General features: G+C 37.6%; 1 long non-coding RNA gene across 1 annotated transcript; it reads right to left on the bottom strand.

The window, feature by feature from the left end:
- Positions 1 to 43,361: 43,361 nt before the first annotated feature.
- Positions 43,362 to 111,068, bottom strand: LOC132691095 (uncharacterized). The gene is made up of 4 exons (XR_009615599.2): positions 110,853 to 111,068; positions 104,441 to 104,616; positions 54,200 to 54,314; positions 43,362 to 43,560 (listed from the first exon to the last, which is right to left on the bottom strand). It is a non-coding gene; the product is annotated as an uncharacterized LOC132691095 (long non-coding RNA).
- Between the last annotated feature and the right edge of the window lie 33,111 nt (positions 111,069 to 144,179).

Here is a 144,179-nt window from a genome sequence, read left to right as displayed (position 1 = left end):
AAATATGATAGTTCTGGCTAATGGATATGAGAGCAAAAATGATGCATGTCATTTCTGTACTGAGTTGGTGGAAAACAAACCCTGCACAACTTTCCAATCTGTGTGCTACTGTGATCCAGAGGTGACTTTGTCTTGCAAATACAGAGCCACCAGATCAAAGTAGCCTGGATCATTGAATCACCACATGGAGGTCAGCTGCTGTGGAGAGGCACTGAGAACAAAACTGAACAATTCTTGCCAGAATTCATTTTTTTTGTTGCACAAAAACGCTGAGATCTGGGGGTCCATTTATTATGTAGTATAAGCTCAACCTGTCTTGACAAATGTGATGTCTCAAAACAAATGTATCTTTCAACCTTAAACACATGACCTTTTCCAACATCATATTTTCTTTCAATCATACTAAAAGGTGAATTTTTAGTCACTTTTTATTTTTTCTTCTCTTTATTCCCCATGCCCTCCATGTTTTGCTGTATCCCAGCATTTGTATCTTAAAAATATTTCTCAATTTGCATAAACCCCTGGGTCTGAGAAGGTAAAAACTGACTTGTACCTTCTGCCTCTTCTTCTAAGAGACACTTTAGTCAATTCAAAAAATTAGGAACCTTAAATCTCTAAGATTTGTTACTTGGTAGCTTGCTTTTGACCACTACAAGAACTCCAGTTACATCTCTTCTGTAAGAGGCCTTTGTTCACTTCTTCTGTCTTATTCCTCCACAAGCAGGGGAGAGAAACAGAGGGAAGGGGGAGAAAGGGAGGGAGGGAGAGAGAGAGGGAGAGAGAGAGAGAGGGAGAGAGACAGAACAGAAGCAGGGGAGAGGAACAGAGGGAGAGGGAAGGAAAGGAAGGAGGCAGAGAGAGAGAGAGAACACAAGCAGGGGAGAGGAACAGAGGGAGAGGGGAGGAAGGGAGGGAGGGAGGGAGGGAGGGAGAGAGAGAGAGAGAGAGAGAGAGAGAGAGAGAGAGAGAGAGAATATGAATCTCAAGCAGGCTCCATGCTCAGGGCTGAGCCCAACATGGGACTCAATTATGACCCGAGCCAAAATCACAAGTCAGGCACTCAGTCAACGGTGTCACTCAGGCTTTCCTGTTCTCTTTCTTCTTACCTTTCCAGCTTTCAAACTGAAATCCAAACTCCATTCTTCTCTTGAAGTCTCATCTTTTCCAACCTCACCAATGTCCCCTTACCCAGAACTCTTTCCATAGACACAGCACCTCATAATTTAGTGTCTAATCCTACTTTAATTATTACTACCAGCTTTTAAAAGGTTGTAGCCATGCTTTTTGCTTCTTCTGAAACCATGACAATATTTAATATGATAACAAAACATAAAATAAGTACTTAATATTTTTTACCTGCTTAAACTCATCAATAGACTTTCACCTAACAGTGTCTTCCAGGGAAATGTGATAATTTGTAACACACATCCTTCCTCTTTGTCACAATATCTCACACTCTGGAGACTTCCACCTGGAAAGCTGACTGACAAACCAGTGATTTGTTCATGAAACAAAGGAACTGGACCTTCAGTGGTAGTTTTTAAAAACCTCACATTCTGGGGCGCCTGAGTGGCTTGGTCGGTTAAGCGTCCGACTTCGGCTCAGGTCATGATCTTGCGGTCCATGAGTTCGAGCCCCGCGTTGGGCTCTGTGCTGACAGCTTGGAGCCTGGAGCCTGATTCAGATTCTGTGTCTCCCTCTCTCTCTGCCCCTCCCCTGTTCATGCTCTGTCTCTCTCTGTCTCAAAAATAAATAAACATTAAAAAAATTTTTTAAAAATAAAAAAAATAAATTAAAAAAAATAAATAAAAACCTCACATTCTTAGATGATTAGTGACCTATAGCATTTCTTAGTATTTGCTTTCATAATGAATTCAATTCTCTAATAATTACATATTGTCAGACAAACTTGAAAAGTATTGTCAGATTAGTCACATAAATTAAACTGGCTTGCTCAGATGATGACAATGTAGATAATGCGGGTGGTTTTATTTGCACTATTTTGCTTTTTCTTAAAGTTATGTGGAATATAATTGGTATTTTTTTGTGCTCAAAAAGGATTCTCTTCTGAATTGTGTCTTCCAATGATGCTTAGTAATTATTATACCTTCAGTTTGTTTGTATTAAATACTTTTCAATAAAGGTTTCTCAGTAATTAAATTCTACTGACCTAGTTTTCACTTCCCTGGTCTGTAATCCACTTCATCTCCTAGGTTCATAATAAGTAATTACACAGATTAATGATAAAATAGCAAAAGAAGAGAGGAGAAAAATCAAAGGGCCCAAATAAATCACACTCTCGATCATCAGTCACAGAATATCTAAGAAGTAGTTGCAATTCGATCATGAGGGACACTCTCTAAATGCAATTACAACACTACCATATACCACCATTTCCTTCTCATCAGTACACACTAGTCCTTTGTAGAGACACAATGGACTACTTCATATTCAAGGCTTCCTTTTTAAATCTATTCACTAATGAGATTCAGTAGGTTGCTGTAATTTTCCTAAAACACTTTTCAAAACTTAGCCGTGCTACTAATGAACAGTGCTGTTTCAACTTAAGGAAGATAGGCTCATCTCCACTGCTTAGACCAATCATTCTTGGACATCCGACTCTTTTTTTAAGAAAATTATTTTATTCATCAAATATTTACTGAACCCCAAACACTGTGCTACTCAATTAGGACAAAGAAGTAAGTAAGAAATATATAACCCTTCTCTGTCTACATGGAGAGTTCTTCCAAAGCTGTGCTATCCAACATGGTAGCCACTAGCGACATGTGACTGCTGGGCACTTGAAATGTGACTTGTCCAAATGGAGATGTGCTGTAAGTGAAAATACAACCACATTGTCAAGACTTGGCCACAATGTAAATATAAAATACCTCATTTAAAAAATTATTACATACTAAAATTATAATATTTTAAATATGTTTGGTTAACTAAATAAAATATTAAAATTAATTTGACCTGTTTCTTTTTGCTTCTTTTTAAAAATTTTTTTATTATTTATTTATTTCTGAGAGGAAGTGAGCGAGCACAGGTGGAGGAGGGGCAGAGACAGGAGGAGACAGATGATCTGAAGTGGGCTCTGTCCTGACAGTAGAAAGCCCGACGCAGGGCTTGAACTCATGAGCCATGAGGTCATGACCTGAGCCAAAGTTGGCACTTAACCAACTGAGCCACCCAGGCACCCCTCTTTTCCCTTCTGTTAACATTAAAATTACATAAGTGGCTTGCATTTGTGTCTTGCACTGGATTTCTATTGGATGGTTCTTCTCAAATCTCTAGGAAGACAGGCCATTAAATAAGTAATTACAACAAAGGGTAATTAGATAAGGAACAAAGGAATTAGATAAGAAAAATATTAAAATGTACAAGTAGCAGAAGCCTTGAATTGGGCCAGACATTAGGATCCTTCTGGTAACTAAATTCACATTCATGGAGTTCCAGAGTTGAATGGCTACCCTGGCTAATTTAATACATTCTTCTTTGCTATCCCCTGGCACGTTGTACATACTATTTTAGCACTCTTTGTATTTCAAGTATTTTAATTCAGTAACAAATACTTATTCAACAAAACACTCTCTTACTCATCTTGGTATCCCTAGCACATGCCAACGTTCCTGATATATTTTGAGTGTGCATTAAATGATGAAAAATGTCCTCTGGAAAACCATGAACCAAAGTTAACAACCTAGGATATCTTTACATACAAGAAACACTACTATCAGTCACTATACTTTGCTGCTTTCCCTGCCCAGGAACTGAGATATTTTGTTATTCACTGCCTTCAGATGCCCAGCCTGGAGGAACTGATTTTTAATGATACTACCATCAACACCTGGTAATCAACTGCTTTCTAGATTCTTGCACTTGAAAATAGTCTTGCATCTGAGGTAAAACATGGAAGGACAGCGGTGTTGCTGGAAGTTAAGCACCAGTAACAGATCCAGGCTCACATCCATAAAGAAAATTAGACAACACTCCTGCATGAAAGATGTTCATCTCAGTCTAGATTTGATGTACCTTTGACTGACAGACTACCGGAGGATGTAGTGGCTTCCTGAATATGGCTTATGCCCTTGCCTAATATTGTATCACCTTGTTGCTACTTAGATGGAAAAAAAAAATCAATCACTGCAGCTAGTGTATTTCTGAAAATCCAAGTTTGGCTGGCAGAAGTTTGCTAAAGCCTCTCTCTTCCCCAGGCTTTTAGTCTTCCAGTTTCATAAAAGGAAACACAGCCCTCTTCAAATGCTCCTGGGCAATCCCCTAAAAGGCAGTAATCAATGAAAACAGCTTCATCAGGATGATCTCAAAGTGTTAGATGAAGTCTTTTGGGTTATGTCTATAGAAGCCCTAGGAGTCATGCTTTTTTTCTTTTTTTTTTAATTAACTAATGAAGAAAGTTGCCCCCCCCCCAAAATTAAGCCAAATAACCAATTTTAATAATTTAGGTAAATTGACTAAATTGACCTAACCTATTACTTTTTGTTGAATAAACAGTGCCTCAATCAATGATAAAACTAATCAATTAACATTTACTTACTGAACCTTCACACCGGCCCAGCACCTTACAAATACTAAAGCATATATAAACTATTTAAAATATTACTTTTTTCCCCTTTAATGGAATTAAAAGCTAAGACAAACCAAACGGAATATCAAGAATTATGCAAAAAATTAATAATTTCTGATGTCTGACAACATGTTGTCAGACTTCAGAGAAGAAAGTGACCAGTGGAAAATATCGAGAATGGAGTCCCTGACAGTTACACAGAAAATAATGAAACTGGGCCACTTTCTTACATCATACACAAAAGTAAACTCAAAATGAATTAAAGACCTAAATATGAGATGTGAAGCCATAAAACTCCTAGATGAAAACAGAGGCAGTAATTTCTTTGACATTGGCCTTAGCAACATTTTTCTAGATATGCCTCTTGAGGCAAGGGAAGCAAAAGCAAAAATAAACTCTTGGGACTACACCAAAATAAAAAGGAAACCATCAACAAAACAAAAAGGCAATCTAATGAATAGAAGATACTTGCAATGACATATCCAATAAGAAGTTAATGTACAAAACATATAAAGAACTTATATAAATTACCACCAAAAAATTTAAAATAAAATAATCCAATGGGGCGCCTGGGTGGCTCGGTCGGTTAAGCGTCTGACTTCGGCTCAGGTCATGATCTCACAGTCCGTGAGTTCGAGCCCCGCATCGGGCTCTGTGCTGACAGCTCAGAGCCTGGAGCCTGTTTCAGATTCTGTGTCTCCCTCTCTCTCTGCTCCTCCCCTGTTCATGCTCTGTCTCTCTCCGTCTCAAAAATAAATAAACGTTAAAAAAAAAAAATTAAAAAAAAATAAATAAAATAAAATAAAATAATCCAATTAAAATGGGCAAAGGTTCTAATAGACATTTTTTTCCAAAGAAGGCACAGATATGGCCAACATATACGTGGACAGAGGCTCAACATTATCTACCATCAGGGAAATATAAATGAAAATCACAATGAGATATCACCTTAAACCTATCAGTATGGCCTTTTGTAGCAACGTGGATAGAACTGGAGAGTGTTATGCTAAGTGAATTAAGTCATAGAGAGAAAGACAGATACCATATGTTTTCACTCTTATGTGGATCCTGAGAAACTTAACAGAAGACCATGGGGAAGGGGAAGGAGAAAAAAAAAAGTTAGAGAGGGAGGGAGCCAAAACATAAGAGACTCTTAAAAACTGAGAACAAACTGAGGGTTGATGGGGGGTGGGAGTGAGGGGTGGGTGGGTGATGGGCATTGAGGAGGGCACCTGTTGGAATGAGCACTGGGTGTTGTATGGAAACCAATTTGACAATAAATTTCATATTTAAAAAAAAAAACCTATCAGAATGGCTAGTATCAGAAAGACAATAAATAACAAATGTTGACAGGGATGTGGAGAAAAAGGAACCCTCACGCACTATTGGTGGGAATGTAAATAGATATAGCCACTGTGGAAAAACATTATGGAGACTCCTCAAAAACTTAAAAATAGAAATGTCATAGGATCTAGTAATTCTACTTACTGGGCACCACCTGAAGAAAATGGAAACACTACTTTGAAAAAACCACTCCTATGTTTATCGCAGCATTACTTACAATAACTAAAGTACGGAAACAGTCCAAGTGTCCACTGATAGATGAATGAATAAAGAAGATGTGGTATACATACACAGTGGACTATTACTCAGCCATAAAAAAGAATGATATCTTGTCATTTGTGACAACGTGGATGGTCCTAGAGGGTATTATTCTAAGTGAAATAAGTCAGAGAGAGACAAATACAATATTATTTCACTTATATGTAGAGCCTTAGAGCAAACAAACAAACAAAAAATCAGAAAAAGACCCATAAATACAGAAAACAAACTGGTAGTTGCCAGATGTGGGTAGGGGAGTTGGGTCAAGTGGGTGAAGAAGAATGGGAAGTACAGGCTTCCAGTTCAGGAATGAATAAGTCACAGGGATGAAAGGTACAGCATAGGGAATACAGTCAATGAAATTGTAATAGCGTTGTGTGGTGACAGATGGTAGCTACCCTGTGGTAAGCACAGAATCACATATATAGTCATCAAATCATTGTGTTGTACACCTAAAATTAATGTAACATTGTGTGTCAACTATACTTCAATTTTTAAAAAGTGCAGTCCCTGAAGACTTCATTTTGGATCAGGGTACTTCTATGGAATTTCAACACTTCACCCTTCAAAATTATTAATGAGCTTCATATACAGAATTCAATATGGAGAAGCACTTCTGTTTACTCTATGGCAGACAGGTTATTCTGAATGTCCTTTGGTTAGATATCCAGATGCTAAAGGAACTGCAACAAATAATAAATCTAAATTATTGCTGAGCTTGAAGTGAACAAACAAAAAACTTCAAGAAGCAAGGGTGGGGAAGACTAGGTTTTAGAAAATCCCTAAATCACAGGATACAGGATCCTTGTAAACTATAAAGAGGTATACTCAAAACCTGGAAGCTAGGAGCAAGCTATGGGGATTAACAACACAGAGTTGTCTGTATGACATTGTAATGAAGGTTACGGTACAGATTAAGTGGCTCCTTGCCTAGAATAACACAAAAGGCCAGGCACCCAGCAGTTCTGAGTTGATAACCAGACATGTGCCTTTCTGAGGTCTGAGCTCCACTAGGAGAAATGGATGGCAAATTGTCAAAATAAAGCTGTCCAGTTTCAGTTACACTTATGTAATTGCTTCTGATGTGTTAGTGGTGTGGGGGTCCAAGATCCTCATTTTCCACCAAACTGAAATCACTAACCAATCTTCGGACTGGGCCACAATTTGGCCTATAGTACCTCTATTCTCTAAGTGAGTTTGTATGACATTAGGATTATATAGTCCTCTAAAAATTGGAAAAACTTTCCTGAAGAAAACAACAAAACAAAACAAAAGAAAACATGTGGGTATGATTTCATTTTTTGAGTATAATTTAAGCCAATGTTAAATTTCCTATTATAGAACTATCCATGAATTCTATTGTTTTTTTTAACTTGTTTTATTTTTTATTTTTTTTTTAATTTACATCCAAATTAGTTAGCATATAGTGCAACAATGATTTCAGGAGTAGATTCATCAGGGAAATACAAATCAAAACCACAACAAGATACCACCTTACACCTGTCAGAATGGCTAACATTAACAACTCAGGCAACAACAGATGTTGGCGAGGATGCGGAGAAAGAGGATCTCTTTTGCACTTATGATGGGGATGCAGACTGGTGCAGCCACTCTGGAAAACGGTATAGAGGTTCCTCACAAAACTAAAAATAGAACTACCCTATGACTCAGCAATTACACTACTAGGCATTTATCCACGGGATACAGATGTGCTGTTTCGAAGGGACACATGCACCCCCATGTTTATAGCAGCACTATCAACAATGGCCAAAGTATGGAAAGAGTCTAAATGTCCATCGATGGATGAATGGATAAAGAAGATGTGGTATATATATTCAATGCAGTATTACTCAGCAATCAAAAAGAACGAAATCTTGCCATTTGCAACTAAGTGGATGGAACTGGAAGGTATTATGCTAAGTGAAATTAGTCAGAGAAAGACAAAAATCATATGACTTCACTCATATGAGGACTTTAAGAGACAAAACAGATGTGCATAAGGGAAGGGAAACAAGAATTCTATTGCTTTTTGAGCCAGTTTTCCTACATTTACCTTTCTCCTAAGAATTTGCCAGTTTCTAACTTTTTAGTATAAAGTTATTCATGGTATTTCATATTATCATTTAAATCTGTGCTTGCTCCTGTAGCCATGACACCAATTTATTATTACTATTCATTTGTGCTATATCTCTTTTTTCTTAATTGTGCCTAGCAGAAATTTGTCCACTTCATTAGCCTTTTCTAGGGACTAACATTTGATATTTTTTATCCTTTCAGTGTTTATTTTTTCTGTTTTATTCAATTTTATGCTTTTTTTTTAAAAAAAGAGAAGTGTTTTTGCTTATTTTCTTTGGACTTATGCTATATCCAATCATAAAAACAATTCTGAAAAATTGAGAAAAAATTAATATCATACAAATTACCTTCTTTCACCATAATCCAATAACGTTAAAATCAATATTAAAAAGATAAAGAAACATATACTTTATAAGTTACATTTACAAAAACCTGATGGTTCAAAGAAGTAATACTGGATAGTTTAATACTCTCAACTGAATAATGATAAAAATATCTCAATAAATTATTAGATGGTCCTAACAGGACCATATTTTGAGGAATATTTTGAGGAACATTTATAAGTTTTTATTTCTTATATTAGAAAATAAGAAAGACTAAATATTACAGAGCTAAATGTCTGATCCAAGAATATACAAAATAACAACCTAACTGTGATGTACTCATATCCTGGGATACTATGTATTTTACCATGAAATAAATAAATTACAGCTACTCTCATCAATATGTATGAGACTTAGAAACCAATTTAATTAAAAAAAAAAAAAGCACAGAAAAATACCTATAATTTAATACCATTTCTATAAAGGCCAAATATGTACAAAATTTAACAATATATTGCCTGGGGGTGCCAGGGTGGCTCAGTTTTAACCGGTTAAGCGTCCAACTTCAGCTCAGGTCATGATCTCATGGCTCATGAGTTCCAGCCCTGCATCAGGCTGTGTGCTGACAGCTCAGAGCTGGAACCTGCTTCAGATTCTGTGTCTCTTCTCTCTCTCCCCATCCCCTACTCATTCTGTCTCTCTCTCAAAAACAATAAACATGCCTAGATATACATAATATATAATAAAACTAAAACAAAAATCAAGAGAATGATAAATGCAAAATTCAACACAATGTTTCAGTGGGAGAATTAAAGAACATGAAAAAGTGAAGGTGTAGCAAGAGCTTAAAAGATATTTTTAATTTCTGCTTTTCAGCTGGATAGCAGACACTAGGGTGTTTATTTTATCATTCTTTATATGTATATGTGTTTGAGCATAGACACACTTGTAAATATATATATTTATATTCTATTTTCTTATACAGAGATATTTTAAGTCCTAATTATCTATTCTTCCATATTCTCTTATTTTCTAACTTATGAAAAAGAAAACGATTCATGTTCAACACTGAGGCACCTTGGTGGCTTAGTTGGTTAAGCATCTGACTCTTGGTTTCGGCTCAGGTCACAATCTCATGGTTCGTGAGTTCAAGACCCACGTTGGGCTCTGCACTGACAGCATGGAGCCTGCTTGGGATTCTCTGTCTCTCCCTTTCTCTTCACCTCCCCTGCTTGCTTGCTCGCTCTCTCAAAATAAAGAAACACTAAAAAATTTATCTAACATTAATAGATTTCTTCAAAATCAGAGCATGTCGATACTAGAACCAAAAAGCTCTTTTGGTCCATATTCTCCATTTTATAGCTGAGGAAAGTAGGGTCCAGCAAGGTAAGATATCTTACCTAAGGTCATAAGCTAGTTAGGACCAGATCTGGGATCAGAAACTTGAACTTCTGACTCCAAGACCAATTCCTTATCCATGAAAATGCTATTCCTGTGTCTGTGTCAGTTCACAAAGACTTCGAAAACTTTTTTAGGGAAAAAAAAAATGACTAAAATTTTTTTCAGTAATTGGTAAAGAGAAAAGGCATGTCCATGAAAATTTAACTGTCCTTGGATATTTATAATATATTTACACATTATCAATATTTTATACCTTGTTTTATCACCTCCCCAAATTTATTTTCAGGTACACTGATTCTAAAAGGCAATCCCATAAAATAAGTTTCCATAGTGTAATAACTTTGAGGAATAGTGAACATTTGATGCATTGCTTGGGGATTCATTGCTTACTAAAGTCTCTGCAAAGTGCTACACTACAGAAACTTTGTTTAACCAAACAATTCCCAAATGTGTTTGGTTATGGCCCCAATTTACCACATAATATTTAATAGAATCCCAAGGAACACTATGGAGTCACTTTGAGAGACTGGTTTTCTTAGTTCATTAAACAAGCACAAGCAAGACTAACAAAGGACAGGAAATAACAGGGGTAGGTCAGTTTTTTTCTGGATAGATCAGAATCCAAGCATCTACCCCAGATGGTCCCATATGCCTGTGGCACTGATCCCAGACAGGTCTGCAGGAAGAGAGGAAATGACCTCAGAGCTGTAGTACAAAGAATTAAGGAGTCCTGAAATAGAAATACAGTTCACAAAGACAGATGTCGCCTATCTCACAACTTCTTTAAAGTAAATTTCTTTCTTTTTCATTTTCCTTCTTCCATGGTGCCCATCTCTGATCTCAGAAGAGAGAACACCACTGGTATCCCTAGGTTAGAAGCCCAAATATGCCACATGGGATGCTAAAAACTGAGTAGCTGTGTCTGTGAAAGGTAGATCAAAAGTATGACAAAATGTCAATACACATTGATTAAGTTGATTGAATCAGATGAATATAAATCCATGCTTTCTGCATTATAAGCCTGAATTTAAAAAATGATCTGAGGGGCACCTGGGTAGTTCAGTTGGCTAGGTGTCTGACTCGATTTCAGCTCAGGTCATGATCTCACGGTTGTGAGGCCAAGCCCTGCATTGGGCTCCATGCTGGGTGTGGACTCTGCTTAAGATCATCTCTCTCCCTCTCCCTTTGTCCCTCCCCCGCCCACCCCACTGTGTGCACACAGTTTCTCTCTGTATTTCTCTCTCTTTCAAAAAAAAAATTAGTCTGATAATCTCCTAATGGAATCATACTTTCCCCATTACTAGAAAATGTTAGTCAAACATATAGTCCTTAACGGTGGGCAAAGCCTGCATGATGAATAATTACAGCATTTTAAGCCACAAAAATCAATGTATCAAGAAATATAAAGCAAGAAAACAGATAATGGAGAAGTCCTAAAGTTTAAGTTTTCCTGTCCTTGATGAATGCCTCCAAATACCATTATAGACATTATACTGTGATTTCTCCAAATTTACTGACATACTTTATTGCATTAGACTAAGATGATATGCTTTCTATTCTAGATTATTTATGGTGGATTCCAATGTTTTGCCTATTAGAGCATCAGTGAAATGTGCTGCTCAATTATTTGGTGGCCCTTCTAAGCAGTGATAAATCTAGATGCAAGTCCTGTGAGCACAGAGAGCAAAGATGAAAAAACCTAAAATTCACAGCCTTTAAAATATGAAATATAACACCTGCTCAAATGATTATTTTGAGGGAGTGGGAAAGTGAAGAGAAAACATGAATATAAATATTTCTTACATTGAGCTCATTGAGAGCTTACATGGAATTTATTAGGTGAACAAATCACAGAAAGAGTTAAGGAAAGATACCAAAACGTCTGGAGAAGTCTAGAAAACCTATGCCTTGTCAGTACAGAAGTGTCTGAAGGCCAAGGCAGAATCTTTGGGGACTAAAAAGAGAAGCAAGCCCTTTTTATATATAGGAAAGAATGTGAAAGACCCCAGAAAGTGGAGGAGATCAGTGCTGAAGGCCACCATGATGGCACACAGCGTAGCAGGAAGCAGGTCCTGGAACACTGAAGACTTACTTCACAGCTGCAAAAGTTTCATTTGGAATCTCAATACATCCCTCAAGGCTAGCTATGGTGTGACAAGAGCTCAGATTATCTTTGGATCTGGGAGAAGGGGCATATACAAAGCAGACAGAAGAAACAAAGGCTCAGGGGTCACGTCTAGAGCTTCTATTTACGGCTCTGAGCTTGGCATGAACACACAATGAGCTCTGTATTCAAACTCCAATGTTCTAACTCTCTTTCAAGAAGTTCAAAAATCTGAAGTTATTTATTCATGTCATTCCAGGGGGCCATGCTGGCTCCCATGCTGTGCAGTCTGTGAGGTTCCAGTTTCTGGTTGGACTGTCCATAGATTTTGACATCATCAGACTAATAGAGCTTAACGGCTGTTGAAAATTATGCTAATTGTATGTTTTCCTTATTGTAACTGATCTTCATATGTTGAAAGCTTTGATAGCTCCTTTTCTTGGTTCTTTTACATTAGAATTTGTCTTTATATGCCCTGATTCTATGCCTAAGTTTCCATAAACTGCTTCATTGTGTAAGAATGCCACATTATCACTTTAAACCAAGTTCTGATTATTTTCTAGTATATTGTGATACGTTTTAACAATTTAGCTTTTGAAATATTACTTACTTTAGTCCTTTTTCTTTTTTAATATAATAAAATATATTCTGAAAACTGCATGGCAGTTACTCTTTGATCTGAAAACTCTGTAAACACACACATAAACACGTCCATAACTTTTACCAACTAACTGGATTCAATGAATCTTAAGAATAGGCAGTATAGTATGACATTTTTAGAGCAACTCATGTAAATGGATTGACCATTGAAAATATTATTTACTTTTACTGTAAGTAAGTAGATACCACGAAAACAGTAGGCAATAGAGAAAACAACATTTCTTGTTTTTATACAAACAAGAAAAATGTAAGATGAGATCAGACACAGTCTTTATATAAGCCTGCCAGTTTTAGCTTAGCTAAATATAATACATGAAAGTCATACTTTTGTTTGAGAAAAAAACCATGCATAGACAGAACAGTGACCAAAAACCTTAAGAAACAGAGGTTTGGAGTCAGACAACACAAAACCAGATTCCAATCCATGATTTACCACATATGAGCCTGGTAGTTTCATGGTCTCACCTATAAATCTAAGACTTTAAAACCTATCCAGAGGGGTACTGTGGAGAATGACAAAGAGATGTTTCTGATTATATTTGATTCTAAAATACTGACCAGTGTCCACCTCAAGCTACACCCTACTCACTTACACATATGCACACACCACAGCTATTTCATATTAGATTAATATTAGATCATTATTTACTTGCTTTGAAAAGTAAGGAAGTCACAAATAGGAAAATATTTTAAGTTACAGACTATCAAGATGATAATAATTTGACATTACACAAGATGTAAACATGCTACAGCTTTTAATATATAGCCTTTAAGATTTTTAGACAAATATATGGCCTTGCATTTACTATACTAGCAGCTCTCAGCAAACAGCTAAGAAGATAATAATAAATTTCTCCTTGGTGCTTTTAAGACCAACTATTGGCATTATTTAGCTTTAATACTGGTGGTAATGGCTCAGTGGGACACAACAAAGATGGAACCAAGAGTTACTTGTTCTTCACATTCCAAATATCAGACGTCGTGAATAAGAGAGAGAAAAAACACAGCACACAATTTCTTCCCATCTATAATAGATAATAGATGAGCTCGGACTTTGGAGAAATCTCTCGCAATAAAGCTCAAGCATTCCTTTTCAGTACTATCCATTAAGATGTTCCCACAAGTGGAGGCACCAGAATTTCAGGGGTTCATTGTGAAAACCCACACACTGATTGAAATAATAGCTTCTTTCTATAACCCCAGATAAAACTTCCATAAGAATATGTAGCCTATTATTCAGTTATATAATTAAATATTAATTATTGTTCTTCAAATCAATTTAACATTCTTTTAATTAAAAGCTAACCTTTTAGGGGTGCATGCATGGCTTCTTGGTTTTGGCTCAGGTCATGATCTTACGGTTCGAATCTGAGCCCTGCACTGCCAGCACACAACCTGCTTGGGATTCTCTCTCTCTCTCTCTCTCTCTCTCTCTCTCTCTCTCTCTCCCCTCCCTCACCCACTCTTTCTCAGAATAAATAAATAAACTTTAAAAAGTTAACCTTTTAATGCTTAATTTTATATTCTAATGGAAGAGTTGGGGTAGTGTCACATTACCTTTGACTTGCACATTAGTAGTTTGCTTTGCATCTTCTAGGAACAGGCAACTTAGAAGGAAGAATCCTCACTCATTAGAGGTAAGTATATACACCAAATAGTTTGTCTGAATTTTTCTCATTTCTCTGTGTCCAATTTTTAAACAGCAATTTTAACTATTTTTTTAAGTTCTTATTGAACAATGACTAGACCCCACTCACTGCAAGTGCATAGGGGCACAGCATGAATAAAGAGATTCTCAGTCTTCCTTCTTCTCTCAGTTGAATTATATCTGTAGATGAAGCCACTGTCACAGACCTCCCTTCTTCCCAGGCACTAAATTATTCCTTTTACTGGAGGATGTTAGAAACTTTGGGAGAAGTGTTAGAACTTTAATGAGTATTGTTTAGTGTTCAACAGATTTAATTATCATTAAGGGAATACATAAGACCAAAATGGTATAGCTCACGTAAGTATGTTAGCTTGGCTGTCAATTAGCTCTCCCATTTATGTACTCAATGAGTGTTGGGTCCTAGAGAGGAGGGGGTATGGATGGGGCAAGACTGCATGCAGCCCGAAGCTATCTTTAGGAAAACAATTCAATTTCTCTAGTAATGAATTTTTCATAAATGCAGTCTGTGTGTCTTTCCATCAGAGACTATCAGACTGGAAAGCACATTAGCTCTCACCCCTTCATTAGATGAGAACTTGAGGTCCAGAGAGGTAATATGGTTTATCCAGCTCAGAAAGCATATAGGTATGAAAGCTGTGTGTAAAACAAAGATCAAAAAGATTTAAAAATGGGGTAAAAGTGGATCTGATGAGTTAGAGACAAACAAAAGACCCTGAATAAGTGTTCATACTAGAACAGCTAAGTTTTACTCCATCTGAATAGAAATATGTACCCTGGAAAAAGTACAGATTTCAGTATTACAGAGACTTAACTTCTTGTGGCAGAAAGTACCTCCCATCAGCAACCCTTTCTTAAACTGAAAATGTGGTTTGATATTGATGGGTATGGGGATTCAAAGACCAGAAGAACCGTCTTCCAGGGACCATGACATATGTTCAAAATAACGATTCACTCTTCCAAATTCTTTAGGCATTATACCCAATACCCTTGTAAAAAATAACTTATCTGACCTTCACATGTAAGAAGTTTGGCATCTGTAACACCATTATTCCCATAGAGCTGCACTTTCTCTCGTTTCCACATGTAACAATCTGTTCCACTTCCTCATTCTGCCCATGTACAGAGGTGAACATAGGGATTTTATGATTGATACAATGAAAATTTACTAAATCTAGGGAGAATTCACATTTTCTTGCTATAATGTGCTTGATTAATGTCATTAGAAACCCAATTTAAAAACTTTTAATAAGCTTTTATAGAAGATTAATACCTTATGAAACACAATCCTAAGGTAAGTGAACGTCTGCTCTTAAAAAGAAAAGGATCATAAGAAAGGAATTACAAGATTCAAAGAAAATAAGAGATTCAGTCACAGTCTCAATGGGCATGAAGTGGTGCATTAACTACAATTTGGGAAGGGAAGAAAAAAGTTGAGAACTATTGCGCTTTTTCCACACAGAGGCCATTTTATAAAAGATTACATTCCATTTCCTTTAAAAATATTTCTCTGTGTAAGTGACTAAAAACCAATCCCTACATTTCCCATAAGTGTACAACTAAAAACAGACCTGGCTGAGGCCTTTACAATCTTTACCCAAAGCCTCAGCAAGTAAGGCACAATTTTAACAGTAGGGAGGGATGAGAAATTAATCTTGCTGCCCAAAGCCCATTACTCCTAATGTTTCTGAGGTGAGCCTTTGGGTATCCAAGCTACAGTCACCAGTCACCAGGTCATATTCACCAGTCACCAAACTATAGTTACCAGTTCACAGTGCCCTATAACCAAGCCACAGTCACCAGGTCAGTCACCTGTCATCAATTCATAGTCACCAGTTAGGTCATATTCACAAGTAACCAAGCCATAGCCCCTTATTGCCAGGCCAGTCATAATCCACCAAGTCAGCCACCAATCCATCTAAGTTTTCTCAGTTCGATGACTTGACAAGACCCTGGCAAACTTTTTCTGTAAAGGGCTAGACAATAACAATTTTAGTTTCCTAACATCCACAGCCTCCTTGCTAGGCCATATTACTAAGGTCCCAACATGATTCACAAATAATTATCTTAAGATCAGAGCAATGACATATGCCCTGTGAAAGGAGTCTATCATTCTGATTTGCTGCTGTGTTCTTGTCAATAAGATACCAGATTCCAAAGAATACGATCCTTCCAAAGGGCATAGCAAGTTCTCTGAGGCTAAAATAGCAGCTTGGCTTTGGAGTGCATGGGACAAAGACTGAGATGTTCAATAATGGATGAAAAGCAGTATTATCCTCAAACCTGAAGATCACTCAATTCCACATCCTCCCTGTTCCCCCAGAGAACAGATGGTAACCTGATAAGCAGATCTGTCCTTCCTGCAAGCTTTATTTGACCTCACAATTTTTTTTTAAGTTTTTGAAAATTTTTTTGAGTATAGTTGATGTAGTGTTAACGTTAGTTTCAGGTGTATAACGTAGCAATTCACATCTCTATATATTATGATATACTTACCACAATTGTAGCACCATCTGCCACCATACAACACTATTACAATATCATGGACTATATTACCTATGCTGTACATTTATTCCCAAGACTTACGCATTCCACAACTGAAAGCCTGTATCTCCCACTTACATCCTCCTACTACCTTGTCCCCTGGCAACCATCAGTTTGTTCTCTGTATTTACAGGATTGATTCTACTTTTTGTTTTATTCCTTTGCTTTGTTTTTTAGATTCCACATATGAGTGAAATCACATGGTACTTAGTCTGATTTATTTCATTTAGCATAATACCCCCAGGCCTATCCATGTTAAATGGCATGACTGAATCCTTTTTTATGGCTGTGTAATAGTCAGTGTGGGCGTGTGTGTGTGTGTGTGTGTGTGTGTGTGTGTGTGAGCGTGCGCGCGCGCACTGGCACGCATTTGTTCGCGTCAACATGTGCACCACATCTTCCTTATCCATTGGCTATTGTAAATAGTATTGCACTAAACATAGGAGGGCATATATCCCTTCAAATTAGTGTTTTCACATTCTTTGGGTAAATACCCAGAAATGCAATTACTGGATCATAGGATCATTCTATTTTTCACTTTTTGAGGAACCTCCATATTGTTTTCTACAGTGTACGTACCTATTTGCATTTGCACTAAAAGTACCTGAGGGTTCCTTTTTCTCCACATCCATGCCAACACTTACTATTTCTTGTCTTTTTGATTCTAGTTATTCTGAGAGGTATAAGGTGATATCTCACTGGGGTTTTGATTTGCATTTCCCTGATGGCGAGTGACGCTGAGCATCTTTCCATGTGTCTGTTGGCCGTCTGTATGTCTTCTTTGGAAATGTGTCTCTTCAGGTCCTCTGCCCATTTATAAATTGGATTCTTTGGGGGTTTTTTGGTGTTGAGTTATACAAGTTCTTTATATATTTTGGATATTAACCCTTATCAGATACATAATTTGCAAATATCTTCTCCCTTCTTTTTCTTTTTTGATGATTTCCTTTGCTGTACAAAAGCTTTTGTTTTTGTGTAGTCCTAATATTTTATTTTTGATTTTGTTTCCCTTGCCTGAAGAAATAAATCTAGAAAAATGTTGCTACGGCCAATATCAAAGAAATTACTACTTGCATTCTCTTCTAGGATTTTTATGGTTTCAGGCCTCACATTTAGGTCTTTAATACATTTTGAGTTTATTTCTGTGTATGGTGTAAGAAAGTGGATCAGTTTCATTCTTTTGCATGTAGTTGTCCAGTTTTCCCAGCACCATTAATTGAAAAGACTGTCTTTTCTCTATTGTATATTCTTGCTTCCTTTGAAATAGATTAATTGACCACAGAAAGCATGGGTTTGTTTCTGGGTTCTCTATTATATTCTAATGATCTATGTGCTTATTTTGTGCCAGTACTATACTGTTTTGATTACTACAGCTTTGTAGTATGTCTTAAAATGCAGAATTGTGATATTTTGTTCTTCTTTCTCAAGATTGCTTTGGCTATTCAGGGGTTTTTTGTGTTTCTATACAAATTTTGGTATGATCTGTTCTAGTTTTATGAAAAATGCAGCTGGTATTTTGATAAGGATTGCACTGAATTTGTAGATCACTTTGGGTAGTATGTAAATTTTAACAATATTGGTTCATTCAGTCCATGAGCATGGATTATCTTTCCATTTGTTCATGTGGTCTTCAGTTTCTTTCATTAATGCTTCATAGTTTTCAGAGTACAGATTTTAACCTACTGTTTAAGTTTATTCCTAGGTATTTTATTCTTTTTGGTACAACAGTAAATGGAATTGTTCTTTTAATTTCTCTTTTTGCTACTTCACCATTAGTGTATGGAAATGCTTCTGTTTTATGGGTATTGATTTTTTTACCTTGCAGCCTTACTGAATTCACTTATCAGTTCTAGTAGGTTTGGGGAGAAGTCTTTAGGGTTTTCTATATGCAGTATCATGTCATCTGCAAATAGAGACAGTTTAACTTCTTCCTTACCAATACAGATACCTTTATTTCTTTTTCTAGTCTGATTGCTGTGGCTAGGATTTCCAGTCCTATGTTGAATAAAAGTGGTGAGAGCAGACATCCTTGACTTTTTCCTGATTTTATAGATAAACCTTTCAGTTTTTTACCATTGAGTATGATGTAAAGTGTGGGCTTTTCTTATGTGGGCTTTTTCTTTTGTGGGCTTTTATTATGTTGTTGTATGTTCCCTCTAAACCCACTTTTTGAGAGTTTTTGTCATAAATTGATGTTTAATTTTATCAAATGCTTTTTCTGTAGCTATTGAGATGATCATATGATTTTTACCCATTGTTCTCTTGATACGATGTATCATATAGATTGATTAGCAAATATTGAACCATCCTTACATCCTCAGAATAAATCTTACTTGAATGTGGTGAATGATACTTTTAATATACTGTTGAATGTGGTTTGCTTATATTTTGTTGAGGATTTTTGTATCTATATTCATCAGAAATATTGGCTGGTAGTTTTGTGTGTATGTGTGTGGTGTCTTTTTCTGGTTTTGGTATGATAGTAATACTGACCTCATAGAATGCATTTGGAAGCCTTCTTTCTCATTCTATATTCGGAATAGTTTGAGTAGAATAGGTATTAACTGTTCTTTAAATGTTTGGTAGAATTCATCTGTGAAGGGATCTGGTCTTGGAATTTTTTTTGGTAGTTTTTTGACTACAAGTTCAATTTTATTACAAGTAATTGGTCTGTTCAGGCTTTCTATATTTTCTTAATTCACTTTAGAACATTGTACATTTCTAGGAATGAATCCATTTCTTCTAGGTTATCCAGTTGTTGACATACAATTTTTCATAGTATCTATGTATATAATCTTTGTGGTATTAGTCGTTACTTCTCCTCTTTCATTTCTGATTTTATTTATTTTTGTCCTTTGTCTTTTTTCTTGATGCATCTGGATAATGGTTTATCAATTTTGTTTACCTTTTAAAAGAACCAGCTCTTGGCTTCACTAATCTTTTCTATTGTTTTTTAGTCTCTATTGTCATTTATTTCTGTTCTGATCTTTAATATTTCCTTCCGTCTACTCACCTTGTCTTTGTTCTTTTTCTAATTCCTTTATAAAGTTAGATTTTTTTATAAAGTTAGATTTTTTATTTGAGTTTTATCTTATTTCTTGAGGTAGGCCCATATCACCATATACTTCCCTCTTAGAATTGCTTTCACTATGTTCTAACTATTTTGGACCACTGTGTTTACATTTTCATTTGTCTCCAGGTGTTTTTTATTTCTACTGTGATTTCATCATTAACCCCCTGGTTACTTAGCAGCATGCTGTTCAGCCTCCATGTATTTGTTTCTTTTCCAGGTTTTCTCTGTGACTGATTTCTTGTTTCATACCATTGTAGTCAGGAAACAATGCATAATGATTTCAATCTCAAATTTATTGAGACTTGTTTTGTGACCTAACATGTGATCAATTCAGGAGATTGTTCCATGTGCACTTGAAAAGAATGTGTATTCTGTTGTTCTTGAATGGAATGTTTTGTATATAAAAGTTATGTCCATTTGGTCTAATGTGTCATTCAAAGACACTGTTGCCTTATTGATATTCTGCCTGGATGATCTACCCATTAATGTAAGTGGGGTGTTAAAGTTCCCTATTATTATTGTAACCACCAATTTCACCCTTTATGTCCATTAATATGCGCCTTATGTATTTAGTTGCTCCAATGTTGGGTGCATAGATATTTATAATTATTATATCCTCTTGTTGGATTGATCCCTGACACTACAATTTTTTAACATGATATAGTTCAGAACATTTAAAAATCAGAGAATTTCACATAAAAGTTCAGATGCATAGCTTTCCTTGAAAAATAAGCCTAGGGGAGCATGGGTGGCTCAGCCTGGTTCGGCTCAGGTCATGAATCCATAGTTCGTGAGACTGAGCCCAGTGTTGGTCTCTGTGCTGACAGCATAGAACCTGCTTGGGATTCTCTTTCTCTCTCTCTCTCTGCTCCTCCCCCTTGCTCACTCGTGCTCTCTGTCTCTGTCTCTCTCTCTCTCAAAATAAACTTAAAAACAAAAAGGAAAAATAAGCTTAAATAACGAGAAAAAAAATCAGTAACAAAACACCAGAAAATGACAGTGGCTACTCAGTGGGCATCCCATTTCAGTCGTGCATGTCCTATTATATTTGTTGATATCTACTCCGGACCTCCCTGCCTCACTTACTATAGTGCTTGCCTGACCTTGCAAAGCATTTTACCTACAGGACTCAACCAAAGGGAATATAAACCATAACAAGAGTTAAACTGGACTTAGAACATATCACTTTTCCCTGGTATAAAGGTGAGTCACTGACTTAAGAGTGTCCCTTTCTCATCAGGAGAAACAGATTTATTTTTGAGGCAACTCTGACTCTTTAAGCCAACTTAAGAGCCAACTCTGACTCTTTAAGACTTAAGTAGACTGGGAAGGTCTGTACTCCCAGAAACAAAGCTTCAGTCTTCAAAAATTTCTTCTGACTCTCAAAGTAGGCATGCCCTCCACAGGAGCTCTCCTTACCTGCCAGCCTATCAATGATCTCTAAGATGATACTCATACTAACCCCATAGATAAGGCAACTGTGTCAGGCTTGTCCTCATGCTTGGGATGATACTAACTTGCACGATAAGAAGATAAACCAAGATCCCCCAGTGCTCCAGTGCCCTTAATGCAAAGGTGTGAAGTATTAGGAGCTTACCAAGTTTGTACTGTGAGGCAGAGAAAAAAACCCAAACTCCTTATGATTGAGAACATAGAAAACCACACAGAGAGAATTCAGTGTAAAATTCAGAACAGAAGAGACAATAATGGATAACTTGGTGTATTAGTCACCAGTTTGGACCGCTATAATAACAAATTAGTACAGACTGAGTGGCTTAAACATTTATTTCTTACAGTTCTGAAGAGTGGGAAGCCCAAGATCAAGGTGAACCAGATCTGGTGTCTGGTGAGAGCCTGCTTCTTGATTTGCAGATAAGTATTTCTGGTTCTATTTTCACATGGCAGAGGGCAATGAGGGAGCAAGAAAGCTCTCTTATAAGGGCACTAATCTCATTCATGAGGGCTCTACCATCATGACCTAATTACCTCCCAAAGGCCTCACCTCCTAATATCATCACATTGCGGGTTAGGATTTCAACATATGAATTTGGAAAGGACACAAACATTCAGTCCATAACAATGGGTGACAGATCTGATCATTGTATCTGGTGATGATAAATGTCCTGATCACAGACAAACATTAAGGACAGAGGGCCAAAGTAAATGAGATCATTATCTCCAGCTGACTCAGAATAGAAACACTGTTGTCCCAAGACAGGGGCTAAGCACTGAGGAATCACTGCAGGTAATACCTAAGGGGAGGCTGAGTCAGATTTCATGGACAACATGTTCTTCTGAGCCACAGGGCTAAACATTTCTATCTGGCTCCCTATAAAAATCTTACGATTCAGAGCGAATAGAAAAAAAATATTTTTATTGATTTGAAATTCATCCATATATGGAGACCCAAAACATTGTTTAAGGCAAAGAAAAAAAGAATATTCTGTTTTTGAATAATTCAATTATACTTTTATACTCCTTTGTTCACTGATAACCTGACTTCTGATTTTAAATTTGCTATTTTATAGGTAAGGTTTTTTTAAATTTTGTGATGGCTTTAATATATTTTAATAATTTAAAAAAATTTTATGTTAGAGAGAGAGAAAGAGAGAGAGTGAGAAAGAGAGCAGGGGAGCGAGGCAAAGGGAGAGACAGAGATTCCCAAGCAGACTCTGGGCTCAGCACAGAGCCCAATGTCATGCTTGATTCCACAGCCATGAGATCATGACCTGAGCTAAAATAAAGAGTCAGATGCTCAACCAACTTAGCCACTCAAGTGCCTCTAACAACTTTTTAAAAAGCAAACCTACAAGAAAGAAATCACAAGTGTCACTTAGTCACATTCCCAGGAATGAAACAGTCTTACCAAATAAAACCTAAGTATACCACCACCACTTCTCTATCCTCAGCTTTCCCCAACTCACAAGTTACATTTCTGTCTGTATTTGTTAATTATAGGTATGAGGCACACAGCGCCATGTAATTTTGAGTATAAATTAATTCTATCTTTTTATGAGTGAAATATGTAAAACATTTTATATTAAAACAGAGATTTGCCATACTCATGATGAGTAAAAATGTTAATTTACCTTAATCAGTATGCCTGAATCCTTATTCCTCTCTCTCATCTTAGAAATAAAGATAATATAAAATTTCTTTTAAGTAGTTGTGGATTCTTTGCCTAATCTGCATCTCCACCATTTCCCAATCAGATTACTCTTTCCTTTCCTCTTCACACACATACTCTAATCTCATAATTTTAATTTTATGTAGCAATAAGTTTTACACATACTAGGTATCAGCATAATAAAAACTAGGCATATAGAGAAAAATAAAACACCATATATTCCTCAAGAACTTCATAATCTGGTAAAAGATATTTAAGTTAAAATATTTTGTGCATTCATTTATTTATTTTCTCAACAACCAATAACTTAATGCCTTAAACATATCTCTCATTGTGCTGGAGATGGGGGAAAAACACCATGGGTTGACACCATGGTGCTTATAATCTAGCTGGAGTGGGGGTGTGATAGACAGCAAATACATAGATATAATTGTGTAATTAAAGTTGAGTAAAGTTTTTTGAAAGTAAATAGCATGTTCTAAAGACAATATAGTGACTCATTCAGAAATGGACATCAAAAGAGGTCAAGAAGACACACACACAAACACACACACAAAAAAATAATCAAAAGAAAATCAGGAGAGCCAAGGGAAGAGAGAGTTTCAATGAAGAGAAGTCAATTCTGGCAAAAAGTATTTTGCACAACTGAGAAGTGTTTTTTCACATGTCTCTCTGGATAGGAGACTGGGGAGTGTCATGGAAGACGTCTCAGAGGAGGATATTCTTGAATAGAACCTTAATGCATGTAGGAGTCTGTCAAAGTGAAAAGTGATATATACTGCATTCCCAGAAAGGAGAAGACATATAAAAGCATGGAAGTATGAATAGGCATGACACAGTTAGGTAATAGAAGTTCTTTCCACAAAGCTGAGACATAAGTTCTATAGTGAGAAGAGGCAGTATCTTAACTAATGACAATGAATAGGAGGTCTTGAATGCCATGGAAAGGAATTTGAACTTTATCTGATAGACAATCAAGTAATTTCATTTTACATGGAAAAATATCTGACCAGATTTGTACTTTAAAAATGTCACTCTGATTATAAAGGAGTATTAAGAAGGGTGAGAATTTGGGCAAAAGAAAACATAGGAGGACATTGCAATCATAACTTAGTAACAATATGTAGGATGACAAAAGCCTGGTATGATCCATTAGAGTAATTCATACGTGAATTTATAAAGTTTAAAGTTATGGTGGTGGCAGTTAAACCAGAAGGAAACAAAAGACCCAATAATAGAATATGCCCAAGATATTTCAGAAAAATTTAAAAAGGGGCAGAGCAAAGATGGCTATAGGACTTATGATAGGATTCTATTTATTTGGACCAGAAATTCCTTTTATTTAAAATAAATAAATCAAATGGAGATATAGAAGAAATATTTACATCTTCAAAACTGGGGCTTGAGAAAGAAAATAAGCTTGAGGTTCCTATTTTTAGAACCATCCATTTAGCAAGTTCAGTTGGAATCTTTAAAAGTGCATGAAGGAAAGCAATGTAGAAGCCTTCCTAAGTAAAAACTTTAGAGCTACAAATGCAGAAAATTCAATACTAGTCTATAGCTACAGCCTACATTTTGAGGCAAGGAAGACAAGACTACTAAGGAATACTGTATATTGAAACGACATACAAGAAAGGAGTAGATCCAGAACACTAACATGCCATGAAAAACATCTGGGTCATTTCAGAGTTGGTTTATTAGTTTCAGGTTGGCATATCATGGAAACTCCAGATTCTGTTATTCCCTGCAGAGTGTTGCATTTTTGGTTTGTGTTTTGCTTTTCCAGTTTCCTTGGCTACTACAAAGTAGTAAGCTGAGGTAGGTTCCTTGGTTAAACTCACACTGCAAACTCTTGTCTCTTGGTTAACATCTCAAATCTAGTTCAGATCTTTTGTCCTTAGCTGACCTATTTGGAATATGTCCATTGCATGAATATTTCAGGGGTCATCCAGAGATCTTGCAGAGAGTTTACACGTGAAGCTCCTCCTTTCTGACTCTCCATTTTCCAGGATTCCTTTGTCATTTTTCAGCAGCAGTGACTGCCTTGAATTCTGTATTCTAATTCTTCAGTTCCAGCCTCTCAGACATCTCCAAAATTAGATGATTTCTAGGTTTCTCCTCACTTTTACAGTGATATTCTGAACACAGCTTAGTAAAAATGACCTAATTTAAATACCATTCTTGGGATACCTGGGTAGTTCAGACTGTTGAGCATCCGACTCTTGATTTCAGCTTAAGTCATGATCCAGTGTCGTGGGACCAAGCCCTATGTTGGGCTCTGTGCTGAGCATGGAGACTGCTGAAGATTCTCTCTCTCCCTCTGCTCCTCTCCCCTGCTTGTTCTCTCTCTCTCTGTCTCTCTCTCTCTGTCTCTCTCATAAAATAAGAATAAAAAACACCATTCTTAAGAAAATTTCTGATTAATACAAAACATAATGAGCTATTACCTCCCTTACACACAACAGACTATTTTAATTCATGCTACTCAAGACCGTATTCACATTTAAGTACCCATTGGTTCCTTTTAAGCTTCAGATCAATTAAAATCATATTTTCCTTTTGTTTTTGTTCTTCACAAAGCAGTTCATAAATTAAGACTTGTCAGTTGAAAGAACATCAACATAAGCTTCCTCTACTATCTAAATATGTAATTTACTTAGCACATGACCTAAAACAATCTTCACATAATTTCAATGTTTTTGTTATAGACTTATTTATTCATTCATATTTATTCTTGCAGCAAATATTTTTAAAATATTTTTTATGTTTATTTATTTTTGAGAGAGAGAGAGACAAAGCATGAGCAAGAGCAGGGGAGGAGCAGACAGAGAGGGAGACATAGAATTCGAAGCAGGCTCCAGGCTCTAAGCTGTCAGCACACAGCTCGATGCGGGGCTCTGACTCTCAAACCGTGAGATCATGACTTGAACCTAAATCAGATGCTTAACCAACTGAGCCACCCAGGTGCCCCCATTCTTGCAGCAAATATTTATTGAAATCCTCTCAGGCACTTGAGAAACAGTAAACATTACTGATAAATTACTCTTCTTATTTGGGATGCTAAATTATACATAGGTAAACAAGTGATAACATGAGATAACACATCTACAGAACATACTAATTCAAAGGAATATATGCACATTTATGTGCATGATTATCTACAGTAGCCAAATTATGAAAATAGCCCGTGTCCACTGACTGATAAATGGATTAAAATATTATATATATATATATATAATATTCCATTTATTTCATTATATATAATTCCATATATATGACATTATATATTACATATAAATATATTATGTAATAGATAGATAGATAGATGAAATGGAATAGTAGCCACAAAAATGAAAGAATGAAATCTTGCCATTTGCATCAACATAGATGGAGCTAAAGAGTATTATTCTTTTTGTTTGTTTGTTTTATTTTATTATATTTATTGATGATTGTATTTCTTTTTTTTTAATATATGAAATTTATTGTCAAATTGGTTTCCATACAACACCCAGTGCTCATCCCAAAAGGTGCCCTCCTCATACCCATCACCCACCCTCCCCTCCCTCCCACCTCCCATCAACCTTCAGTTTGTTCTCAGTTTTTAACAGTCTCTTATGCTTTGGCTCTCTCCCACTCTAACCTTTTTTTTTTTTTTCCTTCCCCTCCCCCATGGGTTTCTGTTAAGTTTCTCAGGATCCACATAAGAGTGAAACCATATGGTATCTGTCTTTCTCTGTATGGCTTATTTCCCTTAGCATCACACTCTCCAGTTCCATCCATGTTGCTACAAAGGGCCATATTTCGTTCTTTCTCATTGCCATGTAGTATTCCATTGTGTATATAAACCACAATTTCTTTATCCATTCATCAGTTGATGGACATTTAGGCTCTTTCCATAATTTGGCTATTGTTGAGAGTGCTGCTATAAACATTGGGGTACAAGTGCCCCTATGCATCAGTACTCCTGTATCCCTTGGGTAAATTCCTAGCAGTGCTATTGCTGGGTCATAGGATAGGTCTATTTTTAATTTTCTGAGGAACTTCCACACTGCTTTCCAGAGTGGCTGTACCAATTTGCATTCCCACCAACAGTGCAAGAGGGTTCCCGTGTCTCCACATCCTCTCCAGCATCTATAGTCTCCTGATTTGTTCATTTTGGCCACTCTGACTGGCGTGAGGTGATATCTGAGTGTGGTTTTGATTTGTATTTCCCTGATAAGGAGCGACGTTGAGCATCTTTTCATGTGCCTGTTGGCCATCCGGATGTCTTCTTTAGAGAAGTGTCTATTCATGTTTTCTGCCCATTTCTTCACTGGGTTATTTGTTTTTCAGGTGTGGAGTTTGGTGAGCTCTTTATAGATTTTGGATACTAGCCCTTTGTCCGATATGTCATTTGTGAATATCTTTTCCCATTCCGTTGGTTGCCTTTTAGTTTTGTTGGTTGTTTCCTTTGCTGTGCAGAAGCTTTTTATCTTCATAAGGTCCCAGTAGTTCATTTTTGCTTTTAAGTCCCTTGCCTTTGGGGGTGTGTCGAGTAAGAGATTGCTACGGCTGAGGTCAGAGAGGTCTTTTCCTGCTTTCTCCTCTAGGGTTTTGATGGTTTCCTGTCTCACATTCAGGTCCTTTATCCATTTTGAGTTTATTTTTGTGAATGGTGTGAGAAAGTGGTCTAGTTTCAACCTTCTGCATGTTGCTGTCCAGTTCTCCCAGCACCATTTGTTAAAGAGACTGTCTTTTTTCCATTGGATATTCTTTCCTGCTTTGTCAAAGATGAGTTGGCCATACGTTTGTGGGTCTAGTTCTGGGGTTTCTATTCTATTGCATTGGTCTATGTGTCTGTTTTTGTGCCAATACCGTGCTGTCTTGATGATTACAGCTTTGTAGTAGAGGCTAAAGTCTGGGATTGTGATGCCTCCTGCTTTGGTCTTCTTCTTCAAAATTACTCTGGCTATTCGGGGCCTTTTGTGGTTCCATATGAATTTTAGAATTGCTTGTTCTAGTTTCGAGAAGAATGCTGGTGCAATTTTGATTGGGATTGCATTGAATGTGTAGATAGCTTTGGGTAGTATTGACATTTTGACAATATTTATTCTTCCAATCCATGAGCAGGGAATGTCTTTCCATTTCTTTATATCTTCTTCAATTACCTGCATAAGCTTTCTATAGTTTTCAGCATACAGATCTTTTACATCTTTGGTTAGATTTATTCCTAGGTATTTTATGCTTCTTGGTGCAATTGTGAATGGGATCAGTTTCTTTATTTGTCTTTCTGTTGCTTCATTGTTAGTGTATAAGAATGCAACCGATTTCTGTACATTGATTTTGTATCCTGCAACTTTGCTGACTCTATGTATCAGTTCTAGCAGACTTTTGGTGAAGTCTATCGGATTTTCCATGTATAATATCATGTCATCTGTGAAAAGTGCAAGCTTGACTTCATCTTTGCCAATTTTGATGCCTTTGATTTCCTTTTGTTGTCTGATTGTTGATGCTAGAACTTCCAACACTATGTTAAACAACAGCGGTGAGAGTGGGCATCCCTGTCGTGTTCCTGATCTCGGGGGAAAAAGCTCTCAGTTTTTCCCCATTGAGGATGATGTTAGCTGTGGGCTTTTCATAAATGGCTTTTATGATGTGTAAGTATGTTCCTTCTATCCCGAATTTCTCAAGGGTTTTTATTAAGAAAGGGTGCTGGATTTTGTCAAAGGCCTTTTCTGCATCGATTGACAGGATCATATGGTTCTTATCTTTTCTTTTATTAATGTGATGTATCACGTTGATTGATTTGCAAATGTTGAACCAGCCCTGCATCCCAGGAATGAATCCCACTTGAGCATGGTGGATAATTCTTTTTATATGCCGTTGAATTCGATTTGCTAGTATCTTATTGAGAATTTTTGCATCCATATTCATCAGGGATATTGGCCTATAGTTCTCTTTTTTTACTGGGTCTCTGTCTGGTTTAGGAATCAAAGTAATACTGGCTTCATAGAATGAGTCTGGAAGTTTTCCTTCCCTTTCTATTTCTTGGAATAGCTTGAGAAGGATAGGTATTATCTCTGCTTTAAATGTCTGGTAGAACTCCCCTGAGAAGCCATCTGGTCCTGGACTCTTATTTGTTGGGAGATTTTTGATAACCGATTTAATTTCTTCACTGGTTATGGGTCTGTTCAAGCTTTCTATTTCCTCCTGATTGAGTTTTGGAAGAGTGTGGGTGTTTAGGAATTTGTCCATTTCTTCCAGGTTGTCCAATTTGTTGGCATATAATTTTTCATACTTTTCCCTGATAATTGTTTGTATCTCTGAGGGATTGGTTGTAATAATTCCATTTTCATTCATGATTTTATCTATTTGGGTCAAAATAAATCAGAGAAAGACAAATGCCATATGATTTCACTCATATGAAAGGGACAAAAAAGAGAGAGAGATGCAAACCAAGCAACAGACTCAATTATAGAAAACTAACTGATGGTTATCAGAGGGGAGGGTTATCAGAGAGGAGTGGGTAGGAGAATGGGTTAAATAGGTGATGGAGATTAAGGGGTTCATTTGTTGTGATGAGCACAGGGTGTTGTATGGAAGTGTTGAATCATTGTACTGTACACTTGAAACAAAGATTAGAAATACTAAAAAGTTCAGGGGCCCCTGAGTGGCTCAGTCAGTTAAGTGACTTTGGCTCAGGCCATGATCTCACACTTTGTTAGTTCGAGCCCCGCATCGGGCTCTGTGCTGCCAGCTCAGAGCCTGGAACCTGCTTCAGATTCTGTGTTTCCTTCTGTCTCTGCCTGCCCCCTGCTCACACTCTGTCTCTCTCTGTCTCTCAATAACAAATAAACGTTAACAATTTTTTTTAAAAGAAATACTGAAAAATTCAAAGTTAGAAAAAAAATCATGTGTCACTTTAGTAAATTCCTTCAATCTGCCAGAATGCACTAGGAACCCAATTGTTTGGGTATTTTAAATCATGAAAAAATCAACCCATTTAATTTTTGTGTCATAGACAATGTTTTTTCATCTCACCATAATTATAACATCAGAGAATTTATTCAATAATATTGTCTACTTGTTGAAATATTTTCTCCATGTTTTAACCAAAGAAATTTCCACTGCTTTGAGGTTTATCTCATTGAATTTCCCTTATTTATCTTTTCTATCTCCCCTTAATCTAAGTGACAACACACACATATATGTGCATGCATACTAGTTAAAGTAGATGAAAAATCCCCAGGAGTGGGTGCATAATAGTCATTCTCCGCCCATCCCCCAAGGTACCAAGTGTTAAAAACATCTCACACATAATAGGGAGGCAATAAATGTTAGTTGAATTATTAAATAACATGATTAAGCAATTCTTTAAAAAATGTGCAAAATTCAAATGGCCAAGGAAGAAAGAATTAATTTTAAAACATCAGATAAATGAAAGCATTTTAGCAAACTGTTAGCATCTTGTACAGCTGGAGTGCTTTCTACATGAGTAATGGCCACAACATTATCATTCCTTAAAAATACAATGTATAACATCAAATTCTTGGTGGGGAGACATCCATTACAGATCTCAGTGATACAATTTATTTCATGATGCATATGATAGTTCTTTGGATAGTATCTAGTAAGCATATATCTTTATATACTTGCCCATTAAATTTTACCTACGGGAAAGGAAATAATTCTGTATAGAAGAGAAAGATCCTCTTACTAAGCCCTTATTTACTCCTTGCCAGAAATGCCAAGAGGTCAGTTTAAAGAACAGACCTTCCTAAGATGCTTCTTGATGCCATACATTTTAACCAGTTTATCACATCTTCATAATAAATAACATGCTATTTTATATCATCCTCTAATCATTAGTTGTAGAGATACACCATTTGAGAAAGAAAACATTTCCATTCTGTTTGAATTTGTCTCTGTTAAATGTCATTTTTTAATACAAGCATACATATACACAGTTCATCCTAAAAGAGAACAATATTCAGTAAGCAAAATGAAGAAATTTTATAGCTACTTACCACATTTCGAAGAAATGCACCCTAGGTGAAGAGAGAGAGAGAGAGAGAGAGAGAGAGAGAGAGAGAGAAAGAGAGGGAAACCATAAGAGATTCATAATGATAGAGAACAAAAGGAGGGTTGAGGGAGGGAGGTGAGTGGGGGGATGGGCTAGATGGGCAATAGGGTTTAAGGAGAGCATTTGTTATGATGAGTTCTGGGTGTTGTACATAAGTGATGAACCACCGAATTCAACTCCTGAAACCAATATGGCACTGTATGTTAACTAACTACAATTTAAATAAAAATTTGAAGGAAAAAGGAAATGCACCCATTTGATACAATAAACAGCGCATAAGATAGGCATTCCCTAGATAGAGAACATGGCACACTTCATTATATATTTTAGTAAATGATAAAAGTAAAAGTGCTTGGATATATGCCCGTTAGGTTGGTTACCTTTTTACCTTTTCTCTGTGTCAGACTAAATAATCCCTATTCTTCTCTCTTTTCCTACCATAATATTTTAATCTTCTTAGTACACCTCATGTCTAAATTTCTTAAATCTTTAGAATTATGGTGTCAAACTGGGCACAGAGCTTCAGTAACAGGTGTTTGCTAAGTGCTGGCTTTCCTGAGACGATTATCATACTGTGCTTACATGCTGTTCTCAAGTCCACGAATCCCAAGTTTATACTCACTTATAAATGAAAGTAATACAAAAATTTCTACTTCTTCTAGTAGGAAGGAAAATCAATGAAAATATTTCACAATCTCTTAGCTTCCTTAACAGACTGAAATAAAATGTTTGCCACAACAATATTCATAAGAAGCACTGTCATTTTAGAAAATACATATGCAAACATCAAGCACTCTTAGGCCAGGCCCATATGCCTGCAGCTTTGGACATTTGCACATTAATTCTAGGGCATGTCACTAAGGACTAAGATTATATTTTTATCATCATGGCTGAATTCTCATGATGGTTATAGGAGAGGAAGAAAACAACCTCCAAAGAGTCATTCTGACACATTCTGAGAAGCATATATTTTACTCACTAAAGTAAAAATACTATTTCAGTGTCTGTAAAATATTTGGGGGAAGCTCTGAGAGGAAAATCAGTCATGTTGTAACCAAAAAATAAGGTTAGAGGATAAGAAAATAAAGATAACACATGAATAAAGAAAATGTATCTTTTTGCCTATTATCTCTAAGCTGGGTCTAACAAAAAGGCAATGATTCAATTGAGAAAATAAATTATTGTTTTAATAAGTCATGATCATTGACTTATGAGAGATTAAATTTGACCCTCTATGACCCAGTGTCATAGGCAATCATTTAACAAAATCCTTTCCCCTCCTCCATAAGAATTTGACCTTGTTTAGCTTTCTAGCTTTGTTTCCCTAGGAGCCAGATAAGGGTAGGCTATAAACTCTGTTACCAGTCAATATTGATTAGAGCAGAAATGGTCCCTGATTGGTAGATCTCATCTGGACTAGGAGGAACTACAAAGAAATGATCATTCCAGATGCAGACACCCCATGAAGACACACGATTTGGGCTCCCTTGAGTATAGTGACTCTTCTGTGCATACATGGCTCTCTAACTGACCCTGGAAGCCAGCCCTTGGAGATAATACAAGATATTTTGGCTCTTGAGGAAAATGAAACTTCTAAGTACAGAAGGCTCTGGAACTTTAACCAACGTGAATCTTATCTCCTTGTATGTGACCTGGAGAAAATGACTTCTGGTTGCGTCCATGAATGTTTTCTTTAGAAATGTCTAACTCTGCTCTATTAGCAAGATGTGATTCCTTTCCTATATCATTTTCATTAGATTGGTGCCAAATATGGTCTATGGAATGGTCCTAGGAATCTCAATGTTTATTCAAGTAACCCCTCAAACTTATATATGCAATTATAATCACTGTACACTGAAAAATGTCATAGATATAATGTGCTCAGGTCTCCAACTTTGAATAAATGTGCCATTTTAAAAGATCTAATATGATACATCTCTTTCCTTACATATATTTTTATAAGTTGTCACTAGTAGCATACCAATGGTGAGTACATTGTCTTTAGAGAATTAAAATACAATGATAAAATCAGCTCGTTTGCTTTTTATGATCACCATGTATCCAGAAATCTAAACAATTTTAATGACAAAATATTGCCTACAGACACTAATTGCTCCCACTTTGATACCTTTGGTACATGTCATGAAAGTGGCATTTAGCTTTCAAGGGGATTTTTATAAATCTAACAAGAGTCAGAATCCAGGATCCTAGGTAGGCTTATATTGCCAAGTGATTAGCGACCAAAAGGATAATCACTAGAAGAGTCATTTCCTTCTTGTAATTACACCCTTTTCTCTTTCCATCCCTTTGCATGAAGCACTTTCCAAGGAGTCTAAAACAAATACCAAAGTGCAATGACTTGCCCCTCCATCAACACTACCAACACTAGTACTTTATAGATGAGGTAAGCCAGAGAAGAGACCAGCCAGTGTGGTTTAGGCAGGTCTTAGAAAACGAGGAAACACTCACTCTTTAAAATGTGTTGGCCTATACTTGGCATTTAATGAAAAAAAAATAATAATCACAAGAAAATGGTACATATGCTAAGTAATCCAAAAATCACCTAGGTATGCATGCAATCACCTAGCCAAGGTATAAAGGTAAAGTTCTCTAACTGACACCTATACATTATCTGCCTTTAACTGCCTAATCCATGAATTGCCTTCAATTCTAATGTAAACACAGCAGGAAAATCAAAACAACACATATTAGTTAGAGCAATGGGGTCCCCTCAAAAACTCTCCAAAGAGGAAGGAAAAAACATTGCTTACAATTTAAAACAAAACCTCTTTATGTCTACCCAGATTGGTTTGACCACTGTGCCAGTGAGGTATGGAGCCCACTTCCACTATCTATAACTCCAGGCTGATATCTATGACATTCAGTGGGATTTGGTCAAAATGCTCTCAGGATCCCTCCCTGTCTCTCAGAGTCAGTGGTGTTTTAACTCATTTGAATTGTTGGCTATAAGTAGAAGCTTGAAAACTAAAGAACTCTTTAGTAAATTCATCCCTAATCTTGGAAAAACAAATCACAAATCATACCATGGTTTGGTAATTGTTTTTCTATCTTTTTTTTTTTTTTCATGTTTATTTATTTTTGAGAGAGACAGAGCATGAGTGGGGCAGGGGCAGAAAGAAAGGGAGACAGAATCCAGAGCAGGCTCCAGGTTCTGAGCAAGCTGTCAGCACAGAGCCTGATGCGGGGCTCGAACTCAAAAACCATGAGATCATGACCTGAGCCGAAGTTGGATGCTTAACCAACTGAGGCACCCAGGTGCCCCGTTTTTCTTTCTAACTTTAAAAATGCTTTTTGCATTGTGAATATGCCCTCTCCAAGCTTACTCTTCTCAATTTTTTTAAGAAGCCACTGAAATCTCTTATGCCACAACTTAATTATGCTTCTGTAAGCAATATAAGTAAGTTAGAAATTCCCTTTCTCTCCATTTAACTTAATCAAAAGTTACTTCTTCAATAAAGATTCCCAGTGTTATGGTAAGCAGCTTTATGAATCAAAGAAAAGTTGAGAGAAATCCAACCACTTCTTGGATACAATCAGCAAGGGGCACTGTCAATAAGTGTCAAGCTAATAGAATTGCTTTAAATCTTGGATAAATTAAGGTAAAGCCACATAATTTCAGATATACAAGTGATTCCCTAGTGGGATGAAATTTTTTGTAGGCAAGATCAGAGATCAATGACAACCAGCTACTTTAAATACAATTTCATTCCGTTCTCATTAAATGTTCCTATAAATGCCTTTTCACCAATGGTGAAAATTAGTTTCTGGGAGATCCTAATTCCATATGTAAGTGTTTATTTAAAGTACAATTCCTTTTATTTATAATTTGTAAAACCGAGAAGAATTTTCTGTTCCTGGGAGGAAACATTACCTAATATATTATGCTTCTAAGCAACCAGCTCAAAAAAGAAACAAAAAGCTTTGAAACAAGATGATATATTAGACTGTAGTCACCAAGAAGAAAATGCCATTGTAACATTCAAGGAAAATATATAATTATCACACATTAGCAGCAGGATCGAAGTGTATATTACAGTTCTCTGCATATGATAGGACATTTGTATTCCTGTGAGCTTGATGGGAAATGGAAGGAGGAATGGGAATTGTGCCTAAAAAATATTAAAAATCAATGAAGAAAATATAATTTGTACTTAAAAAAAAGAAACTTCAAGATAAAATTGAATATGTAAAATAGAGAAACAGTGCAAGGAACACACTCTGAGACCTGTCTTTACCTAAATGTTTGGTATCCAGAATATTCTGATAGGTTCCATAATTGGGACTGATGAAGAATGCTTCACATTATGAACACGGTAGTTCTCTTGAGTCTATTATTCATTCCTGATGCCCTAATATGAATGTATCTAGAATAGCAGAGAGGGTATATAGGATTTGGAGCCAGATAGAAATGAGTTTAAATTATGCCTCGAGCATTTACTATACATGAGAACATAAGCAATCCCTTAACTTCTCTGAGCTTTTGTCGCTTCTCATTTTTAGACCTAATTTCATTCAGAAGGTGTCAAGGCAGAATTAAATATAATAGTATATTCAAGGGGCACCTGGGTGGCTCAATTTGTTGAGGGTCCAACTCTTGATTTTGGCTCAGGTCATGATCCCAGGGTCATGGATCGAGCCCTGCATTGGGATCCCTCACTGAGCATGGAGCCTGCTGAAGATTCTCTCTCTCTCTTTCTCAATCTGCCCCTCTCCCCAGCTCACACACACTCTCTCGCTAAAATTAAAAAAAAGAAAGAAAGAAAAAGAAAGAAAATTAGTATATTCAAATATCTATGAAGGGACTCATATTAAATGCTAGGGCAGTCACAACTGGATAGAAATAAACTAGAAATCTATTGTCTCACAGTTCTGGAGACAAAAAGTCCATAATTGAGGTATCAGCAGGGCTGCGCCTCTCCTCCCCCTGACCCCACTACAGGCTCTTGATCTTCTAGCTTCTTTCTGTAGCTTCCTTCTGGCAGCTTCAGGTGTTCCTTGGTTTGTGACTACATCACTCCAAATTCTGCCTCCTTGTAAACATGACCTTCTACTCTATATCTTCCAGGCTGGTCTCTTTTGAGGGCATTTGTGATTGGATATAGGGCCCACCTGAATAATCCAGGATGCTCTCATCTTGATATCTTTAACTTTATTACATCTGCAATGACCTTATTTTGAAATAAGGTCATGTTCACAACTTTTGGAACATAGACATATCTTTTGGTGGACCACCCTATAGCCTACTATGAGACCTAAAACATAAAAATGCTCAATAAATGTCAGATTTTTCCTAAAAATATATATAATGCATAAATTTACAGATTTGTAAGATAAGCTTGAGCAAGATAAGGAGGGATGAATAGGACTCTGGTATTAAAATTAGTCCTCATATGATGAAGATCACTGTTTTTCTAAGATTAAAATATTTATATAATTTGTAAAATTTTTTTATATCCACCCATCTAAGTTCACTTTTCTCCAGAATAGTTCTAGAGGAGCCATGCCTTCCCATTTACTATTACATCTCAAAGCCCTAACCGAATGCCTGGCACTTAGTAGGAATGCAATAAATATTAATACATAAATAAATGAAAAGAAACCAAGGCCTGTCTTACAAGTAGCTGGGGTAGAGCCAGGTTTACAAAGTTGTTGTTCTAATCACTGTTACTATCACTGAAAGAATGTTTTGTTGATGTTAGTTTGTTTTTATTACAAACAAATTGAACCACACATTAGCACTGTAAGAAAGTATCCAGAGGAATTCATTCTGTGGTTTGACTTGGAACCAGAATGTGGCTTATCAGTCATTGATGGATCCTGATCACTGACAAAGCCTTATGGTTTTGAGTAGGTATACTGAATAAATCAAAAGATTTCTTGCAAGATAAGGTTGGTGTTCAAAATATGTCATGAGCCCTTGCAGACAGGATTATTTCAAAAAGGAGCCTATGTGGTAGGATTTGGAAAGCATCCTACCAAAATGTATCTTCTGCCTTCTAGAAGTTTCACTGGAACTTAGTCCTTTAGGTTAAGATGACATTATATCTTTTTAAAAATCTCCATTAAAATGCAAATACTCCTTGGGAGGGCATCATATTTTAAGTTATTTATTAGTATATACAAGTATATTAATATAAACTATTGTGGCATTTTGCTAGATATTGTGAAGTCTATGGTGATAAACCAAGGCCTTGCACTGAAGAAGTCTGTGGTCCCATGGGAGAGACAAGATCTGTACAACTAAATCTAATTCAAGACATAGAGCATTAAGATCCAAAGTAAAAGTACCAATTGTTACAGGAACACAGGGTAGCAAGCTATTAATTCGAGAGAAGGAAGGAAGGAAGGAAGGAAGGAAGGAAGGAAGGAAGGAAGGAAGGAAGGAAAGAAAGAAAGAAAGAAAGAAAGAAAGAAAGAAAGAAAGAAAAGTAGAATTTGAATGGGATTTCAAAAAAACTGGGTGGGTATTGACAAGGAAAAATGTAGGAAAGTCCATTAAGAGGCTGGGCAAAGTAGGAAGAAGAGAATGTTCCAAATACCAAGAAAAATGGGGACAGGGAGAAACTGCACAGAGGGGCACACAGTTTTCTAGGCACCCCCATCTCAAGTATTTACCATGCTTCCAGCATTGCCTATAATTTCTTAAGCAGAGTGATACTGGATTTGGGGGTGGAGGTCCCTGAGGGATAGTCAGAGAAAGAATGTTTGGAAGAGAGAGGTTCAGGAAGACCAAGTCAAAGCTGAATATTGTGACCAAGAAGGCAATCCTCTAAACACATTTCCATTCATTCCTAGACTTCTGAACTGATCTTTGAAGCCACCCAGGGGATAGGGCCTGGCATGAGTACCCTCTACTGAGTGGCTTCTCCTCAGCCAGCCAGCTCAGAACCTCACCTAGCTTCTTCTCTCTGTTCTCATGGCCACCTATTCTCTTGAAAGATGCTCCTCCAAGCCACTCTCCAGATCCAGCAACACCTCCACCCCACCATTTTTTCTCTTTCTCTTTTCTTGCTCCTCTTCATGCTACTGCCCAAGACCTTTCTTCTTCATTTTCCTTCATACTCTTGTGCTAAGTTGATTTAGCTGTATTTGGTCCAGGAGGTAGGAAGACAGTGCTATTAAAAGTCCTTAAAAAAAGACCAAGTCAGTTGCTCCCAAATATTTACATAGGAAAAATGGTGTATTTAACCGACTTGGTGAGGAAAAAAAAATTATGTTTGCTTAACTGGGGAAATTGCTTCTTCAGTGCAATGCATTTCCATGGCCTAATAAAGGATTAACAGCACACCTACTGTGGAAGTACCTTTTAAAAGCCTCAACCTATGCCTGTAAACTCTAAATTGCTGTTTTCAAGTGTCTACTTCCTGCTGAGCTGCTTTTGTTCTTTTCATGAAGCTCCCCTGATCTATTATGACTGCTGCGTGCTTCTAATTTTCCTGAGCATACAGTCATTTCTAAGGATGACTTCATACATCTTATATAGGGCTTTTAAAACCATTTGTGAAGAAAAGTGAGTATTTAAGAGCAAAATGCATTTCTGAGGGTCTCCAATAATGAGAGTGATCTCTTAATTAGACATTTCCTTTGCTATTAGGGATAAGATTCTTTTGTAAGCCTGTCTTTTCCCATTGTTGTTCAAGTTCAAAGATGGAAATTAGTGATTTCCTGAAGATTCATGCTACCCCTCTTTAAATAGGAGATTATTGAGAGGTAGGCATATTTTGGGCCTTGATCATTTTGGACATTTTTGACCAACATGAGTACATCGATGTAACAATGAGTTTACTTTTTCCAGTTCATAAAAACTTGAAATAGTTACATATTAAAAAAATGTTCTTTTCCTACCCTAAATGAAACCTTATTTTTTTCTTTTACTTCAGGAGAATTTTAGGTAACCAAAAAAAGCTCCTTCACCTTCACTTTTAGAGTCTCTTTTCCCTAACAGTTTTCTTTCATTAATAACATTAGAATAATTTTTATCCCTACCTTTGTCCAGCAATAAAACAAAGAATTAAGAATAGCTCTTTTTAAAAGTATAGTTGACACCCATGTGACATCAGTCTCAGGTGTACAAAAGGGATTAAATGCTGTATGTTACGCTATGCTTACCACAAGGGTAGCTACAATATCATGGACTATATTCCCTATGTTGTGCCTTTTATCTCCGTGACTTATTCACTCCATAACTGAATGTCTGTATCTCCCACTCCCTTTCACCCATTTTACCCAGCCCCCAGCCCCCTTCCCTCTGGCAACCATCAGCTTGAACTCAGTATTTATGGAAGAATAGCTTCCGTATTTTGTTTTCTTTTGTTTCAAAGGTGTAGCAGTTGCTAGAACTGCCTCTGCCATTACAGTCTGTATTATAATTTATATTGTAATGTTCTTTGTTAAAGGAGGAAGGCAAGGTTAAGCTTCTCCTGGAAAGGAGAATTGAAACAACAAGGACTGCTTACATGCAGCTTGTGAGAGATGATATAGAAAAGATAATTTTTCTTTTCTTTATATCTCAGTCTAAATTTCATTCTTACAAATGAAATCCCAAAATGCTTAGCAAATGGAAACTTCCCAGCTGTAAGGCTTGAGTTAAACTTATCCAAATTCATGGCCTTCTAAGATAATTCAAAAATAAACAGTCACCTCACTGATCTATTATGACCTATACCACTTCACAAATCCAGGCACTTGATCCACCAATGGATGAACTTTGCCCGATCTATAGTCCTGGCTAGAAGGCCAAAGGTAATAAAGAAATCTGTATGACACTACCATTTTGCCCCTGTGTGAGATAACAATGAAAGCTTCTAAATATTTATTTCTCCTAAATTAAAAAATTAAAGATGAAAATACTGCAAGATAATATCAAAGGCAATGAAGCAGTCAGGTAATGGCCTGGGCCAGATTTGGGGTAAACATTTATTCATCGCTACTCTCACAGAAAATGTGCCTGGTGCCTGAACTCCCTGAGCCATGTGGGTCTGACCATCTGAACAAGCCTCTTCAGTCATAAGGTCAGTACTTAACCTGATTACACCTTTAGGCTAATTTCTTTTTAATGTGGTTATAGAACAGGCTTTTGGAAAAATTAGTCCATTTGTTGGCCACTGAGTACAGAAGATGTGCATTGGCAGAGTTAGAAGGAGACAGCTCAAGGGTGTTCCAAGACTGGTTTTGCCATGTTCTAAGTCTGTGACCTTGGGAAAGATAATTTTAAAAAGTCACATGCAGAAGTTAATTCATGGTATTCTCTGCATTGCTAAAGATACCAACTATTGAATTGTATTCAAGTCATTTAATTATTCAGTGTACCCAAAATAATACTGCTCAGAGTCATTCTGAGCATTAAACAGGGAAGAATAGATGAGGAGGTGACTGGTAAAATACACAGGAGCATACATGGGTCGATATGGCCCTCATATTGCCCATTAACAAATAAACATTTCACATGAGAAACCATTTTATCCACCTCAGTAAGGTAAAAAGTATGGTCCTAAAATGTGTATTTGGAAAACCACTAGGGAATTATTTTTAAAGCAAATCATTCTTTTACAACATCACAAATACCTTCCTACTACTCAAGCTATTATATTAAAATGGACAAGTCTGAAATAAAAGTACACATGCCAGGCCCTTGCTGTACAACTTTGTAATACCTCTGACTAAATGTTAGAGTATATTTTCCAATGACTTTGGGCTTGGCCATGTTTCTGCTTTGTAAATAACACACAATACCACTTAATATTCCCTTCACCTACACATGAGAGCACCTGTTTCTCTGTGGCCTTATCAAAACTTGACATATCACATTCATTAATTTTAACAAATCTGGTAAATAGAAAATCATGTTATTTTAACTTGCCTTGACTTTCATATACATATTGAACACGTGTATTTATGCTTCCATTGAAAATCTTTTTCATATCATTTCCCCTATACTTTACTGGATGCAATCTTTTTGTTTATATCTACAAAAATTATATTTTAAATACTCTTTACTATAACAACTCAACTGTTGTTCAATTTATCCCACTGAAAATTACATTCTTGAGAATGTAGAGATATATATATATGTACAAGTTGTTCACAATGGTATAATTTAAAATAATTCAAAAAAATTCTTTGAGGGAGAAGTAATGGGAGGAAGTCCTGCATTTTCTTGCTCTTATCTTATCACAATGATAAACATATTCTTTCACAGTTTTTAAACTTAAAAGTTTAGACTGGCAAAAGAAAACTAAAACAACACAATCAGAAAGAAAAAAACACTACTAGCATTTCTACTGTTGAACAGCCTTTCTATTCTACCCATATGTGTATCAGTATGTATTTTTATACTGCATCATTTTGCAACCTACATGTTTCATTTAACAATATATAATGATAATTTTTCTGATGTTAATACTCTTCTACAACATCATTTTTAAAGGATTTCCTTTATTTTATTATTATTATTTTGTTAATGTTCACTTCGAGAGAGAGACCGAGAGAGTGTGAGCAGGGGAGGGCAGAGAGAGTGAGACAGCTCTCACAGAGCCCAACACGACTGGAACTCATAATCCGCAAGATCATGACCTGAGCCGAAGTTGGACGCTTAACTAACTGAGCCACCCAGGTGCCCCTACAACATTATTTTCAATGTCTATAAAATTTTCCTTTGTACTGTAATGTATTTAGCTAATCCTTTCTTTCAGGCATTTATGTTCTTCCTACTTTTTCACTATACTAAATAGTGCTTTAATAAATATTTATATTGCCATAGCTTTATGTAATTATTTAATTGTTCTTTTTACTAACCCTTACTTTCAAATATATTATTGTAAATAAAAGAATCATCAAAGCTTCATCCACAATATCAATTGTTTCCCTCATACTTTGGGCACAAACCTGAGGCTAATGGGATGATTTTTGATGCTCTGCTTATTACAGAAAAAAAATTAAGGGTGAAAAAAGAAATACATACACATTTCCCAGGACTTCCATCCAAATTATCCTAAAAAGTACATTCCCAAATCAGGCAGGCAAGGTTATTATTAAATACATTTCAAACCCATGTTTGAGCTAATATACTGGTTGTGGCCAAATTTATAACCTACCAAAATTCTGCTTTGTGAACTTCATGTAAATTATATATAATAGGTTAAACCATAGGAAATTGCCATTTTTTGACAATTACAGATCTATGAAATGAAAATATATTGCTAGCTCTTGTATGTAATATAATAATCTATTTCTTTTTCTAAAAATGGAAGTCAATTATTGAATATTTATAGTGATGGTTAGCTATCCCTGATTTTATGTTTTGGGTTTAATTTATAGGTTTATATATTACTGAAACCTGAATAAGAAATATGATTTTGAACTCTAATATTGTTTATGGGAAAACAGGTTTCACAGCATTATTGATTTCTAGGAACACATTCCAGCAAAATGGTCATTTCTAGAAGCTATAGAAGAAGAAATGATCAAAATTGGGCCATTTTTCTCATTTGGTAAAACTATACAAAATTTAAGAATTATAGGACAAAGGATATTTGGGATCCTTTGTCCAATGTGGCTGAGCAGAAACTTTGTAAATATTTACTGATATGACTACTATATTTCACCTACGAGCTTTTCTCATTTTATAGGAAAAACTAATTAATAGAACTAAAATATTTATCTTAACTGGGTATTCTGTGGTTCTTTCACCAGAATTCTGAAATAGGACAACAAGCTTTCCCTTTTAACTGCTGTCTTCAGAGCATAATTTTATAAATGTGAATGATTTTAATATATATCTATATCTATATATTCTTTACTTGCACAGTACAGTTACCAAGGTAGAGACCAGCTCCTTGCATTTTACTTAAAAGAGAGAATAAAAGGAATGAATGCTGGAAAGAGAGTCACAAAGCAATATTACTTGGGTTCTCAAAGCACCACCATCCTAGAGTGGTAAGAGTTCTTGATTTCACCTCCAGAGCTCACTGGGGCAAAAATGACCAGCTTCCTGTAGAGATGAAGCAGAAACCCAGCTAGTCTATGTTCATGCTATTGCTGACACCAAAGCCTCCGTATCACTTCTTTCTGAAATGAGAGTATCCCAACCTAACAGAGTGACCAACTCACCTCATCCAGATATCTTTTGTTATACTTCTTGGTGTCCTCGCTTCCATTACAAGGTCTCTTCCAATTTTCCCAGGCCAAAGTAGATCCTCAAGTTGGCAGAGATGTCACATCTTGTCAGTGTTCTGCTTAGTCAGGGGTGTCGACTTCAAACTTAGCCTGAACTCCAATTATTACACCAAAATTCCACAATATATGGGATCTAGAACTTAATATCAGAGTACAAGCTGAAAATCTCATATAGTCAATGTACAAACCTTTAAATACTAGCTCTCCTTCCATGTGGAGAGATGCTCACACTATCAGAGGCATGTGTGAGCCAAATTCAAAAAGGAACACAAAAGATAAAGTCTTCCATTGCACACTGTGGTACATGCTCTTTGAAATTTAGTGATAGTGAATCTAGAAAGGTCCATAAAAATTAAATTCTAAGTTTGACTTTCTAGTTTCTGTCATGTATGTGTAGTTGAATTTGAAAGTTTAATTTCTGTATTAATTAAGCGAGTCCCATGTCCTCACACAGATACATCCCAGGGCAAAATTTAGCATATGAGCCACACAGTGTCTTCAGCCTCTAGTCCTCCATGCAAGAGTCAACCCTAACTGAGAATCTTGCTCCTCTCAAAGCAGATTCTTGGGATTATTTTTCTTCAAGATGGACTGGTAAAAGCCACTCCAGTCCACAAGATTAGCTTTAACAAATTTGAATTTCAAAAGAGAAGTCCCAGATCTTTTCCTCATTTAAATTTGTTGGTAGAAATAGAAGTGGTACAATTCCTGAACTTAAAACTATATAAGATCATCCAAGCTCCACATAGAGAAGAAAACGACTACCTAGATATTGAGTCTTCATTTGGGTCATTTTACTCCCATATAGAGAGTAACTGCTACATATAAATGTCATTCCATTTGTTTTCTTCCTCTAGGTGCTGTTCTGAAAAGGTATGAAAGTATGAACAGGAGCATGTCTGATGTCTAGAGGAGGGAACTGTATTAGCATTAATCACCACTATTTCTTCTTTGACAGTCTTATTTCCTACATACAAATCTATGCGAGAAATGATAAGAATCATTCCTATACTCAAATGGAAAACAACAAACAAGAAAACCAACAAATTTCTCCAAAGTTATTCTCTTTAATTTAAAAATAACCTATATTAGGGCACTTGGGTGGCTCAGTCGGTTGAACATCCGACTTTGGCTCAGGTCATGATCTCGCGGTTTGTGGGTTCGAGCCCTGTGTCAGGCTCTGTGTTGACAGCTTGGAGCCTGGAGCCTGCTTCCGATTCTGTGTCTCCCTCTCTCTCTGTCCCTCCCCCACTTGTGCTCGCTCTCTCTCTCTCTCTCTCTCTCTCTCTCTCTCAAAAATGAATAAACATTAAAAAAAATTTTAAATAATCTATATTAAACGGTTTCCACTACTTTGGGGACTCAAATGGTAATAATCTCAAACCGATGTCAGAGAAATGAGAAAATATTTGAGTTAGTAGAAGTATTTAGAGTGTCTTCTAACAATGGACATTATTTTGTTCTTTGTTTTAGTAATTTAAACTTAATAATTCAACCATCTTTGGATCGTCCATGATAATGATAATCTGAAAACCAATTCCCACATGGACAGCATTATTTTCCCAGTCTTATAGAATTCTTTACAGAAAATAAAAAAAGATATATGGAAATTTGTGCCACAATTGTATATTCAGCTACTTATCACTTTGTTCACAAGGTATTAGAAAAAGAAAATTTTTTTGAAATGCATCTTTTTACACTATTTACTCATCAGTAGGTTATTCCTTAACAAAGCACATGGCCATAACCCACATAACCTCCAGAAAAGCACAGAGTTGGAAGGTCGTATCATTGCTAAACTAAAACTATTCAATATATCAGTTTCAAATTTTAAAAATCTCAAAGAATATTCAAAAGAATCAATAAAACATAAAGTAGTAGAATTATGGAGCTATGAGAAGCCTTACATTTTTCTAAGAAAAATGTAAAAGCACTTAGTAAACTGTAAAGTACCATACAAATCTATAAAATGTGTGCTGTTCTCATCTATGTAAAGCCCCTCATTTTACAAGTAACAGAATAGAGAGATTGAGAGATTTAAAAGATTCTTCAAAAGCCTTTGCAATGCTATTCAGAAATCATTAGGACTATGAACACTCGTCCCCAGGCAAATTCCCATTAACTTTAATCCACAATTACTGGTCAAGCGTCAGCAGTTTTTCTAGCCATTTTCTTTTAAGTCAACAGCTGCATATATCACTAAACGAATCCAGAGAATATAAGAATGTGTATGTAATAGGCATTTTCCAAATTCCCCACAACTGCATATTTTCTCAAAAAGGCAATGAAAGACAAAACTTAAAGCATATTCTGTTTTTCTTAATGTAGCTCACCAAATTCTTTCAGGTTCTAATATATTATTTTCTTTTGTAACTGATAACATTTAGCTATTTAAACATATAGATACAACATTAACCTCTCACCCTGCAAGCTATTAAGAAAAGCTGTTTAGAGACAAAAAGGCAGCAGATTTTACCTTAAGAGTTCAACAAAAGCTGAGTTTAAGTAGTAAATGAAATTGTTGCTGTACTCCCTGGAGCAATGGCTTTCAAATATTTTATTCATGCATTTCTCTCTTTAAAAGAAGGCTTTCCATAAAGCCAAGGAACATGAATGAACAAGGAACCTCTCTGAAATAGGAGTGGGAAGTCCTTAGCAGTGCGACATTTGACAGGAGCTCCAGAGTATGAAAATCAACTTAGGACATAAAGCCCCAACTCCCTAAACTGGCACTTTTGGTCCAGTCTAATTCAACTTTAACCCTGAGATTTAATAAACAAAGGATAAGACAGCAAGGTTTATCAGTCTCTCTGTGGGCAAATTAGCATATTAAAAATGTACAAACGCAACTGGGTGGTAGCTAGGAATGGTAGAAAGAAAATAAAGTTAGGAAACAGAAGACTTTCTTTCTAGTTTATTCTATGTAACCTAGAGGGCGTGTCCAAATTTCTAGACCTCAGGTGACCCATTTGTCAAACATGAGGAGAGTATCATACTTTATCAGGATACTGGATAAAATCATTTCTTCGTGTTATTTCACACCCTAAGATATATGAATCAATTCAACAAATATTTTTTTGAATGACTGTTTCATGCTAAGGCACAAAAGATATAATGATAGACAAGACAGACAAAATCTTTACATTCAAAGAGAACAAAGTCTAATGAAAGAGAAATTATAATAATTGATACTTGGTAATTCACTTGGGTCAGGACTGCACATGCTAGTGACAATCTGAAATTAGATTGATATATGGACTAGGCCATCTTCCTTACATTTCTCTGACCAGAGAACAATGGTCTTAGATTTTTAAGTGTCACAAAGCCACCCTCGCTGTGGGAATGGATCAATTTAGGCCACTGGAGTTGATTTTCCTACAAGGGAATAGGGATACTAAGCAATCAAAGCAATGTATAATCCATAGGCAGCTAATAAAGAAAGCCTGCCTGGAAGAAGTGATATCTAAACTGAAACCTAAAATATGAGAAGGAGGTACCTAACTGGGGTAGGGGCAGGAGCAGCTGGGCAAGAAGAGTCCTCAGACCAGGCATAAGAAATAGTTTCAGCAAAGACCCAGAAGTGACAGAAAAGGAAGCATGCGGTAGGGGATAAGGTCACAGAAGAAAGCAGAGGCCAGATTATTCAGACTTCTGTGGACCTTGTCAGAGACAGTGGAGGGGTAAAGATGAGAATGGAAATGTTTTAAGCATGGACAATATTCAATTTGATTTGCATTTTTAAAATATAGTTCTGTATTTAGTGTAAAGAGTAGAGATGAAGTATGTATTGCAGACAGTGAAGCTCTATCTAGGAGGTTACTGCAGTAATACAGGATTGTGCAGTGGCACTGGGAGAAAAGAGGTGAAATTCAGATGAGTAGGAAGTAGTATTCATGGGAGGTGACTGGAGGTTCAGGGGGACGAATTGAGAATGATACTCAGGTTTCTAGCTTGAGCCACTGGGTAAATGTGGTGTCATTTGCAAAGTTAGAGAACTTCAAGGGAATAAACTTTCAAAAATAATAACTAACATATATATAGTTTTTACAATGTAAAATCACACATATTAACTCATTCATCCTCATCAACTCTATGAGATAGTTGTTATCTTTATCCCTCTTTATAGATGAGGAAACTGAGACACATAAAAGCTGAGTGACCTCCCCAAGCCCCACACCAGTAAGTAACCAAGTCTGAATTTGAACAATTTGGGAGCCAGGGAGTAGAAATAATCAGTTTTAGTCATGTGAGTTTGAGTGATCTATGGGACATGCCAGAAGGAATTTGAACATATGGGTTTGAAGCTCTGGAGGGAGATTTGCAAGATTGGGAAGTAACTAAAACCATGGTAATGGACTATACAGCCCCATGCAAAAGAACCAAGAATAGCCCATTTAGGTTACATAAAAAATTAACAATAAGCATTTTATAGAGGTTAATGAAAGCAAAAGAGTAACATTAAGCAAATTAAACCTTGAGCCCATGCATAAGCAGAAAGGAAAAACAAGGACTTTGAAATAAGAGTTCAACCTAGAATGGCTTGGGCATAAGACCACGGGCAGTACGGCCATATGTCCATGGAATCAGATCTAATGTCCATCCTCTCTGCAATAATTGGAGAGGATACAGAGGACTAAAAGTCCTCACCAAGCTAATAGGAGAAATTGTAAGTTTATATCAAGTCCCGATACATCAGCAGTACTGCACATAAATGATAGCTTAAGTTCATTATGTACTATTTTCATTTACTCACAACTACTGCATTTGGTCACTCCAAACTAATTGTTTTTCTGCCTCCCTAAAGTTCTAATTAAATAAATTCTGTTTTTTGATAGGGAGACCATAGCAGACAAGATTTTGTCCTCAGAGTGGAGAAATGCAGATTAACAGCACCCTTTAGCAATTATTGCTTATTGCATCAGTAATGCCCATTTTTATTTGTATATTCCAGGCACTAATTAGCACCATCCTATGCACTGAATAAGTTTTCACTAATTGCTTAGTTATAGCAGAACAGCTAGTAACTGCTACTGTGGATTTAGCCAGTCAAAATGCTAAGCATTTTACATTCTCAATTTGCAAAGATTGAAACACTGTCAGCACAAAAATGATAAAAATGTAGTAAGCAAAAAGAGTCAAACTAATCATCTATATACCTGCCTTCCTTTTTCACATATTTTTTGTAGCTGTAGAGTTGACTAGAATTCTCTCCCCAACAGAAAATGTCATTATAAACCAAGGTTAGATAAGGAATCAAAAAGGTATCATATGAAGAGAACATAAAAGGAAAGAAAACCTGGTTTTGCTATCTCTTCCACAACTCCTACTGGAATTTGTCTCCTTGGAGCCCCAGCTATCAAATGAATTAACCCCTGATAATTTTGAACACAGGTACTGCATGTCTGACATGTGTTTATAGAAGGTGATGGTTTCTCCTGCCCACACATCAGCAGAGCAGAGGAAGGCAAATAGTATTCATTGAGTTCATCCTCTGTGTCCTTTCACTTCCAGTATCTCAGGTGATCTTCCAATTAGTCCATTAATCTTTGCAGAGAGTCATATGGCAGACACTCGCTCTGTACTAGGGATGCCATGGTGAATAGGAAGACATGCCCCTTTTGATTATGATCTGAGTTTTTCCCAGCTATGAAGTGTGGGGTTGAGAATTAGTCAAATATTTGTTTCTTAAACCTCTTGCTTTCTACTATAGCCACCTTTCCTCCCAGGCATTTCAACTCATTCTGGGCGACACAACCACAAAATGTCTATGTCCCTCAAAAGAGGTTAAGAATCAGAGACAGAGGGGCACCTGGGTGACTCAGTCAGTTGAGCATCTGACTTTGGCTCAGGTCATGATCTCATGGCTCATGAGTTCTAGCCCCGTGTCGGGCTCTGTGCTGACAGCTCAGAGCCTGGAGCCTGCTTCCAATTCTGTGTATCCCTCTCTCCCTACCCCTCCTCTGCTCATGCTCTTTCTCTCTCAAAAATAAATAAACATTCAAAAAAAATTTTTTAAAGAATCAAAGACACAAATAGGAATAATAGCAAAGTTCTTATTTATACTTTAAGGAACTTGTGAGAAAGTAGAATAATTAAAATGGGCTATTTGTTGGCTGTCATGGTCCAAAGAACAATGGGTAAGGAGTTTTCCAAGATAGGTGCAAAGAAACTATGAGGTAAAAGAGAAGGCACGCCTCCTCTAAGCTCAGTAATGGGCCTGGCGAACATGAAGAGAGATCCATGATTTATTTCTCTACGTCTGCTGTACACTCCAGAAGCCCAAAAACGTATCTAATGTTAAATTAGAAAATGACAAAATTCTCCTTCCATTCTTATGCTTTTCTTTTGTTCACAAAGTGGCCATGTAAGGAGTAAGTCGGCAATGAGTTGCCACAAAGTGTTGTATCAGGTCAGTTCACTCCTTGATAAAATTACTATAATATGATGCAATCATAGTCCAAGTGACTAAAACTAGAAGATTGCCAAATATAATTTGCTGAATCACTGCTTCAGAAAATCAAGGTGCTTCTTTCTGAGGACAAAAATCACTAGTGATCTTCCACTTTGACTAAAAAGTATATGAGGCTTACCCCGGTGAAAAGAGCATTGTGAAGCTCCATAGAGGACAAGTCTCCATCCCTAGCCTTGGCTATAAAGTCAGGATCCTCATCCTGCTGGCTCTTCCTTCCTTCAACTCATTTCAGCTTGGGTGAGAATTCCTTTTTGTGCTAACTTCTAACATGCAATCAACTTAATGTAGCAGATGAGAACCTACTCCCTCACTATTTGTATATTCTTTCATTTACTATGTAACATTAAAAGTGCAATAAATGTTTACTAATTTGCCAACCACAATTTTTATCATCATTATAAAGTCCTTAAAGTAAAGCACTGCCTGCTGACAATGGTAATTCTTATTTCAAAGATATGTCTTCCCTCAGCGGCAAGATGACACAATGGGTATTATTCTCTCATTTCTCAGATTAGGCCTTCTCTGGTGAGGACCATCTACCAAGAGTATTATACTTCTAACACTGCTCAGAGTACATAAATGTCCTCTCAACTGTGAGCCCGGGCTTTGGAGAGAGAAAGTGATGAGGCAGAACAGGGTAGTATAGGCATAGCTCCCTTGGCCCAAATATGCTCTATCATGGAAAGCAGCAATTTCACTTAAGCATGTCCCATTTCAAAATGCAGACCAGGTAAAGGGCTTGGGCAAGGAGTCTGTGGCAGCACTGTGCCCACAGAAAGGAGATGGGCCTTCTCCAAGGTGCTGAATTCAAGCAGTGGAAGAAAAACCTTGCCCCATAGCTCTTCCCATATAATACTATATTCTTATGCTGACTGACATGCCGGAAGGAAGGTTTTCTGCTTCTAGACTGGTGTCTAGACTGAACACAAAGCAAGGTAGAAAAATTCCTAAAGAAATCCACCACCAGAAGAACTTCCTCAGGCAATTGGTCTGGCTTCCTTTATCTCTTCCTGGATTCAGGAAAAGTAGCAAGTGACAATATAGCCACAGACCACCAAGCAAAAGTTTGATTATCCTCAGTTGGTTCAGATCTCACCTACAAAGGATCTATTGTCCTATTAAGGACAATCTGAACTAGGGCCTTAATTTATAGCCCTTTTCAGTTATAAACAAAATACCTTCAGTAAACTGTCTACACCACAGATGACTGAGTTAAAAACTACATAGGAATAGCTTAAAAGTTACTTTAATACAAGACCCATTAAATGGAATCAAGATTCATGCCTGGATTGTCCTTTAATAAAGTTTTATTATTTCTTCATATTTATGGGGACCACAGTTACAGAAAAGGCTGACAGCTCTGGAGTTTTAACAAACTACTGCTCAATTCCTAAGGAAAATGAGGACCTCAGAGTCCTTTCTCCAGTCTCAGAGTGAATTATGAATAGGCTGACCTACACTAGTACAGCCTTAAAAAAAAAAAAATTAAAAAGGCAGGAGAACTTGGGAATAAATCAGCTGTCCCCTGAGGACACAAGACAGAGATGAAAACTAGCTGACTTCTTTGAGTTCTCCCAGAGTGACAACTAGGACAAGGAAGCTAAAAAGAACAAAGACTGTACGAGGTAATAAAAATGTCTACTCTGAATTTTAGGCTGTCACCCCACAAAGCAAATCTGATATTTGAGAGTAATCTGGTTTGATTTTTGTTATCCCAAAGGTTCTAAATTGCCAGGCAAGTCCTATAGAGCAATTGTTTTTAACCAGTTGTGTGAGGCAGAGTCACCTTTAGATCTTTTTTTAAGATATTTTCTGCCCTTGTATTGTTGAAAGGTCAGTGGGTTTAAGGTGGAATCAGGGTAATTTTTCAGAGTTCCTTAGAAGATTTGGAGGCACTCCATTGATTAAAAACCACTGTTAGGGAGACTGACAATTTCCAGGAAGACAGTGCTACTCCAACTAATGTGCTCGTGAATCATCCCATTACCATCCCCCAACCCCAGGATATTAAAATGCAGATTCTGACTCAGTGAGTCTGAGATGGGACTGAGTGTCTACATATCTAACAAGCTCCCTGGTGATGTCCATGATGCTGGTGTGGGGACCCCACTCTGTGCGATGAGTAAGTAAGCTTTACACATCAACTTCAGAAGGCTGCCCTCAGGTGAATGAGCATGGGGTGGAGGCTAGGAGCCTGGTGCTGGTTCATGTGTGGTTTGTGGATCAGTCACTACAAAATAAGTACATGAGGTACTTGTTAAAATTAGGATTCTGGGCCCTCACCTCAAGATCCCCAATCAGAGTCGGTTAAACAAACTTCCTGAGTAATGCTTTTGTACACACTAAAATTTAAGAACCACTAAAAGTTAGAGAATTATCAGCCACGGATAATTAAAAGAATTATGAGTCCTAAAATCATTCAATGATGAATTATATATTTAAATTCATTATTAATTTAACATATTTCATCCTTCTCTATTTTCTAGTTAAAACTGTGAGATTGAAGACAATACAGTCACCTTGATACATAACTTTAAAATATATACAGAAAGAACAAAACCAGAAATATCATTAATATTGCTTATCTCTACATTGACTATCCTTTCACCCCTGAGACTGTCCCCAGAAGTGTTATACTATGGGATCACTTATCAGCTATGGTAGTCTATTTTCCCCACTGCTTTTCCTTTACCAACACCTGCTCACACTCACCTTCTTTCTCTCACCTACATATTCCATATATTCTCTATCCCTGTCAGAGAAAATCACTTTTAATTTTACCCAGAAAATATTGTGGCTGATACTGTCAATTCCAAATCCCCAAATGTCATTTCTGACACTGAAATATAAATCCAAAAAATGGAACAACCAAAAGTCTTTTCTTCTCCAAAGTGATCAGAAGTAAGTGCCATTTGCCTGCATATGAAAAAATAGAGAAAATCTACATCTACAAGAAGTTGAGTAGATATAGAATTTTAAATGAAGGCTCTTCATGGAAGCTACATTTGTAGTGAACATAGCATTATGTGTAAACTGGTTGAATCATTAGTTGCACACCTGAAATTAATGTAAAATTGTGTGTCAACTATATTCAAATAAAAACAAAATTAAAGCTGTACCCGGGCATTATAAACTTGGGACCTGAAAATTGCATATTTAATTGGATACTCAGGCCTTAAAATATTTTATTCCTCCATACACAAGCCAGAATTTTTAGTCATATTTACATGAAATTGCATCCTTTTAAATGTATTAAATTAAATATATAATTCTGTATAATACATTATGCAAAATGTTCTGTACATCTTTAGAGTACTTTCATGTGATTAACTATTACAGATTTGACAAATATCTTCTAGCAGATCATTTCTCACAATTTAGTCTGGAAAATGTTTGATGGGACTATATGCCATGCTCACACATTTGTTCTTACTTTATTTTCATAGTCATACTTCCTGTGTTTATATATTTTGTTGATAATAACAGCAGAGATTGCTATGAACAAGCAAGGGTCAGAAAGGAATGGACCCATTGTACCAGAAAGAGTGGCACGATTATTTGAGTTTCCTAAGATTGCTATAACAAATTACCATAACTTTGGTAGCTTAATACAACATATTTATGATCTTACATTTCTGGGGCTAAGGAGTCCAATACGGGTCTTACAAGCTAAAATCAGAGTTGCATTTCTTCTGGAATAAATTAAATTAAATTAAAAAGTAAATAAATAAAGCACACTTTGCATATCATAGTCTTTAAACAGGAAGCCTCTAGATGCAAAGAAAAGTTTAGAAGATGTAGTCCTAACTCAAGAATTCATGGTTTCATTGGAAACTATTATATGAGGCACTGATACCAACACAACACAATTCTTCAAAAGTGTTGCTCATCCTTTAATAAACACAGAAGTATTCCCCCTTAGGATTCCTTAGCACAGCTAGGTCAAACTTGGAACATTAAAGCTGATTTTCTTAAATGTTTAAGGGTTTAAAAAATATTAAAAACAAAGAACATCTAAATGTCTACATAACCTGGCTTAGGAAATCTTACTTGATTTCTAAAGTTTATATCAGAGGTTTGGTTTTCTTCGCCTCCTAGATCCTCATGACTATGCAGTAGGCAGAATCATCATGGCCATCACTCAAGAGCTCACATCCGGACATTGACTCTTCTCAAAGTATATACCCCAAACAATGAGGTCACCATTGCCAAAATCCCTATGAAAAGTCCTCTTTCAAGTTCCCTACTTAAAGCCACACCTTCACAAGATGACAGACACCCGAAATATTATTCTCAGCTTTCTTACCTTCTAGCTCCATGGCTCCTCCATCACTATTCATACATGAGTCTCTCACCTCCATCAAAGTGTTAGTCTTACAAACTGACATCAAGATCAAGGGCTTAGTCTTGAAGAGGTTTGGCTAGGGGAGGATAATCAAGATTTCAATACAAAATAAATGATAGGATTTTAGAGCAACCTCTATAGAGAATGTTCAATTTTTTTTTTCAGATTCCTTCTCTTTTTTATGTTTCCTTAGAGAAGGTGCAAAAGTTCCCACAAATATGAAGTGCTATAATAAAACTCCTGCCTCTCTCTCTAACCAGTTATATCATCAATGGAGATGAGGACCAATTGGAATTTGTGAGGGCACAAATTCCCTAGGAAAGCAGATCTCTACCTTGGTTGTACATTGGAATCATGTAGGGAGCTTAAAACAATATCCTACTCTCCGAGGTCTTGATATAATTGTAAGGTTCCTTCCCAAATCATTCTAATCTTCAGCCAAGGCAGAGAGTTGCTAACCTAGAACAGGATTCCTCTAACTTTAGACTGGATAATAATTGTGAAGTCTTATTCTTACGCATTGTTCGGTGTTTAGCAGCATCTCTTTCCTCTACTCAATAGATCTCTATTCCAAGTCTTGACAATCAAAAATGTCTCTAGATATTGCTAAATGTTCCCTGAGGGGCAAAATTGCCTCCAGGTGAGAACCACTACCCTGGAGTGAAGAAAGCTACTGCTCAATGTGGTTCAAACTCTTGTCTTTATTCTCATGAGTTAAGATGCAGGTAGTAAGCATCTGGTAGGGAGTAAGAGTGCTGTCCAGGTTTGAATCTAGGTTCTACAACCTACCAGTTGTGTGACCTGGGGCAAGTTTCTTAACCTCTTTGTGCCAGCTGTGAAATCAAGCTAGGAAGTTCACATATCTTGAAAGATTACTATGGGAGGAGCTGATACAAGTAAAACCCTTAAAGAATACCTATCATATCATAAGTGCTGGATAAATGTTAACTTTTATTATTGCTGTTAATTGTCTCTCCCAACATTCCAAATCCATGAAGAAAATGAGTAATGCGGGACTCTCACTATAGTTTCTTTCAGTGATTTAGATAGTGTGAGGCAAGTCAGAGCCTTAGGAGGTGACCTAATATCAAGTTTGCTTTGTCTGACAGCCCAGACAATGGGAATTTTTGACCAAGTGAATCCATCAATAAAATCTATCAGTCCCTATTTGACTATCAGTTCCTTAAAACTAGAGGAAAGGCAAGGACTCTCCTACCCCACTTACTACACATGCATACACAAAAACACATACACATACACAAAGTCTCCAACATATCATATTCCTTTCTTTGACTATGACTTATTAACACTGTCAATTCATTTGTCCATTTAACCAAAATTTATTGAACATCTACTAACTATCAAGAAGGTGATACATATGTACATACATATACATATCCAATACAATCTAATCTCATGCCCTTTCATTCCATGGAAATTGGAATTTAGGATTTAATGAAGAAAATCCCGAGATTCACCTGGACAAAGTTGTTAAATATCTATTCACTCACACATGATAATGAATATTAGTGATCATATGTATATAAACCTCCATTTTCCCACAGACTTCTGAGTTTTAAAATCTAAAATATACTTTTTAAAAATTTTTTTAAGTTTTATTTATTTATTTTTGAAAGAGAGACAGAGAGAGTGAGTGGGGGAGTGGCAGAGAGAGGAAGAGAGAAAGAGAATCCCAAGCAGGCTCTGAGCTATCAGTATGGAGCCTGATGTGGGGCTCAAACTCACATACCGTGAGATCATGACCTGAGCCGAAACTAAGAGTCAGACTCTTAACCGACTGAGCCACTCAGGTGCCCCAAAATCTAAAATATACTTATGTTCACATTCTAAACAATGAATAATTTGAACACATCGTTACCTGACTACATCTTTAAAATCGCAATCCTGATTGAGATTTAAATTGAAGATTATAAAGGAAAACTCCTCCTGGGTTTTTTAATTCAAAACACACATACTTCACTTCTGGTCATCAAATGTATGTAGTTTTCCCACACCAAGCAATTCTCTGATTCTCCAGATACTAGCTGACTGTCTCACAATTTAACTCAACTCTGACACTACCTATCTAGAGATAGTGTCAGATCCCACAGGTTAAGGGGTCAGTCCCACAAGACTGCTCCCTCAACTCCAGACACCAATCAAAACACATTATCACCTGTACTTCTAGCTGACAGGCTATAGATTGATGATTCCTATCACCCCATCCTGGATTTGATCATTTGCTAAGATGGCTCACAGAGCTCAGGAAAATAATTTACTTACTAGGTTACTGGTTTATGATAAAAGAACATAACTCAGGAACATCAAAATAGAAGAGATTCACAAGGCAGGGTACGGAGAAAGGTATGTGGAGCCCCCATGCTCTCTCTGGGCATGTTACCCTCTCATCACCAACACTTGTTTACCAATTCAGGAAGTATTCAAACCCCATTCTTTTGGGTTACTATGAAAGCATCATTACACAGGTATAATTTACTAAATAAGTGGCTACTGATTCAACCCCAACAATTGTAACAATAATCATCCATGGAAAACTATCAGAGGAAAAACAAAACAGTGAATAACAATTGCATATAAATACCACGGTTTAAAAAATTATAAGATTCTTGTATTATTCTGGAGGAAAATAAAAATACTGATTAACTTTAGACTTTTATAAATATGCATGCTAAAGCATCAAGGTAATCACTTAAAAAATGATATGGAGCATATACTTCCAAATAGAGGAAAGAAACTAGTGGGAAAACAATACAAGAAGCTTCAATCAATGAAATAATGATGAGAAAAAAGAGGTGAAAAAGAACTAGAATGCATCATACATAAAGAGGTCAAGTAAATCAAAGGGAACTCATGATCAAAATCTATCTTTAAACTACAATCCAAGAAGATTTTTAGAAAGGATATTTCTTCAGGGAAAGGATGAAAAGAAAAAAATTACCCAGAAAACATGACTTACGATGAATCGTTTTCTGATCCCCACCTCCAGAAACTCTCAAGAGGGGAAAGTGGGCAGAGAAAGAAAGGGAGGTGAGAAGCCATGAAGCTACACATTTAAGGACACCCTAGGTGATTTGATGCTGACGATCTAAAGTGCTGATTAGATTAGTAGCATCAGCATCACTTGGAGCTTGTTAAAAATGTAGAATCTCAGGCTCCACCTCAGACCTTCTGAGTCAGAATCTAGATTTTATTCTCCAACACAATCTCCAACACAATGTGGGTGGTTCACACCCACATTGAAGACTGAGAAGCAATGCACCAAGCACCTCTTAGGGAGTTCGTGCTGTAATTTAGATTTGAACTAGAAAGTATTTCTAAGGTGTGACGACTTTTAAAAATTAATTTCTTGGAAGAATATTCTTAAGCAGAAATTTGTATACATTTCAAAGCAAAATTTAAATCATTTTGTTTAACTATAAATGACATGGGGACAGTGCCCTGACTGTAATTAAACTGTGACTTGGGAGCTTGTAACAGGAAGAGGTTTGGCTGTAAGTAACAGAGACTTAGAAAATAGAGGATTACCCAAGACACAAGTTTATTTCTCTCTCAAGTAAAGGTTGTCCACATATGGGCAGACCAGAGTTGGTATTTTGGCTTCACACTGCCATCAAAAACCCTGGCTTTTATCTTTCTGCCTCATCTTTTTTTTTTAATTTTTTAATGTTTATTTATTTTTGAGAGAGAGAGAGAAAGACAGAGAAAGACAGAGTGTGAGTGGGGGGAGGGGCAGGGAGAGAGGGAGACACAGAATCAAAGCAGGCTCCAGGCTCTGTGCTGACAGAGCCTGATGCAAGCTTCAAACCCACAAACCGAGAGATCATGACCTGAGCCGAAGTCAGACACTTAACTGACTGAGCCACCCAGGTGCCCCTCTTTCTGCGTTATCTTGATGATTCCTTTATCTCCAGCGATCAGCTCTCAGTTCCCAGCCAGTAGGCAGAAGAAAAGGACAAAGAGGCATCTCTTCTCTCTTAAAGTGTATTTCTGGAAAATTCATGCAACATTTTTGCTTACATGTTGGTGGCCAGATCTTAGACACATGCCTGCAATCTATTATTAACAAAGAATGATGGGGAAAAGAAGCTTCTAGCTAGACATACTGCCACTCCCAACATATCTGGGTTCTGTTAATTAGGGAGGAAGGAGAGAATGGATATTGGGGTGAGCAGCTGGCAGCCTCTGCTGCAGACCTGCTGAGGAGTCCCAGCATGTCTAGAGGCAGCCCCCAATTTAAAATATCTGACTTTTAAAACAACCTCCATTTACAAGGGACCTACTCTATTGTTTGAGAAGACATTGCAAAATGTAATGCTTTGGAGAAATCTGTGAGGTATAACATGAAAAAAAGCAAGAAAATGTGTCATGGATTTACCCTAGTCATGGCCACTGAGTGACTCAGCTCCAGGGGCACCTTCCATCTAGTGGCACTTTCTGCAAATACAAAGAACACAGCTTGCATGCTTTGTAGTGGCCCTAACCAGGAACCCACTACTTAGCTCATCTGTGCAAAATCCTTCCCAATATAGCCCGATGTTTTGCTTTGTCCCTCCCCCTTTTTGTTAGCCACAGTGTATAAAATTCCCCAATTAGCAATCAAGCATCCTCCTTTAAAAATATTAATAGCCATGGAATGGTTATAGGTCATCAGTCATTTGCTGATGTGAATTGGCTTAATTATAGTAATCTAATGGCCGACAAAGATCAGCTGCTTTGTGGAAGGAGTCCATAGTTTTCAGCCAAGGGAGGTCAGGAAATCACTTTAGAGAACCAAACCTTTCTTCTGCCCCTCAGCTGAAATGGTACAAAGGCTGAGCCTGAAATCAGTGGAGGCCAGAAGGAGGGGGGCATGAGAGTAATGGAGTGGAGGGCAGAAAGACTGATAGAAAATTAAATTTTAACTATTTCCAAAATTTGCTTGGAGTTATCAAAGTACCAGGAGTTGGTAAGACAAAAAAATTTTCCTTCTCTCTCTAGCACATTACTCTCAGCTACCAGGGAAGATAACATAATGTGCTCAGGTGAGTATTAGCACACAGTGTGAGTCCATGGTGGGTTCTGTATATTGTGAAGGGTAGCTTAGAGAAGAGCTACCATGCACTGTGTTTGAGAGAAAGTGCACAGAGATGCAAATAACTAACTGATGGGGAAATAAATTTTGGTGCTTATTGTGTACCTAAATTAGGGATTGCCAAATCCGGGACATTTCTAAGCCAATATATCATTGTTGTCGAGGAACACTTTTACATACACAATAATACATAGGAGAACAAATGTAAAACAGAAATCGAGAATACCTGTGCTGCTTAAACCCAGACTCAGCAAACTTGACCTCCAGCTCTCTCTCCTGGCCCCCAAAGACAGGGCAGACCTTCAGAACCACCATTCCGAACCAAGACGGAACAGTGTCTCAAAATAATGCAAGAGCTCAGATTTCTTTAGCAGGAAACCTAAGTACTGCCCTCACCTCTGCAATGTCTTACAGCACATTGTATGTGGAACAGAGGCATGGTTATTGGGTGGTTGGTGTTCATTTAAGAATAAACTACTGGGAGGGGCGCCTGGGTGGCTCAGTCAGTTAAGCATCTGACTCTTGGTTTCAGCCCAGGTCATGATCTCACAGTTCCTGGGTTCCAGCTCCATGTCAGGCTCTGTGCTGACAGAGCGGAGCCTGCTTGGGATTCTCTCTCTCTGCCCCTCCCCCACTTGACCTGTCTCTGTCTCTCTCAAAATAAATAAATAAACTTAAAAAAAATAAACTACTGGGATACAGATTATATCAAATTCACATTTTCAAAGATTTTTTCACATATATGACCTTTGTATAACATATCAACTCTATGAGGAAGATAGTACAAGTACTATTGTGATCATTTAATCAATAAGAAAATAAAAGTTCAAATAATTTAAGTGAATTTAAAGAGTAACACTGCCCAAAAGAGAGAAAGGATTCAAAGCTTCTGACTTGTCAACTCTGGTGGTGTTGTATTATCACCAGGGAGATTTGTGGGGGAAAAAAAAGTATCAAGGATTTGGAGACAGTGGAAGGGGAATCCTTGATTCTTAAACATCTCAGAACCCCTGTTCCCTCTAACCAAATCTGACAGAACAAATTTTAACACCCATGGCTACAACAAAATAGGAGTGTACACAAACCCAAAAACATGAGCAAGAAAGTGGGGAAAACCAGCATCAGTAAATACACACACATTATCCACTTCTGCCTGGGAGAAACAGAAAGAAAGCACAGAAGCTTCCAAAGGCTCCGAGAACCAGAGAGCGCCCCACCCCCGGTGTAAAAACACTCACCCAAAAGTGTGATGCCAGTGTGAAAAGCCTGCTTTGGATCCTCTGTCCTCCCCATCCTCCCTTTCTGCCCCTACCCTGCTCGTGCATGTGCACTCTCACTCTCTCTTGAAAATAATCAGCATTTGTAATTAAACACAAAACAAAACAAAACAAAACAAAACAAAAAAACACCTTGAGGAAAATACCAATTGAGCAGCACAGGTACAACAGACCAAAGGAGAAAGAAAATCCAGATAAAAGAAGTGGGGGTAAGGTACAGAGGAGTTGGATTTCAGAAATGACTATACTTTTTTTTTTTTTAATCATTTCATGATAATAACACTAACGGTAGTTCTAAAGCCCTGAATCTAGAAAAGCTATCCTGGATAATCCTCCCTAAAACATGGGGAAACTTACTTCTGTAACATGAGCAATATAAACACATATATATTATAATAACTTTGTTAATACATATATAATATATATAGCAGAATACAATTAAGGCTCTTCAGAAATATATGTCCACAAAACTCTACCTTTCAGAAAAAGAAAAGTGAAAATATTTATAAGAAATTATAGAAGCTATGAAAGCACAGCATAAACAGAATTAGAAACCCACAGAAATGAGGTTATTAGAAAATGGATGCTTTTATGAAAGGATAGGGGACAAGACTCAGGAAAGAACATAACCAGGAAAAAATCACTTTAGAAAAGAAGACTCAACTCGAAATCCCTCAAAAGCAAATGAACACGATGGATAATGCCTTAAAAGAAACAGAAAGTGGAAACGAGGAAAGTTTTACAATAAAAAACATACAAAGATTTAACATATTTTTGAGAAAAAGATAGCACAGCTGTAACATATTCTTGTAAAATAATTGTATTTCAGAAAAAACAAAAATAAAAAAAAGAGAGAGTCAGGTAGGTATGAAGCATGCCTCCTCTCTTCTCCAAAGTCACTTGTTAAGAAAAAGAAATTTTTTTTTTAAATTTTTTTTTAATGTTTATTTATTTCTGAGACAGAGAGAGAGCATGAGTCGGGGAGGGGCAGAGAGAGAGGGAGACACAGAATCCGAAGCAGGCTCCAGGCTCTGAGCCGTCAGCCCAGAGCCCGACGCAGGCCTCGAACTCACGGACCGTGAGATCACGACCTGAGCCGAAGTCGGACGCTCAACCGACTGAGCCACCCGGGCGCCCCAAGAAAAAGAAATTTTTAAATCAGGTGGTCATCAGACATTCTGATTTCATGTCAGCAGAAAATGAAGCAACACATGTAGGATACTTTTGGAAAAGAAAATGTGGAACCATGGTGTGCTAACTGTCCAGGCAAATATAACTCCAAGTGAAAAGGGCACAACTATTATTTTATTTTTTAATTTTCTTTAGTGTTTATTTATTTTTGAGAAAGAGACAGAGCGAGTGGGGGAGGAACAGACGGGGGGGGGGGGGGGAGACACAGAATCCGAAGCTGGCTTCAGACTCTGAACTGTCAGCACAGAGCCCCAGGCGGGGCTGGAACCCACAAACCGCGGGATCATGACCTGAGCCAAAATTGGACACTTAACCGACTGAGCCACCCGGGCGCCCCAAGGGCACAACTGTTATTAATTAACCTGCCAAAACAAACAAGCAAACAGCTACAACAACCCTCAAGAACACAGAAAAAACTGTTTCTCTACTAAAGAAAGCTTCAGATAACCAAAGGGACTAGAGAAATACTGATGTAAGATATGGTGGTAAACATTATATACTCATCTGTAGAATGTAGAATATACTCATCTGAGATGAGGTGATGATCATGGCAGAAAATTATAAGGTGATGGTTACAGTCTCTGATTATAATAAAATGGGGGGACCAAAACAGGGACTCTCCTATGAAAAGGAGAGTGAGCACACTGATTGCTTTTAGGTAAAATCTAGGAGTAAAATAATATTTCAAATAGATCCTGGAAGAGACGGAGGAGAGAGGGAAGAAATTACTAGGAAACTTCATAATTTCTGGTAGTAAGGAACAAATAGAAAGTAGCCAGAGAGAGAAATGAGAAGGAATGAACTATTGGTAGACACTAGAACATGAAGGAATCTTAAAATAAAAATACTGATGGAAAGAAGCCAGGAAAAAAAAAGTACAGAATGTACTCAATTAGTATAAAATTCTAGAAAATTCTGCTAATGTATAATAACAGGAAGCCAATGAGTGGTTGCCTGGAGACAGAGAGGGGTTGGGAGCAGGAGTGTCAGCAGGTACGGATTACACAGATCATAAAGGAGCAGGAGGAAAGGCTTAGGTTGACAGGTTTATTCTCTTGATTGTACTGATGGGTTCATAGTGTATGCATATGTCAAAACTTACTGAATTGTACACTTTAAATTGTTTTTTATATGTCAATTATATTTTAACAAAACTATTAAATTAAAAAGATAAGAGAAAGGGCCATACTTAAAAGCAACAAGGCATGAGTAATTTAATACCAATAAAATGACATTTATTTTGCTTCTGAACTGAGTATTTGGGCAGCTTATGATGGAAACGACTTCTCTGCTCTTATCTTTTTCAGCTGGGAAAGTGGGATCATTGAAAGGCTCCCTCACTCACAGGTCTGGTGGTTGACGCTGTCTGCTGAGACCATATCTGGGGCTGTTGGTCAGAACACCTACAGGTGATCTCTCTCTGGAACCTTTGATTACAACAGTGGCTGGTTCCCAGGGTGAGCATCCTGAGAGAAAGCCCAACAGAAGTTCCATCACCTTTTATGATCTACCCACCAGAAGTCATGCAGGGTCATTTCTGTCGCATTCTGTTCATTGAAGCTTACAGTTTCAATGGAAAGAAAATAGATTCCTTCTGATGAGAAGTGGGAGCACACGTGGGATTGGAAATATTTTTGTGGCCATTTGCATTTGGAAAATGCAATGTGCCATATGAGATATTAAATGAGCTCTTATGTTAATGAAGAACTAGATTTTTGGCATGGAAGAAAGGAGATTCAGATGTTAAAGTGAGGAAATTAAAGAAAAACACTGCATTCCTGAATTTTAAAATATATACATATTTCTCAGCTCTGTCTACTGGAAAGGCCTAGAAAATGAGCAATGCTGTAACAATGAGCATGCCTAGCAATCAGATTTGTGTCTCTAAATAGATTTCTCCGTAAAAACCTAGGACTCCTTGGAGAAATGGCTGTTTCCAGGAATGTTCAAGATGAGCTTTCATACCAGAAAGTAAGAATGCTGTCAGAGGCTACTAGGACTATGTCTGAGGGTCTCAGAATCCAAAATTAAGAGGCTTCTCTGGCCATTGTTGATGCAATTTAAGCATAAATAAGGAAAATTGTAAGATATTAAAGTAAATCAAATATTTCTTAATTCATGCTTTCATAATAATGCCATTTAAAAAACTCTTCATTAGAACAAATGGGAACCATGTCATTATTTGAAACCTGATAAATGAAGGGAAAGAACCAAGCATTTTTTTTCTTTGCTATATAAACTATTTCTTAGGGTAATCAAAGAGTTGATAAGGGAAAGGTTCTCATTATAGAAGTACTCCAGCTAGTAGGTAAAGAATCACTGAACTCAAATATCACCATCTTGTAAACCTTAATAAAAAAAAAAAAACAATGAGTTTATCAGAGGATGCTAATATCACAAAAAGAGAAACAATCAGAAATGTTTTGCCTAATGATGTCTGTGCTCAAAAAATTTATTAAATAGCCTTTCCAGAGTGATCCCATCTAAATCCTATCAAGCTTATAGCTCTACCTACCAATTTATAGGAAATAAAGGAAACCTGTTAAATGATGTCACAGAAATTCAGTCACTGGTAACCCTTTAGAAAACTCCATAATACAAATGACCCAGTCCCCCTTTTTTTTAAGTTGATTTATTTACTTTTGAGAGAGAGAGAGAGAGAGCATGAATGGGGGAGAGGCAGAAAGAGGGTGAGAGAGAATTCAAGCAGGCTCCACACTGACAGTGTGGAGCCTGACATGGCACTCGAACTCACAAAGTGTGTGATCACAACCTGAGCCACATCTAAGATCGGATGCTTAACCAACTAGGCACTCAGGCACCCCTGACCCACTCCCTTTTTTAAATTGCGAGAAAGGAAAAGAGATGGAGGTAATCTATAGATTGAAAGAGACATTAAGAGACACATTAACAAATCTCATGAATTCCCCTCACTTGAATCCTAATTTGAGCCATCAAACAATGAAAAATTGGGAACAACTGAGGAGGCGTAAACACTAACAGGGTATCTTGATTATATAAAGGAATTAATTAAGTTATTAAGATTTTAGGGTCCTGATGATATTGATTCTTTTAATGAGTTATCTTTTAGTCACACATATACATATACAAAAATATGTACAAATGAAATGATATGATATCCAGGACTCATGTCTAAAAAATCCAAGAGAAGGAGGCAGTGAAAGTAGGAACGACTGGGGGATAGATGAACAAATTGAACAATGAATTGGTAGAAGCTGGGGGGTAGCTACATTATCCTGTGGGTACATTATATTATTTTCCCACTTTGTATATATGTTAAAGATGTTCCATAATGGAAAGTTTTAGAATAAACAGTAAGTAATTAGATCCTCACCCCACCTCCAGACATTCTGATTTAATTATTCTGTTAATACCCAGGTTTGTTGTCTTTTTTAATTTCTGGGGAATTTTAATGAGGAACTGCGAATGAGAACCACCTCGCTGAGTTGCACACACAGATACACAGCTCATAACATGGGAGAAAAACATAGCCTGTCACCTAGGTGACTGATTGATCTCAGAAGCCACAAATAATAGAAACAAGCAGAGCCTTCACATATATGAATACACTATACACACAAATATAAATATGCTAAAATAGTACATATTGCTGCTTGATAGGAAGAACAGCCAGAAGGCAGTGAAGTGTCTTCTGAGGGGCTCTCCTTCTGTGCTTGGTTGTTTACAGAGCTGGCTGGAGCAGGGCGGATTAGGGCAGAGCTAAGGTGCAAAGTCAGTGACAAGGTGGCTGAGACACTTGCTTGAAGCAAGAATGCGACGGACTTGTATCTGAGCATTTTTGGTTACAAATAACTCAGCTAAAGTACTCTTTATCACTTTCCATGGTCAGTGCATTTGGTTAATACCACAGTGTGCTATTTTCAAGTCCATCTTGATTAAATGCCTTCCATGACAGTCAAAACTGAGCAACACTTGAGATGTGGAATGACTCAATACATCACACCCATGGAAAACATAAACACACCCTGGTTTTCTTATTGCGCAATTTTAAGACATATTAATATTGCTCTCTCTACTAACTGAAATGAATAAAACCCTGAATCTCAACAAGCCACCTTTTATTAACACTATTATTCAAAATCGCTATAGCAGGTTATAGCACAAGAGCAATTTTTCCAAAAAGGGTCTAAAATATAGTACTGAGAAGACAGTCCTCAAAACACAGAATACCATTATACACTGGAGTCTTTAGTAAGCTAGCTATAAGGTTTCTTTTTTCCTTAGAAATTTATTCCTGTAAATTGTTCTATGTAGAGGACATTTCAGGAAAATGAAATCTTAAAAGAATTTATCAACTATTGCCGGTGCGTGTGGTAAAGACTGCTTGAGTACTTACTTTTAAGAGAAAATTCAAAGCAGTGCAATTTCTACCAAAATCGCACAAGAAGGCACATATTCAGCCAGAATCTAAGTGATGTAGTCAGAGCATTAGCAAAACCCAGGACCCATTTCTTTTCAGGAAGTAAGAGTGGTCATCACCTCCCAAAAGGCTGAGGGTACTGGGGCCTGACATCTGGTTCAGCTCCCACTCTTCACCCCCAGCATCAGTGTCCCCAACTATAAAAATACTGCTGCCTCTCTGCCCAACATACAGTATTCAAAACCTTACTTGGAGACATGAATAGGCTCTTTAATTTTCCTCCAAGGGCCTCTCCAGAACCCTTTCATGAAAGTTGTACTTTTCAAGTAAAAAGTACAAAATGCTGTCATCAGCAGTTTTGTTTTTCAGGCTTCAGCACAGGAGAGTGCAAAGGTCCTAGGGCTTGGGTTTCATATGTCAGTTGGGGGTCTACGGACATTATTTCACTTCTTTGAACTCCAGTATCTGCATCAGCAACATGGAAGTCAGATTCCGTGTCATATAGGGGTAATTAAAGGTTAAAAAGAGTTACTGTGTGGGGCTCCTGAATGGCTCAGTTGGTTAAGCATCCAGCTCTTGGTTTCGGCTCAGGTCATGATTCAGTTCATGAATTCAAGCCCCACATCAGGCTCTGCACTGAGAGTGCACGGCCTGCCTGGGATTCTCTCTCTCCCTCTCTCTATGCCCCTTCCCTGCTCTCTCTCTCTCTCTCAAAATAAATAAACATTTTGTTTAATCTAACTTAAAAGAAAAAAGGAGTCACTGTGCAGTGTCTTACACATCACGTGTGCTTGGTCAATGTGTATTCCCCAATTTACCCACCCCAATTAGAAGAACTGCCCAAAGGAAATGAACACAACCCTTGTCATCAAAAGTCTTGCTAATCTAGACAGTACACCTCCAAATGCATTCCAGGACGATTACTTTCTTGAGACCCTGTTAGGTGACCTACTGAGTCACTGAGGGGAAAAGGGAGTGTTTGTGGTCAAATAAGTTTGGGAAATGCTGGGTTAAACCCCTTCATGAGTTTTTCACCTGCTAGTGGAAACTGTGGCTGTGAAGGGGAAGACAAAGTGTGCTACATTTCCCAACATTCTGGGCACTAGAAACCTTTTTGTCAGGAACACTGACCAACACCCGAAGGAGCTGATCTTTGTGGCAAATATAGGTCCTGGGAACTGAATTGACAAGAGCAGCGGGCAGTATTTGTCACCTGAGGAGATAACAATGCTTTTCTGGTATCTTTTCTGTGCATGGGATTGCTCATCTGCATCATGAGGACCAAATACCCTCAGCAATTCACTGTGTAGCTACTGGGTGATTTTTTTTAAACATGTGAATGCAAAAAATGCTAGAAGTAAGTTGTTCATTCTTGTGAGCAATTCAGTAAATAATTACAGTTCCTGCTCCTTGGCAAATGAGCAGGATTTCTAAAGGTGCAGGGGTCACTTCGGTCAGAAATATAATTAGCTGGACAAAAAGAAATTTGACGTTTTTGTACTTTTAGTAGACTGTTCAAAGTAGTTTGGGGGAACAGGGGTCATGGAAATTCAAATTTTGTATGCACTGGTCAGATACATAATAAATAACCATTCTTAAAAGGAAACTTTGATTTTGTTTAACAAATATCTGCTCGTATCTGCATACCTTCTATATACAGTATATAACATACTGGCTAGCAAACCAATAGTGGTGTTAGAAGGCATGCATCCCTTTGAACAACAAATGAAAACGAGTCTATATTGTAAACTTACGTATGGCACAAAGGCTCACGCTGGCTCTTCAGGTAATCACTGGATTTGAATGTCTGCCACATCTGGGGTTTTAGCACGCTGTGACATTTTAGTTCCAACTCTGCGTAGCGATGCCATTGCAGAAACCATTTTAACTAGCGCTCAAATGGGACAGAATATGTGTTGGTTGCCAAAGCAACTGCACAGTGTGTGGTCTTGCAGATCAGTTCCAGAGCAGCTGTGGTCTACTTTAGGGGAAGGTGAAAAGGAGGTCACTTGGATTGCAGTGGCTTCCAATCTACATATTCAAATGAGTGACATTCAAATTAACCATGACAATCACAAGTACATGAGGAGGCTGAAGCCATCCCAGCTTGGTAGGTGCCTGGTCTCTGTAGCAGACAGAATTCCAAGGTAGCCCCTGAGATTCTCACTCCTTGTCCACAGCCTATCTCCTCTCCTCCTATTGAATACAAGTCTGTGAATAGAGCCAATTTCATTCTCATGATTAGGTTACATTATATGACAAAGGTGAAGGGATTCTATAGATGTAATGTAGGTCCTAAATAAGTTAACAATGAGTTATCAAAAGAGAGATTATCCTGGGTAGGTGAGCCCATGAAACAAACTGGATCCATCCTAGAGGATGAGATTGGAAGTGAGAGAGATTCTCCTGCCAGTCCCAGAGAAGCAAACTACCATGTTGTGGAGAGGGCCAAGGGCAGGGAATGGCGAGTGATTTCAAGGATCTGAGAATGACCCCCTAGCTGACAGCCAGCAAGAAAGAGGGGACCTCAGTCCTAAAATTACAGGGAATTGAATTCTGCCTACAACCAATGAGCATGGAAAAGGACTCCGACTGTCAAAAGAGACCTAGATGGCAGCCTGGTGAGACCCTGACCTGACCAGAGGATACAGATAACCATGCCTGGACTCCTGACCCAGGAAATCTGTGAAATCATATATGGGTATTGTTTCTATAGTGGCTTGTTACACAGCAATAGAAAACTAATACAGTCTCATAGACTTCCATCAACAATGGTCTCCACACTTCTTAAATATTTTCAGCAAGAAATGAGAAAGAAATCATACAATATTTGACCTGTATGAGACCATCCAAGTCTTCTCCTTAAAATTTTCACATCAGTGAAAAAAATATCTCAGATGTAAAATGATGATATAACCCGTTAAGGGTCATATGTCAAGCTAAAAGTACCAAGTCCGGAACAGAGGTCACCTGCCTTTCAGTCTACTGTTGTGTAAGCAAATCTTACCTGTCACCTAAGAATTACAAAGCAGCACACAGAGAATCCAGTGTGTACTTTAAACCCCTCTGTTAAGTGAGTTTAATTGTCCATATTTTCAGGTGGGAAATTCCTCCATTGGGTTTGCTCAGAATACGGAGCTTGATTTCAGGAGGCACAAATCAGAACAGGTGTGCCAGACATATCAAACCTGAAGTCAAGCCTAGGGTTATAATAACAGTATTCCTAAAATTCCATACACAAGCATTCTGGAAGTATCCTCCCTGCCCAGGGGTTTATAAACACACATGGCTTATCCACCAGGGTGCCAGCAAGAAACAAAAACCATGTGAGTTATCTGAGTGGGAGAATTTAGTATAAAGATGTGATAGCCAGATAAATAGCTATTAACTAGGTAACTGAAAGGATAAGAGGACATTTCTATAGTACAACAGGTGTAGTGCCTGCAAGAGACAGCTGTCATCCCAACAGCCAGGGAACAAAAGGGAGAGACTAGAGCATTACAACTTACAAGGAATCCTGGGAAGCTGAATCTCAGACATCTCAGGAAGGACTGAGCATTGGTGGGTGTATCTGAGCTTGGAGGAGGGCCCGTGAGACTGAGACCAAGACCCCTCTAAGGAGGGGGCTCAGTGGGGCAAAGAAGCCTTATTCTTCAAAGGCTGGCGAATTTTGAACTGGATTCAGCTGCTGCTGTAGGCAGGTGCGGTTGTTGCCAGGGTGAAAAGTGAGGCTGAGGCAGCCCCTCTGAGAACAGCCAGCAGACAGAGAGTTTGAGGGAAGCAAACACAAAGGAGCATGTCTACATTCTCCATCAACTCTGCAGTCTCCCCATAGTGGCTTACTGGCAGAGCCTACCATGGAACCATCCAGGGGCCGACATGGTTTCAGAGTCCTTGTCCAGCACCACAAGATGAGTATAAAAGGGTGAACTTGGAACTGGAAAAAAAAAAGTTAATAACTGACATACATGGTTCATGTTACTTTCCCTCTACCTTGTTCCATTACCCCACATCGTCTGCCAAACCTGAAAATCCATGCTGAAGTTTTCCTCTGAATGATGTAAGGTTGACACAGAGCCCATGGAGCAGGTACAAAACATGCTGCCATCACCAATCCAAGTGTCTCCATGATCTGCTACCACTAAACTCACAAAGCATCCAAAAGCAGAGAGCCTTCTTCTCTGCACCAGACACTGTGCCTGAGCCTTGCAGACCAGGGGGAGCCACACTGTGGACCCAGCAGAAATGAGTAGACACCCTCCTCTGTGTGACACTAGCTATAGGGGTTCTCCCAGCCACACTGCCTTGTATTCCTGCTGTCTTGGAGACAGCATGGAGAAACTGGCCTCTCCCTCTCCATCACTAGGGCTGGAACTCAGGGTACTGGTTGGAAAATTACAAGATGAACAGATATTGCTGTGAGACCTCATGTGCATTCTGACTCTCTTTCCCCCTATGGCAAATCAGATCTCATCCTTCAGTGCAATCAGCTCTGCGATAGACTTATGGGCAAATCATGAGCACCCTTGAATGTAGCCTGAATCCATAACCTTTACCACTTGAGACAGTACACCATCCTAAATGCAAAGTGCATTTTAAGGGGTAAAAGAGCATCATAGCTTTGTACAAGCTCTACAGCCAGATTGCTTGAGTTTGAATCTTGCCTCCATGTGTAACCTTGGGCAAGTTAGTTACCTTCTCAGGACCATGGGTTCCTCAACAATAAAATGGGGTGACTATGGTAGTGCCTGCCATGTAAGATTGTTGTGAGAATTATATATGTGACTGTAGGTGGAACCCTTGGAAGAGTGACTGCCATAGCAATTGCTTTATAAATGAAAAGTGTTCTTATTATTTATTCCTAAGTGTCATTGTGAAAATGTAACCAGATATTATGTCACTATACAAGGGGAATTCTGACTCTAGTACCAAGATATTCTATCATCCACCTGAAATCTTAATTTTGGATTTCCTCAGGACTCTGTGAAAGGTGTGCTTTTACACCTGATTATTTTCTTCCCTAAACGATTTCATCCTTTACTAGGACTGTATATCATTTATGTGTCATCAACTCCAAAATTTACTCTTCATACACAGATCACTGCTCTCATCTTTAAACATACACATATCCCATTACCTCCCTGAAATAGCCACTTCAATAGCTTATAGATATCTCAAACACAACATGCTCAAAACTGAATCCTCAGTGGCCCCACTCTCTTCCAATTTCTTCTTCTGGGTAAATGGTATCAGCAACCATCCAGATGCTCAATCCAGAAATCTGAGAGTCATCCAAGATTTACTTCTCTCCATAACATCTCCTATTCAATTCATTAATATTTTAATCATTTTTCTCAAAAATATGACTTAATCCATGAATTTGTCTTCCCACCATACTTTTATTATTTCTTCTATAAACTACTGTTTCCACTCTTTCCCTCACCAAAATTCTTCCCCATAAGTCAGCCAGGAAATAATTCTTAAGTGTGGATCAGGTCCTGAGTCTCCTCTTAAACTCTTTGACGGCTTCCCATTACACTGAAAATAAAATTCATGCTTCTTTCCACGTGGCTACCTATGGATACTGGTGATATGACACGTTTCCTCTGCAACCTTTCCAATATTTCTGGGCATCTTTCAGGCTCTTGTACCCACCAAACCCTGTCTTGCCTTAGGATCTTCATGCATGCTGTTCCCTTTGCCTGTAATGCTCTTTCTTCTTTCTTCTAGCTTCTCTCTCTTAACCTGAGGTCTTAGCCAAAGTGTCAACTCCTTGGAAAGATCTTTCCAATCACTCTGTCTAAAGTGAGTTCCCTCACCTACCACATCACTCTTGTTCTGTGATTCTCTTCCATGGTTTCTCATTCCCTTTAAAGCATTTATAAAAATATGCAATCATTTAGTTATTTCTGTCATGTACCATTGTCTGTCTTCGCATGCAAGACTGTTCTGAATCCTTTTGTCTGACCAGTTTCTACTTTGCTACTAGCAAAGTGCCAATCCCACAGTATATATTAAAAAACATTTGCTGAATAAATGAACAAGCATATCACAGGTCTTCCTCTATGAATGTGTTTTTGTGAGGACAACAGAATTAGCCACCCAGATTGAAAGTGGAAATTGCAAAATTCCTTGTGATGAAATGGCACAGTAACATATTTAGAATATTATCATCACAAAAAGCTCAAAATTCTTATTTTCTCACCTTTCAATTCCAGGTATAAGCAGATAATTGATAAGCTGAACCACAGAGCTTAACACTGAATGTAGTTCTCTACTGCCATCCCCAGTAGCTACTATGTTTTGAATCCTCTCTTCTTGGGAACAACCATACCTGCTAGTTCTAATTATACTATACAAATTTCCAGTACTTAGAACAAAGGCACAAATTCTAGCTCTGGATCAATCAATAGTCACATCCTTTGTGTTAGTGTGAGATACCATTCCAGATCCTAAAATGATTGTTCCCAATATCCTGTGCCAAACTCATGTCCCCCCTTTAGCTCATGCCCAGCATGTGACCCAGGTTTCTATGTTTGACCTTCATTATTCTACTTGCTGAGGTAGGCTTCCTCACAAATATGTTGAAAAACACCTTTAAGTAAAGAGTTGAAAGTGTTAAGTCTACGTGTATCATACTTAAACCCAAACCAAGAAACAAGGCAGGGCTTACACTAGATTATTTTCATGGGGAGACATCTGTGCCTCTGGAAAAACCTCCTCCCTAGAAGCACCCATCCCGCCAAGCTTCTCCATCTCAACAGGACCATGCCTGAGCTTCTTCTGCTGAAGACAGAATGCTCCATGCATCCCTCATTGTCCCCTAGCTAACCATTCTATCCCCCTTTCCCCAATAAGCTAAATTGTAAGTAAAAGTATCCATTTTCACACATTCTACTCTGTTCTCAAAACACCTCCCTTCCAAAGCAACAAAACTCCAGTGTCTGACTGAGATGAACTATAAAGACCTGGCCCCTCATCCCAACTTCAGGCAACTCCGAGGTGTTCTCCTACCTTCGGGGCTCTCCTAATGTCAGCTGAAGTCTTCAATGAGCCTACATCACAATCCAATCTGATCGCTCCTGCTCTCTTTCCTTCCACAGGTGATGCCCTCAAGAATACTCTTTAATAAATGTCCTCGGGGCACCTGGGTGGCTCAGTCGGTAAAGTGTCTGACTTTGGGTCAGGTCATGATCTCGCAGTTCATGAGTTCGAGCCTTGCATCAGGCTCTGTGCTGACAGCTCAGAGCCTGGAGCCTGCTTCGCATTGTGTCTCCCTCTCTCTCTGCCCCTCCCCCAATCGAGCTTTCTCTCTCTCTCTCTCTCTCAAAAAAAAACAATAAAATTAAAAAAAAATAAAATGAAATAAATAAATGTCCTCTACTCTGTGAACCCAACCTGTGACCAGACTTCAATATTATATAGTATCCTTTAGTTCTCTTTCAGATCACTTTCAACAATTGGATTTTCACATGTAATTATGTGACTATTTGATTAATGCCTATTTCCTCCTCAAGTTCTATGCTCCATGAAACCAAGGGCCATGCCATTTTTTTTTTTTTTTTTTGCTCACTATTGTTTCTCCAGTACTCAGGACAGTATATTTGGCACATATTTGTGCCATATTTGGTGAATAGTTCTTGCATTAGTACGTAAAACAATTCACCATTTGGAATTCATTTCTTCACATTAAGTTACAGTTTCTTAATTAAAACACAACTGGCCCTTTTATTTACTCAGTGCAACCGAGGCCAAGCACATAGTTTCCTGGGGAGCAAAGTCTTGCAGAATAGACTGAGACAGGATGCTGAGTTGAAGAAAAGAGCTAAATGCTAATGGAAGACCAACCATCAGCATAATGTACCTGAAAGTTTGAAAAGGCATGGCTTTTGGACTCAGTCAAGCATGGATCTGAGGTCAGACTGTCACTAGCTACCCGTGTGATCTGTCATAAAAATTAAAAGAATTCCAGGTAGAAAACACTACACATAAAGCAAACTCAAAAACTATTGGTATCTTCTCCATATACTTCTCCATCCTCCTGCTCCTACTTTATGACTTTTTCTCAGGAGAGGGCTGCCAGGAAAATTGCCTTAGCTGAATATCCACAGAGGAAGAAAGCCAGCATGGAGATATAGTTTTGGCTCCTTCAGATCTTTTGCTCTTTCTTCTTAAATCTTCCTAGTTTCAGGTTTATTTTGGTGAGCCAGTCATCACAGAATCTTTGAGATGATTCCTGTTGGATCTGGTTAAAAGCAATGAACTGAACAAAGTATCATGGCAAAACTATGCAAAATGACCCAAACCTAAATCAAACTAATAGGCATACCTCTTACCCACTGCCAGCTAATTTACTTCATGCTACTGGATATTGATTCTACTTGGAGTAGTGGGAAATTTGTCATGCTTAAGATGCCATCTGCTCCAACTGCCAATGGAAGTCACTTCTCCCTTCCAAGGTCTGTTGGCCAAGAACTCATCCCTTATTTCCTGCAGGCTTTTGAAAGCTTCATTAGGTTTCAAGTCAACAATGGGCCAGGAATCCAATCTATTTATTTTCATTACTTCTAACAATTAACTAATTTTATACTTTTAGTTAGGAGCTTCCCCTCAACCACAGACCCAAAAATCAAATGGAGGAAGAAAGACTTGTGGCAAAAGGATATGAGTGCTTTCTGGGAAAAGACCTCAGAACTGTAGACAGCTCAATGAGAGTTAATTTTATAAGATTCCATGAGGATACACAGAAAGGATTGCACAGCAGATATCAGTTTGTTAGAGGAAACGGCCAGCAAACTTTCAAAGAGAAGTATGCGTCTGGATAAATTCGAGCAAGAAAGAGTCTTTCCCAAAATTATGGAAATTGTACTTTCTGGAACACCAGAAACAACTCAAATGCTGTGGCAGATACTGTAGTAACAGACCCCATTTGTACTGACCCAAACATGAGTGAGTGATGTATTTTTCATACTATATTATGAGAGAACCAAATGAGAGAGGAGTTTGAACACCTCAACCAGGAAGGAAACAGGTCTAACAATGAACAGTGAAATCTAATAAACATTTTAGTGTTTAGAGAGGTCTAAAATTATGTCAATGTTATCTCTTCTCAAAGGTATATTTCTGGGGCACCTGGGTGGCTCAGTCAGTTAAGCATTCAACTCTTGATTTTGGCTCAGGTCATGATCTCATGGTTTGTGAGTTTGAGCCCTACACTGGACTCTGCACTGACAGCGTGGAGCCTCCTTGGGATTCTCTCTCTCCATCTCTCTCTCTGCTCCCGCCCCCCCCATTCTCTTTCACTCACTCTCTCTCTCTCAAAAATGAGCAAACTTTTTTTAAAAAGACTTAAATTCTTTTTAAAAAGTATATTTCTTTGAAGTAAACTTACTCAGTTTAAGAAATTGTCACTATTCAAAACTCAAATGATATTCCAGTTCTGAACATTCCTAAATATAGCATTCACTGATTTTTCAGAAGCCAAAGCAAAATAAAACAAGGTTCTGATCCATGGGTTGATACCCTATCCCACTTTTATCTAGTATCTATCAACCTAAAGTTGGCAGTATAATTAGTGAGTAACTCCTACTTTAACCGAAGTTGGTGAATTTTTTGCATAGCTGTATTTAGAAGTGAAAACAGTTTACGTAATGTTAAGGCTTTGGGGGTTTTTTGTTTGTTTCTTTGGTTTGTTTTTGTTTGGGGGTTTTGTTCTTTTTTTAAACCCTGGTGACAACAGGAAGAAGCAGATTTGAGGCATGAATAATATATCCAAAGTTTAGACATACAAATAGCCTACCCATTTACTTAAACAGTTAAGTTTGTAATCTTGTCAAAAGGCAACTTAATGTGGAGTGAGTGAATTTCTAGATTTAAAAAGCCTTAAATTATTAAAATTACATCTTTTAAAGAGGTTTGAATTATGAGAGATCTAGTGATATGCTAAAGAAGAGGGGACAATCGCACACAATATGGCAACTCAGCCTGCGTTCATACTCGGCAGTAGATGTTCTAGAACGGCTTCTCCGGCCACAAGCCTACGATTTCAAGTCCCTGAACTCTGGGCACTGTAATGTCCCTGTGTTACAAATGTATAATAGAGAGGGGTGCCTGGGTGGGTCACTTGGTTAAATGCCTGACTTCAGCTCAGGTCATGATCTCATGGTTTGTGGGCTCAAGCTTCACATCATGAGTTCAAGCCCCACATCAGGTTCTCTGCTGTCAGCATGAAGCCTGCTTTAGATCCTCTGTCTCCCTCTCTTTATACCCCTCCCATTTTTGTTCTTTTTCACTCTCTCTCAAAAATAAGTAAACATTAAAAAAAAGAAACAAATGTATCAAAGAGGGACTAAGTTGAAGACCCCTGTCAGTTATACAACTTTTGCAGGGAAATTTATTCCCTGTATTTTAGTAATATTTTTTGTCTATTTATAATAAACATTAGGGGCACCTGGCTGGCTCAGTGGTTTAAGTGTCTGACTTCGGTTCAGATCATGATCTCATGGGTTCGTAAGTATAAGCCCCGTGTCAGGGTCTGTGCTGATAGCTCAGAGTCCGGAGCCTGCTTTGGAGTCTGTGTCTCCCTCTCTCTTTGCCCCTCCCCCACTCATGCTCTGTCTCTGTGTCTCTCTCTCTCAAAAATAAACATTAAAAAAATTTATAATAAACAGTAACTGTAGAGAGTTGAAGAAAATTAAAACCACTCACATTCTTCCTTATAGTAAAAGACCTTGGTGAATACACATTCATCCTTTTCTGTATATGCAGACATAGATACATAAAATTTATTTAAAAAATTGAGAATATTTAGGGGAATGGTATTATAATATGTATTTTTTAATTTACATAGCTTGAGAGTTTTTCTGACATAATATTTTTAATATTCTGTATATTTTCATAAACCCATCAACAAATATTTATTGTCAGACGGTGAAAAGTACTAATAAGAATATAGACCAAAGTAAGGAGGATAGGGAGAGAGTAGGATTGGGGGAGGGGGGGAATGACACTGTTATTTAGGGGGCTCAAGTAGGACATCACTGATCATGTGACATTTGGGAAGGCATGAGCAGCATGTGCTGCAGCCCTGAGCAAGAGAGTGGCTAGCAGGTTCAAGGAACTGCTGGGAAGTCAACGGGGCATTGAAATGAAGTGAGCCATGGAGAGCATCAGGAAGTGAGTGAGAGTAGAAAATGAAAGATGTCAGATGTTGGAGGTAGAGATGCTAAGTAGGTGGGCAGACCGTGTTGAGTCTTTGGTCTTTGGAAGGACTTTAGCTTTTACTCGGAGCAAAATAGGAAGTCAAAGAAAGCTTTTAAGCAGAAAAGTAACATAAGTAGATTTATATTTTATTTATAATTTGTTTGTTTGTTTCTTTAGAGCCCACACTAGCAGAAGAGGGACAGAGGGAGAGGGAAAGAAAGAGTCTTAAGCGAGCTCCACGCCCAGGATGGTACCCAATGTGAGGTGCTCAATCTCAAAACCTTGAGATCATGACCTGACCCAAAATCAAGAGTTGGACATGTAACCCACTGAGCCACCCAGGTGCCGCCACCCCCACACAATAGATTTCTGTTTTGAACAAACCAGCTTTTCCTGTCTACGTTTAGTACAGTGCAGAGTGACAGTCGAGAGAACAAACAAACATAAAACATGGAGTAATCTATAGGAATAATGCAATTAAAAGTGAATGGTGGCCTCCATCAGAAGGATAGCTATGGGGATAGTGAGAAACAATCAGGCCCTGGACATATTTTTAAGGTACAGCCAATACATTTGCCAATAGATTAGATACAGAGCATGAGAGAGAGAGAAGTCAAGGATGACTCCAAAACATTTTATCTGAAAACTGACCCTGAAAAAAAAAGTCAAAGGTGAACTAACCTTTCCTGTAAAGGGCCATATAGTAGGTATTTTAGACTTGTAAGCATACAGGCTCTATCATAACTACTCAACTTTGATGTTACTGCATGAAAACAGCCAGACAATAAATAAACCAACAAATGTGGCTGTTTTCCAACAAAACTTTATTTACAAAAACAGACTGGCTACATTGAGCCAAAGACCATAGTTTGGTGACCCTTTAATCTGTTGTCAAGTTTGTGGACATACAGTTTATAGTATTTCCTTATTGTCCAGAAAGACAGGAATCACTTGCGGTTTTAGCCACCCACACTATCATGCACTTGAGCCCTACTTATTTAATGGTCATTAATTTTGCTCCCTTCCTAATCAGCCTGATGCTATTTACCCCACAGTCTTCATGTAGGGGTGTGTATGTGAGTGTGTGTGTGTGTATGTGTGTGTGTGTGGGTGTGTGTCTTCCCTCCAGAGATTTTAAAGTGTCAGTGACAGAGATAGACTATAATCAACTTCAACTTGGCTGAGATTGAAACCTTGATTGATTTTTGAATATTGCTATCCTGCATTCTTTGGATAAATCCCACTTGGTTATGGTATATTTTCCTTTTTTTTTTTACATATCACTGGATTTAGTTAATATTTTATTAAGGACTACTACATTAATGTCCACGAAGGATATGGCTATGTCATTTTCTTTTTCTGTAATGTCTTTACATCTTCTGGTTTAGCAATAAGGTAATATTGGTATGAGTTAGGAAGCTTGCTCTCCTCATTAATTTTCTGAAAGAATTTGTATAATTTCTGCCTTAAGTGTTTGATACCAATTACCTATGAAGCCATTTGGCCTTGGAGGTATTTTCTAATATATAGTCATTCAATTTATTCTTGAGTCAATTTTGTTCACTTGTTATTTTCAAAGTATTTGGCTATTTTTACCTGTTTTTTAATGTACTGCATAAAATGTTTAATAATATTCTTTATTATTCTTTTAATGTATATAGGCTCTATAGCTGTGTCTTTTATGTCTGACATTGCGTTATAGGTCTTCTGTTTTTTTCTTGTTCAATGTAACTAGATGTTAATAAATTTTATTGATATTTTCAAAAAACCAGGTGTAGGTTTTATTGATTTCTCCCATCACTTTTGACTGATTTTCATACTTATCTTCATTTTTTCCTTTCTTTTACTTATTTTTTAATGTTTATTTATTTTTGTGAGAGAGAGAGAGAGAGAGATGGAGCATGAGTGGGGGAAGGTCAGAGAGAGAGGGAGACACAGAATCCAAAGCAGGCTCTAGGCTCTGAGCTGTCAGCGAGCCAGACATGGCTGAACCCATGGGGTCTGAACCCATGATCTGAGCTGAAGTCAGACACCTAACGGACTGAGCTATCCAGGCACCCCTCTTTCACTTATTTTGAATCTAACTTGTTCTTCTTTTTTCTAGCCTCTTAAGTTGCAAACTTAGATAATTGATTTTGGACCCTTCTGATTTTTTCATAAAAGCATTTGTAACTATAGACTTCCATCTAATCTGCTTTTGGTGCTTTCCAAAGACTTTCGGATGTTGTGTTTTCTTTTTCATTACTTCCAATTTCAATTATTTGGTGTACTGGCTGTTTAAAACTGTGTGGCTCAATTATTAAATATTTTTGTATTTTCCAGATATTCTTCTGTTAATGACATTTATTTTAATTTTACTATGCTAAGAGAATATGCTCTGTGTTATTTCAGTACTTTTAAGTTTATTGAGACTTGTTTTATGGAAAGAAATATAGTTTATCTTAGCAAATATTTCAAGTGTTTTTTAAAAAATAGAAAAAATAGTATTCTGTATTTGGGGATGGAGTCTTTAATAAATGCAATTAGTTCAAGTCAGATGATAGTGTTGTGCAAAGTCTTACAGCTTTTATTGATTTTCTGTTTGCTTACAATATTAATTATGGAGAAAAAAGTTTTGCAATCTTCAACTGTAATTCTGAAATTGCCTGATTCTCCTTTTAGATCTATCAGTGTTTCCTTCATAAATTTTTATGTTCAGTTATTGAGGACATAAACATATGGTTGTGATGTATTATTAACTTTCATTATTATGCAATACCCCCCTTTATTCTTGATAACATTATTCATACTTCTTTGCTAATAATACAGCCACTCCAACTTTATTATGATTAGCGTTTGTATGGAATACTGTTTTCTATCCTTTTTCTTGTAACCTATGTTTTTATATTGAAAGTGGCTGTCTCAGCAGATAGCATGTAATTAAGTCTTGACTTTTACTAATCCAGTCTGATAACCTCTGCCTCTATTAGAAATATTTAGTCCATATTCATTTAATATAACTACTGAATATAAAGTAAGACCAGTCAGTATTTCCTTTCTTTTTTTTTAAGCTACATTTAATTGGGAAACACAGGCTCAGTATAGTTAGAAATATGATTTTTATCCATAGCCTCAAAGTTGAAGCTTTTTCAGGAAGTGTGATGAATTGAGAATGGGGCAAAATACTGAGGGCATGTACAAGAAATATATAAGGAAGGAAGAAAGTACAAGCAAGCCTAACGGTAATGAAAGACTTGTACGAACAATGGATTATGGGACCTGACGATGTGAATATATTGTTGGAGTCCAACTACTTGAGGGAATAAACTTCAAAGTTAAAAGTAACTGTACAAAGTTTTAGAAAAAGTATAGTGGTGATGAAGTTTTCTCATTGGAAGTTCAAATACATGCAAAGAATGTGATTTTCATCATGTTATAAATATTAAAAGTTTAAAGTAAAACTGTTATATCATTTTAATAATGTAACATATGAAGCATTCTTCCTATAGCAATTTTTAAAAATACTTCTGTTTTTATTTTTTTAATGTTTATTTATTTTTAAGAGAGAGAGAAAGAGAGAGAGAGAGAGAGAGAGAGACTGGGGTAGGGGCAGAGAGAGAGGGAGACACAGAATCCAAAACAGGCTCCAGGCTCTGAACTGTCAGCACAGAGCCCAACATGGGGCTCAAACCCACGAGATGTGAGATCATGACCTGAGCTGAAGTCAGACACCCAACCAACTGAGCCACCTAGGCGCCCCATCACAGGTGTCCTTTTAAAAGGGAGGCAAGGGGCGCCTGGGTGGCTCAGTCAGTTAAGCGTCCGACTTCGGCTCAGGTCACGATCTCACAGTCTGTGAGTTCAAGCCCCGCGTTGGGCTCTGGGCTGATGGCTCAGAGCCTGGAGCCTGCTTCCGATTCTGTGTCTCCCTCTCTCTCTGCCCCTCCCCCATTCATGCTCTGTCTCTCTCTGTCTCAAGAATAAATAAAAACGTTAAAAAAATTAAAAAAAAAAAAAAATAAAAGTAAAAGGGAGACAAGAGTTTCAGATCAAAGGAAGCAATGGAAGATGTTATGTTGCTGGCACTGAAGTTGAAGAAAGAGGCTAGGAGCCAAGGAAAGTGGCCAGCCCACACAAAATGACAAAGGCAAAGAAACAGCTTCTTCCATAGAGGCTCCAGAAGGAACTCGGCTCCATTAATACCTTCATTTTGGCCTCATAAGACCCATTTTCAGAATTCTGACCTCCAGAACTATAAGATGACAAATTTCTGGTGCTTTAAATCTCCACATTTGTAGTAATTTGTTCTAGCACCAATAAGAGATTAACACAGGTAGTAAAACAGGAGAAGGGCAATTGAGGAAATGGAAACAGAAAAGGATAACTGACATGACGCTCACCACCAGCTCATTCTCAAGCTTATCTATTTCAGGAAAGGGGACTTCTGAATCCTGGGAATTTGGAAAGTGATTTCCTTAAGTTACCCAGGAATTCCTTAAGAAAGTCTTTTGTGTTTCAAAGCACAGGCACTCTAATTTGAAAACTACTGTTGGTAGGAGTTGACTGTGACAACACGTTGCTTAAGTGTTGAAGTACTATAGCAGAAAAGATCACTGGAGGAGACATCAAGCAATTGAGAATCCAGGGTCAGAATGATCATCTAAATGTACATGAGTTAAAAAATATATAAAGGAAATATATTCAGGAGAATAACTGAGAGTCACGAAGTAAGACCACAAAGAATGAGAGTTGGTGACAAGGGAGCTTATCAATGACTACAACAAGAATGAGAGTAGGTGACGGGCACCTGGGTGGCTCAGTTGGCTAAGCGTCTGTCCGATTCTTGATTTCTTGAGCCCCACATAGGGTTCCACATTAAACATGGGCCTACTGAAGATTCTCTTTCTCCCTCTTCCTCTGCCCCTCCCCCATTTGCACTTGCTCTGTCAAACATAAATAAATAAATAAAGTGAAAAAGAATGAGAGTAGATGATATCCACTGAATACATGATGCATTTTAATTTATTATTGGTTACATAAATGGTTCTCTTATTCATTTGCAATTACTTCTAATATTAAAGTTAATATACTTACACATTCATCTTGCATGTTTCTTATTTTCTCATAGTTAAAATTCCCAGAAACTTAATTACTCTGCAAAAGTGCCCACACATGTTCAAGACTTTTATTTCTTACAAATTGCCATTCAGAAATGTTTATAAATTTGCACTTCTACCAGCATTGTGTGAGGGCCTGAGGTATCCTGACACCCTAGAAATAATAAATTTAAAATATTTGCTAATTGTGTGGCAAAATTTATCTTCCTACTGATTTGATATGAATTTTTGTTACTAATTATCTATCTATCTATCTATCTATCTATCTATCTATTTACTCTACATTTAGGTCTCTCTATTTTATAAACTGTATCACTATATACTTTAACACTACAAATGCATTATCTTGGCAGTGTCCTTTTTTATTTTTAATTGAGTGATAATAACTCATATTCTATTATATTTAGTTTTCAAGGTGTTTGAATCTTACAGCCATCTGTTGGAGTTGGAAAAAAGAGTACATTATCCTACTTACAGATGAACAACCTGTGACTTAGCAAAAAGAATTTTGTTCAAGTTTAAACTCATAAATGAAGACCCAAGACCAGATCCTGGATGTTCTAAATCCCAGTCCAGTGTTTATTCTACATTCCCCATCTTAATATATTATAAATGTTAGGCATGGAACAAATATTTATCTATAATCCTTGGTTTTCCAGGTCCTGCTTCTTATAAAAATGTCTCGCTCAGGACAAAATTGTAACCCATGTCAATACATTCTATTCTACATTTCTCTCCTCAGTCTCAAGGGAAGAGAAATGATGGAAAAAATATAAAAGGAATACTGAAGAAGGCAAAAGAGATTTTGCACTCAGTCTAGTAAACTTCACAAATCAAGCCAAATGCTTTTTTCACTCAGGAAAAGATTTACATTTCTAAAATAACAAAGATTTACTTTTCAAGAAAGGCCATGAATAGCAGAAACTTCTGAGTAACAGCCATGAGTTACAAAGGAATCCACACAAAGAAATAGCCATGGATGGAAGAAACCTTTCCCAAAGCACTGTTGCCTGAGAAAACAAGAAAGATTGTGGTATTTCATGTTGTAGATAGGAACTCATGGTTTTCTGTCAGAACTGTGCCAAGTTATCCAATCAGAAATGGGACTGCTGTGTAGTAAAGTAAGCTCTGAACACTGTTTATTCTGTTACGGGCCCCTTTTTAAAGTTTAGATCACTTGCATACAAATAAAAATTCTCTCCCCAACCCCAGATTTTTTTCTAAAATATTTTAACAGTTTTCTAGAAGTCCTTCTAAGACCTAAACCACTGGAGTTGATTAACCTGCATTCTTGAAAAGTGACAACCATCCCTTAGACCCAAGCTGCTGTCAGTGTCTCCATTGGTGAGTCTTGCCTCATTGCTATAGCACATCTATCCCTGAGGGTGCGACTAGATTGTTTCTAGCTCATGGCTTTCTGATTTTCTGGATTATTTTATCTCTTGGCTATGTGGTTCTCTCCACCAGAAACAAGTATTGAGAGGTGGTACCTATCTTTGCTCTGGTCATGTGTCTGAATTGGATGATAGGAATCCAGGAAACCTCTGACTCAGGCTTTCTAACAACCAGGTCACAGGGGCTACAGTCTTAACAATATGGTTGAGAAGAAAAGTTGTCCTATGTCCTATGTCCACAGATACTACTATATTTTGCTGATGAAAAAATCTCCAAATCTCTTGTGTTGACAGATATCTTTGTTTTTGTGTGTTTGTAGAAGTAACTAATTATAAGATACACCCCCCTCCCCCCATCTTATCTTAAAACCTCTGTTTCTTCACGTAGGGAAAGACAAAATCTTTTTCTTCTACCCTTTTAAGTTCTTAGCTGGGACACCTATAATAAAAGACAGATTAACAAGAGAAAAACATACAAGCTTATTTAATGTAAGTTTTATGTGACAACGGAACATTCATAAGGAAATGAGGACCAGAAGAAACAGTTAAATTTGGATGATTTCACACTAGGTTTGATGAAGGGTGGAAAGTAATGAAAAGATAATGATAAGACAAAGGGTATGAGTTAATCATGGCAAACTGCAAGAAACTTAGCAAGACACATTTATTCAGACTCTTCTCTATGTCCCTTCGTCTTCAGAGACAAGGATGCTCCTTTCTTCTAGGGATGTAAAAGGCACCTCTCATATGAGGGTTTTAGGACCTGCTTTCCAGGGGAGGCCACAAAGGCCTTCCTGCCACACACGCTGTTTCTCAAATTCCTTCATCTTAAAATATTCAATATGCTAAGGTGCCATATTTTGGGGTAGAGTGTCCATCATTTAATATACTCTCATTATAATCACAAGTATGTATTTGACTAAGTGGCATTCCTTCATTTAAGACCATCCAAATTTTCTGTGACCCATAGTTAGTAATTGTGCCTTTAACATAATCCTTCACTTATGGGGAGAATTTGAACTCAAGACAAAAATCTCAATAGCCTAATGGGCTGCTTTCTTTGATTGCTACACTGAATCCTCTCTATATCAACATGAGTATCATGTAGCTTTTTTTTTTTTTTCTTTTCACAAGATTCCCTGTTCAATGTAACAATGAAAATGTAGGAAAAAACCAAACATGCGTTCCTTCTCCTTCCTTTGACATTTGCTGAGGATAAAAGCTCTTATGAAGAAAACTTGAAATTATTTCACAGCTTCCTTACCCATAGCAGTTTCAAGGGACACTTCACCCATTGTTCCTTTTCCACTCTCACAAAATCTCATATCCTTTCTAATAGCTGAGCCCACCCTTAGCAAAAAAGAGCTTTCTCTTCAATACCCAGTAAAAACTTGCTCACCTCTTCAACTCCATGCTAAGGTTCACAACATAGTTAAATACTGTCACAAATTTATAGAATACAGGCAAAAAATACAGAGAAATTTAGAATAATGTTATATTTCTATACCCTAGAATGCCAAATTTCCATCAGTTTAATCAATTCTTGGTTAAGAATATCAGAGAGAGAGAAAAAAGACTAGCCAAAGTAGATACCAGAGGATACCAGTAGATACCGTACCAGAGGATGGGTATATAACAAATAATTAGCTTCAAAAGAAAATTATTGTAGGCCATTCATAATGTCATCCTTATTAAGACTGGATAAGTATCCAAAACTATAGGTAAAAGGTTCTTGAATCAATGAGTACTTTTAAAAAAAGTCTTGCTGATACCTTTAAATAATATTCTGGTACACATACGGATTAGAAACAGAAATAAGAAAATTACTGGGAGATTTGAGATTGGCAAGTGGCTCATCTGGAAAAATTACCACAAATAGCTAAGCACTATCAAGACTCTTAAAGAAGAACAAAAGAAGAGGGAAAAAAATCTCACAGCATTACAAATCAAACAATTGAATGAAGATGGCCAAGATCGTTGGAAACAACAAATTTCCTTTTCAAAATCAGTCCTCCTTGCTCTATAAATTTTAATACTTAACAAGAAACTTGTGAAAGAAACCAGAAAGAATTTGGGCGTCGGAAAAGAGAAAGCCCTGTGATGGCTCAAAAAAGATTAAAAAGGCTAACCACATGTCCCACATGGGACCCCAAGATAGGTTCCTCCAGGGTGCACATTCACAAATAGCTTTTTCAGTAATGATGTTAGCCACCCAAAATAAGCTTAGCATAAAGTTTAAGGTAAACCTTGACACCTCTATTAAATACAAGTTTCATTATTTTCACATAAAACCCTTCCACTTTACTTCAGTTGGTCCCGCCGAGTAAACTGTCTTTCAGTAAAGCTAGACTATAATCGCACTATAAAGCTAGGTTGTAATTTCTGTACCTTTACATTACCTTCCTCTTAAGAACCCATAGATAGATAAGTTCTCTCTAGCCTGTAAACAAACAGTTCAATAGATATATGCTGTATATTCTAAACAAAAACAATAAAAATGCAGATAAAGACCCATAAACCCATTCCACAAACTTTCCTAATACCCACTGAAACCAGAATCTATGACATGCATGAAACCAAAAATTAATTCTCCGACCTATGCTATGCTCTTACATATTTCCTGTTTTCCTGAGTTGGGAGATATAATTATTAGTGTAATTACAGATTCTCAGCACAATGAATCTAAGCTTGCTTTCCAAAAGAAAGCCCAATAAACGCCTTCCATGATTTTTAACCTAGTGATTGGGCCTATTAGAAAACACATCAGCATATATTTATATAGCTTTGAGGTATGATTTTACTAATTTTAATTACTCTTATTGTTGTTAAACTTCAAGGAAATAGGCCTAATACAAGATAAAGTCTCTTCCCAATGAGTTTCTACCCATTAGGGATTGCACTGGAAGCTAACTAAAAAGCCTCAAGAAGAATATGATCCATAAGAGTAGACAGTTACAGTATCTACCACAGAGGTACCATTTAAGCCAGGATTTCCAGTCCTAGATATATATTCAAGAGAAATTAAAACATACATCCATACAAAAACTTGTAATGAACAGCAAGCAGCATTATTCATAATAGCCAAAAGGTGAAAATAATGGAAATGTCTATAAATTAATAAATGGATAAATAAAAGGTGATATGTCCATACAATGGAATGTTATTTGGCCACAAAAAGCAATGAAACACTGACACATGTTACAACATGGATGAAACTTGAAAACATGCTAAATGAAAAAAAAAAGCCAATTACAAAAGACAACATATTATAGGAGTCCATTTATGTGAAATCCAAGAATATAAACATTTATTGAGATATAAAATAAATTAGTGGTTGCCTAAAACTGGAGTGGATGGAGGATTTAGGAGGTGATGGCTAAGGGGTATAAGGCTTCTTTTAGTGATGATGAAAGTGTCCTAAAATTGTGGTGATAGTTCAACTATTTGGTGAATGTACTAAAAATTATCAAGCTATACCCTTTAAATAGGTAAACTGTATGACTGATGCATGAACTATATCTCAGTAAAGCTGTGACTGAAAAAAAAAAATCACAATGCTAGAAATACTTCTGGTCTCTCAAGGAGGAACCCATGATGTACATGGAGAGAAAGATCATCCTAATATCCCTGCTAGTCTGACCACTCTCTCTCTAGAAAAGTGAACATATCACGGGTCAGGTAACCACAGGACAACCTAGCATCACCTAAGATCCCTGCCTTTGGTTTACAAGTTATTTCACTGAGTGGGAAGTGGAGCCAGTTAGAGAATAACAATGCTAAATACAAGGTTTGCTCGCGTCCAATATCCATGCTTATGCACTAGAGCTAAAAGTGGGAAAATCACATGCCTCAAACCCATTATGAAATCAAATTAACAATACTGAACGGGAAAATCACAAAGCAAACTTATTTAGTCAAATCTTCACCTCAAATGAATGGCTGACCAAAAGAAGGGACTTAAAGGGGGAAAAAAAATCTAATTTTGCACAATATTTCCACAGCCTGCCTGGAAAAGCTTTGCATTTCTCAATTAAAGAGACTGTTTTCCAAGATGGGCTGTGGGTGAAGGGCTTTCCTAATACCATCTATGAACAAGAAAATATCCAAAAGAACATATGCTTTTGCAAGCAGATGAAAGGGGAATCTCAAAAATGGTGAGATTATTTGCTATTATTTTATCTGCCATAGGCCAATTAGGTTATGCACATAGCAAGTGTTTAATACATATTTGCTGAACTGGAAAGAGATTTTGAAACCATGTAAAATAAGGAGACCTGTAATTTTTTGTTTATCAAAACCTATTGGTTTCTGTCAAACCTGAACAAAACATTTTATAAACTGGAGTTGGGACTGCCATTTAATAATCTGAGCTCAAAATATCATGTATTGTCCCTTTTCATGGTCCCCTGCTTTTTAAAAGCTTGGCCCCTTGCATGTAAATAAAACTCCTTTATTTTTTCCCAAAAATTGTGTATGAGTTTAAGTAAGGGCAAAATATTCACTTCTCACTGCATTTTAAAATACAATAAAAATATGCTTCCCAACTCAATAGTTGCTATGTCAGTTTTGAACATTCTTCTCTTATGCAGTCAAACTGATGTGAAAATGATTAGCAAGATTTAGAACATGAGAAGACAAACCTGGAAAGGGAAGAGGATTACAGAGGCTCAATTCAATTTTAAATTTTATTTTTGAAAAGAGACTTTTAAAATTGAAAACATTAACAGAAATAAAAGTTTGAATTTAGTCGATAATTGCCTGTCTGAACTTCTTTTTTTTTAGTTTTTTTTTTAATGTTTATTTATTTTTGAAAGAGAGAAAGACAGAGTGCGAGTTGGGGGGGGGGGGCAGAGAGAGAGAGGGAGACACAGAATCCAAAGCAGGCTCCAGGCTCTGAGCTGTCACCACAGTACCCAACAAGGGGACTTAAACCCATGAGCTATGAGACCATGACCCGAGCCAAAGTCTGTGGCTTAACTGACTGAGCTACCCAGGTAACCCCGAACTTTTTTCTTGATGTTGCTGATGTTATTTTATTCTTCATTCTTCACCTTCTCTTTTTTTTTTCTTTTCAAAGGTTCTTTACATATTCATACAATATAGCCCTCTCTTGACAACCATATTCAATTAGTCACCAATTTCTAATGATGTCCCCCACCTGGGAGCCTTCTCTTCCAGCATCACTCTGACCATCCTGGTTCAGGCTCTCAGCACTGGTTTTCATCATCCTGTGTATATCTGGGGGTTTCATTTTCCCAACCACTTCCGTAAAGCCAGAGATTTTGTTATTATTTTATCAACTGCAAATCCAAATAGCTATGCACGTATTAAGTGTTTAATACGTATTTGTTGAACTGGAGGTGGAAGAGACTGGGAAATCAATCACACTAAATTTGAAGATGAAAATACTAAAAATATAGAAAATCCACTCTATGGCCAGTCACCAAGAAGAATGCTCAGGTCCACGTCTTCCAGTTGCATGTCTCCATTACTTAATGTCTAAATACAATCTTAAACACAGATATGATACATTAAATTGCTGAGTATACCAGAATCTTGGTTACTTAAAGAAGACTCAGAAATGTTTGCAGTAGTCCAAGTTGTTATTTCAGTCAGGCAATTAAAAATGTCATCCAGAAGGGGCGCCTGGGTGGCTCAGTCAGTTAAGCATCTAACTTCGGTTCAGGTCATGATCTCAGGCTTCGTGATTTCAAGCCCCATGTTGGGCTCTGTGTTGACAGTTCAGAGCCTGGAGCCTGCTTTGGATTCTGTGTCTCCCTCTCTCTCTGCCTCTCTCCTGTTCATTCTCTTTCTCTCAAAAATAAAATAAACATTAAATTTTAATTTAAAAATGTCATCCAGAAAATGAATACAGTAGTTCCCTCTTATCCATGGGAGATACATTCCAAGACTCCCAGTGGATGCCTAAAGTCATGGACAGTACCAAGCCTTATATATACTACACTTTTTCCTATAATTATATACCATGGTAAGCTAATTTATCAATGAGGTACAGTAAGAGTTTAAGAATAACACCTAATAATAAAATAGAATAATTATAGCCATATCCTAGAATAAAATTTATGTGAGAGGGGTCTCTTGCTCTCAAAATATCTTACTATACTGCATTCACCCTTCTTCTTGTGATGATGCGAGATGAGAAAATGCCTATGTGATGAGGTCAAGAGAAGTGAATGGCATAGGCAGTGTGACAGTGTTAGGTTACTATTAACCTTCTGACAATTTGTCAGAAGAAGTAACATCTGTTTCCCAACCATAGTTAACCATGGGTAACTGAAACTATGGAAAGTGAAACTGTAGATAAGAGGGAATTACTGTAACATGCAAATTTTAGTCTTCATTGATCCAAACTGCCTTTCCCCCAAGCAATCAAGCAATCATGTCATTAAAAAATTAAGCACTTACGTTGCACCCAATTAATAACCAGAGCAAACAGTAATCATGCTAATGATAGAATATACAGTTCAAGAACTAACTGAAATTGGCATAAGCAATTGGGTAGGCATTTATTTTATTTAATTTGTTTACATGATGATTACTCATGGCCACATCCCATAGACTTTAGAGTCAAAATCCTTATGTTCAATTGCCTGCTCCACCACTTAGTCTCTGGGTGATCTTGAGTAAGATAAAATTATATATAGTTTTTGTGAGGAATTTTTGTTTGTTTGTTTGTTTAAGTAGGCTTCACGCCCAGCACGGAGTCCAGTGTGGGACTTGAACTCATGACCCTGAGATCAAGATCTGAGCTAGGAACAAGATGCTTAACCAGCTGAGCCACCCAGGCACCCCTTCTTGTAAGGATTAAATAAACTATAAATATAAATTACTTAGAGTATCTGGGCCAAAGATTTCATTAAATAGTAACAATTTTTATTAAAACTTATTTTTTATTTGTTTCAGTGTTTGTTTTTGCTTCTCAACTTTACTTCTTCCTTGACTATCATCTGGCCTCGCCTCAAACTGCAATTCTAAGAAATAAACTTCTAGATAATACACTGGCCTCCCTAGACAATCGTTTCTCCACAGTTAGGATTATTACTACTTAGAGAATCAGACACATTACTACAAAATTATAATGCGAAACATGGTACTGTGAAGAAGAAAAAGTAGTTGGTATGGATCATTCTTTTGAGCAGCTTAGCAGTTAAGAAAAAATTGTGTTAGGATAGAGATGTATTATTCATAGAGGGAAAGGAGCAAACGGAGAGGGTAGGAAAGGGAGAAAACGGGAGATTACAAAAGAGGAGAAAAATTAAAGTGCAAAATGGAGGAAATACTGATAGAGTAAGCTTCTAGAAAAAATAGAAATGAATGGAATCAAGAGTGCATATCAGTGGATCAGTCCTAGAAAGAAAGTGTAACATCTTCTGAGAAATGACAAAAAAGGAGCTAATGGGTGAAGATATAGAGAAAGCATTAGCTGAGAAAGAAGCTGAAGAAGTAAGTTGTCAACTAAAACATGGGACACCTAGTTACATTTACATTTCAGATATATAATGCATACTTTTTTAGTATAAGTATCTTCCTAATGTTGCCTGGGAAATACCTATACTTAAAAAATGGATAGTTTATATGCAATTCAAATTTAACTGGGCTCCTGTATTTTTCCTTGCCTAATCTAGCAACTCTATGAGGAAATTCACTTTTTATGATCCCTTTATATTCAGAGAAGCCAGCTATATGAAAACCTACTTGGGGAAGAGATGGAGACATGAAAGTGGGAAGGAGTGTTAACGGCCATGGTGAAGCTATGCATCATGATCTACTTACTCAGCATAGAATTTTCAAACAATTAGGTGAGAGACACTGACTTTCTAGGCCAAATGTTCTCTGGTGTTAAGGAATCAATTCAAATATTGAGGGTTCTTTGCACATCATCTTCCAGTAGGTCAACATCTAGCACTATTTTTCATTCTCATTTTCCACATTTAATTTCCTTCAATATTGAGACCAGAATTAGTTTCCTCAGTGTCCTTGGTGCCTAAGAAAATAAAATTCTTTTGATCTCAACTCAGGTCTAAGAAGTTCTTTTTAACTACCCTTCAGAGTATCCCAGACACTGAATTAAAGACTTCCCAGGATCCTTCTAAGAATGACTTTTTGCAATGTCTCTTAATGCCTTGTTTTGTTCTGCCTGGAAAAGTTCCTTTCTTAGTGGCTGGCCACTTGGAAATCTTCCTTCACCACCTGCTTGATTCTGCTCAGTTAATAATTCCTCATCTGGCTACTTCCAGGCATCTCTGATCCTGAGTATTCCCTCACCCACTGTATCGCACATTCTGAAAGCCCCAGGGTTTCTAAAGTCATACCCCCTCACATCTCCACCCCTGGGGTCACCACCTGGATGCCTGGCACACAGAATAGTTTCTTCAGTATTTGGGGGCTGACTACTTGGTCACCATACCCCAGGAGGTCAAAACACCATTCAGTTACAGCCTTATCATATGTTAAAGTTGTATTTAACTCCAATGGAAAAATACTTAATAAGTAACTTTCAGAAATTGTAGATGCAGGATGAGGAGATACACTGAAACTCTCAAACAACATGGTAGGCTATCTCTCTCCTGGAATGACTTGTCATGTAACACCCTAACTCTAAGTGCAATAGCTAGAAAAGTCTCCCTTACGAGGTTAAATTCCAGGAAGAATTTGTTCTAAGAGCACCTGATGCAACCTACCTAAGGGTTCATTTTTATCTTGATGCTTCTGGTAACTCTCTATTAATGTTTATGATACTCAACCCCACAACATATAATTGAACTATTCATGAAGCTTTAATCTTCTTTTTAGATTAGGAGGAAGTGCTAATGCATCAGAAAGAATGTCAGATTTGTAGTACACCAGACTTAAAAAAAAAAAAAATCCCCAGTTTTCTGGTTACTTGAACACTGTCCTCTGAATCTTTAAACTTTTCAACTGAAGGCCAAACTCTGAGATGGGCTGTTGAAGAAGCTATTTTTAGAATGTATTTTAAAATCTCTCACCAGATGTCAAAACTCCATTTTTGAAGATTTCTGAGAGGAAATAAAATAATTATTTTTTGATTGCATAAAACACATGTGATTTTAAATATATAAAATATTAATTATAACTCTTTGAGGCAGAACCTTAAAAAATATGGGAGGAAGACAACAGGGACTGTCACCAGGTTCTCAAATTCTGCATCTGTGTCTATGAATTTGGTATTTCTCCAGTTACACTTAGGTACCCTGCCACTAAAATGGTATTCTTCCAACTTGAGGGAGGCAATTGTGAGGAAAAAAATAATTTTTTTTAATTTCAAATTATTTTTGTGCATGTATATGCATGTGAGAGACAGAGACAGAGAAGGAGACAGTATGTATTTGGTATTAGCTTCTATTCATATATACTAGAATATAATATAGATTATTTGACTAACATGAAATCCTATTTGAATTTAAGTAAAACAAGCCATCACAACCTTTTCTGTTTCTCTGCAAAGAACTTCAAGAGTCCAATGATCTCTGCTATCTGCTTGTAAAAAGACTGAAAAGAACATAGTCAGGGGCTAGGTTGACTCCTAGTTTTGCACTATTTCACTATGTGGCCTTAAGCAAGTTCATGTATTTCTATAGACCCTAATTTCCCCAAATATAAAATAAGGATTTGGGTTAGGTCAGTGGATTTTGAACTTTTTTTTTTTAATTTAAGAAAGCAATTTTAAAATAAAATCGTACCAAGAAATATAAGATAAAAGCAAAACATCTTTGAAAGGTAGGGGTAAAAAGGAAGAGTCCAAAATCACCCGAAACTTTGTCTTGATAAAGACAAACTCTCATTCCCAGAAAATCCCACACAACCATTGTTATTACATATTATTTATGCCTATTTTAATCATGTGGCTAAATAAACTTTAAAATCTTCTCCAGTTTTATCAAGAAACTATTTTATTAAATGCAAATATACACCCTCTTGCACTGTTGGTGGGAATGCAAATTGGTGCAGCCACTCTGGAAAGCAGTGTGGAGGTTCCTCAGAAAATTAAAAATAGACCTACCCTATGACCCAGCAATAGCACTGCTAGGAATTTATCCAAGGGATACAGGAGTACTGATGCATAGGGGCACTTGTACCCCAATGTTTATAGCAGCACTCTCAACAATAGCCAAATTATGGAAAGAGCCTAAATGTCCATCAACTGATGAATGGATAAAGAAATTGTGGTTTATATACACAATGGAATACTACGTAGCAATGAGAAAGAATGAAATATGGCCTTTTGTAGCAACGTGGATGGAACTGGAGAGTGTGATGCTAAGTGAAATAAGCCATACAGAGAAAGACAGATACCATATGGTTTCACTCTTATGTGGATCCTGAGAAACTTAACAGAAACCCATGGGGGAGGGGAAGGGAAAAAAAAAAAAAAGAGGTTAGAGTGGGAGAGAGCCAAAGCATAAGAGACTGTTAAAAACTGAGAACAAACTGAGGGTTGATGGGGGGTGGGAGGGAGGGGAGGGTGGGTGATGGGTATTGAGGAGGGCACCTTTTGGGATGACCACTGGGTGTTGTATGGAAACCAATTTGACAATAAATTTCATATATTGAAAAAATAAAATAAAATAAAATTTTCATTAAAAAAAATGAAAATATACTATAATAAAGATACTATATGTGGTCTATTGAGTCAATACAATTAAGCAAGACTGTAAATAAAATCCCACACATCACATGTCTGAATATTTAAGACTTAGTAATCAACATTTTTAGTCAAAATTATACAAATAGCTATTTTTTCCCTATAGGTGGGAATTTTCTCAACAAATGCTAAAAATGACAGCAATTCTAATAACACCCACATAATTGTGACCTTTTGGCTACAGCCTCCCTCACCATTATTCCCATAAGTCTGTCTACATTTATAAAGCCCTAGCTCTTATATTAAACCCCTTCATTCCCCTCCTATTTGAATCAAGATTGGAATGATGTTGGTATGGGAAAATGAAAATGTTCTAAGAATAAGGATCTGAATTGGTTCTCTGATTGATTAAATCTAAAAACAGCAATGATGCCACAAAGGTTATGTAACTTTGGAGAATTGAATAGACTCTTAAGAGTACACTCATCTAAAGTATATTTAAGGCAAAGCATATGGCAGAGAAAAAAAAGAAGCAAACACAGGAAGCATTGGGGGCCAACAGACTTGCAGGCTCAGCCACTCAGGTTCCTTTCTGAACCACCCAGGATGAGCCTCATTTCTGGACTATGAGCCACCATACATCTGGATATGTATGAGAATTCTCAGTTCAGGAGAGGTCTGGCAAAAATTTCCAAAATTTCTATGCCCTATTTATCCTAGAGACAAACCCAGGTTATGTAACTGGTTAAACCAGCCATAAGTCATCCAACCTGCATGTCCCTAAAGAACATTAAAAAACTGGCCCTGGCCTCTACCAAGGAAATTTTGCACTTTTAACAGCACATTAAAAAATCACTACCTAGCCTATCTCAACCTTATCTTGCCTAAGTGTCAATACCAGACTTCAGATTTCCCAGAGATAAGCAGAGATCTGTCCCTGTCCAAAAGCAAGCTAATTGTATTTTACAAAAACCTCATTGGCACAGGAAAATAAGACACGGGTAGCCTTTGACATGGACTGGTAAAACAAACAAACAAAATACTGCATTCTGGAGAACTACAGAGATTAACGCCACTGTCAAGGACACGAAAAATGGCGGCGAGGTTAGGTCTATCAAAATCCACATCAACTCACCTCTCTGGACTATGCAGAAGCCAGATGAATCTTAGAGAATTACAATGGATTATCATAAATTAATCAAGGAGTGACTCCAATAGCAGCTACTGTTCCAGCAAATCAGCACAACCCGTAACACCTGATGTGAAGTTAGTGCTTTGGTACAATTTTTTCTCTCTCTATTCCTTTAAGAAATGAAGGAATTGCAACAAACTTCCTCTGCCTTCATTCAGGAATACATTAACTTTCCAGTCTACAGTTTCAATATAGGCTGTATGGAAGTTGACCATCTGGCCATTTCACAGATTATGACGTAAATTCACTAAATTGAATGCAGACCAACCTGGTGAGCAAAAAATAACAAATACCCTAGATCAGTATAACTCAAAGTGTAGTCTGCAGACCAATTTGTCGCTAATATGCAATAGGTTAATTATAAAAATTTACAGTAAGATATAAAAATTTAGAGGGGCGCCTGGGTGGCTCAGTTGATTAAGCGTCCGACTTTGGCTCAGGTCATGATCTCACAGTCCATGGGTTCAAGCCCTGCATCAGGCTCTGTGCTGACAGCTCAGAGTTATCAGCTCCCTCTATCTCTACCCCTCCCCCACTCATGTTCTGTCGCTCTCTGACTCTCAAAAATAAATAATTAAAAATTTAAATGAAGTATTTAGAAATTATATAGAAATTTGATAGCATAATTTCTTGGACCTAATATTAAAAAATTTAAACTTGTATGTCCTATGTGTTTATAATTTTATTCTTTAGCTATTCATTTTTTGCTGTATTTTACAAAAGTAGCAGTCTTGAAATGAAGTGGAAATTTTAAAAGAAAAAAGAAAAAAAAAAAGTTGGAGAAATATTGCCCAAAGCAGGGATCAACAAACTATTGGGAGCCTGTTTTTACATGGCCCATGAACCAAGAACGATTGTTTATATTTTAAAGAATTGTTAGAAGGAGAAGGAAAAGAAGGAGGGGGAAGAAGAGGAGAAGAAGAAGGAGGAATAGTAGTAGTGCTATTGTGACAAAGAATGTTATATATGTTATATGATCTACTAAGCCTAAAATATTTAATATCTGGCCCTTCACAGAAAAACTGTTTCCAATCCCTACCCTAGATACCTTGGTAAGACACATGTATGACAAAGCATAAGAAATAAACCCCTCAGTAACTCAGAGTTCTGTAACTTGAGTAAGGTTTCTAGAGTTCCAATGCACGTCAACATATCAGATCTGAGGTGAGGGACAAGCTGGTAGATCTGGAACCTACTACCACTAAGAAAGAAACACCATGCCTACTAGGCCTCTTGTTTCTTTTTTTTTTTCTTTTTAGTTTATTTATTTAGTTAGTTAGTTTATTTATTTAGTTAGTTAGTTAGTTTATTTATTTTATTGAGAGAGAGAGAGAGCAAGCACATGCAAAAGAGTTGGGGAGAGGCAGAGAGAGAGAGAGAGATGGAGAGAGAGAATCCCAAGCAGACTCCACTCTGTCAGCTCAGAGCCTGACACAGGGCTCAAATTCATAAACCATGAGATCATGACCTGAGCCAAAATCAAGACAGACACTTAAGCAACTGAGCCACGCACGCACCCCAAGGACTCCTTGAATTTTGAAGACAACATATGTCAGATTTGGGCATGAAAGTTGCTTGGACATATTTACCAAGTAACTTATACGATTTCTACTTTTTAGTGGAGTCCAGAGAGCAGGCCCTGCCATGGGTCCACACCCATGCAAGCCTCTCTGCTTCTTGTGCCTTATAATGAAGCTGTTCCCACGGTACATGAGGTATCTGTGATGGATATGGTGCATGGAGTCCTTGGCATGGCACTATTGAATCATCATGCAGACCCTTGGGATTCTAGAGTAACTCATGCCCTCTTCTGCAGAAGGCAGAACCATCCTCCTCTGAAACACAGCTTCTTTTGTACTTGGAGCCCTGAATAACTGATAGGAGCCACAGAGTTACTATGGAACCCAACCTGTTCATCACATGCAGTGGTATCTGAATCACGAAGCCATAAACACTGATGAGGGTGGCAGCAGTCCATCACCAAGTGTTAGTGGCATATGAGAAACTGGGCTCCAGATGGTCCTGAAGGCACACATAAGCTGCATGAGCATGTCTCTCAGGGTGCCTACTTCTGTTTCATTGCCTCTTCTCCCTCACCTTACATGTGGCTTCATGGAGACTCCCCTATTACCAGTTCACCAAGACAAAACAGTTGGGCACGGTTCACAAATGGTCCCAAAAGATAATCTAAAACCACCCAAAAATGGAAGGCAGTAGTGGCCTTTGAAGGGTCGTTGTTTCATGGATATCTTCCCTGTAGATAGAATTTTGAGTTGTTATTTGGTTTGTCCAGAAGACAAGATTGCCTAGGAAATGGAAATATAAATCCACACTTTTATGTGTGCAGACACCGACAATTTAGCTGAGTGAGTGGTCAAGGATTTGAAAAGAGCCAGATTCAAAAATTGAAAATCTGCTTAGGAGAAAAGGTATGTGGACAGATCTTTCAAGAAGGTCACAGAGTTTGAGGGGTATTGTGTCTCATGTAACCACAGCAGCACAAACAGCAGAGGAGACTTCAACAATCAGATGTATGAAACGTTCCATTTTGTGAGTAGTATCATGGCTGGAGTTATGGACATTATGCAGAGTCTCAAACATAAGAATTTGCATTCACCACAGCTAATGTGGCTATATCCACTGCTAAGGGAACAATTTATCACTTCATCAGTTCTGAGTCCCCAGTAGGTAGGAAACTATGATAAACTTGCTTCGGGCAAAGGGGCCTATCAGTAATGGAAGTCAGAAGTTGTGAGTATCAAGAATGGCCATGCAACAAGTTGTAGAAAAAGGGCTAGTAACTGTCTATATTTTCTTTATTCTTTGATATATATATACATTTGCATAAATTAACCTTCTTCTCCATCCTCCATTGTTAAATATAAAATATGCTCCTATGGGTTGACTCTACATTTCAATATTCAAGTCATAGAATATCAGAAGTGGATAAAATGGCATAGGAGCCTTTGTACTTTCCCTTACAGGAGAATGAATGTGTCTGCACTTGAATCAAGGTTAGTTGTATTAGACTAGTTAGAAATGAGACATTATATTTGTCATCATTCAGAAATTAAATGAAGGGGCTGCTTGGGTGGCTCAGTCGGTTGACTTTTCAAATCTTGGTTTTCAGCTCAGGTAATGATATCATGGGGCCTTGCACTGGACTCTGCCCTGACAGGGCAGAGCCTGCTTGGGATTCTATCTCTGCCTCTCCCTCACTCCCATGCACACGCTCACTCTCTCTCTCTCTCTCTCTCTCTCTCTCTCAAAACAAATAAACTTAAAAAAAAAGAAATTAAATACAGGGAGAAGTGCTGAGTTGGTAAAGGGGTCAATTTTGTTGAATTGCTTTTTGTTAACTTAGTACAGCACTATCCCCTCCTTTGCAATGCAGAAGATTAGCCAAGAACTATATTTTTGAAGATCTCCTATTTTGTATGGCTTTGGGTTAGAGCTGGCCAATGAGGGAAACTCTCGTGATATTTTGCAGGCAGACTAGAGAAGAAATTCTTGAGATCTCTTAGAAGTTCATAGAAACCCAATTCATGATATTCTTGGGACTTCATGATAACCAGATTGATGGCTGGATGAGGGATATTCAGGACTTCCCAGGCATCCCAGATGCACCCACATTTTTGTGATTGTCTGACAGTTGGTAGGAGCTTTCCCAAAGATGCCGAGGTTGCAGCAGTTTCCTGGCTGCAATCACACACTTTTAAGAATCACACACTTTAGTGCTTCAGGCTGAGGTCATAGTGACTATTCCTGCTGTAGACTTCCCAGCACTCACTCTCTCCACTCTTGCCACAATCATGTAAACTCGAATTCCTTTGATTGATATTTTCTTCCCCATAATACCTAAAGTGGCTCTGTTTTCCTCACTAAATCCAGATAGATACAAAATTATTTGTCTTTCCTTTTATCTGTGTACCTTTTCCCCTCAAATTCTCTCTGATTTCCAAAAGCACAGTCCATCTGTGATGACACTGGCGGAAGCATGACTCACAAACTTTTATGGCATTTGGATATGGCTACCTTTTGTTTTGAAAATATAGGGCAAGATATGGAGAGGTACTTCTCCGAGACCTGAACAGTATTATGCCATGAGAACGAATGTTCATAGTTTTTCAGACTGCACTGTGCCCATGCTGAGTCCTGAATCCCAAGCAACAGAAATTATCACATGTTCTTAAATGAATATAGTCTCTGTGTGTTTGTGTGACACACAGGGACCTCTAAAGTTCAGGGCCTCCAGTGGTGGGTCTGTCTTGTCCCAATCTAAAGGCAGTTCTAAGAGTGAGGGTCATCAGTCCAGGAAGACTGCAAAGGAACATATATAGATGTTATGTCTTCTAGTCTATATGTTGCCATCATTTTAAAAGCTGCCACGGTGAGAAACTGGAATGTATTGCTTACACATTTATGTAAAGCCACTGAAATACATGGAGTGATTCATTCATGTTGTTGCATAAATAAAAGCAACTGACATGAAATTAGTCACAAGAGCACTAAGTCACACTTTCCCTTTATTACTTACATCAGAGGCCCAAAGGTATATATACCCTCAGGGTGATTCACTGGTGGTAAAAAAGCCCACCAACTATTTTAGGCCTTTTAGAATTATACATCAAAAATGCTTATAATAAATATGCTTAAAGTAGCCAGTGGAGAAACCAACCAAGCTACAAAAATGCTGCAGTGCATTTGTGGGACATTTCCTACTGAATCTGTGTTATCTAAGCCCATACAGAAGACATCAATTTCTGTCCCAGCAGTAAAGAAGATTTCAGGTTCATTTTAATCCTAAGATTAAAGGGATAGAGGAGATGCTGAGAGATCTTCAAGTTCATCAAGATTAGACTCAAATTGTTCCAAGGAGAACAGAATCCAATCTCTTTAGACTCTCTAGGGAAGGGATATTCAACTTCCTCTGCTACTATTCTCACTGTTGGGTATCATTTGAATGCTTCCTTATAACTCTAACATAAATCAATTCTGTTGCTATTTCCTGTCCTTTGTCCCACACCAGATAGGACAGTTTACATCCTCTTTGTCAATGAATGCTTTGAGATTAATCTATATGTATATAAAATGCATATGTGACCCTGAAGCCTAGATTCATTTCTGCAACACCCATCTTATGAGCACCTCCTACGTTACTGTTGCTGTGCTAAGCACTGGGAAAGAAACAAAAGAAGTTCATAACCTAAACTGTGAACCTAAAACCACATTTAACCTTTGTAGCTCTTTATGGTTTATAAAGTGCTTTCATTCTCTTGATAACATTTGAACTTTGTAAAACTCATCTAACATTTTCCAGGATTACTCTCTCAGTAATACAACCCGAGACATAACAAAGAAGTGAGGGATCTTGGCTGTTATCCCATATCTTTCAATTCTTTGTCCAAGGCTCTTTCTATTATGCCTGTTTTATGAATACTCTTCTCAGTGAAATGAAGGCTGAAGCCATCACCCAGCACATCTGAGATGCAAGTCTGGACCCCATTGCTGCAATCAGTCAATCCAGGTATCAATCTTGCCATCCAACTTATTCATCCTACATGTTCAGTATAAGAAGACATACGTATCCAAAGTATAGTGAATGGTATGTTTTCTGAACATTTCATGGGAAATGAAGGAGAGGGTACAGATAATCTACTAGGACTTAGTAGAAATTAGAAGAGACTATTTTTCCCCAGTTTTTTTTTTTTTTTTTTTTTTTTGTGGCCACTTAGCCAATCAGTGGTCCATTTTTCCTTGCTCTCCTTTAGTTTCTTCTGTTTTGTTGCAGCAGTATCTATACTGCCCACAAGTGATCCTCACTACTCCATGAAACAATCCTGGCAGGTATACTCAAATACCCATTTTGACCGGGGTGCTGTAATTAGAGATCATTTGGTTGTGAGTAACAAAAAATAGTCTTAAACTTCCTTAAACAAAAATCATAATTATGACCACTTCATTCCCACCACATACCAAAACAGGAAGTGGAAAAGCCGGTCACAAGGTTACTTTACAATTTCTCCAAGCACTGACTCAGTGGATGCCACATTACTATCACCCTCTGCAGAATAGTTTTCTCTGCTTCTCCCAGCAGAATTAAGATGCTTCATGAAAGCCAGACAGCAACTTTAACTTTAAGCACCTACCAGAAACTGCCAACAGTTCTCACATCCTGTGAGAAAAAAATCTGGTTGACTCAGCATATGCCAGCCAAGTCAGATGCCCAATAAACCATGGCCCTAATTATATAACCCATTTCTACCTGGCAGAAGTGATGCAGTTGTATCAAGATACAATTGTCTCAAAAAAGGGGCCTTGGAATCTGACTTCAGCTCAGGTCATGATCTCACAGTTTATGAGGTCAAGTCCCACACTGGGTGAGCTCAAGCCCTGCTTTGGGTAAAACACAAGCCCTGGATGAGCCTTGCTTCTCTCTCAATCCCTCTCTCTCTCTGCCCCTCATTCACTTGCACCCTTTCTCTCCCCCACCCCGCAAAAAAATAAACAAAAATAAACTTGGATACAACTGACAAATGGGCAAAACATATACATAAGCCAAACATTTAAAGCCTATACTTCTGGGGCACCTGGGTGGCTCAGTCAGTTAAATGTCCAACTCTGGCTCAGGTCATGATCTCATGGTTCATGAGTTCGAGTCTCGCATCAGGCTCTGTGTTCACAGCTCAGAGCCTGGAGCCTGCTTTGGATTCTATGTCTCCCTCTCTGTCTCTATGTCTCTCTGCCCTTCCTCCACTCATGCTCTCTCTCTCTCTCTCTCTCTCTCTCTTTCTCAAAAATAAATATTTAAAAAAATTTAAAGCCTATACTTCTGAATTTGAGAGATCAATATCTATTCAATCAGTTAGCTCTTCAGTCAACAAATAGAAGTTTTTGCTCTGCAGAAGTCTCCATGGTGAAGAAATAAAGACTCAAACATGTATCCTGCACAAAGACAATCTGTCTAGTAGAGTAAAGAGTACAGACAAATAAGATAGAATGCCGTGTTTCTCTAACGAGACCATCTCAGTGTGCCAGTGATTCCATGGAAGTTCTTTATGACAATTTTAAAATACTGCCTTTGTATTTTGTTAGGAGTCTAAAAATATAATCTATTCTGGATTACCTAGATAAATACCTAGTAAACCATGTTTTGCCACAGACTTTCATTGGTTAAGTCTGATTGGTGTCTATTTATTTACGACGTAAATAAATAAAAATAAAATTAAAATAAAATAAAATGATCACCTTAAGTAACCACTTTAACTTTGAACTATTTAATCAAACATTTCTTACATTGGGATCCAGATATATTTTGGGGGCCTTGAGGTTCCTCAAGTTTAAGAAGCACTGATATAAGGAGAAAGTTAGTAAAGTGTTGCCAGTTAGTGAACCTCTTGTATGAATTATGTATTTTTAGAAAGATTTTATAAAATTTCATACTTAACCTTAAAGTAATCACTTGAAGTTGGTTATTATCCTTATTGTGTAGGTAAGGAAACTAAAGTCTGTAAAAGCTAAGCAGTTTTTCCAAAGGTCACAGAGATGGCCAAGTAGGAGCTATAATGATAATCCAAGTATACCTCGTACTATCTCATCTATATCTTTTCTTCTACATCATGTTGGCTAAGGAGAGGGAACATTCATATACTATACTCCATACTTTTATATGGTATCTAGGTACTGAGAAGGTAATTCTGGCAAAATCAGAAAAGCTAAAAACCATAGGGGCATCTAGAGAACAAAGATTATTTGAATCTGGCAAATGTAGTGGGCATGAAAGTAGGGTTGCCAGATTTAGCAAATAAAAATATAGGACACTCAGTCTCAGTTACACTTAAATTTCAGATAAACAATGAGTCATTTTTATAGTATGAATGTTTTCCATATACATATATATGTGTGTGTGTGTGTGTGTGTGTATATATATACATATATATATATATATATATATATATATATATATATATATATAGGATACATTCATACCAAAAAATGACTCATTGCTTATCTGAAATTCAAATTAACTGGATATCCTATATACTAATCTGGCAATCCTCCATCAAAGGAGGTAGGTGGGTGTAAGCAGGAGTGGTAGAGATAAATGGAGCTGAAGACTGTCAAATGGCTAAGATTAGACTTTATTCTCCAGACAAAGGGGAATCAATTCGAATATCTGAGGGAAATAGCAACATGATCAGATTTGTGTTTCAGGAAGATTAATCTGTCTGGAAAAGGTAAAACAAATTAGAAACATGAAGTGTTAGAGGTAGCAGTTCAGAGGAGAGGAATGAAAACCTGAATTATGAGAGTGGCAGTAGGATAGAGGTGCTGAGGTAGATCTGAGTGACGTAACAGAGGTAGCATCATCACATTAGGTAAGCCCAAAGTGGCCAGCGAAATGTGCCTATCTGGATTTGTAGAACTAACAAACTCCTTTGGAAAAAAAAAATGGGTACCATTGTCAATATTTCTATTTTAAAACACGTGCTTGAAATGCCTCTTGGATTGTTTCCCCCACATTTGGGTGTCATTTTCCCCAGAAGCTATGTAAACAGCTCAGACTCAATCCTGAGTTCCTACACTAAATTCATGAAGTAGTTTTTCATCATGACAGTGAACCCAGAGCACACACTCAAGAGGCATATGATGGATTGAGGACAGCTTTGAGCTGCCAGTGGGAATGAAAAACAGAAGACTGAAGACTGCAGCACACCAGAGAGAAACTTTACCTTTTAGTTGTTTTTTATCAAGCATGAAGTTTGTCTTTCGCCCCAGGACTGCAGTGTTTTCCACACGGGCATAGTGGTTTATGGTCACAGTGTGGGTACCCTCCAGAGGTTACTTAAGTCATCCATCAGAGCCAGTCTTCAGTTGTCACATGGCCATCAAACAGACACCACACATACTGAAAAAGAACAGAATGTGGAGGCAGTCTTAGAATCTTTTAAAATTCTTTTTTTTTCTCATTTATTCAAATAATATTTATCACTATGCTCTAGAGCAGCGTCATCAAACTAAAGCCCACAAGCCAAACGTGACCTCTAGGCTGTTTTTATAAATAAAGTTTTATTGGAACACAGCCAAGTCCATTTGTTTAGCTGCTTTTAAGCCCCAATGACAGAAATCTCATGTCTTGCAAAGTCAGGAAACTTTCCCAAATAGACAGTAAACATTTGAGGCTTTCTGGGACCATTCAGTTGGTGTCAGAACTACTCTAGTCTGCATAAAAGAGTAAAAGCAACCATAGACAATGTGTAAATAAATGGTCATGGCTGTATTCCAATATAATTTTATTTACAAAAGCAGGAGGTCAACCTGCAGCCATAATTTGTTATTCCCTAGTCTATACCATAGAGTGTCTCTGGTTTATGCCTCTAGAAAATGCAGTAATAATTTCCCTCAAGAACTAACCAATGCTGGCTCAGTATTTTCTTTCTCTCTACTAGTATAGACACAGAAGTTTGACAAAACATATTTTATTTGTTTTGGTTTCTCCATTTGATGACTTATCTCTCTCAGAAATACAATGTCAACATATCACAATTAAATCTCAAATTCATTTTATTCTCATTCAAATATTTGTTTAATTAGTATGTGTTGCCAAGAAAAGAAAACATTTTCATACACTTCTCAAACTCATTTGACTGGAGACATTTTATGATGTTTTGTTTTATTTTGTTTTGTTTCAACATATACTTGGGTAAATTGGGTTATTTGAGTTTGGATATAGAGTCTACCACATGATGACCTATTGCTGGCAGTTGGAAAGGAAAATAAATGACCATTTAGTAGGCACACTCTGAATGCACCCATTGCTACATCTTGAGTGATATCCATTTTATGTGGAATAATAAGTTACTAGTAATAATCCAATCACAGAAACCACAGTGGTAATTTGATCAGGGAAACTTGAATATCAGGAATTATTAACGAGTATGCAGGGAATGAGTATTTTACTAGTAAAACATAAGAGAATACTAAAGAATACAGTAAAAGTAGACACAGGAGCAGCCACTACCAATGGGGCTAAAGGAGAGTACCCAAGGAAGAAACCACCTCACAACGGGGCTCCACCAGGGCTGAGATTCAGATTTCCTTGGAGGGTATGGCTGTGGCCCACCGGATGACTGGTTTGTTGAGTGCCTGCAGGCTGGGACTGGCAAGCAAAAAACCAACCACCCACTGAGGTGCCAAGATTTTCATGGAAGGCACCCACTGGGGTACCCACAGGACTTGCTAGAAAGCTCCCCAGTGAGATACCTGCAGATTCACTCAGGAACCACCCACTAGGATCCTGGAGAAACTACCTAGGAAGCCACGAGCTGGCCACTATGCCCTAGGAGCAAGAGAAAAGGCAAGGTGCTGAAACTGGAAGAGATGTCCCTCCAGCGCCCTCTACTGACAAGGCCTAGCATTGAGTTCAGCTCATGTATCACAAAGCAAGGCAAGGAAGGATGGATTCTAAGCTAAAAGTTAATAATTGATGATTGACATGAAAAACAATTGCAATTCACAAATATGGCCTGCAAAATCATTAATTAATCAATATACTATATTCTAGTAAAAATCCATTCATGTACCTTAATATCTCCCATATGCCAGGAACTACCCCTAAGCTCTGAATGTACACTCTCCTCTGGACTTAGTGTAGATGTCTGTTATCCACTGTGTGTTTGGCCCTAAAATTAATATGTTGAACCCTCTAACCTCCATGCTGTAGTGTGACACAAAAGCACGTCATTATTTCCAGGGTTTGTCCCATGATTTCTAAATTTGTATCTTTGCTAGTGCTTTTTTCTTCAACCCTTCAAAATAAAAGATTTGATGAAATGCTACCTATTATTTAAGGTCTGGTTCAAAGTCACAGCCTTCACTGTCTGCCTTAAATTTTCCATCTGAAATTTTTATCTCTATTCTGGGGCCCATGGTACCATGTGCCAGGTTCTGTTATAGGTGCTCGGTATATAGTTGATTAAGACAAAACCCTCCATATAGCGATTCACTGGAAGTGGATGAAACAGACAATAATGAATGAAATAGGAGAAAAACTCAGACAGTATTACCCCGGAAGCCAGTGAGAAAGTGCAAAATAGAAGGAATGATCATCAATGCCAAATGCTACTGAGAAATTTGATAATAGAAAAACTGAAGAGACCACTGAGCCTGGAAAAATGGAAGTATCCTTTATAAGAGTTATTTTGGCAGAATAGTGAAAACAAAAGCCCAATTGGAGTGGATCAAAGAGACAATGAGAGATGAGGAAGAGACAGTCAGTGGGTAGAGACAGCTTTTGTTTTGCTATAAGAGGGAGCAAATGGGATGACTGCTTGATCTAAGGTGAATGCTTTCCTATATTTTTAAGGGGAAAGACTTTATAGCATGATTTTATATTTACAGAAGATATCTACAAGAGAAAAACTAGTAAGATGCAAAGAGAAGTCTTTAAAGAAGTAATATATCTAATAGGCAACTACAGAAACTATAGGTTAGAATGGTGCTAGTTTAATCATGAAACAAGAAGAAAAAGAGAGGAGATAAGGATGCAAGCATAGAAAGAGATTTGGGGAGGGAAAAGAAGTCTATTCTGATAGATTCTAGTTTTTCAGGGAAGTAAGGAATAAAATTTGGGGGAGGATTGTTAGAGTTTGGAAGACAAGGAGGTATAAACGGGTCATCTCAGAAAATAAGGTGAATTTGCTCGGCTGGCCATGAGGCGTTGCTGATGTATTTGAGAATTTAACATTGATTAGGCAGCGTGGTTGTGTCTTTTTCTCCAACTACACTCTGATGCTTGAGTGCAGAGGTGAGGTATCTGGAGAGTTGTGTTTAATCAATATAGAGATATTGTAAAGTAAGTATGACAGGAAAAGGGAAGGGAAAGGAGTTGAAGATATATTTAAGGGAATATTTAGTGTAATGGAGCATGTGTTCTGATCTAGATGATCAGGGAAGAGAGTATATGAGGAAAGGAATGAGTAATGTAAAAGCTACTCAGTAATAGAACTCCCAGCGGGGTCAAAGAATGGATTAAAACAGGGCACTGGAATGGTACGGTTATTCCTTACAACAAGGTGTAAAATATAATGATGGAATTGGGTAGCTGGAGTGGGATGGTGAAAAAGATTCTTGAGACTGGGGGTTAAAGAAATTTTATCCTATCTAATGGCATTAAATACTGCCCAGTCCTAGAGAGACAGGTATACATGTATATTTTCCAAAATTTAAGTTTATAGCACCTTAATGTATCAGTAATTTTTCTCACATCACTCAGGGGTCAAAAAATTAAAAATTAAAGGTAAATAAATTATCTAACTGTTCTGTTTATTAAGTAGTTAGGTCCAAATAACTTAATAAATGTTTAAGTCTTTTTTTAATTTAAAAAACATTTTTTTTAATGTTTATTTATTTTTTGAGAGACAGATGGAGTGTGAGCAGGGGAGGAGCGGAGAGAGAGGGAGACACAGAATCTAAAGCAGGCTCCAGGCTGCACAGACCCCGACGTGGGGCTCGAACTCATGAACCATGAGATCGTGACGTGAGCTGAAGTCAGTTGCTTAACTGACTGAGCCACCCAGGAGCCCCAATAAATATTTAAGTCTTAACAACTTAGTATTTGTTTGAAAAAATACCCATAAATTAAAAGAGAAAATAATATTTGGGCTAACTGAATAGATACATAAATTATCCCAATGAAGAGAGTGTAATGTCTTGGGAAAAAGTGATCTCTTGACTAACTTGGAAATGTGATAATGCACTGCTGGCATCCACTCTCCCTTAGTACTGTGGCCACAGCCTGGGAACCCAGGTTTCCAGTCCAAGGATTGATCCCATTTGGTGTGTCCACATCTGGCATGGAGAGCCGGTTGTTGTTGTTAATTTTCTGCTTGGGATAAGTATCAAGAAGAAAGGGTTCAAGAAGAAAAGCAATGTAAATAGGTTCACACAGGAAGATTTTTACTAGTTCTGGTTTCCTTTTCCTATTGGTAATAATAATAGCAATAAAATCAACTATTTGCTGACTCACTGTAGTCTTTACTTTCCCTTACACTCTCCCCATCCAATTGATTGCCCAGACCCACATGGATTTAGTCTGTTATTACTGCCTCCTAATTGAGCTCTCCTTTTGCAATCTCATCTAACATTTTAGAACTTCTTGGCTTTCTGCTTAAAGATTCCTATAAAACTGTCTGATTTCCTTTTTGCACAGGTGATGCTGTCTGAGTTCTTCCTTTCTTCTGGAATGTTCCCAGCCCTATTCCTACCTGTCAAAATTGTTTCATTTCTTAGAAGCCAATTTCAAATACAGCCTTTCCCATGAAGATTTTCTTGTTGCTTCATTAAATAAATATATTCATTCCCTATTCCGATCTCCTCCTCCTCCTCCTACATTTCATACTTCCCTAATATCAATAACCATGCCCAGCAGTATTATATTCCTTTGTCTACTATACTGAGAAAACAACCAGCTGATAAGCAATTCATAGACTGTGACCATATTTTAGGGAATGAGTCTAGTACAGAGATGATATATTAGACCTGAAGGTGGGGGATGATGCCTAGATGCTCTCCTTGGTAAAGGTCATCTTCAGGCCTTAATTTCTGATTCAGTGAACTGCCTCACATACAAAATGACTAACATAGTGTTTAGCTCATAATAGGTGCCAAATAAATATCAGTTGTTGGTTTTTTTTAATAACATCTTCAGAATCCTCCTGGCCCCTCACACACAGAATGCACAGCATTTTTCATTCAACAGAAACCCATGGGGGAGGGGAAGAAAAAAAAAAAAAAGAGGTTAGAGTGGGAGAGAGCCAAAGCATAAGAGACTGTCAAAAACTGAGAACAAACTGAGGGTTGATGGGGGGTGGGAGGGAGGGGAGGGTGGGTGATGGGTATTGAGGAGGGCACCTTTTGGGATGAGCACTGGGTGTTGTATGGAAACCAATTTGACAATAAACTTCATATATTGAGGAAAAAAAAAAAGTTGCCATACTAGGAACTCAGTATAATCAACTGAATGATCCTATTTGAATCTCTAGTATGGCAAAATCTTTAAAGGATTAAATTTCCAAATCTCAGTGTCTCCCATAAGGGAGACATAATGAACCTAGTGTGTCCCGACTTGAGGAGGGAATAGTGAGAGAGACAGAGTATGTGTAAAAGAGAGAGAGGAAGAGAAAGGGGCATGTTGGGGAGAGGGATTCCTTTTCTAAACCGTAAATTCTAAAATCAGACCATTATTTTGATTTTGTATTTCTGTTTCTTAGTCTGTTCAGTATTTTTTCTTAATCTGTTCAGATTTTAGGTGGAACCATATTTGTTCTTTTTTTGTTTTGGTTTGCTTTATACTAACCTTTATTAGTTTTCTCTTAGTTTTATTTGTCCTCTCATTTTGCATTATTTCCAAATCCAATGTAATTACTACTGTCAAATAGAAATTCTACTTATGCTTTCATTTAAAAAATCAGAAGTTACTTAAACACCACAAATTGACCTAATTAAACAAGAAATGAAATTATAAAAATTGTGCATAAGTTGAATCTGTGTTAATTGAATGAATGAATAAATATTGGGTTAAGTGTTCTCTAATTTAATCCTTGAGGAATAAATCCATTCCTAAATATTTGGGCAAAGTGAATAATTTTTACATTGATATATCTTTTTCTTTCTAATGCAGGTTTTCACACATCAGATTTGTTTCATGCGGGATAAATCTTTTATCTCATTCCTTCCTACTTGAAATTCATTTCCATAATGACAAAATATATGCGCTGGCTTCTGAAAAAATAAAAACCATGTTTAATGAAACAAATAAAGGAGATAAATCATGAGCTGCATGAATAAATTCAGTCTACAGTTTAGAAAGGGCAGCCAAATCAAGTGCCTATCTCATATCCATTTGGAAAAGCCTTCTCTGAACACAGAAAAGAAATATAACTCTATTAAAACCTCAGACACAGGCTGCTAACCAGTTGAATACAATTTTATAGATTTTTTTATACTTGAATATGGAGAGGCTTTTGACTGTCATTTCTTCTACAAGATTTGTATAAATGAGGGATGACCGGTTGCACTGTGATATACAAATGCATTGTTCAATCTACTACTTTAGCAGTTTTGCTATGATGATGTAAAACTTACCATGACATTTCCCTTGACATAAATGCAGATCTATAAACCAGAGATTACATCTTCAAGATCACAGAGGGTTGGAGCTAACGGGATCAGAGAGACGGCTTAGTGTAATCTTTCCTTTTGTATTTTAGGATATCAAGACCCAGAGAAGTAATGACACAACCAAGATCATCCATGGTTGTTGATGTCTACACCACAGTAACTTTAGGACTCTGTCTCTTCCTTTGTCCCACAGCTGAAAACAGAAAAGGAAAATTCTAGTGCTTTCAAAATCCAACATTGAAGCTATTTTTTCCCATAATGTTACTTGAGCTACTTTGGGGTAGTTTTTGCTTGTTTGTTGTTACATAAAGGATCTTATTTTCTCAAACAAACAAACAAAAACTAAGGTGTTGTCTCAGGAACGTTTTCAAAAATAAGTGGGAAAATATATGTTGAGCATTAATATATACTGAACAGATTGCAAAGACACTGAGGAAAATCTAAAAAGAAATCATAATTTTAATAACTCCTTTTATGGAGCTTAAAATTAAAAGAAACAACTAAAATGATTATCATCTCGTAAGTGGAATAACCAGGCATTTGGGTACCCTGCAACCACAGGCTCCAAGCATCATCCTGACCAAACCTCCTAAAAGAGTCCTCTCGGATGGAGATGGAAACCAATGCTTCCCATGATTTACCAATTCACACTTTGTTCTTCAGTGAACTAAGCAACAGGAGTGTTGTCACTGTGATTTGCAGCAAAATATGTTCTCAAGATGAATACAGATACCTAGGTCAAGAATTTAATACTTACAGATTGCTTCCCTCTTGAGATCCACTCAGATTAGAAGGAATGAGGTCCTCATGTCAAGGTTTTATTTCCTTGTAACCGGCAGCCCCCACATGCTTCCCTGACTGCCATGGTACTCACCTGTCAGCCCCACTCTACACTTGTCAGCCCCTCCCTGACAGGTATACAGGAGCAAGCAAAACCCAGGGATGACTCATGCAGCCTCTCCCTGGAGTCAGTGGTAAGTAGTTCTTTGTTGATTCTGCTCACTGGCCTGTTATTTCCCTTCTGTTCAGATCCCTAGCTCCTGTTACCTCAACCACTCTTATCCTTGATTCTCATTCTTTTTTAGCACAAGCATTTATACCTCTAGAGTTTTACTAAAACTGTTCCCCTTAATTAAGAGAACTCACGTAGCTCTTTCTCCTCCATATAAGTTCAGTGTTTTAACAGGTCCAGTTAGACAGTCCCATCTCTTCAAGAAAACCCATCTCTTGATTTCTTAAAAATAAGAAAGTCCTTATTATTTGGCTCTAGCATATACTCTCTTACATTGATTCCTCCTGAAGGCAAAAGCTTTTTCCCTTGCCTCTATTGTTGTTGTTGTGTTTTGAACATTTACAGTAAGTGTTGGGTAGTAATTATGAGGCTCTTCCTCACTTCCTTTGTCCTTTTCATCATTTCCCTACCAGAGCTTCACTATTGTCTTACAAATGTAGAGCCAACTCTTCCCTACTTGTTTAGGCCCTGAGCTATTCTAAAAATTCCAGCCTTCATTCTTCTAGAGAATGGTGTTAACTCACAAGATGGCCCTTCCAGCAGAAGTTTGAGAATCACTGATCCGCTATCAGCTGGCTTCTGGCTCTTCTCACTGCGTCCTAGACCCAGCTTTGTCTGGTATTTTAGTACAGTTACCACTTGTCCTTCTGCTCGCCCGTATTCCAAAGGTTTCCTGCTTTCTTTGTTACTCTGTATTTATGACTTTTTAAAGAATCACTTTGTGGGGAACCTGGCTGGCTCAGTTGCTAGACTATCAAGTCCCACGTTGGGAGTGAAGCCAACTTAAATAAATAAATAATCACTTTGTTATTGTATTACTAGTATTTGGGTGGAAAGCATTTCAGTCTGCTAGTTTACTCATCTGTTGCGATACTGTGACAAACAAAAACCTTGGCAGGTCAGCATACTCTGAGGGACATGAGTACTGGAGGCAGCAAGGTCAGGCAGAAGGATGAAAACCTTTGGAGGCAGAGAAACCAGGATCAAATCCTAGCTTTGCCATTACCAGCCAGCTAATTTGGGCCAAGTTAAAGTATCCAAGCTTCAGCTTTCTCATCTGTAAAACAGACATAGTATGCATTTTTCAGATTCCTTAGAAAACTGGGTGAAACAATATCTGTAAATTTCCTGGAGCTTTTGAACTTGAGTTCTGACTCACAAATGTTAATTTCATTTTATTTTCTTGAAAGCACATCTAAAGCTATGGTACTCAAAAGGTTTGTGGACAAGCAGCATCTGTATCACCCAGGAGCTTATTTTAAATATAAAATTTCAGATCCCACCCTAGACCTGTTGAATTAGAATCTACATTTTATCAAGATCCCTAGGACATTTGTATGCATATTTTTACGCATATGAAAGTCTAAGAAGCCCTGTTCTAGAGGCATTCTTATGAACTGGCAGCTGTTGGGATGAGACAGAATTGAAGGCAATAGGGAGGTCTATTAACACAGCTCCGGAACATTCTGGGGAAGATTCAAAAGTTCTGGTGACAAAATTGTGGGTAGTACCCTTATCATTTAAAAGCATAATCTTCTTCCAGGTTTTACTCTGTCCCATTAATAAGTTCAATTGCAGATCATAGAGCCTACTAAGTCTTGTGACAGACATTGACTAGATGCAGTCCCAGTGCTCCACCGCCATGCAATTCATAGGGATGGCTCCATGGCAGGTGGGTAACATCCAACCAGTATTGTGTCTCAAAAAAGCCTTTCCTTTGGCACCTGCAAAACGAATTGTTAGATCTACAGCAGCCCATGAGTGTAATTCTTTGTGCCTGAGCCCAACATACACATAGGCAGAGGATTCCTAGGTCTATTGACCCTGTTTGGAAGATGACCTAGCCCTTGTGCTACAGTCAGAATTTATCCCTAAAGCTGTACTTTCAATTTCCAGGGTCTTGTAATGATGCATTCTCACAGGCTCAAGTATTTTGAGAGCTGCTAGAAATATCAAATGTGGATCAGTCAAGAAATAGTGTTGGAGGAAGCAACCACACACTGTACATAAAAGAAAATCCCACAACTCGCCTTCTAAGAAATCTATGAAATTTTAGTGCTCAAGGCTGCTGATTCCATTTAAGAATGTTGGCATACAATGCTGTATAGTGGTTTCAGGTGTACAACACAGTGATTGAAGAGTTCAATACATTAAGCTACACTCACAATGGTAAGTATAATTACCACTTGTCACTGTACATTATTACTACAATGTTATTGACTATATTCCCATGCTGTACTTTTCATCCCTGTGACTTATTTATTCTATACCTGGAAGTTTGCACCTGCTATTCCCCTAAACTTATTTTTCTATTACTCCCAACACCCACTCCCTCCCACCAACCACCAAAGTTCTCTGTATTTATGATTCTGTTTCTGTTTTTTGTTTGTTCATTTTTTTAGATTCCACATATAAGTGAAATCATATGGTTTGTCTTTCTGTGTCTTTCTTATTTGTCTTTCTCTGTCTGACTTATTTCACTTAGCGTAATACTCAGTAGGCCCATCTGTGTCATCCCACATGGCAAGATCTCATTCTTTTTATAGCTGAGTAATATTTCATTGTGCATATACACCACCTCTTCTTTATCTGTTCATCTACTGATGGACAGCTTCCATATCCTGGCTATTGTAAATAATGCTGCAATAAAGATAGGGGTGGATATATCTTTTCAAAGTAGTGTTTTCACTTTCTTTGGGTAAATAGTAGTGGAATTACTGGATCAGAGGGTGATCCTATTTTTAATTTTTTGAGGAATCTCTATACTGTTTTCCACAGTGGCTGTACCAATTTACATTCCCAGCAGTGCACAAGGGTTTCTTTTTTTCCACATTCTCACCAATACTTATTATTTCTTGTCTTTTTTATATTAGCCACTTAAACAAGAAGGAGATGATATCTCATTATGGTTTTGATTTGCATTTCACTGATAATTATTGATGCTGATCATTTTTTTTATGTGTCTTTTGACCATCTGTACATCTTCTTTGGAAAAAAAAAATGCCTAAAGACTCCACCAAAAACTATTAGTACTATTAATGAATTCAGTAAAGTTACAAGATACAAAATTAATACATAAAAATCTGTTGTGTTTCTAGACACTAATAATGTAGCAGAAAGAGAAATTAAGTAAGCAATCCCACTTACAGCTGAGACAAAGGGAATAAAATACCTACGAATTAATTTAACCAAAGAGGTGAAAGACCTGTGCTCTGAAAACTATAAAGCATTAATAAAAGAAATTGAAGATGACACAAACAAATGAAAAGACATATCATGCTCATTAATTGGAAGAACTAATATCATCAAAATGTCCATACTACCCAAAGAAATCCAAAGATTCAAATAATCCCTAATAAAATACCAATATTATTTTTTCAAAGAACTAAAATAAATAATCCTCACATTTGTATGGAACCACAAAAGACCCTAAATAACCAAAGCAATCTTGAGAAAGAGGAAAAATTGGAGGTATCACAATCCCAGATTTCAAGATACCCTACAATGCTATAATAAACAAAACCGTATTGTATTGGCAGAAAAAAATAGACATACAAATCAATGCATCGGGATAGAAAGCCCAGAATAAACCTACACTTATATGGTCAATTAATCTATGACAAAAGAGACAAAAACATACAGTGGAAAAAAGACAGTCTCTTCAAATGGTCTCAGGAGAACTAGACAGGTATATGCAAAAGAATGAAACTGGACCACAGTCTTAAACCAAACACAAAATACTTAAAATGGGTTAAAGACCTAAATGTGAGACCTGAAGCCACAGAACCTATTTTAAAAAAACATAGGCAGTAATCTCTTGGACGTGGGCCTTAGCAAAAGCTTTTCTAGGTATGTCTCCTCAGGCAAGGGGGAAAAAGCAAAAGTAAACTACTGAGATCACATCAAAATAAAAATATTTTGCATAGGAAATAACCAACAAAACAATAAGGCAATCTACTGAAAGAAATTCTTTCTTAAGCACAGCCTTAGGTAGAAAGAAAAAAATTAGGAAAGTAATTATCAGCTCTTCAACCAAATAGATCTTAATAATTTCAAAACTACTTTCAGTTAATGCCTACCTTTAAATCACTGTATCCAGGAACTCAAATGTTAATTGGAGACCGAAGGAACCAACATTTTGTGACAATGCTCCACCAGGACATCTAGAAAAGCCTTTATCCTTAACATCTTGTTTGGCTAGCCACTCATCTAGTAGATCCTTCCAGATCTCACCAGTAAGTGCAAATGTTATCTCTTTGCATGAAAGAAATACTCAGTCAGTTAAGTTGACAAGTATATCCATGGAGATATTTCACTGTCAAGAAAAGCAGCTAGATGTGAGAAATTTTCATTATGTACACATTTCCATTAAAAAAAATTTACATGATCAGAACCATCTCTCCAAAAGAAAGTCATTACTATCAACCTGGAATAGACTATTGCTGTTGCTGTCATTTTAATGGAGTTGTTCTTTCTTTTTTTTTTTTTCAATGAAATTTGCTAGCAGAAGTTTTAGTTGATGGAATTTTGCCAAAGTATTTGTTAACAGGATTTTACTTCTTAGATGTGTTGGGAAGCTTTGAAAAAGTTTTTATTTCTTTCTTTTTTTTTCCCCCAACTAGAACTCTCCAGAGAATGTCTGGAGGCATAAGTATTAAATAGTGCCTATTCTAAAATATATTATATATTAAATTTGAAATTCCCAGGACTCCATTGGGTATTAGCACATGCAAATGTATGAGCATGACACCACATGAATACATACATGGTTAAAGATTTCATGACTAAAAAACAATACCAGTTTAAATAAAATTGAACATATTCTTTTTTTCTTAGGAAATGGATAAAGAAGACCAGAAACATTGAAGTTTATTGAGTTTGATGATGATGATAATAAGACAGTATAATTTATAGATTAAATTTCCAATCCTGATCTGTCTCTTCATGCCATACCATGCTTCATTAACTGACTGCCTCAACTACAACAGGGTAGAACATCCAGCTCTTTTTACTGAGAGAACAAATCTATTTGCCTTGATGTAGAAATTGAATTTGATTCAAAGAAGAAGAGTGTAGTTCACTGCAACACATTCACCTGAATGTGCTAGTTTCTAGCTGCATTATCCTGACTCTCGGAACTTTACATCTCTCAATTCAAAAATGTAGAAAATACCTAACTCTCTCACAGGGTTACTATGCTCACAGTAATAGCATTTGTAACTAACAGACATTCAATAAATGTTCATTGCCTTCCCTTGCCTTCCCTCCGCAACCTCAAGCCATGAATAGAAAATGCCTACTGGCCTAGAGACTTCCTAGGCTTCACTCAATCATTTACCTAATCAATGGCAATCGTTATCATCTACTGGCAGAAAGTCATATACGACATGTGTCATGTATCATATATTGACTTGGCTCATAGGCTCAGGATCTGTGGCTGTTTATGTGATAACAAACTTTGAAACTGCAGATAAGACAATATGAAGACCTGGGATGCTTTAGGAAAAAGTTCTGTACCAAAAATTAGATCTGTGTCCTAGTCTTGTTTTCATCCCCAAGTGACTTGGTGACTTTTGGTATTGCTTTATCTTTTGAGACCACTCCCTCACCTGAAACACATGATAGTAAATCTGTCTTTGTTAATCTATCATTTTATAAGGATCCAATGAAGTATGTAAAGATAGAAATCTATACAACTACATGGCAGTGGTCATAGTAGAACCACAGACATCTTTCTACTCTGAGCAATTCTGTTTTTATCAACCAACACGTAAAGAGAAGATGTTCTAAGTGGATTACTCATGACCCTGAGGTTTTCCTCATGCTGAGAATCAATATTTCCAAAGGGGTGGATGGGGGACGGGATAGACAAATGTTCTCTGGGTGAGACCAAAGGGGAAGTCAAAAATTAAGAGTTAGACGGTTGGGAAAATGAATAAAGTTTTACACCATAAGATGGCCGACAGGACTAAAACAAGCTCTGGTCTCTAGCTTGGAGACCCCCTCTTCCCGGTTCTTTTTGCCCTGTTTGCCATGCGTGCGAAAACCCGCTACAGATATGGAAGCTGACAACTATAAATTACCCTTACCCCTTCATTTGGGGCTCAGATCTTTGGAGAAATGGTCTCCTCTGAGCCAGCCAGTGTTAAATAAATCTCCAATCCACCAAGATCTCCCAGTGCCACTTGGTTTTTCCACCAGTGTTCCAGCCTGGTTCCATAACACTAACAATATTTTGGAACAAATATCCAACTTACCACTCAGCAATCTCAGGTTGGACCTAGCTGCTAATAATTTGCTCTGTGATCCTGAGCTACTCTGCATGGAAGGGATTAATCAGAATAGGTTCCATGCAGCCCAAACATTCTGTTTCATTTAAACAACAAATAGAAAAAAAAAAAAAAAAATCAGCATAACTTGCAGTAGAAAGAGACTGTATTATGTCTTCATGCTGACCCTTTCTTAACCTTCATTTCTGGATCCACTTTGCAATGATGGCAAAATTGCAAACACTTTCACTTAGTAATTCTTGCAGCACCTAGAACAGTATCTAACACACATTAGGCCCTCGGTATGTGTTGGTTAAATGCATGAATGCAAGGAAACTATAATCAGAAAGGCTCAACAATTATATTAACTCCACCCAAATGCTATAAAATCTAAGACTAGAAACTTATAAATTGGAAGTTACAAGAATTAACCAGCATTCTAAGATATGCCATTACTTATGAATGTATTTCTTTGGGACAACCTATAGCTAGAACGTAATTCCAACTAAATGGATTTGATTCAAATCTAAATTAATTTGTCCCTTCAAATCCAAGCTGCATAGTGGAGATTTCACATATGATAGGTAATTAGGTAAATTTCTGGTCAGTATTTCATCATTGGCTAATTATTAAAGGCAGACCACAGCTCTAATTTAAGTGTTCTATTTATTTCTGAAACTCTGCTATGGTTGACTTTGAAGTGCTATTGCAAGGGAGAGAGAAAGGAATAGCTATGCGTCAATGGAAAGTTCAGATCCTGGCTCTTCATCTACAGTGATTTAACCCATCCTTGTTCTTAGTTTTCAAGTGTAGAATGGTGCCAATTAAATTTTCTCCTATAGGGGTGCCTGAGTGGCTCAGTCAGTTAAATGTCTGACTTAGGCTCCGGTCACAATCTCGTGGTCTGTGAGTTCCAGCCACATGTCAGGCTGTGCTGACAGCTCAGGGTCTGGAGCCTGCTTTGGATTCGGTGTCTCCCTCTCTCTCTGCCCCTCTCCTGCTCTCTCTCTCTCTCTCTCAAAAATAAATAAACATTAAAAAAAATTAAATTTTCTCCTATATACCTACTTCATAGATCTTAACGGGTACCATCGTTTTTAACACAGAAAAATAGTAAAAGGATATACCTAGTCCAAAAATAGGAAAAATAAGGGATAAGAACAGAAGCAGAACAGCAGAAAAGAAAAGATGATCCTTTGGGCCTGTATTGGATATTCTATTTGCATCATCTTTGCTTCTTCTAAGGGATTCCAGAAGCTAGAACAATGAACACCAAAAAAGAGGGCAGGGGGGAGTAGGATTGGGGAAGAACCATAGAGTGGCATTTGGCAAAGGGAAAAGAGAAGTGAAACACCATCTGTGGAATGCCCAATAATCAGTGTTGTTGGTGATAAGATATTCCAACTGCTTTTGACCATTTGTACATGCATAGCTCTATTTATAAGCTTTAATAGTTAATTCACTCAGAAAATACCTAGGGATACAGTTGCTGTGATTGAAATACCATACTTGAAAGAATTACACATATCTTTAAGAAATGAACAATGTATTTCTAGAGGAAGTAGGTAGGAAAGAAGATAAAATTGTTGAAAGGGATGTGTAGCAAATGGACAGCCTTTGAGCCAGACTCAAAGTCTGCTGAGTGACTGGGGAAAAGATAAAGAGGAGGGAGGTTGTATTAAAAAATAAATAAATGGGGACCATGAAGGCATTGTTACGTGTTGCAGAATTCCATCTTTGCCAGAGACAGCAGTTATGTATGCACATAAGTTAGCCCTCCCCTAAAAAGGGCTAGCATGGGGCATATATTAAGCCAGTAAGTACAGTGTGGAGCTGATGGGAGTGGAGGAGAGAGGCAGCAACATTCTACCTACACATATGCACTGAAAGGTAAGGATTCTAATCACCGAGGAAAGAGTAAAATGGGAGGAGTAAAGGAACCAGCCTACATTTTGTTTTTAAGTTTTATTTATTTATTTATTTTGAGAGAGAGTAAGCACAAGTGGGAGAGGGGCAGAAAAAGAGAATCCCAAGCAGGCTCCACACCATTAGCACAGAGCCCGAAGCAGAACTCGAACTCACCAACTGCAAGAGCACAACCTGAGCTGAAATCAAGAGTCAGAAGCTTAATGGACTGAGCCATCCAGGTGCCCTGGAACCAGGCTACATTTAATTTCTACCTAGAATAAGAATAATTATTAATTTTACTCAAACATTGGCTATAGAAAAAAATCTATAATTTAATATAGATAAATGCTTAATATACATAGATTTGAATGTCAATGTTATGGGACCTTTGAAGATAAAAATATTGACAGAACATCTTACTTAGACTAACCCTGCAACCTTAGAGCTTACACCCTTTCTCCTTGAAGAACATAATTTAAAAATTTGAGAACAATGAGAATCAATCAGACATTTGCAGAAGTTAAAAGTTGAAGTGAATCCCCCTCTGGTTATTTTTCCCCTGCTAAATTTAATACAATTCTCAACTGTACCGTTAAGGATTCCCAATTTTAGAAATCACATCTTGGCTATACCCAGCTGCTTATGCAGAAAAAACTCTGGCACCTCTTGGTGAGCTGTCAGATCTGGTGATTCACTAAATTTTAAAAATAATAATAAATAGATAAACAAACAAATAAAAATGAAACTCCAACTCATTTGTATCCGAAAATGCTAAGTTCTCCAGAACAGTGCAGAGAGAACTCGTTTTAATAAACTGCAAGAAAATTTTCAGACAAATGATGGCTACTAGGACAAAAATGAAAATGAATCCACAACTTCATAAGAATCCAAAGAACTCATTTCCCTTCTAAAAGACCTACGTCTGAGGCACCTGGGTGGCTCAGTGGGTTAAGCACCCGACTTAGGTTCAAGTCATGATCTCACAGTTCGGGAGTTCGAGCCCCGAGCCAGGATCTGTGCTGACAGTTCACAGTCTGGAGGCTGCTTCGAATTCTGTGTCTCCCTCTCTGTCTGACCCTCCCCCGTTCACACTCTGTCTCCTGTCTCTCTCTCTCTCTCTCTCTCTCTCTCTCTCTCTCAAAAATAAATAAACATTTAAAAAATTTAAAAAAAAGAATTATGTCTTTCTGGCAGCACCTCTACTATAGTAAAGATGTATAAAAAGATGTAATTATATTTAGCAATTTGGGAAGGTTAAAACTAAACCTTTCGTTCTGACTCACATCTATATACTAAGCGCCTAGCAGAGCACCTAACAAGAAGTTTACCCAACTAAGCCTTCAGGGCACGTGGCAGCACAGCAGGCTGAGCTAAAAGTGGATTTCCAAAGGACAGCCCCATAATGGAATTCCTGGTGGGACGATCAAAGAGGTGGAACCATCAGCCAAGCATGACTGCACATAACAAATCCATCAAGACCTATGATATCCCTGGCAAGACAAATAGCAAGGAGCACAGAGACTTAAGTGGTATTTGAGGAAATTTACTATCCCCCAGCCTCCAGCAGGGTTGAGAAACAACGCCATTCAAATTCCCATCTATTCCAACAATACAATCAAAATACTCTTTTCCCTTAGCCCGTTGGATTTACTGCCTAATTTTTATTTATTTTTAACTGCATCTATGTGTAGCTATAAAAATAAAAATATATTTGTATATATTTTTACATATCTCTGTTACCACATAAGCAGAATCAGCCTGACAGATTTTTATGAAATTTGGAGGGAATGTGTTGAGCAACACGATTCTAAATATAGGCTACGTGGCGTACCTGAAATTTGCTTTGGGGTCCTCAGGGGGGGCAGGCAGGCAGTCATTTACCAGAGCAGCTGAAACAGAAGTGAAATAAGAGGCCCATAAGACTGCCAAAGGGAGTAATGAGCCATAAGTATGAAGATGCATTAATATGCCAAGGACAAAGAAAACAATCAGTAGTTTTAAACACGAGTCCCAAATTGATCGTCATGAAGGCAGGTGTGGTCTGCAATCCAGCCACTTCTCACTTGGGTAACTCTAAGCAGAACAATTCAGGTTAAATAGCATCAGTGACTTAGTTAATTATGATTAACACATTTTTCATCAGCAGCACTGGGGAGGCATTTCTGGCAAGACTCATTAACGTGGGGCGAATCCTGCCCCAACTCTGAGTCAAGTAAGGAAATGCCAGCCAGTCACCTCACACTGGTGAGAGGGGCTTCCACGGGATACTCAGGGTGCTGTCTCCCTGTTACAGAGCCTTGGGCCTGGTGTCTTACTCCCTCCTGCAAATGTAATGGTCCAGAAGCAAGCTGACCAACCACTAAGGATAGGTCAAAGGAACGGTGGCTGAGCTGGGTTCAGCCAGAACTCCTAGAGTTTGTTGGCACAAAAGATACTGAAGCGTTTCCCACAGGCCAGTTGTGTGCCAGGCAGGAGAGATTGAGCCTGAATGTTGTTGAGTCCTGTCCAAGAGGAAAACAGACTTGAGAAGAAAGAAACTAGGCCATACCTGGTTTCTAAGTGGCTGTGGAAAGACTTAAGTTACCAGCCAGGATAAAGACATATTTGCTCTTACCAAAGGGGCTACAGTTAGAGATCCCCAGGAATCTGAGAGAAGAAGGAGGGAATTTCCTTCAAAGAATACTTGGGCATCTCATGAGGGGAAGAATCAATTTGAAACACCTGCCAGGTCCAGGTGACAAAGCCAGCTTTTGATAGTGCCAATGATGTAGCACTTACTGAAGCAGTCATGGACCACTTAGATTCTCATCCAGAGGCAAGAGAAGAACTAGCTCTGACAAATATTTCTGGACAGGGACAGGAGAATAAATATCTTGTTGCTTAACGATTATGCCCCAAGAAGCATGTTGGTGCAGGATACCAGAAATACTAGACACACACACCGGCAACAAGGGAACGGCACACTCACGGAGACACAGTAAGTATGATCAAATAAGGCGACTTCAAAGAAGAAAAGATGTGCTTGGTGTCAGAGAGTTGTATTACTCAGGGACTTAGCAGAGCTCCCAAACTTCTAGCAAATCATGTGCTTGCCCTATCAAGGTTCTATGATTCTCAAAACTGGCTACATATTAAAAGTACCTGAGGGGTGCCTGGGTGGCTCAGTCGGTTAAGCGTCTGACTATCTCAGGTCAGGCCTTGATCTTAAGGTCATGAGTTCAAGCCCCACACTGGGCCCTCCAGGCTAGGCATGAAGCCTACTTAAGGAGAAAAAAATAAAATTTACCTGAGCCCTTTAAAAACGATATCACAGGCTGGGGTAACAGTTGAATCAGAATCTCTAGAGGTTGGTGTCAGGCAGAAATGGTGTTTTTTTTTGTTTGATTTGTTTTGTTTTGTTTTGAAGTTCCCGAAGTAATTCTAATGTGCAGCTGGGAATGGAGTCTATACTGGCTCAGGTACAACACAGCTAATCAATTTCTTAATATGAAAGAATTTATAGGTTTTCTAAGCTGCCCCCCACCACCCCTCTACCCACCCCACTGAGAAATTTTGAAAAAATGTCAGCTGGCTGTGGAGGTTTCAGTATTCTATGACAGGTGAGAGTGGAATTACACATAGCTGTGAATAAAACGCCAGGGCCGAGAAAACAGAAAATAGACTGAAAGAGAAGCTAATGGCTGTATGAGAACAGTGGTTCTCAACACTGAATACACAGTACTTTCACTGGGCACCTAAATCATAGCTATGTCGGGGCCTCAGCCCCCACAGATTATGAGTTCATTGATTTGGTGGGCTCAGGCACCATGTGGTTTTTAAACACTCCCTAACTGACTCTAATGTATGGCTAGAATTGAGGATCGCTGCCCTGAAAAGCAAATGAGGGTAGTGTCGCCTGACACCGGGGCTATGCACCGAAGCAGATTCTTGTATGAAGGGTGGTTCCTTCAAGAGAACAAACACAGACACTGGTCTATGTAAATGTTGTTCAGGGGACTTCATGCTCAAGTCTGGGCCCCATATCTCCATCATTTGCTCACAGGGTGTCGAGGCTGGCCACAGAAGCATGCTGTTCAGTTAGTTAGGTACATGTATGGAAAAGAAAGAGACAAGGAGACCTGAAGAGGTCTTCTTTGCCTGTTTCTAGTAGACAGAAGTTCTTTGATAAAAGATAAGTCATTATAATATTCTCCCTTTGTTGTGGTAGATTCTAGTTCAGAGGTATTCACTCCTCTCTAAAACTTCATGGCCTGAAAACACTTTCCCTCGTCTTGCCTTAGGCTTCGCCATGTGACTTACTTTGGCCAATGTTAGCAGGCAAGATATGGGCCTGACAAGCACTTGAGGAATGGGGGTTGCTCCGCTAGAGACATGAGAAGTTCACATCTTGATCATCTTGCTCATGCAAGGAAAGTGAGCGACATATAGACTGAAGCTGCCTCAGTCTACCCACAGACCTGTAATGGGATACTCCCAACTCCTGATATCTGAAGCAGAACTGCCTAGTAAAGACCTGCCGAGGTCAGGTGAGCCTGGCCATCTGCATTTGGACAAGCTAGATAAATGCTTGCTTTGCATGTGGCTATGACTTTTTGGTTGTTTGCTATCTATCCATATTGTGGCCAAAGCTAATTGACATACTTGCTTTCCACATCTTTCTTAACTTAGAATGTGCTTCCATACTTAACATGGTTTTCCAAATTAGCTCAAAACCTACTCTTAACTTTAAGATTTGTGATATGTGGGAGGTGATTTTATTATCACCTTTCCTTACTGTCCCTTCAAACAAACATGGTATTAGGTTTTATCTTTTGAGGATGCTTCATGAAACACTTCCAGCAACAAAAAGGATTGTTAAGTCTAGCCCAGGATTGTAAGGTCGAGGCCTTACCTACTAATTACTGCTGTTCATCACAGGGCTATTTATAATCATTTTAATTTAGAAGCAATCGATGTGACTAATGTTAGCAGAATAGTTAAGTAACATTTGTAATTTTCATAAAATAGATTTTTATCCCACATTTTAAAAATATGCTTAATGAAATGTAAGTATGAAACAGTATCTATATAAACAAAGCAAGACCTAAAGTTGCCTATAAGGTATGGCTTCAATGACATACAATACAATACAATACAGTACAATACAATACAATACAATGACATAATCTATATATAATATATATAGTCTAAATATATATTATATATGTAAATATATAATATAAATATATATATAATATAAATACTATATATATAATATATATATACAGTCTGAAATAAAATATACCAAAATTTTAATGCAAGTTGTCCCTGAACAAGGGCATTAACTATGATTATTTCCATTTTTTAAATGCTTATTTATTCTTGAGAGAGAGAGAGAAACAGAGAATGAGCAGGGGAGGGGCAGAGAGGGAGAGGAAGACACAGAATCCAAAGCAGGCTCCAGGCTCTGAGCTGTCAGCACAGAGCCATATGCGGGGCTAGAACCCATAAACCGTGAGATCATGACCTGAGCCGAAGTTAGAAGCTTAACCAACTGAGCCACCCAAGCATCCCCATTATTTCCATTTTTTAAAGCTTCCCTGTACTTTCTAAGTTTTCTTCGATGAGCAAATTTTACTCTTATATTCAGGAAAAAAAACTCTAAAAGGGGTAAGAAAGAAAACATTCCTTGAGGGACTTGGAATTCTGGACAATGCACAATTCAAGGTGGGGGGAAAAAGCTGGCAAAGGTCCTACTTTTTTAAAACTCCTCAATCAGAAAAATGAGAAGAGAATGGCCTCCTCATGTTGGTGAAAGTCTTCTACTTCTAAGGAAATGTCATTTCTTCTTGGGGCTTCCTATCTGCCTTGCCTCCACTTGAAATAGATTTCCATTTTAATCTCTCAAATCCTGCAAGTTCTTCTGCACAATGAGTTGCGTCCTCCTTAGAATCAGTTGCAGTTCCATATTAACAAATAAGGTTTTTGGTTTATTTTTGTTTGGTTTCCTTTCACTTTTCCAATCCCACTAATCTGCATGAAGCCAAAATTTTAAAGGTAGCCAATATATAATGAAGTTAAAGTCTCAATACATAAATAAATTTTACATTAAGCTTTGGATTTCAAAGACCACTATTTCCTTCTATTGTAATATCCATGTTTTTGAATGATTGCTGCCAATTATATTTTACATAACTGAAACCATTCCTATGGCCAATTTTATGTCTTGCTTTGTTAATATGGATACTGCCCTTTATTTCAACTTCACAAACATGTTATTAAGCCAGTGGATGAGGAGTTCCTGAAACGTAGACACTCTATCACATTCATCGTTGTCATCCTCCCCACATAGCAAGGCCAGGGGCACATTGTAGGTGGGGTTGACATTAACAGCACTCATTAACTCTAGTTTTGTTCTAGATCTAAGACCTAAAACAGATCTAACTGCAAGGTCCCACCAAGTGACTAGTTCTGGCCAGTAAACTATGCTGGGACATGATGCTTGTCATTTTAGAGCTGCAGGAGTGATACGTCCATGAACTATTCTCTAAATTCTCTTCCCTGGCACAAGGGATCCCTGTGTTGAATGGCAGAGCCGCTGTAAGAGGGACGTGATCAGGACCCCGGGGTCACACTTGGAAGCTGGGTATTCAGGAGGACTGCAGAGCCTACAGCAGACTGTGCTTGAACAAGGAACAAATGTTAACACGGTATCAGCCACTGAGATATCAGGATTTGCTTGTTCCTGCAGCACAGTCTAACCTATCCTAAGACTGCAGGCATTCTTTAAAGTTGATGGGAATTACTTAGAAGCTTATAATATCCCACAGTCAAAATATGTTTACTGGTATAACCCAAAGCACCGATGCTTTTGTTTTTTACTAAATGTTTTAGCATCTGCTAAGTTTAACAAGGGGAGAAGGTAGCCTCTTCTGTGCAAGCCACGCATAACCATATCTTAGAGGCTGCAGAAAGGATGTGTGAGCTGCTAAGCCCGTGCTCTAAGCCTCATGTCTTGTTCTTGAGCTGCACAGGAAGTTTCCAGTCAAATTTGCAACCCGGACTGCATGTGTCTGGTGGTGGTCTCCAGGCCGTTTGTGGCACTACATTAGGTGGAAGACACAGGTTGTCAAATGAATCATTTTTCAAATGTACCGAAGTAAAAAATGGCACTCGGTACATTGTTTTTTGAAAAGAAACAGTAAATAGGAGCTTTAAACCTGCTTACAGCATTTCAAGCCCGAGAAGTGTGGGAACATGGCATTTCCTTATAGCTAGACATCTATAACCCTTTTCTTAGGAGTAGTCCTTTCTGTAAAACTAGCCTTAGTTTCTCAATCCATTTTTCCAATACTAAACACGATATAATAGGTCCCAGACATCTGAGGACATAAGCATGTGCAGTTATAAGACAGATATGTATTTGAAGGGCATCTGGGTGGCTCAGTCAGTTAAGCGCCCGACTTCAGCTCAGGTTATGATCCCGCGGTCCGTGAGTTCGAGCCCCGCATCGGGCTCTGTGATGATAGCTTGGAGCCTAGAACCTGTTTCAGATTCTGTGTCTCCGTCTCTCTCTGACCCTCCCCCATTCATGTTCTGTCTCTCTCTGTCTCAAAAATAAATAAACATTTTTTTTAAAGATAAATATGAATTTGAAAACCCCTTTTCTCTGGGATACTGAGATTCCAAGGTCCTGTGCAGACATGACCCCTTTTACTGGAGTGGTGAATTTATAAACCAATTAGTAAGTTAGGTGATTGGCTGAATTTAGTCGTTGTTAATGGATTCATTACCAATTAATCTAGACAAAATGATCAAATCACTTGTTTATTTCAGGCTTAGTAGCAATAAAAAGTCTATTACTCCTTTAAAAAAACATGGTACATATAAGCACCCCTACATTCAGTAACTAAATTGGGCACAATTATGTATTTCAGGGTCTGTCTCCAGCTGCCTTGGCATCTGTTCCAACTCCCTGCCTTCCCCTTCCCCTCAAATCTTTGAGTTCTTTGGGTAGAGGTAGGTCTCAGCAATGCCAAATCCTGCATTCACTTTTAGAAACTGTAACAGCAGGAGCTCGCTGAATTTCACCTTCAGGGGTGTCATAGACTTTTGCAGCTTCTCAGGTCTGCTCATCATCTCCTCTGCGGGGCCCTTGCTTAGACTGCCTGGGAAAGCTCCAGAAAGGAAGTGTTTAATCCTAGCACACAACCAGAGTAATGAAAGCTACTCTATTATTGTTTAAATACCTCAGTGATTCAAATTAAAACCACAGAAGGTCCGGCTGTATTAACAGGTATTGTACAACAAAGAGTTTAAAGAAAAAGCCTCCAACCAAAGTCTAAAGTAGGACACAATCTGAAACAGCCTAGCACAGTGGTTCTCGAGGGTAGGAAAGGACTAGATCAGTCTTCCTGGATTCTAACCACTTCAATAAAAAGAAACCTATGTTGGGGTACCTGGGTGGCTTAGTCAGTTAAGCATCCAACTTCGGCCTAGGTCATGGGTCAGAGCCCTGTGTCCGGCTCTGTGCTGACAGCTCAGAGCTGGAGCCTGCTACAGATTCTGTGTCTCCCTCGCTCTCTGCCCCTCCCCCGCTCACACTCTGTCTCTCTCTCTCTCTCTCTCTCTCTCTCTCTCTCCCTCTCTCTCTCTCTCAAAAATAAATAACAAAAAAAATTTTAGGGGGCCTGCGTGGCTCAGTCGATTAAACATCCAACTTCAGCTCAGGTCATGATCTTGTGGTTTGTGAGTTCAAGCTCTGCATCAGGTTCTGTGCTGACAGCTCAGAGCCTGGACTCTGATATCATCAGTCTCTCCTCAGGGTCCTGGGGCAGCTCTTTCTGCCCATGGGTCCTGTCCCATTGCTTTAATAAAATCACCTTTTTTGCACCAAAGACGTCTTAAGAATTCTTTCTTGGCCATTGGCTCCGAACTCCTATCAACTCCAAACCTCATCAGGTTTCCTTTTGGAAATTTATCTCTGTCCCCATTAGTGATTCACCTTCTTTTCTCAGGTGGTTTTCCAAGTTTCCAGCAGACAAAGAATAGCATTAAAGACTCAATTAGACAATTAAGGCCAGAAATACCGTAGTTGTTAAAGACTGGGGATGTGTGTACTAAGAAGGAAACAACCAACCCAACACAATTCTGTGACTTCACAGAAAAGCCAAGCCTTTGGAACTCCAACACTCCTCACCCTACCATTGTCTCAAGCACACAGAGGATTTGATTCAAGTCAGCAAAGTTACACTGAGTGCTGACTACATATACTTACACTATTTCTCTCACTCTTCCTTCTCAATTTACCAGCAAAAGTCTACCCAAAATAATATGTGCAGTAATAAGTTTCAATATATTACCTACACACACATACACCCCAAAATGGTGCATGCTAAAAAACTTCACACTCCCACTATTAAAAATGCTATATATTGTATTTTTGTGTGTGCCAGTCCGTTTAGCAGCAAATGAAGGTACATTTAGAAAAGAATTAGGCTGGATTTCATAGGGACTTTTTCAATCGAGTAGAAAGGTACATTGTCACTGGATGCTCATCTGATTTCCGAGTTCTGTGTGCTGTAGTTAGCTAAGATTTTAAATCAACAATGATAACTACAAGGAACCCCTGATAATAATGGCAGCATATGTTACAGGTCATCTCACTCTGCGTGCAAAAGCCATCTTGTGGGAGATGAAACACAATATTGTAATTAGAATTAGATGGATTCAATAAATATTAAGCAGTAAAAAGTATTATTCGTTTAGCCATTTCCTTCTCAGCAGAACCTGCAATTCAGGCTCATCCTAATATCTGACCCATGAAATTAAGATGATAAGGAGTTACTTCGAGAGAAGATGGAGAGAATTTAAAAGTCATGGCTTTTTGAAATTCCAAGATGCTTTTTTGCAAATGCAAGTTGATGCTGTCCACCCCTCCCCACCTCAGTGATAAACAAGATAAGTGATAACGGGCAGAGGGGCAAATGAATGCATTTCAATGAGTCCGGTTTATAATTCTATGAGTTACATGTTTCATTTTGATAGAATCAGGCTTTAAGATCATGTGTTCCAGATAATCCCAACAAGCACAAATTTTAAACTATTTTGCCTAAATTTCCTGGTGATTTGCAACCTGTTTCACCAATTGGAGTGTTTCTGTGAACTGACTTGACGAATCTGGTCTGGTCAATTCAGTGCAGGCCCCTCCCTGGGCCACCCCCTGCTTTTTCCTTTTATAAAGGACTTCTCACCCTCCATCCCAAGCAAAGCAACTGCAATAAACTCTCTCTCTGATCAAGCCCATCTAGTCCTCTGCCAGGCTCAATTCTGCCTCCAGGCAGCCTGAAGCAGCAGCAAGTGGGCCAGACTAGCTCTCTGCTGGCTAATCTGATAAACTAATCTGACAGAGATGAATGTTTTTAGGGAGATTGCCAGTTTTGCCTTTTGGAAAAGGGATGCTAAAAGCAGCTCAGATATCAGAAAATGATCAGGTTTGGATATTCGAATTACTTAGATCCCTTCTCATTGAAAAGGTGGCCTTATATGACTCTCCTGTGTTCTTTAAACACTTTTCAATTAATAATAATGACACCAATAATAATAATAGTGACAATTCATAGCTCTATTTTTTTTTTAACTTCACCAAAACTAGGCATTGTGCATATTCCCTAAACTGGTAGTCAACGTCTAATCCAGCTTTCTAGAATTTGGCTGATAGAAAGAAAGAAGCTGTTATTAACCTGATAAATCACCAGATTTTTTTCCCAAGGTTTGGTTTAGGAAATTGCTTCCATCTGTGAGGGGCAAACTTATTCCCTCCTAGAAAATTCTCCCTTCTTCTAAAATACTAAAAGCATCCCTAGAGTACTTTAAGGACAGTTGGCCTCAGGATTTCTAATGGTTTTCTGTTTAAGCTCTAACTCTCTTCAGGAGGCCCTAGGGCCTGGTGCACTTGTGACTTACAGCCTCACTAGTCATCATTCCACCTGCTCAAACCCAGGCAAGTGCAGGCACTTCTCACCCTGCTTATCAGCCCTTCTGGCCCTCTTTGTTGTAGGGCCTTGGTGTATGTGTTCAGAAGATAACAGTTTATGGATATATGCAGGTCCCCAGTGTCTGATGAGGCATCACACAAGACCAAAATAGCTAAAAAATCTGGAGCAGGTGAACAAAGGTAAAGTCCAGGTTCAAAAGAAAAGAGTATGTCAAGGGAGAGACAGGGATTTCAGCCTGAGTCAAGACTGAATCACAAATCAACAGGTAACCAGGGATCATGAAGAAATGAAAGCCAGATGAGACCATGGGCTCAAGGACATGGGGAAAGATGGGCATGAGGGTAAGAACACCTGGCCTTTCATTTCTTTCCACTCTGGGTCTCAATTTCCCTTCTACAAAATGAGGTTTTGAAGTGCAATTACTTCAACAATTTAGATACTATGAGTCTATGAAGGCCACACAGTCATAACCAGAAACTTTGCACTACTGAGGAACCAGAGCAGGACAATGAGTTGGAGCCAATTAAGTAGTCAGATTGAATACAGAGAAAACAACACTTCAAAACCAAGAAAAATCTGCCCCCGAAAGAAAATGTCTCATCTGAGTCCTGTTACCTGAATCCTTCCATACCCTCCACTAGGCATTATAGAAAATCCTAGAAATAAAAATCATGCTCCCTTCCCTCTAGGAGGTTGGATCTTTGATGGAAAGAGAAGGTTCACTTGTATATGACTAGATAACAAGATCATACATATTATAATTCAGAAAAGCAATAACTGAAATGGCAAAAGAGTCAGTTGCATTCATAGGAGAGAGCCCAGGGCTTCTCTGAATATGGCGGCTAGGCCCACATGGTCCATCTGCTCTAGATGGGTTGCTTTCCAAGGATGCCCAGCAGGTGCTCACTCCCAATCTTAGCAAAGTCAAGTAGAAGCTTGGGTTTGTTTGGCATTTTCCACTGCCAGAAGCTTAAAGTCCTTTTATCATCCTTTGTAGCCCCTGCTAGTCTCGAAATACACTGTATTGAGTAAATCGTATTTGAAAAAAATCTAAGCCAGACTTTAGTCTCAGGTATTATGTCTGCGCAACAGCAAGATACCATTAGGGAAACACCTTAGGTCTAGGTCAGAACTGGGTCCTGTACAGTCGAAGGCAATCATTACCATAGACTTAGACATTTATCCCTCCACTACATTTAATCAACAAACTATTGAGAGTATACTCCACTAAGAGTGGGAACAAGCAGAAGCCGAAGTTCACATTTCAGGCAGGATTGAGAGCTGAGAGGCCAGAGATAGAGTTTGGTTCTTCTAGTGGGCAGATGGAGCTCTGAGGAGGGATAATGTCTATTGTCCACTTGGCTTTGATCCTAAGCCTGCCGTGCTGATTACGACGACAAGACTGTCAGAGGCCTGCAAATTAATTCTGCTCCTGACTGGCTTGGAAAAAAACCCTCAGATTTCCTGACATCAGTTCAATGGGGAGAGTTTTGCTTTTCTTCCTCTTCATGGCATCCCCGTCTTAAGGCAAATAAGAAGTTATTCCCTGGTGCAAAAGGCAACAAAACCCTAGTATCACAAATACATACAGAACTAACTATTCCAGTTACTTTTTAAGTTCATCGTATTTCTGTCAATTCAAGATCCCATTCGGAATCCTGGAAAACATCTCCACTGGAAACCAAATCAGCTTTCACAAACTGCCTCCTTGCAAGCTTGTCAGCCACAACATACGACAAGGAAGTTTTTAGAAAGGATTTCTTTTACTTAGCTTTTGAACCAAGCAAGAAATTTCATATCATGAAACCAAAAAATCATGTTGGTTTAAAGTTAATAGTGCTTTACAATAAGCAATCCCCAGCATCATTTAGAGCTGTCTGGGTTAAAGAATTTTCCATTTTGAGGGTCTGCCATCTATTGAATACCTCTTTCCCAATACGTCCATGATACTGCCTTCAGAAGAGGATAATAATCTCATATAGTATGCTTTCTCTTAGCTGCAAGTGTGGCCATTGTCAGCTACCTGCTTTCTGCTGGCCTGGAGCTTTCTACCAATAAGTTGTACCTTTTGTTTCTTGTTGGAGCCACCGGTCCTCTGGTCCAATGGTTTTGCATATCATAAAGAGAGGTTTACAGCTCTTCTCATTCCTGCCCACCCCCACCCCCACCCCCGCAAAATCCTGGGCATTGAAAATTGGTATTGAGAGTCTGGGGACTTCCTGTCCAACCTTTAGTTAGGCAATGTCATAAACTGCATCCACCCTATTTGAAGTTAGCCAATGCCTTTAATTCCACACAAGATACAGTCACTGAATTCTTACAACTGTACTAGAGATGTCAAAGGTGCCATCTATTCCACTATTCTTGTTGGAGAACTTGCTCACCTCACAACTTCAGTATCATGGCATATCTCTTTCCCTACCATATCATGGCAAAGCTAATTAGAACTAGAAGTGATCACCTGACCCATGCTTAACCAACCAAATTCTTTCAGTGGGAACTTGGAACTGGGATACAGAGTCTCTAGCCAGTCTGTTCTGTTCTGGGTGCTTGAATGTGATGGGCATGTAGACCACTTTCTACATTCCAAGATTAAACAACTCTGAAGAGAAACAAGGAAATTGGTGGACACAGAGCTGAGATGCAATGCAAAGTGCAAGAGAAGGAGAAATCAACATTAACTAAGTTCTTAACTTTTGGCTTATACTACACACTCAATGTGGGTCACCTAGAAGGTTGTATTCATTGCAGTCTTTCAAGCACACAGGCTAACAGAAGATTTATTCTGACATATGCTTTCCAGATCACTGAGACAGGGAAAGGAAAGGTAGAAAATTGCACACCAGTTCTAGTTTCCAGCTCAAAGTGACAATGTCACATCTTACATTTCATTAGCAATACCAAGTCACATAGCTCTACCTTCAAAGGGTGTGAGAAAGCAAAACCCTACCATGTGCCCAAAGGAAGGAAAAATTGAATATGACTTCATGCCAACCTTAGGCTCTTTTCCTTCCAAATATAAATATATAACCGTCTTTTCTTGGCTTCCAGTTCATCTCTGAAATTGTTCTTACCATGGCCACTGGTGACTGATGTATTATTAAATTCAATTAACACTTTTCAGTACTTATTTTACTTTCCCTCTCGCTCTCTCTCATTTGCTGCTACACATTATTCCTTAACCTCATCATTTTCTCCAACTTTGGCTTTTAGTGGCATCACTGCACCCTTACCATCTTTTAATACATTATTTCTCCTTTCCCTTCTGCTTATTACATCCACATATCAAAGCTCTCCCTATGTCCCACTAAAATCTGCTTCTCATTCCTTATTGAATTATACCTCCATTTCCCAGTCACCCAAACCTAGGAGTCATATGTAGCTTCCTCCTTCCCTTCTTCTTACTGGTCTCCATGTCCTCACTAAGACTTCTCACTTGGTTCACTACCATAGCCTCCAGCACTAGCTCTGGGTCTTATTCTATACAGACATGTAGGGTCTTCTTTCTAAACATAATTAGGCCATTCCCTTGCTCAAAAGCCTTCAATGGTTTCCATATGCCTTTAGGCCACAGTCAAAAATCTCTCTAGTGGTTTATAAGGTCTTCAAGATCTGGCCATGATTACTTTGTTAGTAATATTTATTGCCTTGTCACTCTCCAGCTCTATTACCCTCTGATGGCCCCTGATGATTCCAATCTCCATGTCTTGAGCATGTGGTACTTAATAGACATCTTTCCTTCTTATTTTTTGTCTGGTTAACTCCTTTGAGACTTACTTCATTTATCATTTCTTCCAGGAAGTCTTCTTTGATCCTCCTAGTCTTGATCAGGACTCCCTGCTAATTCTAAGAGCAACTTGACCTTACCTCAATCTTGATAGTCAGTAATCAGAATTATGTTTTTCTATTTAACATTTCATCTTTCTTCCCTACTCTCAGTTCCATAACAAAAGACTCAGTTTTGCTGATATTTGCATAGGGTCTAATACATTGCCTGACACATATTAGCCTAATAAATGCCATTAAATGAACAAATTAACTAATGAAGTACCATCTTCTTATGACCACCAAATTCTAGAACTGTGGTCAGAGAGGCAGAAAGCAAGGAGGAAAAATATGGCTCATATATATATCATCTTAGGCTAATATATGTATATTTGGCTTATGTACTTACCTGCACAAGGTAATTACCCAGCAATGACGCCCTCTCCTGGATCTCTGGATGGCTGATGATGCACTTTGCCCTATTATGATACCTCTATTTGTTTTACCTTTGAGATTCAGTTTGAAGGACAAGTGACTTAACTTGTACTCACTGTTCATATTCCTTAGAATTATGTGTTCACTTGTTCTTGTAACCTAAATACATGTCTATTGAAGGCCTACTTGGAGGTGGGGGAGTGCTGGTTTCCCTGGTGATATAAGATTCCTGCCTTCAATAAGTTATAGCCTAAGCAGGAAACTAAGTTCTCAGCTGAATGAAAGGAGCTGTTAAGTTAGTATAAAGAAACACCATTACAGTATAGTAAAGAGCTTGACAGTTGAAGTCTGCATATCTCTCTGAGTCTCAGCTCTTACCTAATGTTACAGAACATGTGACCAGCATTTACCTCTTTTTTCTGTGACTTCCTCATTTGCAAAATGTGTAAATAATATTAAAAGATAAAAATTAGGTTATAGTAATGATAATTCTGACACAAATTTAATTGGTATAAAAATAATTTACACTAGTAGCTATCCTTTACTGCACAATCACTTAGGTGAGAGATAGTATAAATTTTAGTCTTGATTTTCTTTCTTACAACAACCCAATGTAGTGACATAATTTCTTTTTTAAATTTTTTTTAGCATTTATTCATTTTTTGAGAGGCAGAGAGAGACAGTATGAGTAGGGAAAAACCAGAGAGAGAGGGAGCCACAATCCGAAACAGGCTCCAGGCTCTGAGCTGTCAGCACAAAGCCTGACACAGGGCTTGAACTCATGAACAGTGAGATCATGACCTGAGTCAAAGTCAGATGCTTAACCAACTGAGCCACCCAGGTGCCCCACAAAATAATCTCTTTGACACGAATAGAGAAATAGTGGTTCAGAGAGGTTAAGTAACATACCCAATATCACACAGCTGGAGAATAGCAGAACCAAGATTTAAGCCCAAATTTGTATCCCCCAAAGACCAGGGTTTCTAACTATTAGACTATACTGCCTACTTTAAAACTCATATGCATGCAATTTATGTATTCAATTATTCCTATTGAAGCACTCTGATGAAATAGAGCCCATGCTACCAGTAAAAGTGAGCATTTTGAAAGTTAACAATTAACCAAATTTTTCCATCTGTAAAATGAATGATTTTGATCACATTAAACAAGACATTGCATATCAAGCACTCTTCACAGTCCGTAAGACAGAGTGAGTATTTAAAAATGCTAGCTATCGTTACTGTTATTAGATTGTTACTAAGTTCCTTTCTCCATCAACTTCCTAGAATTCTGATACATTTCTTCCATACACAATTTTGTCAAAGAGCTATGGTAATACAGCATGAGATTCATCTCAGAAGAAACAAACCTATAAGGTGGGCATTTATTTATGGAAACCCTGAAGATAGAAGCAGCATTTTGGGACTCTAAGGAACTCATGTTCAGATGAGTAACCACAATTATCCAGGAAACTGGTATCATTTTGTGGGTGCTGAGGATCTGCTCCCAATTCTTTTAAGGAGCCTGGGATCAGAATTCATTCTATAGCTAATTTAGAGCACAAACATGCTCATGTTTTTTCCCCCCATGGACTCAAAACTACTGGAAGGGTAATTATGCATTCTGTTTATCTCTTGGGTGGAGGCCTATATCCTGGTGAGACTACCCTATTCAAAGAACACCAAAGAACTTTGAAAAATACCAGCTTCAAAATTTTCATTTGCTGAAAGCTGGTGGCCACCACTATCCTTCTTGTTTAATGAGCTCAGCCCATGGGCTACAATAAACCAATTGTTGTCTACTTGGAAAGCCAGGTGGACAAGAAGTTAAGAATCCAGAGTAAGGTAAGGTAAGACTTTATGGCCTGACATGTATCAAAAGCTAGGGCATCTAGGATAAGTCATGATGAATGTTACAGCTGTGTAGGGAGAATCAGTAAAGTCAGGAGTTAAAACATCACTCAGGGATTCTTTCAAACACAAGTCTAGTGAATCCTCACAACATTGAGGGGAGAGGGCACAGGTATGACTAACCCCAGTTTACAGATGAGGAAACTGAGCTTCAGAGGATTCAAGTGGCTTGCCAGAGGTTACAAACTTAGTAAGAGAATTAAGAGAAGGGAGACAGATAATTAAACGTGGACAACTATTGTTTTAGATTTTAAGACATACTTAAACAAAGTGACTTAAGAGAGCAATCAAGGGAGAGGTTAGGGTAACACTGGCTAGATGGAATATCTATCAGTTATGTACTGCTGCACAACAAATTACCACAAATTTAGCAGCCTAAAACAACATATTTATTGTCTCAGTTTCTGTAGGCTGGGCACCTGGGTACAGCTTAGCTGGGTCCTCTTCTTAGAGAACCATCCTCTTCAGGATGTCAGCTAGACTGTATTCTCATCTCAGTCGGGGGGATAATCCACTTCCAAACTCACTCACGTTGCTGGCAGAATTCACTTTCTTGCAGCTGTAAAACTGAGGGTCAGGCTTCTTGTTGGCCACTGGAGGGGAGCCTAAGTTCCTTACCACATGGGCTTTCCCAACATGGTTGCTTGATTCATCAAGTCAATAAGTCAATAAGGAAATTCTCAAGCAAGACAGATTCTTACACAATGTCACATATTTGTGTGAGTCATACTCTATTACCTTTGCCATATTATATTGGTTAGAAGTAAGTCACAGGTCTATCCATAATCAGAGGTGTGAACATTAGCAAGCAAGAATCATGGAAGCCATCTTAGTCTTAAAGATTCTATCTAGTAATTTTACATAGCTTCAATCTAAGTAAAATGTACGAACCTAAGCAGGGTTCTACAATTCATGCAAAAAACTGACACGTCTGATAAGACAGAAATCTTATTTGTTGCCACATACACAACCAAACCATTAAAGACAGTCCTTTGACACATTCATTTATTCACATGTTTTTCATTTTCTTGCAGGCTATGCTGAGATTAGGAACATCCTGAAGGATGTTCTGTGGTAATATCAGCACTATGATCAACTTTTACTTTTGCTCTTGTAGAATTTTGCTGATTTCACCATTTCAATCAAACTCAGATAGAATGCTGGTTCCACAGCACTAGCCATCCTCTAGAATTATGCTGTAAAACAAACTTCGAAATTCTAATTTCTAAATCATCTTAGAATTTTACATACCAACCAGTGTATTTAGATTATGATAGCCTCATAACAATCTGACTATACAATGGTTATTTCCTTTTTTAATCTCAACATAAATCAACTTTATGTGCTAACATATAGGCTTCTAAGATGACAATCCTATGTAGTAACTAAAGCTCACAAGGTCATGTAGAGCTCTGCAACTGAGGGACTCCTTAGCCTAATGTCTACTATTCTGTTATCACCCTCAGATAATTTGGTAATTCAATTATTTTAATGGTATACCAAAGTACTTTGAATCTCCAAGGAAAGATTTTTATTCCAATAAATGCATTCTGAAGAATATTTCTTTGACAAAAATAGATTTTAAACGGGAATTTGGGCTTTTAAAAATATCACTACATTGATTTTCTTCCAATTTCCTAGGTACAGAAATAATAATGGTCAAGATATTGAGAACTTAAGGGAGAAAGCCTAAGATTTGGGATTATATCAGCCCTAAGATCTACCCCCAAATTTTCTGAATGTGTTCAGTTTCCTTTTTTGTGATATTTGGATAATACCTTCCCTAGGATTTTTATGAGAAGTTAGGAGATTTTCATGAGAATTTAATGTTATAAATACAACAAATATAATAAAAAATAAATACAGAAATAATAACAAATATAACAATAACAAATATATAAAGTATATAAGACTTTGACTGGTGCCACCTAAAATTTTTTCAAAACATAATTATGGCTTTTCATAACTTGAAGCTGAACAGGACTAGCCAGGAAGACCTGCATCTGAAGATGGGGTTTTTTCTATTCAACTGCTTGTTATCCTCAACTCCAACTGGCAATTTCTGATTCTCTCATAACTGGCCTCGCTACATCCTTGACTAGATTCCTCTTTCTCCCACCTTTCACGATTTCTGGTAAGCCTTCCCACCACTATTCACCCTTCTCTCTACTCACACTAAATACAGTAAAACCTTGGATGGCAAGTAACTTGTTCTATAAGTGTTCTGCAAGACGAGCAAACATTTCTAATAAATTTTAACTTGATGAACGAGTAATGTCTTGCAATTTGAGTAGTACATGATGATGAATGTCACATGACCACAACTGAGCCAATGGTTCTTCTCTCTCTCTCTCTTGCTGTGGGATTGTGGGTGATCATCTCCCATGCTTGGAGGCTCAATCTCAGGTCATAGCATTTGACAGAAATCAGTTATTTTTTAGGATGTTGGAAGGTGCCCACAACTGGCACTAGTGTATTTTTTGTCACTTCAAAACACCTATGGACTGTCCTTTGCTTTTCCATACAAGAATAAGAAATGCTTGGCTTCATTCTAGGTCAGACTGCATGTAGATATAGACCCTTTTCTCTGCTGCCTTATTGTCAGTTACATTAAATACAGTATATGACAAGAGTTTATACATACTGTACTATAGTCAACATCCATGCAAACATAAACAATGGCCCCCATGCAGAAAAAAGATTCCATTGAGCCAAGAGATGGCAGTGATTCTGTTAGTGATAGTGAAAGACATCATACACAATAACCCTCCTTTCTCTTGTCTCCCTCACACCAGCCATGAAGGTTTTCAAAGGTAAATGCAGGTTAACTTGTTTTTCTTTATATTTTGGTTTTAAATTGTATTTGTAAAAATTTATACATTTGTATTAATCTGTTTTTCTTTATATTTAGTATTTTTATTATTTTGTATTATAGTATTGTAATCATTTTTTTATTTTTATTTTTTAATACTTATTTATTTTTGAGAGAGACAGAGCATGAGCAGGGGAGGGGCAGAGAGAGAGGGAGACACAGAATCCAAAGCAGGCTCCAGGCTCTGAGCTGTCAGCACAGAGCCCAACGCGGGGCTCAAATTCACAAACCATGAGATCATGACCTGAGCTGAAGTCAGACGCTCAACAGACTGAGCCACCCAGGTGGCCCTGTAATCATTTTTATATGAATATTTTTGGGTTGTGGAATGAGTCATCTGACTTTCCACTATGTCTTATGGTGAAATTCATTTTGATATACAAACGCTCTGGATTACAAGCATGTTTCCAGAGCAAATTATACTTGCAAACCAAGGTTTTACTGTATACCCAAGGGAAATTTTTCTCACCTGGCCTCAGTCATGCTCAGTTGGAAAGCCCTCTGCTACCCCCATCAGTCTTTGTGAGACAATGCACACAATGTCCAGAGAAAGTTTGCTCCCTCCCAATAAACCATAAAAAGTTGGTTTGTGCTGGGTTCCAGTAGAAGGAAAATTAATCTAACCCTCACAGTATCAAAAATAAAGAAAAGCTGTTGTATTTTACAAATTTTTATGGGTCAACTTCCATATCATCCTAATGTATGTTTTTAGGGTGGTAGCAGGGAGTGGCAGAAAGATTCCTAATTCAAGCAAACCCTGTAATCACAAAGCCAGTAGAGCATATTGAAGAATTCCAAGAACAGATGCTAGAATGGCCTTGTGTCATAGGCCTTACAGGCTACTATAACAAAATACCATAGACTGAGTGGCTTAAACAACAAATATTTATTTCTCATAATTGTGGAGGCTGGAAAGTCCAAGATCAAGGTGCCAGTAGATCTGGCATCTAGAGAGAGCCTGCTTCCTAGTTCACAGATAGCCGCTTCCTGCTGTGTCCTCACATGGTAGAAGAGACAAGGGAGCTCCCCGGATCTCTTTTAAAGGGCCATTAATTCCATTCATGAGGGCTCCATCCTCGTGGCCTAATCACTTCCCACCTCCACATACCATCACAGTGAGGCTTATGTTCCAAAATTTGAATTTGTGGGGAACACAATCATTCACTCTATAGCACCTTTTGACTAAGTGAGATAATGCTAAGTGAGGGCAATGTGAAGCCTGCTGAATTTGTAGCTCAGTCCTCCACAAACAAAAAAGACCAAAAGAGACAATGAGAGAAATATGTAAAACAGTTATTAAGAACTTTGAAGTCAAAAGAGACTTGACTTTGATGTCCTTGATAATAGCAATTTGGGGCAAGATACTTAAACTCTATAAATTGGAAATTCCTCTAGGAAATGATATAAAGGATAGGACCTGCTTAATTGCAAATATTAAATGTGATAATATATTGTATAACCTTCATCAAAGTGCCAGGACATACTTCAACTATTATTTTAAATGATCTTCAGGAATTCTTATCTGGCTGTTATGGAATTTGATAGGTAGGTAAAAACCAAAGAAATTTATGGTTATATTGAGCAAGGTCTATCAGACACTACTATACCTAGAAGCCATAGTATCTGAACAAAAAGCAAATAAATATGAAATGTTTTGAGATATTACCTTACAATATTCTACTTGACTTTTAAGCTTATTATTCATTTAAAACCTTGCTAAGGTAATGAAAAGCCCTTAGCATTACAAACAGCATGATCTTTTTATTGTGATCATATCACAATTTCTGGCTTCTTTATGAAGAAACTAAACCAATTTTGAGACAGATGTTTTGTGTGAGTGTTTATTATGTTCACATACATCTTAGTTATAAAGCAACAAAGCCAGGAAACCACTGTGAATAAACAGGATGGCCGAGTTTATACAGCTAATGCAGTGATTACAGCCACACTAACAGAGTCACAAGAGGAACTGGATGTAGCTAATGTGCTTTAAACGCTTTTCCAACACACTTCTGTCTCTTTATGCCAGATTCACTCATCTTTTCACTGTATCCATGCCAGATAATTTTTTTCAAGTGTCCAAGTGGAGGGGCCAAGGCATACCAAGGCATATCCAAGGCATACCTAGGATATTTGCAGGACTGTTTTTCTCCCCTTTATCCTATTCCCAGATTCCATACTCCTGGCTCTTTATTGGAATCCAATCACCACACCCCTCTACCAATAGTTTATAGAATAGACATAAAGAAGTTAGGATTTAGATATGAATAACACTATCAGCCAACTTGATCTAACTAATATTTATGGACCAAACAATAGCAGAATACATATGCAAGTGGACACTGAACATTTACCTATCCCATTTTCTGGGCAATAAAATAAGTTTTAATATAACTATAACAGGATTCAAGTCATACAAGTATGTTATTTAATCACAACATAGTTAAATTAAAAAATCAATAACAGGTCAATAAATAGGAATTAAAGAAAGATCTCTAGAAAATCCCCAAGTATTTGGAAACTAAAAAACATATTTCCAAATATCATGTGGATCAAAAAGATATCAAAGAGGATTTTAGAAAGGATTGCAAACTGGATGAAATGAAAACACAACAAATCAATATTCAAAATTTGTGGTACAGTAATGAGTGAGAAACTTATGGCACTAAATCCCTATGTGAGAAAAGATTCAAATCAGTCGCTTCAGTTCCAACTTAAACATCTAGGAAAACAGGAAGCAATTACATTCAAAGTAAGTAGAAAGAAAGCAATCATAAATCTAAGTACAAAAATGAATGAAATAGAAAAAAAGAAACAATAGAAAATAAAACTGACCCAAAACTGGTTGAAAATATCATTTAAATTGAGAAACCTCTAGTCAAACATATCACGGGGGGAAAAAAAGGAAAAACAAATTAGCAACAGCAGGAATGAAGGAAGTGACAACACTACAGATTCTACAGGTATTAAATGATGATAAGGAAATACTATGAAAAATTTTACGTCAATAAATTAAATAGACTAATCCTTGAAAAACACAAACTACTAAATCTCATACAAAAAGAAACAGATAATTCAACTAGCTCATACCTATTACAGAAATTGACATTATATTTAAAAACTGTTCTATAAAGTAAATTCAAAGCCCAGATCACATCACTGGTTATTTCCACCAAACATCTAAGGAAGAAATCATGTCAATTCTGTAAATACCCTTCCATAAAATTGGAGAAGGAATACATTCCAACTCTTTCTCTGAGGCCACTGTTAGTCTGAAATCAAAACATAACAAAGTCATTACAAGAAAAAAAAACTAATGACCAATATCCTTCATGAATATTGGTGCAACTATTGTAAACAAAAATTTAACCAATAGAATATAATAATATATAGTAAGGATACTATATCATGACCAAATGGGTTTTATCCCAGGAATGATAGGTTAGTATGACATTCAAAAACAAATCAGTATCATTCACCATCTTAACAAGCAAAAAAATGAAAAAATATATATAATTATTTTAATAGATATAGAAAAAGCATTTGCTAAAATCCAACACCCATTCCTGATTTAAAACACAAAACAAAACAAAACAAAACAACCTCTCAGCCAACTTTCAACAGAAGTAGACTTCCTCAATTCTAATAAAAGGCATCTATAAAAAACGTACAGCTAATACACTTAATGGTGATAAAATACACTCTTTTTAAGATCAGGAAAAACACTCCAGGCACTTCCATTATACATTGTATTAAACATTATTATTTACTATGATAAAACAAAGAAAAACAAACAAAATAAATGCAAATTGAGAAGAAAAAAAGTAAAACCGTCTTTATTCATAGTAGATATAATTCTATATGTAGAAAATCCCAAAATTCACACAAAAAAGCTAATATAACTGGGGTGCCTGGGTGGCTCAGTCAGTTAGGCATCCAACTCTTGGATTCAGGTCAGGTCATGATCTCATGGTCATGAGATCTAGCCCTGCCTTGGGCTCCATACTGACAGCATGGAACCTGCTTGGAATTCTCTCTCTCCCTCTCTATCTCTGCCCCTCCCCCAGCACCCACTTGCTCTCTATCTCTCAAAATAAACAATAGTAAATAAACATTTTTTTAAAAGCTAATAGAACTAATAAGT

Source organism: Panthera onca, chromosome A3, assembly GCF_046562875.1.
Source record: "Panthera onca isolate mPanOnc1 chromosome A3, mPanOnc1 haplotype 2, whole genome shotgun sequence".
Classification (NCBI taxonomy): domain Eukaryota; kingdom Metazoa; phylum Chordata; class Mammalia; order Carnivora; family Felidae; genus Panthera; species Panthera onca.
The sequence above is the reverse complement of the archived record's forward strand: the minus strand, read 5'-3'. Positions and strand labels throughout refer to the sequence as shown.